The following is a 144,179-nucleotide window of genomic DNA, read 5'->3' as shown; positions in this document are numbered from 1 at the left end:
AAAGCGGGTATATTTGTGCCACAAACTCGGTCCACACCAGGAGCCTTATTATGTATCAGGCATCGCAAATACTGCGGAGCGTAATGCAACGCAAAACATACAAAAACTGAATAACTATGCAGACCAAACTGCAGATTTTGCGTTGGGTTGACCCAAACCATTACGGAATAAGGCTCCAGTACGGTACACATATAAATACTATCATGACAAACATTGTGTCAGAAAGTGATGGTAAATAAGGGTTTGACAGCTAGAAACGTTCGAGTACAGATATCTGGGGGCCACGTTTCTCTTCCTTGATATCAATTTAGGATATTAGAAGTAAACGTCATGAATATTAATTGTATTAATTATTGAGATTATACTAAAAGAAAAAATGTTACCTTTTAGGCGAAAATTCAGAAATGGTTGAAGATATTCTTCGAACGTAGAATCATTTTTTTTATTTAGACCAATTAATAGCTTCTTCTATTATTAAAGAAGTAGGAAAATCCACTCTTTTTAGACGTAGAAGATAATTGAGAGAATCTGTTCAAAGTCCTAGATGAGTGTAACTAGTTTTACGTACATGTTAAATAAGCGTTTTGATGGCATGCTGACGGAAGAAAAGGTTTGTCTCGATAGTTTCTGCCGTACGATCTTATTACGATTGGAGGGATGAAACCTAAGTGTTAAACGCAGTAAACGAATTACAATCTGCTTCAGTAAAAATTGAAAAACTAAAGCCAGCGTAAAAAGACGAGAGTAACAAGAAACAAATCCTTCACAATCTTGGAAATTAGTAATTCCAATGGTGAGAGAAACAAAATGCTTATTTTGATTACGATTCAATCGAATACAGATAGAAAAAGAGCACTTCGATAAGAAAAGATAGTGTCATTGAAAGTAAAGCAGGACCCCCCCCCCAAAAAAAAATAAAGGTATTGCAAGCACAACTGACACAAATATGATTGATCAATTTAAAAAAATAATTCAACTTAAACAAATTCGAAAAACAATTTCACCCTCAAGAATTTTTTTTTTCAGTCCTGGAACATACGTTTCTGAAAATGACCAGGTGCTATTTATTTCATCATATCGATCTCAGGATATACCATATCCTATGTATTTTTTCCATGGTCACTTCTTCCATTCCGAGAACACTTGTTTATTAAACATACATTTATACAAAAAAGGGGGTACATTCACAGACACTAACTACTGTTCCTTTCTGAACATTCTTAAACTCTCAAACTGATCAAGAATGTTTTAGTGCATTATATCAACAGGGTCGGAGTGGTTGCTAATTGGCCCTGGCGGCTGACATATTGTGATGGACCCGAATTCTCAATTCCCCCAACCAACACTCAAAGAGCTTGATGTATGCAGATTGCCGACGTAACTGCTCACAAGAATATTAGTCGTCGCACACGTTTTCCCCATTTTTCATCTTCCTTCTGGCCTCCTCTCTGTAATAAAATTTTGATTTGGCCCCTGTGAGGGCGATGATCGCCGCCTAGCCACCTGGGCCAATCCGGTCCTTTATATCAGTTCCAAGTATTAACATAAAATCTTTTTATTCTCATTAGAAAGAAACCTTAGGTAGAAGTTAAGGTAATAAATACTACAACTGGTAACTAATATTTATTTGAACCAAATAGATAATTAGAAAAGAAACCTGGAAGTTTGATTCCTAGAACAAATGTTTCAAAGGATCAACTTTTCATTCCTCTTACCCATTTCTATAAACCATTACGTTATACGGAAATTAAATTGTAGGCTTTGTAGATCTCATATATGAAAACGAGATGAGTTGTTTTCATTCCACATCGGAGTATACTTAGTTGAAAATATTGTATAAAGAATTATTTAAATAATAGTAAAAATTGATGTATAAAAACTGCAATATCGGAAATTTAAAAATATCTAGATTTGTGATATTGCTATGGTGGTATTTTTTCCCCGTCTGGACTGAGAATCGTTGGAAAAAGTTAAAAACTATGTACATTGTACAAGATCACCTACACACACATATATCTTTCAATGAAGCACAATACCCTCTTACGGCTGCCTTACGACCTAAACTAAGGGAACTATGTACTTTACAGTGTGTCCTTATCTCAATTATCATGTTTTAAGTATAATTGGAGGGAGATTATCTCAATTATGATGTTTTGTGTATAATTGGAGGAAGTTATTTTACTCCAGTTTAGATACTGTATATGAAAAATGCGTTCCACACCATTCCAATAGCAAAGGTATCTAGGAACATCACTGCATTCTACAAACAGTGAGCTACCGCTATTTTTATCTATCACAGGGATATCTTAGTAGTCCTGCCGTGTATAGTTCTACATATTTATTAAGAAAAGCTTATGTCTTAAATGGGTATTCTGTGTAGATCGAACTACGAGTAAGAAATATTAGAAATCCTGATAAGGATATCTTATAGATTACAAACTACTAAAAAGTTCGAGTTATTAAGTTGAAGATTTAATAAATTGTATCAAGAAATAAAGAATTATTCAGAAATAGTTGCGCATATAAAACAACTAAAGCGTAGAACTGAATTCGAGTGCACAAAGGAACACGAGAGCAGTTTTCAAACACACAAAGATCTTATGAAAGCGCCAATACTCAAGACTTACAACCCGAATGTATATTTACGATTGTAGATTCTTCTCGAAAGTCAGTGTGTTCAATTTTGGGTCAGTAGAAATTTAAGAGACGCAGAAAAAATTGAACATTTATCTATTTGAACTTTTCACTATTCTCAGTGCTTTCAAGCTGTTCAAACTATTGCGATAAACTGAGAGCTTTCTCTTCACACACAACAAAGCGATTTCATATTTGCCAATTTACATTAAAATTAGCACTTCGGTAAACAGGAATGAAGGGATTTTCTTATATTCCAACCCATGTAAAGAGCGAAAGGATTGTTATAATCCAGAGAAACTAAGAATCCGTAAGCTTCAGAGGATTTAAAAATTGATGATCATGGTACATTCATTACATTCCAAACGAAATAAGACGTACTAAAATTGCCGGAAAACAAAATATCCGAGAAAATATAGATATCTTTTGTACATACCATTGTAACGAAACTACAAACTATTGAAAAATGTTTGTAAATGCAATTGTAAGTGGGAGGCTATGCTTATAATTTCCTTTCGAAATAGTTATAGGAGAATCCGTAAATGGCAGCAGCTCTGCGTTTTGGCTATAGTTTGAGAGAGTATGCTGATAGACTTTAGCTGTTACATCACCTGAGTTTCGTACCTTACGTAAAATTTGCAGTTGGATGTGTTAGTAGGACGTTGAAGGACCTCTCCAAGAAAGGATTACAAATTGTTTCCAAATCGCTCGTCGGTCTCAATGATGAGATGTGCATTAGGCGCCGAGAGGTTCAGATGTCTCGACTCGAAAACCTCATGGACGATCAGGTGGTCATCCAGACCATAACGCACACAAATATCATTCATACACACAACGAAAACACACTGGATTAAATAACACTATACTTATTTATTAGAATACTATTTAAACAAATAACGAAGAGAAATAATCACAACACTTAACACAGAATATATATAATAATTTCCACTATCAAAATCGCACTTTACATTTCACTATATTGTAGCCCTTTTTATCACTGTGATTTATATATAGGAGATTATGACAGATTTCACTATAAATGCTTTTCTCACACCATCGGCGCACTTGGGAGATTAGCACTGGGGAAAGGGTTGCCGGGGTAATCTCACGTAGTAACCTGGTTGCTACTCCAAACAGTCCTGAAGAGCCGACTTGAGTCTTCAGCGAAATAATTTCCGAAGTGGAATGCTGATGTTGGAGAGCGCGTTTAAAACTTTTTCGGCGCACAAGGTTTATGAAGCTGGGACTTATTGATTGGGGCTAGCCGTAAAAAAACGTCCTTCACCGGCTAATGGCTTGTGCCCCTTAACACAAAGTTATACTTAATTTCCGACCAACGTGCGTGGTGGCTGCACACAATTCCGGAGTCAAACTCCTCGAGCAACCACTCAGTTAAATCACCTGCATGCACATGCAAACAGAATACGAAAAAGCATTTATGTTAATTTTAGTCCACTGGCCACGATGCACGAGACATTGCGATAACTCGAGTGTGTGAAAGTACAGCTAAGGAACTGGAAAAGCAATGTAGTGGGTGCCACTCTGGTGCTCGAACAACTGGTCAGCTAGTATTTCCATAAAAGATTAAAGAAAGCACTTAATTCAGTTCCAAATAACTGCAGAATATATACTGTGCATATTAATAAGTCAGGGAGAAACACTGAAAAGGTTCGTCGCTCACTGAAATGTTCTCACCAAAAAGCAATGTTTTAAATATATATATGAAAAAACAATGAGATATCTTTGTCCATTTGCGTGAGAAGGAAGCAATTCCCACCGAAGAAAGAACTTATTTGCGTCGCAGAATAAAGTATAAATCGAAAAAATAATCACTGTCTTTACGAAATATACAGAGCGTCCACAAAAAATACTTCTATAACCTGGTGGCGGTTTTAAGTGTTCAGAGTGCTCGAAAATTGGCATACCGCATCCTACAGAAGAGTTTCTAAACAAAAAGAGACAATTTTAAACGAAAATTCTCGACTACTCAACATGAAGTTAGACAAAATATTCCAAATCAATAACTGAATCCGAAATGAGAAGTTCCCGCTTGATTCGAAAAAAAATTCAATATCGAATCAGAAAGTTCAGGTACTGATCCTCATTCGAACACATTCATTACATAGGCAATATTGGAACTGTTTAGTTCTTTTTAGTAGCAACGTGCAACATTGGTTTTAATGTCTTCTTGTGTTGTTTATCTTCTATTTTATTGGTACAATGGGAACAATTTTTGCAAAATTAGGCAAATTCCATACCTGGATTACACTCAAAACGATTTTTATTTTCCGGTTTATATTAAATAAAAAAATATTATTGTAATACAGTACGAGGGCTATCCAGAAAGTAGATTACGTTTTCGTCTGTGTCCGCTAGGGGCGGGGCTAGCGCGGCCATCTTGGGGTCAGAGCGTTGCGCAGCTCAGTCGGCATCTAGCCGTGCTAGTGAGAGGTTCGTGCTGTGCTCCGTTAAGATACTGTGACGGTTTGAAATGTCTGCGTTAATTGAAAATCCCGCGAGCTGCGAGGTGCGTGCAGTAATAAGGTTTCTGACAGCAAAAAACTGTAAACCGATAGAAATCTATCGGCAGCTGTGTGAAGTGTATGGGGACAACATTATCACTGAAGGTGGAGTGCGACAGTGGGTCATAAGATTTAAAAATGGCCGAACCAATGTTCACGACGAAGATCGAAGTGGGAGACCCAGCAAAGTGACTGCCGAACTTGTCGAAAAAGTCGATGTTAAAGTCCGTGAAAATCGAAAGTTCACAATAACGGAACTTTCTTTGAGTTTTCCACAAATTTCGCGAAGTTTGTTGCACGAAATCATCAGCGAAAAGCTTGGTTACCACAAGTTTTGTGCAAGATGGATTCCAAAAATCTTGACAGAGGACCACAAAAATCAACGAATGGCTGCAGCGTTGCACTTTTTGGACGCCTACAATAAGGATGGTGACTCTTTACTCGATCGCATCGTTACTGGTGACGAAACATGGGTGAAACACGTGAACTGTGAAACGAAATTGCAATCAATGCAGTGGGGGCACACAGGTTCTCCCCAAAAACCCAAGAAATGCATGCAAACAATGTCGGCAAGGAAGATGATGGCGACTGTTTTTTGGGACAGAAAAGGTGTGATTTTGGTGGACTTCCTGGAAAGAGGCACTACAATAAACGCTCAAAGGTATTGCCAAACTCTGCAAAACCTCAGAAGAGCAATTCAAAACAAGCGCAGAGGAATGTTGAGCTCTAAGATCTTGTTGATTCACGACAACGCCCGGCCCCACACGGCAAATGTCACGCGTGAAGTTCTTGAATCTTTTCAGTGGGAGTTGTTTCCTCATCCGCCGTACAGTCCCGACCTGGCACCGAGCGACTTCCACCTATTCCCAGCAATGAAGAAGTGGCTGGCTATGCAGCGTTTTGATGACGACGAACAGCTGCAAGAAGAGGTAACGAAGTGGTTGAAGTCGCAGGCGGCCGAATTTTTCGACGAAGGAATTTCCAAGCTCGTACATCGCTACGATAAATGCCTTAATTTGAATGGTGACTATGTCGAAAAGTAGTATTTGTGTGTGACTTTCATCTGTATATAATAAAATTTGTTTCCTATACTTTGTTGATTTTTTATTCCAAAACGTAATCTACTTTCTGGATAGCCCTCGTATATACTGAAATATTCTGGATTTTGGCATCCTTTTATTTTTAATCCTTCACATCTTTTCAAACTGAATTCTTGTAATCTACATTAGCAAAATTGGGGGTTGCTGTTCCGCAATCAGAATATGCATTTCACAATATTAGTACAGTAGCAGATACCATAAGATTAATCGTGATGCTCATCGCCGAATTTGTGTGATAACAGGTATACTAACGAAACAAAATTTATATGTAAGTTAGCTTCAAAAGAACGTCACGCAGTATTACAATCATGCCTCGTGTTTTTAAATATTCTAACAATTTTCCCCATTGCTTGTATCAACACTGTTCTACGCGATCAGCTGTTGTTTGGTTTTTTGAAATTTCTTTTTTGATTTTCCGACGTACATTTTTTTGAAATGCAGAAGATAATTATTGATGAACACGACAAGGGATCAATTCAAAAATGAATAATATTAAGAAAGCGTTCAATGACCAAGTGAAAATTGTTCGTGGAATAGCTATAAACATGCTTTGCTACTAGTACAAACTCAAACTTTTCAACTTCTTGGAATTATAGATGAAAAGCAATTTTTGACTCATGTATCATAAATTACGAAAAAATGGTAGAAATATGCAAAAACAGGTAATTTATAGAGTCCTAATGCCATACATGTACTCTATAGTTCAAAATGACCCAATCTTTTTTAAAAATGCTTTTCTTGCATGAGTTCGATTGTTTTATGCAATGTCTTTCTTTTTCTAATGAATTATAATTTCGATTTTAAAAGATAGATTCAAGTTTAAAGACACAAGTACACAAGTAGGAGTTCCAGATAAAACTTCCAAACGATTTCAAATTAGCAATAATCTAAGAATTTAGTGATTAATGTATTTGTTGAATATTTAACTGACACTCATTTTTGGAGACTCTTATCCAGGTCCGTGGCACGGAAAGGTTAGAGTAAGTAGTATCCAGATGATGTTTTGCCCTTTCTAAAACAGAAAATTAGGGCATTTTTGAACTGAAACAAAACTGGATGTGAAACTGTTGCAAATGTATTTACCAAATTCAATTTAGATATTTTACTCATTTCTGAGAAAAATGATACGCTTTTTTCTGGATGCACCAAACATCTCTCATAGACCTTTTTCTCATTCTAAGAATTTTAAACTGAAGTACCTTAGTATTGCACCATGATAAGTATTAGAAGACGCGGAATTAGATACACTTAAAAAGAATAGTTGCATCGAGATATACAACTTTAACGGCGTACATAAATAAGCTAGATCAGGCCTATAACTAGGAATAGTCAGGGGGCTCAGCACTCCCGGCGACTTCTCGAATTTTCAGTGTGGGTTTAGATAAGTATATAAAAAAGAAAGATTCAAGAAAGTAAAGTAAAAATAATTTAACAGGTGCTGATATCGAAATCATCTACAGTAGTTTAAACTTCGCTCAGCAACGTGTACCTGCTGTGCTGCTTACTTTTTTCGCAATTAGTTCGTGGACTTATTATTTACCAAGCATCACGTGAGATTTTACACACTATGCCTGTAAAGTTTGGAATGAACCTAACCCAATTTTTAGCAAATGACGACTTTCAAATTTATAGAAGAAAAGTAACTTAAAACAGTTTTATCTACACATATAACGCATAATATTGAAACTGAAAATGTAGAAATAATGTTTTCTGTTGCCTCAAGCTCATTTTAATTTATCAACCACGCTTAAAACTTTTCACCAATTTAAATACATAATTCACTCAAATTATTTATATCTTTAATAATATTTCAATATTTTACACACGAAACATCTACACGGGTAATTATAATTTCAATTATATTGGTAACTTTTCATTACTATGATAATTCTTACTGATTCGTAACTTAAGACGATATGTACATTTAACATAGCCCAAAGAACCTTAAATTCTGTTAATAAAACAATTTGGTGTAGGTTTAACATTACACTCTTAATTGGTACGCAGTTACTAATGTTCTTTATTATAACAACAATGCTTTCATATTGCATTTTAAACTATATTAATATTATATTTTAAAGTGTGTATATTGCATATAGCATTTATATACTTGATATTATTGTAATACGAGTCAGTATGTTCATTTGCAATGTTAAGTTTCGGTCGTTGTTTTTAGTGTGCTAAATACGTAGAATGTACATAAAAGGAGCACTTCAAGTATTCACCTGATATTCATACTTATTTTCTAACCTAAAACAACTACATCTGGATTTAGAAATACAAATAACGCATTTGGGTAATTACGTGTTAACATTTTGTTCTAGATTTCTAACGCTAAAATTATTATTATTATTAATATTAAATTTCAGACTACAAAAAGGCATGGACAAATTTTTACCTCTAATTAGTTCTTTTTCAATTTGCCGTATTACTTTTTCCCATTACTTCCGTTAGTGTTTATGGAAGGCATTAAATAAGTTATTTACAGTAAATTTCGATCAATTTAAAAATAATATACAAAATTAGAACAACATTATAAGCTACGAATTAGAAAAAATCATCTTATGTAACGGTTTTCTACAGTTACCACAAGCCTATAAAATGTAGTGATTTTTGTGTGTTACAAGAGTACGAATATGTATATAAACAGTGAAAATAATTATGTATTACATTTTTAAAAATATATTTCAATTTATGACTACTGAATCATTGTGTTTTCTGCTGATTATTTTAGATGAAAAACAATTTAACATCATTTTATTTTAACAGAAATAAGGGGGCATGTAGTATAAAACCAGTTAAGAATGCTCCAAAACAATTACCAGAACGAACGTAAAAAGAATTTAATTTTTCTTATTAACTTCTACATTCTTTATACCAATTGTTCTATGTACTTTATTATTATACTCATTAAACAACTTGTAATATATTTATCTGTTTATAATTTCCATTTCGTTGAGTACTAACTTTTTTCACATGTTTTGTTTAACAGTTCTGTTGAAACGTTCTATTGTATGTTGTTTCACGAAGACACATGCTCAAAATGAAGGGCTCAAAATTGAAAAATTCGCAAATTATTATCTCTCCATGACGTACGGTTTCCGAATTACGGCTCTTTAAATCTCTTGAATCCGAACTTCTTTGGCCAATATTTTGGGAAATAGTAAGAGTGACGCGAAAAATTACATAATTTCTTTGAGAGTTTTTGATGCTCTATCGAATGGAGGGCTCAAAATTGAAAACTGCAAATAACATACACGGACATAGAGAATTCAGAAGCGAACTTTTTAAGTTCGTTGAAAATGATAAACCTGAAGTTATTGTAATACAGAGTGCGGCCAATCTAATTATACATAGCCTGTTCTGGTAAAAGTGTGAAGATCTTAGTTCGCGTCAAATGTTTACTGTAAATTGTACCAATCTCAGCGCCCTATTAATCTGTATTACTCTCATGCCTTCGTTCTCACAAGCTCTTGCATTCCATGACAGCGGAGTCATTTCAGATTTTGCTTTAGTTTTTTTCCATCACCCACATAAGAGTTTAACATTTTTAAAAATCAGTATATTAGTATCAACTGATTAAGATATATGTATTTTTAGAACTAGGGGACACGGTGACTAAATGGTAGAGCGCTTACCCCTGATGCATGGGTCTCGTTCGATCCCAAGGAAAGTAAGTTTGTGGTGGACAACATCGTGTCCGTGTGTTTTCTCTGGGTATTCCCATTTTCTCCCACTTTATCATAACACCAATTCTTCCATCATAGCTCCTTCGTGCCTAAGCGGTTAGCGTACGCGCCTTTCGCGTGGAAGACGGGTTCGATTCCCGGCGGGAGCTCATGTTCGGATTTCACGTTAATAGGTCCGTGTCTCATATAGCCTCGCTGAAAGGGAAGCTAAACTCATCTCAAGTCTTCCATCATCATTCATTTGCCTTAATCATCTTCCTTAGTGTAAAAGGCATAATTGCAGGCCGTTAAACGGAAATATCCCATTCATATTTTTAAACTCATAGGGAGCAATTTGCCTTTGACCTTCGCAAATGACGTCCCTGCTTCAGGTAGTCACCAAAGAAGTCCCACGTATAAGCAGACTAGTAAAAGTGAACCAGATATGTTTTTAGCAATTTAAGTCATATTTTGCCTAGGATCCACAATCATATTATTACATCCTCTTAAATTATACATAGTCCGAGGAAGACAATGTCTGCTTATAAAATACGATTTATAAAGGAACGGTACTAAAGAGTCGAGGTCGAGTTTGTCCTAAAGGCACGGAATAGGAATGTACCTAGGTATAATGATCTATTTGCACAATTATTGTTAAATTGTACTCGGAACACCAACTTGTAATGCTTCGCAAAGCGACGTTGACATTACAGTCTGTATTTATTGGTTTTCGATGTTCCAGCTAGATGGAACAAGTTTATCTACACTCTTTATCTGGTAAAATTCCATATTAACAGAAAAGTGTTAGTTGGCGAAGAATACTTTAAAATTGGACTCTAAAGATGTACGACGAACAGTCAAAAAGTAAACGGAATGTTATAGTTTTATCATCTGTGCTGTGATTACAATAAATCTTGTACACTATATTGTACACTTCTTAGGTTGTATAATTATGAATTTGACAGTGTGAACAGGGACTTTAAAAAACTGTCTAACCGTACTAGTAGTCAGTTACTATGCAACCCGAGGATCGAGTGTAGCAGACGCACTCCGGAGACTTACGCTACTTCACGGACCGACAAGATTTTTATTTTTTAAAGGACAGATTTTTGTACCTATTTTTTGACTAGTTATAACGAATGCTTTGCATTCTTTAGCTAGTGCTGTATCCTGAGCATTCGGGTTCAATCTCTGGACAGCATCAGTACCCTGTGTACTGAATACAACTCTATCAAATATTTGGTTGTCCATCTCGTTTATCTTATCAGGGTTGCCAGTCCACTCTAAATTAGGCAGGCAGCAATACTTCGGTTTTAGCGCGCTAGCCTGTCAGTTACTAACTTAGTCTATTATTGTGCTGGTTACGTGAACGATCTATCGACCTTCCGTGGACCACTACTATGCCGGGGCCTCCTACCCCCACGGACAATACATCTGGGCGCCATACTCTTCCAGCTACTGTTATGGGACCACCTCAAGATCGTCACACGCGGACACGAGAACGTACACTGGAGCTTCTTCTGTATCTAACACTTCTCCTGTTCGGGGCAGAGATCGTTCCCGCTCTCCAACTACCATAAAGAAGCTTAAATACACTGACGCTCTTCTAAGTCCAACCAAACGTAGATCTGAACAACCTCCATTACCACCTGCCTCTACCTCCTCCACTGAAGGCCTATAGCCATATACCCACCATCTGATACTATCTTCACTATCCCATTCAGTGATCTCAAACCAGAATATTTCAACATCAAACAATTCTACCTACAACTCATGCGCTACTGTAATCGACTTGATCTCCAGCAGCTTGTGAAAACCCAGAATGGCATTATTCTCAAAACAACAGATTCACAACTGTATGAACATCTAATTTACGAAGTAGGGCCAGCTATGTTCGGAACTAACGCGAAGATCCAACTACTCAAAATACCTTCTCAGAAAACACCTCCACCACCACGCCGCACCCCCTTATTGTCAGTGCTAATTCGTGGTGTAGATCCAAACTTGACAGTGAAAGAGATCTTAGAGGAACTGAAAGAAAACGGATACCACCCAGCCAGAACACTTCGAATTAAAAACGCTACTGGTCCAACTTATATTGTGCACCTACTCACAGTCGACCAAAACCTCATAGACGAACTTCTCCAAAATGGCGTCTACATCTACCGCTGCCACCATCGGATGGAAGCGTCACGCATTCCATCGCCTCTTTCTTTATGATGCGAAAATTGTCTAGCATATAATGCACATCCAACAAACAAATGCACGTTACAATCAGTGTGCTCACATTGTAAAGGTGCCCATAAGCTCAAGAATTGTCCTAACCATGAACAACCTGCTAACTGCAACACATGTGGTGGACAGCACCCCACTTACTCCTATCAATGCCCACAGAAACCAAAGCCATTACCAGACAAACCAGAAACAGTAGTGCCTCTTCGTATTCATCCAGTAACACATGTATCAATCAATACCCAAATTTCACTTCTACCACCACCCACAGTTGAAAACGTGCTTCAATTTATCTCTAGTTCTCTTGAATACATTCTCATATCAACGGGAAGTTATTCTTACTCACGCCACGAAAGCAGCATATGATATATTCCACCTCCATATGACTCTACATGGAAGTTTTTCTACTCTGGTCTTTCTACATATTTCCACTTCCATTCCGATACTCCAACATGAATACTCGCACTCAGGGGGAACGGCCAATCAAATTTCTATTCTCAAATATCCGCTCATTACCTACAAATCGAGTACTATTGGAAACCATGGCTGCTGCAAATAACGTCGATTGCATCCTACTCAATGAAACCTTCCTGAAGTTACAATTTTCCGCACTACCACCTCACCCGAGCAGACCTATCTCAGCATTCAGCTCGCGGGGGAGCAGCTATAGCAGTTAAACACTATACCACGGCGTCATATTATACCCCTTAACCCCAGTCTTGGGAAGTAACGTAACGCAAGTAACGTTTCCTAGTAACGCGTTACAAATTCTCAAGTAACATACCTAGTTTGCGTTACATTGCAAATAAGTAATTACTATATATATATATATATATAATATTTGGAGACAAATGTTTCTTGTAAGTGAATTTCTCAGAATGGTGAAATGGAGCATGAACTATGTCAGTGACCGACAGTCAGTCACCGACATACAAAGAAACATATACATGTAAGATCTTAGTGCCACTTGTTGTTTTTGGAAGATGAGTACAACTCAGGAAGATCACATGTACTGATTGCAAGCACCTGTAAGATCTTGACAGCCCCAAATGACCCCTTCCTTTCATAATATATGTATCAAATGTGTTATGAAACACAGTGACACTGTTCACAATCACTTCACACACTTTCAGCACAAACAATTAGTCAACAAATTATTTTTCCTATTTCAATTATGCATTTTCAAATGTTTGTGACAGCAATCCTGAAACAAAGGGATGAAAATAACTTGTATAAATGTACCAATATAAATTTAGAAACATCCAGACTGACTAACAAGAATAACCTGTATTAAGTACTGTCCGGAAACGTAATACCTTTCTAAATAACTCAAAAGGTGGATAATGGTGTAAATTCAAATGAACACATCAAGAAACAAATGAAATTGAATATAAATTCCTTTGATGCTGCAGGTAAATAGCTACAGGAAAATGGTATCGATCTGAACCCAGATATTCACATGGTCAGTATCGTGCAATGTTTGGTTTATATTGAATTTTGAATCGGATCCCATTGAGTGCCCAAAATATAATATTGTGGTGTTTTAGTACATATACGAGACTGCAATTTTGAACAAATTCGCAGGGACATTTGCATTTTTGAAGTGTTATTTTTTATTTTACAGGTATTTTCAATATAGTACAACTTGTAGAGCAGTCTTTAAGCTTTCCAGTGGTGTTTGTTTCATGTCTCTAGTGCACATATTAACCATTTTATGGCAATTTTTTAATAATCACTGTAACTGAAAAAATGCCTTTTTTCACATTTTTGAACACCTTGTATGGGGACACTTTCAGGAGGAGAGAGGTAATATTTGCATTTTTTTTATATCCCACTGTAATAAAGCTGTGCATCAATTTTTACAAAAATCTGAAATGGTCAAGTCTGACGACTTGGTGATTTGACATGGAATGTCCCTTTTTCGTCATTGCTTCTCTGCAGTATCAAACATTATTTCAGAAACAATTTTTTACTGCTCCTTTAACTTATTTGGAACAGACAGTAGTTGACGGAATAATAAAAACAAAAGAGTTGTGGAAAAAAGATCTGTTAACATTTGATTCAACAGAAAAAAGGACGTATATATTGTAAAATATTTTACAAGACATTGAATATGTACTTTTTATAATAGTAGATATGTACTTTTTGTAATAGTTGAGGTCATAATGAAAGAAAAAAAAAAACATATTTGAATGGACAGAGGAAGGAACATAGATGATGTAAATCTTTTTAAATACTTTTTTAAAAATATTCTTTTTTAAATATTTTAAATATTAGATCTCTTCATAGTTAGTTATTAAATACTTACTAACATAGCTTCATTTTATTGTCCTAACAAACCAATAAAATAGTTTATTTCATTCAAATTTCGCCTTTTCCTTTAAAGGACTTACATTTCTTTTCCTTACTGCGGACCTGTATTTAATTTTAAACGATAGGTTACTTATTTTTCTAAAATGTGGCGCCACCAAATTTCATACCTCCCCGCGCACTTCCTTCTTGATAATTTATTTATTATCTTACCTTTCAGTTATTTCTACCCGCTACTCACTCTCACTCAATATTTTCATTCCTCATACCTGGAAGTGTCATCATACAAGTATTAAAGGAAGGAAAATAAACTTCGCTAAAATTTATCGACAAAAAATGTGTGTTTATTCAAGTGTTGTGCACACCTTCACCCCGAAACAAAATCCTAAATATGTCACTCAATGTTTTAGTACTATTTTTAGTATAGGCCTACATATCTATTGAATTTAATATCTGGAATTTCGGTATTTTGCTTGTGACCATTGTTGGAAGATGCTTATTGTTGCCCAAAGCGAACGATATATCTCAGTCAGAATTATACCATAAAAGGTTGCAATATTTTCAGAACAAAAATTCAAGCCCTCCTAAAGCCTTTCTTCTCAATATAGAACTCGTAACAATTATCGAAAAATCATTGTTGTCAACGAATAAGGAAACACACGACGTATACAAATTATACGACAAAACACAAGATACAAATTTTAAACGAGACACGGTATATCGCTTATGTTCTCGTAGACAGCTTTAAGGAAGAATCTCCATATGCTTTTCTTGTGAACATTGGTTAAAGCTGCTCATTATTGTCCAATGAAGGCGATTTCTTATTTAGTTTAAAATAAAAATAATAAAAATACCTTTCTATAGTTTCAGAACAAATAATTTACTACTTTACAAAGTATTTCTATTCACTGTATATATATATATATATATAGCAACCAGGGCCTAGAGTTGAACGGCATTCACCAGGTTATGGCATATGCTGATGATGTAAATTTAATAGGGGATGATAGGAGAACAGTAGAAATAAATGCAGAGATATTATTAAACGCTTGCAGGGACATGGGTTTAGAAGTAAATACAGAGAAAACTAAATACATGGAAGTGCGTCGGGACCGTAATACGGCAAATTGTGGAGGCGTTAAAATATTAAATAATACTTTTGATAAAGTGGATACTTTCAAATATTTAGGATCAATATTAACAGACAAAAATCATATTCACGAAGAAATTAAATGTCGACTAAAAGCAGGGAATTCGTGTTACTATTCGGTTCAAAATCTCTTGTCGTCGCGAATTCTGTCGAGGAATTTGAAGCTTAAAATATATAAAACGATAATCATGCCTGTTGTTCTGTATGGTTGCGAAACATGGTCGCTTACTCTGAGGGAAGAACAGAGACTGAAAGTATTTGAGAACAGGATCCTGAGAAGAATATTCGGACCCAAGAGGAACGAGAATGGGGAATGGCGGAAGCTTCATAACGAGGAACTACATAGTTTATACGGTTTACCCAACATTGTTAGGGTCGTCAAGTCTAGGAGGCTTAGGTGGGCAGGTCATGTAGCTAGAATGGAAGAAAGTAGAAACGCTTTCAAAGTCTTGACTGGTAGACCCATAGGAAAACGACCATTAGGAAGACCTAGGCGCAGATGGGAGGATAATATTAAGATGGATCTCGCAGAGATAGGAATACAAAGTAGAAACTGGATCCAATTAGCTAAGAATAGAAGTCAGTGGAGAGCTTTTGTGAACGCGGCACTGAACCTCCGGGTTCCATAGGCCATAGAGTTAGTTAGTTAGTGTATATATATACATATATATATACATATATATATATATCTAGTGAATTGAATATATGGATTGTCGATATTTTCCTTGTGACAATTGTTGGAAGCTGTTCCTTGTTGCTAAACGGAGTCGAATTATTTCAGTATGTTTACAATAACTAAGTAAATCTAAGTAGTAAATCCAATATTTTTCAGAGCTACTAATTCAAGTTTCCAAAGTCTTGTTCTAATCATTATAATCACTTCGTACCTATTATTAAAACACATTGTTGCTAAATAATTATAAAACACAAGTACAAAACAGAAAATTAAACTTTCCTATAAATTCTGTCTCTCGTTTGTTTGCAGAAACTGCTCGCCTTTCTCGTATTTACTTCTAGGGAAGAACATCGTAGAAGGCAACCACCACACTACCGAGGTTCAATAGTAAGATCTGGCCCAAGTGCTAGAATTAGTAGTTGTCAAAATGCTGCTGTGCACTGAGGGATATGGCTCTCATCACTGAGTCAGACCCAGAAGCAGAAGTTTATTGTTAAGAAGTTTATCCATCAGAACCAACTTTGGACTTAGTGCAAGGTAATTATAAAGTTTCTCTAGAAATCTTACAGGTGAATCCAATTTACAAGTGCATATCAATAAGTTATTAACGATTACAATGATGTGATAACAGATAATATTGACCGAGTCAAAAATTTTGAGTATTGTATAGTTATTGTGACCAAAAGGCTTTCTGAAGACGATGATGATACCGATGGCTAGGTAATCGAACCCAAAGAGATGTGAGGATTATAGAACTATTAGTCTCATATCTAATGCAGCAAAAATTTTGCTTCGAATTCTGAACAGGTTACATGGAAGAACAAATGCAAAAGTTGAGGAGGAACAGTTCGGGTTCAGGAAAGGTATGGGCACAAGAGATGCAATTGAATTATTAAGGGTGATCGGTGAACGGTTTATAGAAAATGGAAAGAGGTGTATGTGGTATTAATTGATCTAGAAAAGGCTTTTGACCGCGTGAATTGGGAATTGATATTGAAAGTTCTAAAGAAAGTTGGGTTGGAATGGGAAGATCGAAGACTCAAGAAACTTATATATGAATCAACAAGTAAGTGTTAGAATAGGGGAGGAAATGACAGAGGAGAGTGCAATTGGAAGGGGAGTTCGACAGGAATGCTGTCTCTCGCAAACATTATTTAATATCTATCTAGAAGAGATAGTGAAAAATAGCCTACAAAATTAAGACGGCATTTCAGTAGGAGGTAAAATGATTAGGCGTATACAGTTAGCAGATGATATTATGCTTGTTGCAGAATCTAAAGAGAAAATCAATAAGATGTTAGAAAACTTGTTATGCATATATTAATAAGTCACAGAGAACTTGGTCCCAATTGTAATTTAAGGCCGCGCATCCATTGCTTCCGAATGCGAATGCGAATTCATGTGTCTCTACTAAATCCGAAGTTTTGCCAATGCGAGTGAAGTTCCAATGTATCTTTCAAAGCTTCAATGTGAAATATTTTTGCTTGAAAATTCGTATTTTAATGTCGACAAGCACGAAGAAGACTAATGTGGATAAATGACATATTTTCATTAAGAGTGAGAAGGGAGAATTTAGCTTATTGCCTCAGCTAGAGCAACAAGAAGAAAAGTTATTGGGGTTTAAATAATAATAATATCTGTTAATTTCCTTTGCGTGCAAAATAGAATGAATGCCACTCCCGTTATTATTATGCTTCTGTGGTAACCGCTAATATTTTCACTTTAAAATAAATTAACCAAATAAAATTAGAGATTACAGAATCAACCTACTTTCTAAGGAAATTTTCTCCATGAGTAAAGAAACCCGTTTTTTGCTATTTCAAACATATTTGTCAATAATTACATGCATTCGTAAAATCATTATTTGGGGAACAAAAAGGAAATTAAATTGAATAAAAATTTGCGGTTCGTGTATTAATTAAATTTTCATATTTTAAAGACAAAACAAAGAAAATATACATATCTTCCACTCCAAGTTTTTTGCTTACATCTGCCCATAAGTTGTTTACGACGTGTCGTTTGTGGCAATCTGGATAAGCTTGGTTCCACAATGGGACTTTATCAAAAACACAATTTACTAAAGCATCAACATCTATTTCCATCTTTATTTTTATTTTTTATCTCCGTACCTCGCAGCGTTGTCAGCTTTCACGCAAAACAAACTTTCTTCTCTCACGTAGCGCTCAATTCCTCTACAGACGACTCTCCATTCTCACGAATTCGGACGAACAATTCCAGGAGGTTGCGATCGTTCGCATTCGCATCTTTTCGTCGGTTTTCGCAATCCGAAGGTCGGAACTAGTCGAGGCACTCCAATTTATTTACACCTGCTGGGAAATTCGCATTCGGAAGCAATGGAGGCGCGGCCTAAGATCACATTTACTATCAACATTGGTATGAATGAAGCCACAGGTGTCACACACTGTGAAACAGAAAAGTTTCCCACTATTAGTAATAACAGGAAACATATTGAAAAGATTTATTTACAGAAAAATAAAATAGGAAACCTGGTACTTATTAAAAGAATGATGAAGTTGTCTGTAGAAAAATATTTTAATCCAAAAATTTCACCACCTTCGGATTGACAATATCGTGTATTGAGTAGGCTTACTCAAAATATTATCCCGTTTGAAAATGTTTAAAATTCAAATGTAGAATGAAACAGCATGTTATGTTTCGTAAACAATATAATTCACCTACTCAAAATAGTAATATTAATAGCCATTAAAGTCAAATAGTTTTCTTGGTTTAACGATCATGAAGAAAATTGTGTAATAATATATATTTGTTACAAAGTTGTTTGAATATATTTTGTTTGTGTATATTAATCTCATTTTTCCTGCATGAAAATCATTTGTAAATGTCGGAGATAAAATTGATACTCATCGTAATTTGTATGCCTTATTGTTGTATTGTGTTTTTAATAGAGGAAAGAAAACGTTACTCATGTAAGAGAATTTATGATGATAATGAAGATTTTATGATAAAGTAAAATTTGTATTATTTTTCTTATATTCTGTTTTGGATAAGAGAAGGAAAATTTTGAAGCCCTCAGGAAATTATATATTACATAATTTCGTCGAATAATATATCATAAAACAAAGATGTATATGAAATATCTTTTTTTAATTCATACAATAATCGCTAGATGGCAATAGTTATCAATAGCTCCTCTTCGTAAGAGATAGTAATTCCTAAATTCTCCGCCTCTAGCGGTACTAGTACAATGACGCTGTGGTCACTTGCCTGCGAGTCAGCTGTTCAGCTATGCACTGAATTTCAGGTAATGTAACTAGTAAGAATGTAGTTGAAAAATATAAAATTGAAAATGTTAAAATTGTTTCCCCTATGATGTAAATTATGAAATCTAACCATTAGTTCTAAAGATCAAAATTAAGTTTAGAAAGGAGGAAAACTGAAGAATAAAAAATAAGTGAATAATTTACGGAATTGTATGAAACTTGTACATTTTTAGCGAGTTATAATATTTTACGGAAAATTGTGAACATTTTCGTTACTATTGGTGTCTGCCATGAAAACATGGACAGTCATTAATACAATATTAATCCAAGAGCATTGCCATCCAAGAGATTTCGAACGAGATGTTGCCTCTCACGAATCTTACTGAAAATATACATTTAGAAAAGATAGTGTCTGTTTAACACATTTGGTCCCCTCATACATATATGTTCACATTTCTCCTTTATTGGGTTTGATTATTTTAATGCTTATCTAATTTTAACTTAAATTAACCTATGAAAATATATGTTCTTTTGTGTACACTGGTTCTAGGTAGTGCAATTTCAAATGTATATTTTTCGCTATGACGTTAGTTCCAAAGAATTTATATTTTAAAATACTGTTTTGAATTTCTAAAACTTTTATTCAGTTTGATGGAGGAAAGTTACGTGTGAAAAGAAATAACACAGAACCGCAGGAATGCATAACAATATCATGTTATTGCTTATAGATTTTATTTATATTTCTAGTTGTGTACAAGGAAAACGTAGTGAAGTTGCCTCACAACTCATGGAAAGACTGCAGCATTCTTTAATACGGATGAGCATTTTCATGTAACATGAGGACATTGTGTCTGTTGAACATTGCAAAGAGCTAGTGGGTAACATTGCGAGATACTTCATGGAGCTTAACAATGTATTGATGAGGAACGATTCTTTTACCAAGACTGAGAAAAACAGTGGATCACCTTTACTATCGACGACCATAGCAGCAATAACAGCTGTGGATTTTGAAAACCGTTCTGCATACAATCTAACGACACATCCCGATCCAAGAGGTCACAGTGATTACATGAATAAACTTTCGATCAATTATTTCTCCTTAACTGCAATTTAATCTGATATGTTTGACCATTTTGACAATAGGAGTAATAGCGAAATGTATGTAGAAGTAAACAGTGTCTTCCGTACAGGGTGCAAATTACCAGGACGATGAAGGAACCATATTTTGGTTTCCCCAAAGAAACTAAGAGAAACATTCTACTGAGAATGTTTTGTTTCCCCACCAAACCATGTTCCATTACAATAAGTTTGATAAGGTTACCTTCCCTTGCTATAAAACGAAACACCAAGGTACTGGATCCCACGGTAGGACCACAGCTAAGCAGAGTCCATCGCAATTAGGAATCCAAGTAGTCTTCGGGAGCTCGCTACTTCTCGCCTCTGCCTACCTCATGTCGCTTACGCTCGTGTTGAGGTATCACGTATACGTTGACATACTAGGCCTAGACATGTAGGTCGCCATATGAGAGAAGGATTGTAACCAATGATCTCTCCGGTGCTGTCAATAGGGCTTTATATTCTGTACACCTAAAATTTCAGTTGAGGTTCTTCGTGCGTTAGCGATACCTATGCTTACGCAGTCAGTGTCTTTTAAGAGATAAGATCCCTCCTCCGGAAGGTTGAGAGATAAGCTCCTAGATCAGCCAGGTAGAAGTATATTATCAAATTCCATTACTTTTTGTCCTTTCATGTAATTTTAATCTAGCAACTATATTACTGCTAGGAACATAAAAATAATGACTACATAAGCCTATATATGTTGTGTTTTATGCACAATCTACTACTAGTAACTCAAAAACTACTAACTTATTGACGACTTTTCATTTTAACTAGGTATGAAATGCGAAGGCATGTTTCACAACCCGACGGGGGAATAAACGCTGTGTTATATAAATGAAGGTGAATTTGCGAAGCCTTTAGTAAAAGTATAGGAAAAACACTTTCACCTACCGTTTTTCATTTTCTTCAGGTGATAAAACTGCAAAATGCACGGTAATATATGTGTATATACTTGAATACTGTATGTGTATATTACCGTCCCTGACATAATGGAAGGAAAAATAGTACCCTTCAAAGGATATGTTTGATTAAAATCAATTTACTAAGTTACCCATTATTATGTAGCTACAAATTAAGATTTGCCGCTGAAGGCTTAAATTTTTATGCCATTGGCAACGGGAATTCACGTGCAAATAACTGCAATATTCTACTTACTACTGTCAAACTATATAAACTACATGGCATATTTAAATAAAACACACATGTAATATAAATATGAAAGAGATTATTTGGACATTTATCCTACACTATTATAAATTTTATTATGTATTCACAATATGCTACATGTGTAACTTTCAGATTTGTAACATTTAGATATACAAATGATAGAATTATTAATTTGCATATTAAGAAAATTCTATATTATCCCACAAAAATAAATATTCAATTCAACACATAGTATGAACAACGTGCGTTTTAAAGCTTTATTTTAAACTCATATTGACGATATCGTTGTTCTTGCTACGCCAGCGGCCATATTTAGTACAAAAATACACTAACCTAGTCTACATCTTCGTACACTACGCACTATGTACTTAAGCACTCGTAGTCTTGTGAATTTGGACTTTTCGGCGCACATTATATGATGTTAGTTCTGGAAATGAACATGCTTCGAGTGTGCATTTGTATCGTTTGGGCACAAGCTCTGTCCTTTATAACACATATAGAAACCTTTTGGTAATAATATTATTTCTCAATGACTTGTTCCCATGAAATTAACTACTTGTAATTAAACAGAACTATCGTAAGTGTTGGGGTGCGCATGGGAAGAATAAGTTTATAGACGAAATTTGAAAATAAAGAACTCGACAAGCATTGCCTTCGACGTTGCCCTTATCAATTTTCAGGCCAGCTGACACGCAATTATTGGCTAATCTTGGGATCAAATTTCATCACGACTGCCATCAATCACCTTAACGACCCCAAAATCTACGATTTGACATTAATCTCTGTAACTTTATTTTTCACCCTTGCCCACTCCTTATGCCGATCGGGATTTAACTTGGACTTAGATGGCATTGTAACTGTCACTATTCATTCCACCGACTCAGAAAACTATGGATTCAACACCAACTAAGTAATATAAGTCGTTTTCGATCATTTATATATATTCGCCTCTTATCACCAGGAGTGTTTTACCCCAACAGTATCTTTTTAGATTTGTCGTCTTCGTATGTCAACTTGTTTTTTGAATACTCATGAGATACTGTATATTTTGCATAAATTTTAAACTATATTCTCCCCTTTTCATCCTTTTGAACTCCCTGTTTCCCCCTTAGGATACCTATCAAAAAATATAAATAGCATAGGTATCTTTTAGACTTCGGTTGCTTCGATACAATTACTCAAAAATATGCCAAGCCAATAGTGTGGATTTGTATACCGGACAGACACACAAACATTCATTTTTATACATAACATGAAAACGATCTTGATCCTGCATTTATTATTGGGATTGACGTAAGAGCTTAGATGGATATCATAATTAAAAAAAAAAAGATTGGAAATGGAGAGAAGTGATTGTTTTGATATTTTATAAAATTCATCCCATTATAAGGATAGTAAAGAGCAGAATGTGAATAATCATTATTTATAACTTTTAAAGTAAGTGGGTTCTTTCAAATCTGTGGAAATATAACACAGCGAATGTTGCTGATCAAATTCATGAGGGAAAAAGAACAAGGGTTGAGAGAATAAAGGTTAGGCGTAGAGAATCCTAAAAGTGCACAAAAACCACGGCTCGATGACAAAAAGGGGGCAGTATTGGTCTTACTATAAGGTTTCACCGGAATATTGCCAAAGTTAAGGCGTAAGGAGGGTGCAGGCGTTGCACTTATAGCGAGGTGATGGATTCCGATTCCATGGAACTCCGATGACCAGGTGACCACGGCTACACTCAAAGCATCCAATTGGAATCTGTTTTAAGATGCACGTGTTTCAGAAAGGGAGGAAGTCAATTTAAAAGAGGACAGCTATTGAAAATTATTTCCACAGCCAGTGGTTCCAGAAGAGGTCTCAGTGGTCGAATCGAATTCCGAATTCACTCAGGGCTAGATGTTCCACAACGGTTCCCGTTGCTGTTAGGTCTACTATTAACGATCCGCTCCCAGGACTGAATGTTCCAGGGAGCGTCATTCATACTTTCAGTTCTTCTATCTACATTCCTCCCAGGAACCCTTTTATGAAAAGTCACCCCCAGTACGAGGTTTTCTAATTCAGTCCTTTCCAGGGCTAGAAGCCTCAACAAGATCATGTGTACAGTCGTCTTCCATCTAAGATCAGTTTCCAAGATCAAAGTTTTTGTGATCCGCCGCTACTGCCAGGTGTCTCCAGATCGTAGGTTTCCTCTTAAGAGAAATGTTACACAGAGGGTGACAGTAGCAATTAGCTCTTCTATCTCACCTCCATTTCCAGTACCAGATGTTCCAGAAAGGACCACACGTGCTTCAATATCTTCGATCCGAGATCAGACCCAAGGGCCCGACTTTCCAGAGAGTACCACCGTTTCTCCCATGCTCTTCTGTCTGAATCTGGTTCCAGCACAGTTTTAGAATCATTGCTACTGCGAGGGCCGAGATCATCATCCAGGTTTGCTTACCCTGTACTCGGAAGTATACTATAGAAGACATTTAGAAAACATAAATACAGTTAAAGAAATACAGATACTTACCAATTTAATGGAAACATCTCAAAAATATGGAACTTACCATATGGCATTGGATGATCTTTCGCCCTCAAAACAGCTTTGATGAGACGTGGAATGTAGTATTAGAGGTCGTGAGTCATAGGAAGTGGAATATTATATAATTCCGTGGGCATTGCATCCCTTAGTTCCCTGAGAGACAATGGAGGCTAAATCTCCACCAAATTTACGTAGAATACATAACGGGTCATAGATGTTGAATTATGTTCAGTTCCGGAGATTTGCGTGCCAGGGCTGGTGTTTAACTTCATCCCAATGTTTCTTAGACTACACCGCAACAGTTTCAGCTGTGTGAACGGGCACATTATCATCTTGGAATATGGCCTCATTACTGGGAACAATATTTGGACCCCTGCACATGGTTCCCTAAAATGGCAACATAACAAAGGACAATGAAAGCACAGGATCCAATACAAACCAGGACATTGTGCCCACAGCATCACAGAGCCTCCGCCATGTTTCACGGTTGGGTAGAGACATGCGAATCATATGCTTCTTTAGGCGTCTGCCACACGTAAACATGGCTCGTAATAAATTGAACAATGACCCATCCAAGAACCGACCATTTAGACGTTTCCAGTCAGTAGCAGTCCATGTTGTATGTTCGTGGAACAATTGTCGACGTGCCAAAGTTTGATTTTCCCTTATCAGAGATTTCGCCCGTGCAACCCAATACCGTATGCTAATGTCGTTTAACTTGTGGCAGACTATGATTGTCGACAGATACTGTGGAAGGTGCTACTTAAGTTCCTCCTTCAATTGCACCGCAGTCACACGACGGTTCTTAGGGACCATCCATTTTAATGCTCGGCAGGACCTGTCACTGAAAGTTTTTGTCGACCACTGTTCCTCTTTGCTGGTGTGGTATCGTCGTGAGTTTTTGTAGGTCGTCATCGTGTAGAACATTGTTGCTAGCGACACAGTCTAAGACTTGAAACTTTCGTCCAGCTAACATCATATAATCGAGCGCTAACAAATTGGACTATTTGGAAATCGAAGAAATAGCCGAGTTTACACTATCACTGTCTGCTCAGTTCACTGCAGTTCTATTGCTCCTCACGTAGTACGAAATTTACCCTAACACACTACCACCAACATCCTGGGGCTGAGGTCGCCGCCTGACCACTGTAAGCCAGATATTTGGTGTGTTACAACTCCAGGCGTTTTCATTAAATTGATAAGTATCTGTAGAAGCAATTGAAAAATCAGTGAATATATTTGGCCTGAATATATAGAAGCACAATTTGCAACATACAAATGATCTTGTTCCTGAAGTTATCCTCATAAAGATATTGCAAAGAAAAATATTATATAAAGTAAATTTAGTAAGAAAAATCTAATAATGATGTAATTATTGGTGATAAATTTAATGAAGTGTTTACGAAAGCTTTTAACTCGTTAAAATCAGGTGGGAAGAATTGTAATAAATATATACAGAAAATTATAAATAAATTTTGTTATATTGTAAATGCAATATTTGCAAATTTTGTAAACTTTAATAGAGGTTACAAACAAATGTTATAAAATTTTGTGGCACGTAAATAATATTCAAAAAAAAAAAAAAAAAAAGAAAAGAAAAATCAAAATCTAGAAAAGAAAAAAATATAATTATGAAAAGAATACGGATTAATCAGATTGGTTGAATGATCCTTAAAGGTTTTCTTACTTAGTTAAATTGTAAGCATATTATCTCTTGGATCCGTGGAGAAATAAGAAAATTGAAAGGTTCTTATATGATATTCCATTTTATTGCATATTCCTGGGTGTATTTAACGCAAACGACTAGTCCGCCACTATGTTTGAGAAACAATAACATTGCGCATCTTATTGTGAAAAGGTTTTAGAACTTTACCATCTCTTCGGGAGATTCGAACAGGCAATGATCGAGTCCTACATTAATAACGATTGGAAGTGGGTAATCTGAAGGCGAAGGTGGCAAGCAAAGTAAATTAAACAAAAATTGCAGTCAATAAATATGGAAGAAATTATATAAAAGCTAGTGAACATTGTCAATGACAAATATTATATTCGGAGTGAAGGGTAATACATTGTATTAATACATCGAGATATTGCAAACAATAACAATCTTTAACCCATTTTGAAAATTGAGAAGTAATAGATAAATTCTGTATCACTCTATTAAAAATAATCGTTTTTTTTAAAAAAAAAGTTAATTGGAGAATAAGAGCTTGAAAAAATTCATAGACACGTTTAGCGAAATATTTTCTGAACATATTCAATTAGTCGAGAAAAAACAAGAGGTAAAGGACAGAAAAAAAGGGGGTTGATAGACCCTTCATCATAGACAGAGGATTTTGCATGTCATGGAAATAGAAATAAACAAAATTACGAGTAAGTTGAGAAAATACATGCATTTTTGTTCACTCTCGAACCTACTTTGGTTAGAAAATTGGAATAAAATGTAGTAAAGGAAATTGTAATGTACCTGAGTACTTTCGGAAATGAGAGAAATCTAAAAATGCTGCTTGTTAAAAGGCGATAAGAAAAGAATAAGACAATCAGTTCTGATTTAAGTTAGACTTTTCTGTAAAGTTGTTCACTTTATATATATTTTATGGTGTCAATTTACATATGAAAAGATTCTTAACTAATAAGCTGTGATGTTTACAAGTAAGAAAATTTTTATGTGTGTGCGTGTTTGATAGTTACATGTTATGATGCTTGTTTGTGTGTATGTTAACATTAAAATTTGACAGTTGCAAAGTGTACCTGCTTCATGTAAATGTGTTAATAAAAGAATAAAGTAGCAAATTTGTTTGTGAACGTATAAAATTTCCAATTTTTACTTAAATAAACATATTAGAATACTCATAACTTTCATTAATAATGTCCAAATCAAATAAATACTAAAATTAACTCTGGTAAAAACAGTAAAGATGATCATGTGAAACTTAAATTTATGAATGAACTCATGCTGCTAGTTGAAGCAGTCAGTATTATATGTAGTGGCGTATTTACGATTTTGTTTCGGGGGCGGCTTTGCTAACTTTATTCCTGGAATTCTGCAAGATATTTCAATTACCGTATTTCTTCGAATATAATGCGCCATCGAATCTAAGGCGCACCTGAAATTTCACCTCATTTAAACTCATTTAAAAAAGCTTCGAATCTCAGGCGCAGAAATAATGTACAAATATATCCCTATTTTAACCACCATTCCTATTTTATTACATACTACCGGTATGTGATACATTTATTTACCTACAGTATATGTGGTACTATGCCGTGCAACATTGGTAAGTTCTGTACATTTTTCAATCTGACCCTTCACTTTCATTGTTCGTGAGCGATTTACCATCTTCGTGCAGTCTGTCATTGTTGTAAAACAACCAATTTTAAGCAAATTAGTTGTAACTACCAGTATTAAAGACTGCAGTAGATTTTGTAACCTACGTGCAATGAATAAATATGTACAGTGTTCGAAGTGGAAAAAAAAAGCAAAGCCAGTATGTTTTATTACGATTTCAACTCGAAATACCGGCTATCTAAATGTTGAAATACAGTGAGGGTATGTTGCCCAAAAGATAGCATTTCTATTTACATAATGACTGAAAACCACTGGAGAGCTTTTGATTAGTTACGGGGGGTGGGCAATGGAGAGACTTTGATCCCTCGCCAACAACTTTCTATTCCATTATGTTCTATTATAGAGAATTATACATAAAAATGCTCAAAAATCGAGTTTTTGTATTAACAGTTTCCTGCGGGGAAGGTCCCGGACCCCTCTCTCCACTGAGGGGTATTCCAAACCCCCAGAAGAATCGCTCCCACAGCAGACAACCTCTAAATCCGCTTATGTTCAAAACACGATATTTATATGAAAAGATAAAAAGACACACACATAACAATTCAATGTGGCACATCGAAATATAAACGAGATGAACTACTTTCAAGACATCTCATTTTAAAAACAAAAGGTAGGAAAAAGATGTCAGTGTTGTCAGCTTAGAAATTATTTCTACATAAGAAAAAAACTTTTTTTATGTGCAAAGCTATTCGTCAATTACTGTGTATAAAAATGGAGTTATTAAAAGGTATTTAGCATCTACTCTCCTGTGGCGGTGTCTTGATCACTGAAAAACCAGAGGCGGTATGCCTTAATCACTGAAAACCAGAGACGGTATGGCATACCACCGCATACCGTCTCACTTCGACCACTGTGTATATTGCAGTATATATATCGAATCTAAGGCGCATCTGAATTTTCGATGTCTAAAAGCTGACAAAAATGTGCGCCTTATATTCGAAGAAATACGGTACTTTAAAATAGGAAATAAAGTTTCGGGGCTTAAGCCCGGAAGCCCTCATTAAATACGCCACTGATTATATTCAAGGCCGGCCCTAAGCAATTTGCCGCCCCCTTCCTTTTCTCCAGAAATAAGACATCTTAAAAGCAACAATTTTAAGTATGCTCCTCTATCATGAAAAACGAAGGGGAGAGGAAAGAGCATTCATACTCGGAAGGCTGAAGCACTACAAATAGAATATAGTTGTGACTGTTTATTGTTCTTTAAATAATAATGTATTATGTTAGTGAAAGATAAAACAAACACACGTGCAGAGGAAAGACGGTAATCCTTTTTATAGAATTCAATATCGAGCTTCAATCTCAATATATCAGTTTGCAATTCCAGTGCAACTACCTCTTTTATCTTTATTTCTTGATTTTCCTTCTACATCTGTTAAAAACTTTAAAAAATGTTTTTCACCTTCAATGAAAAGGAACTGGTTTGTGACAAAGACAATACTAGTTTTCATATTAAAACTGTGAAAAACCAACTAAATGGAAGAGGAGTTCGAGAATTGAGTTCTTGTATTTGACAACAATCAAGTAATTTATGCAGGGCAGGATTTAGCATTTTGGCACCCCTATGCCCAATAATTTTTCCGCCCCCTAGTCTGGTTAAAGTTACTTTCCTAAAAACCTTTATTAAAAATTATATAAGGCCAAATGTTAAGTTATGGCTATTTATTTTTATTTCTAGATATTTTTTAATTTTTTCTCTCGGCGTTGCGCCCCCTGGGAGCTTGCGCCCATAGGCCCGGGCCTATTGGGAAATCCGGCCCTGAATTTATGCTTTAATTTATTTGATCATTTGCTTTAGCACTGTCCATGTGACCTTAAACTAATGCGACTTAACCATGATTTATGAAGGTAGTATTCAAATAGAAGGTCAGCTCAGTAAATTTAACTACCATAATCAAGAAGTATGTTTCCAACAAGATATATTTATTTTACATGATATAGTTATGACAGATATTTCCGCCCGGTGCAAACGCACGTATTGCACATATGGTAGAGCCAGCCCTGATTATATGCCCTCTCATACCCCAAGTATGTGAGGTTTCAAGCTCACCAGTATTTTTTGACTGAATCAGAAACCTTATATTTGAGGTTAAACTGATGTCAAAAAAACAGCAACACGCTAAGCTTTATACAATCTAATATATCTCAAGTATGTGAGTTATAAAGGTAACCAAGAAAATTTTGTCGCTTTTTCACCCTCCATTTCTGAATATCGAGATGTCACCTAAGACGTACCTGGAAGATCAAAATAGTCCCAATCGAGCATCGATGATCTGCCAACGTTCTGAAAGGCCATGGATTCCATGGCGGTAGAACTTGATGGGTCGTGAAGGGAAGAAGGTATCAAGTGCATTTTGCACCTCTACTAGAGATTTGAACTGGCACCCTCTAAGGTGATTGTCCAAGAAATGGAACAGGTGATAATCGGACGATGGAATGTACGGGGAGTATGGCGGATGCAATAGTGTTTCCCATCCAAGGCGTAGATTGGTATCCCGGACCATCCTACCCACGTAGGGCTTAACGTTGTCCTGTAACAGGAGGTTCCCTTTGCGATTCAGAAATGCTGACACCAGAGTTTTAAGTTTCTCTTGAACACGTCTCAACTGCTGACAGTATACAGTTGCATTGATGCTCTGACCAACTGGTAGCAGTTCCCAATGCACGATACCGCGAGCAGTCCACGAAAAACACAGGAGAACCTTCTTTCGGTGTAGTGCTGGTTTGGGCTGTTTTGGAATTAGTTCGTGGGATGCTAACCAATGATGATGGTGCCGTGGAGCTTTGTACAGGACCCACTTATCATCACATGTCGAAACCCTGTCCAGAAATGGCTCCTTCCTCAGACGAGATAACAAAGAAACACAGGTGTCTGCTCGCGTTGCCTTCTGGCCCGGAGTCAAATCATGTGAGATCCATTGACCCAACTTGTAGTGCTTTCCAAGTTGATGGAGGTGCTGCCGAATGGTTTCTCCACTCACACTGAATTGTAGTCCTAGTTCCTCATATGTCGGGCCATCGTTCTTTTCAATTGCTGTCTGAAGATTTTCATTATGTACCGTACATGTGTTGGTTTTTCGGCACGTAGTGCGTCTTCGAGTGTTTCGTTACCGTCCTTAAACTTGTTAAACCACCGCTGCACTTCCGCGTAGTCACGACACCCTCACCAAAGGCCTGGCATATCTTCTGCCCCGCTGCAGGTGTTTGACCCCAGTTTGAACTACTACAATATACAATCTTATGACGATCTCTGGAGGTCCCATGTTCACCTTGTCCTTACGCAAGTTCAGGATGTAACTTAACTGCTACAACCAGGTATTATGTTGGATATACCCACACGAACAACTGACCTTCGGCTTATCGCCATTCGCGTTAAGCTCGCGGTTTGAGTGAGGTCCAATGGAACACAGACCTCTACAAAAAGCGACAGATCTTTCTTGGTTACCTTTATATGTACCCTCTCGTAGTTCAAGTAGTGAGGTTTTAACATCACCAATATTTTTTAAGGTTTACTCTAAAAATCTTTTAACTTCTGGGAAGTAGCTACACCTACGTGTCATTAGTGCAAACAACTCACCTGAGCACATACTTCCATGTATGGGGATGTGGATAGCCATCGTTACTCGCGAAGATGTTAACAAATTTACACCATTAACGAACTCGGACAAGATAATTACCGTACTCTAGCTGTCTATTGCAGAAAGCAATATTTAAAATTTTTCTTTCGTTCAAGTTATCGTATGGAGTAACGTAGTACATACTAACATCACAATCTTAAGGCTCTGAGTGATCCTAATTAATGTAGGTAGGATTATTGTTGTAAAATTACAAGAAATCAGAGTGTGAGAAATGATAAAGAAGTTTCCCCAAGTGTAACAGATGCGTAAAAGAAAAATCGGTTTGTTACATATTTCCTTAGATGATTCAATTACCGGATAGTATTAACCAGTTTAATGTAATTTGGTTCAATCCACATGTCATGAAGTATTTGCAAGCTTTACTGAGGCGTATACACAATATCTACGAAACAACATTGATTTAAATTGAAGTATAAAATGTACGTTGCACTGAAGGTACAGAGAACCCAGTATCACCGAGAGTGAGATGGAATGGAAAGATTAAACTGGACCTCATTCTCTATTAGTTTGCGTCGACGCAACACAAAGTTTACGCTTTAGTTTGCTATATTTCATATCACGTACTGAATTTGAGATACGATATCAAACAGAAAATATACAGGGTCAAATTAACCAATATTCGGTTGCTAGTAACCAAATTGTTTTGCCAATATATAGCACACTGATCTCTACTCCATTCGAACTTTACCCCTTTTCTGAGTAATGGTCACAGACGAATTGCCAAGTCAGCGTAACTAAAAATGAATTTTCTCAGAAAATTCGATAGCCCAAAAGAGATAGGAAATTAATTAGTTGTTTTCAGACTAGGGCGAGGTTTTATTGATAAAATATTATCTGAGCCACTATAATCAAATCTCGAAACTTCGTGTCCCAAAATAAGAATAGTTTGTTCAAAAAAATTACATTTATCCATGTCAAGTCCGAGGCTGGCGAGAAAGACAGGCTACGGCGCTACGTAACAACACGAGTGTGACGTCATCAACTTAGTCCGACTCACTTTTCTAGCTGAATAGTGGAATTTTAACTGTCGTTCCATGGTTCTTCCACAGGTTAATTTAAGAATTTCTTAATGTAAAAGGGGTAATAGCCTATTTATGAGAATTCTATTTAGAATTAAAATAATTCCAAGCTATAATCGAACACATACATAACCACCTCCTTTTATTATATATATGTTACACGAGCGAAGCGATTTAACACAGGCAATATTTGGGTCAAATTATAGATCTTATATCATTTCCAGTCTGTAGGTAGAATCCAACTTAAGGTAACAAACCTTACAGAATAATTAATATATCAGCTGTGAGTGCCTGCATAGAATTTCAGTGCCTGTATTACTTCGGGGTGGCGAAAAAAATGTATTACAGGAAAGATAGAATATATTTATAACAGAAAGTTAGTGAAATATGAAACGAAATAGCTAATTTAACATCCTATGTTTATCACCGAGGCTAAGGGAGACAGTGATGATAAGAAATGAACGAATTGGTTAATGAAGAAAGTGGGAGGAAACGGTAGAACCCCGAGTCTCTAGAAAATTTTCTTGGGACGAGCTGGAATAGAGACAGAGATCCCACGCACTAGAGAGTAAAAATTTAAGCACCAAATAGTTTACCATCGCTCCTTACCTGCTCGCTACGAACGCACGTGCGCGTGTGCCCATAAATTTAACTCTGCCCTGGCGCGGAATACATGCAATTCTTTGTTTTACTGGTCACCAAGCATAGGTTGGTGCGTGTTTTCTGGATGGAAAATATTTTTACGGCAAATTAATTTTCACACACATAATGAATCTCTGAGCAATTATTTGGGCATGCGCCATAGGCAAGTAAGTTTGCAGAATCCCTTAGGGAGCGTTTCAGGCAAGAAAAATTAAGTACAATTTCTTGTTTTAATTTGGTGAATTATTGTAAATCTGGACGTTTGACTATGAGAAAATATTCTTGCAATAACTGGAATTTCTACCAGCCATTGTGTATCAAAGTCCGCTGTCCCTGTGAATTAAAAAGTAATTTGATACAGGAAGTCACTGGCGTCTCGAGCATGTAAAATTTGGGGGGGACATCAAAGAAATTGATTTAAATGGTACTTCCTAGTCCAACCTGTTTATTATCTTCGATTGCATTGTTACCCTTTTGCTTACCTTCAAGGATCCCCTGAGGTACTACCATGAGCAAAATAAATGACGCGTCTCTTTATTTTGAAGTTTTTTGAAAATATCTCCGTTTTCTTTATATGTTCGAAATTTCGGAAGGTTTCCCCAGCAGGACAGGTTAATAACAAACCCGTTTTTAATATTTGTGTTAGATATTAGCTTAAAATAAAGAAATTAGAAGCAAAAAACATTAAATCGACAGAAATCTCGAGAATTACCAACTCTGCTAAAGTGGGAAATTTTCAAGAACACGAGGGAATTCTGCATTTCAACACGAAGCAGCGACATCTATGTCATTGAGAGAAATGTGGATTCAATCTACAAACTAAACTTTTAACGAATATTTCTAGTATGTCTTATTATATGCATTATCTGCAAACTCCAAATATATGAATATATGCTAAGTATTAACATAAAGATAGAGCAAATAGTGGAAATTATCTATGGAAAAGGACGAATTGGTAGGACGATCGTAATGAAATATCGTCTTTACCGGAACAGGCTCAGTTCACGTAAAAAAACAAATAGCTCAGTTAGTTAAAGCAATGAGTCTGTATGCTGAAGGTAGCGGGATGGAAGTGCCTTTGTCATTTTTATCTCTACACTACGGTTATTTTATTTATTTTTTTATGTGGGAAAGAATTAAATTGTAACGTATGTGTAAAACTCATGACGATACCAAAAAAAGAAAAAATGCCGTTGTCGCACTAGCATTAGCGTCTCTAATTTTGTTTGCAAACAGTTTCGTAATTATTTCCCCTGTGCTCACTGTTCACCATATGCTCGCTGGCGCATAAAGAATGTTTCCCAGTAAATGTTAATTCTAATTTGGAGAATTTTATAAAGTTTTACAATATTTCTCACTAGATACTCTTCTATCTACGTGTTTGGATATTTTGATAACAGATGTCCCTATTAAATGTTTAATTTTCCCTAGATGTTTAATTACGGAAAAGTTTTACAATGTATTTGTATTAAATTGAAATTGTTTTGAATTTACTACATAAGGTAAGTAGACCGAAGGAGGAGAACTCAAGTAATTGATATTCTACGTAAAAGCAACCTATTGTAGAATGATGATGCTTCTTACCTTCAGCACATAATCTTTACGTTAGAGAGTCAGACAGAGAAAAATCCTGGTTTTTCCTCCTCTATGACCACCCATCTTAAACCTCTACATATCATTGTTCGTCTCACAAAATTTCGGTGCTCCAAAAACATTCAAATAATAATAATAATAATAATAATAATAATAATAATAATAATAATAATAATAATAATAATAATAATAATAATAATAATAATAATAATAATCCTGAATATGCCATCCTTACATAATGTAAGGATATCTTAGTTTCCTAGTTTAAATCTTAAATATATTAGTTTAAAATGCTTTCTTTAGTACTTATTTAAGCAACCATGTAGGAGGGGGTACGACTTTTTATTTTGCCCCTCTCATTTCAGTACCCTTCCAACAGAAAGTAATTTTTAATAAGCAGGACAGACAAAATGAATAAGAAATATATTTACAGCATCCTCTCCCCTTTCATGATTGGAATATCACGTAATATTTTTTATTCTACGAAAGATGGCCCTGTGCGGTTAGGGGTAGGTAACTAAAAAAATACCTAATATATAGCGCCCCTTGATTGTAATATTACCGCTTCTTTATTTGTACGAGGGAGCCCCTACACAATCAAGGGTGACAAAAAGAATAGGAAGAGTGTCTATTGATTCCAGTGGTGGATCCAGCACGAACTCCTGGGGGAGGGGAGGGGAAGTGAAACATTCTTTTGATGATGTGAAGCTGTCACAAATTACCACTTAACTAAACTAAACAATAGTGGGGGGAACCGGAACCCAGTCAGTTTAAATTGATGTAAAAGTTTAATTTTTGGCTTCATATTAAAAGTTGTGGTTTCAAATGAGAATTTCAGTCCAAGTGGTCAATCACCAAATCTCGTGGGGCTCTTCAGTGTAGGCTAATACGGCCCCCTTATGAGAAAAGGCAAAATTATTAACATGTTTATAACTTTCGAATTTTTCGTCTATTTTAAAGAAATATTTTGCTTCGTATTAAAGTGTTGGTTCCAAATGACAAATTCAGTCCGAGTGGACAATGATCAAATCTCCGGGGGGGGGGGGGGCTCTTCAGTATAGGGGGCTACGGCTCCCTTATAAGAAAAGACAAAAATATGAAAATGCTTATAACTTCCGAATTTTCCGTCTATTTTAAAGAAATTATTGGCTTCATATTAAAGCCTTGGCTTCAAATGACAATTTCAGTCCGTGTGGACAATGATCAAATCTCGGAGGGCTCTTCGGTGTAGGGGTTTCGGCTTCTTTATGGGACAAGATTCACGTAGTTGATATTGCAAAATTGTTTTGTATATATAAGTGGAAACTTGCACCATTTGGTTAATTTTACCTCTTATGTTTTGCAGATTCATATTCCAAGCAATAGTTACTTCGCAGAGCTAAAAGAAGGCACTTACTAGTTTCATTAAAATGAAATGTCTTTTATGAGAAGTTCTCATGGAGCCGACGAACGAATAGGCATCCAAACGTTGGTTAAGTCGAACGGTTGAAACCCGTTGAGCTCGCTACAATTATTATTATTATTATTATTATTATTATTATTATTATTATTATTATTAATAATAATAATAATAATAATAATAATAATAATAATAATAGAGCATTCACCTTTGGTGCATGGGGTCCGTGGCTCGATTCCACTTCGCGCCAAGTGAAATTTGAGGTGGACAAATACCGTGTGCATGGGTATGTGTTTTCTTGAGATTTTCCATTTTCCTCCCACTTTCTTCATTTCACCATTTCATTCATCATCATTCTCCCTTAGCGTAGGTGCACAATCGACCAACGTTAAACTAGATATTGCAATTTCAATAATAATAATAATAAAAATTAATTCAACTGAAAGGACTGTAATTTATGTGGACAGCAATTATCATAAATATGCAACCATTATAAAAATAATGCTTTGAGTAGAAAGATAATCCTTTCCAAGTGTTAACGAATGCGCACGAGATAAGACATGTCTCGAGAAAGAGACAAGACGCGCTTTGTGACATCCAAGATAATACGAGGCAAATGTTTTGGACACGAGATAGCTTGTAAAATGTCTCGTCTTGTCTGGAATGTCTCGAAAACAAAAGTCTAAGTTTTAATATTATCTTTCAAGATCTATTCTCTCAGAAGTAGTTCTCTGCCTTAAAATTAATAACGACATTTGTGATTTAAAAAAAGATAAACAATGCCTAAAGTTAATAGTTAACTTTTCGAAAAGAAGCTTCATTAAGGGTGAACCTGAAAGATGTCCACAAACTTCGGGAGGTGATTCGTGACATCAAAAGGAGACAAATGGTCCTCTTGCAGTTTTCGAATTCAGCTTCGTTGTCGAGATACAGGGTTGCCAACTGGTCGTGTTTGAGAAACTCACTGAGAATAAATTCAAGTCCAAGAATAAACTACTACTCATATATTTTTCAGGTCAATTGACTTATACCATGTTGTAAGGTCAAATATTTATTTATGAAGTGTGTACAAAATTCGCCAGGGTCTTTTCTGAGAAAATCGTCGAGAAAAAGTCACCTCCAAGAATAAACTACCCCTTGTAAATTTTTCTAAGACAAATATCTGATACTGCAATATAGGGTTGTTAATTAAATATTGATTAATGAAAAATAAACAAAATTGTTAAAACCATTTTTGAGAAAATAGCGTTTTTCAATTTTCGGCTGTTTGTAAACCACACTTATTTTAGGTGGTAGGAAAAAATGGAAAAGCTCCTGTAAGAATACTAAGTAAACCCTAAGTTTAAAATTTGGTGTAGATAAGTTGAACGGTATGGCCTCTAGGCGAGTGCATATAAAAGTGTGCCGAACGGACGGACCGGAAGGACGGGTGTCGAAAAGTCACATTTTCGGTATGTAGACGCCATGAAACATGTAAATCCGTTGAAATCTGAATTTGATATTATTTTCACAATCACTATATTTTCTTCTCTCTGTCGCTCGAAAAAGAAAAGCCTAAGTTTACCACAAAAAGCTAGGGAGTTTCTCAAAAAATATTCAATTACAGGGCCACTGCACTAAACTTTTTCAATTCAATTTCTTAACTGTGTTAGGCCGCAGTTGTTACTGAAGTGTGTATTTGGATAATACGAATAAAGTTATCGTATTATTCAAATACATCGAATGTCAGATTATCGAATAAAAAACTTCGATTGAAGAAAATCCACACTACAAAACTAACTCACACTTTGAGCACAATTTCATTAGACATATAATAGACCAATTAATGCAATCATTGTTTATGAAATATGAAAAAAATCCAATGAGTCACTTTGGGAAAGTCGTTCAAAAAGAACACGTCAAGAGTAACCTACCTCTTGTGAATTGTTTCGAACAATGAGTTAAGATATACTTTTGGTTATTAATGAAATATTTATTTGCGAAATTTGAACAAACTCGCCTGTCGTTCGAGAAAATTGTCGGGGAAATAACCTTGACCCCAAAAATAAACTATCCGTTGTAATTGTTTTTCATAGAAATGACTTATACTAAAATATAGGGTTATTAATGAAATACTTATTTATGAATTATAAATAAAATTGTCCGAGTAATTTTTGAGAAAATCGTGAGGGAAAAATAAATCCCCGAATAAACTATCTCTTGAGGATTCTTTCAGGGTAAGCGAGTTATTCCATATTACTAGGTTTTTAATGAAATATTTATTTCTGAGTACGAACAAAATTGCTTGACTCATTTTTGAGAAAACCGTGGAGGAAAAACACCCTCAAGAGTAAACTACCCCTCGCATATTTTTTCAGGACAAATGAGTTTTGCCATATTGTTCGGTTATTAACGAAATATTTATTTTTGAAATATGAATAAACTCTTTTGAGTCGTTTTTGAGAAAATCGCCCAGACAACACTCCACCAAGAATAAACTACCCCTCGCATTTTTTAGGACAAACGAGTTATGCCATATTGATAAGTTATTAATGAAATCTTTATTTATGAAATATGAACGAAAACATTTGAGTCCATTTTGAGAAAATCACTGAGAAAAAACTCACCCCCTTAGTATAAACTACCCCTTGCAGATGTTTCTCAGATAAATGCCTTATACCACAAAATAGGGTTGCTAATTAAATATTGATTTATAAAAAAAGAAAGAAAACAAGATCGTTAGAGCCAGTTATGAGAAAATATCTTTTTTCTATTTTCATCGTACAGGAAACTACCCTTGTTTTGGGAGTAGGAGGGAAATAAAAAAAACTATAGGAAATACTATGAAAATCTTAAACTAAAATTTGGTGCAGATAAGTTGAACGGTATGGCCTCTAGGCGAGTGCACAGAAAAGTGTAGCGAACGGACGGACGAACAGATAGACATGTATCGAAAAATAACTTTTTTGGTGTTAGGGGCTATAATACGTGTAAATTCGTTAAAATCTCAAATTTGATTTTTTTTTTCGAACACCATACTTTCTTCTCTCATTTGTCACTTCAAAGTAAAAGGAACTCAGAACTACAGATAAAAGACACCTACTTTTACACATAGACATTATTTATTGATTTAAAACTGTTTTAGTTTGTGTCATTTCACTTCCAATTGAAAGGTTTTACAATGATTAACGGCATACCAATGACGAGACGGAAGTTTTCAGGAAGTAAATGCATTCAGAAGTCTAGATTGCATTACAGCTATCAGTCTGTTTTTATTTCTGCAATTGTTAACAGCTGTAATTTCGTCGAAACGCTACATGAAATAATTTTTGGTTGACGTCATTGTGTTACTATTTTAGTATTGTTCTCTTCAGACTTGGTTGAAGTTTTGACTTAACGGTTATACATTTTTTTCTTATTTCATCGTTACACATAAGAATAAAATGTTGTGGTGACTGGATAGATTCGAACCTACGAACATTGAGTTTTTATTCTTCAAACAATTTACCAATGGACCAAGCTTTGTCCTCACGTTAACGCACGGTTACAGGGTTTATTACGATTTAAATAAAATGGCTGGCTGTTAGAGTTTCCTGCCCAAATATTTCGATAAAAAATTTTCATTGCTTCGTACATTGTTTAGATACACATTTTAGGAGAGTGAATTTTGGTGTATATAATAATTTCATGCCAGATAAAAGCTGGATAAGTTTTAATAACATGTTTCATATGTAGTTCTCAATAATAGACTTGTTCGGGATGACGTTCCAAGGTTTAGCATTGACTAGCAGTTTTTGCTATTAATATCCCTTCTAGCAATATTGGCAGTAGACAAAAGTTAGCCTGTGTTAAAGCTTTTTGCTCCTAATTTAGTTATTTTACTTTATTATTTAACGAATATATTGAAAATTGTCAGAGACACGTATGCAGTAATTTATTTCGGGAGGGGTCCGACTTCAATATTAGGATAAATTATAATAAAATTTTAAAAGATAATCCCCAAAATTAGGCTAAATTTACAGAAAAGTTGGGGTTTCAGAGGGGGTCCGGACCACCTAGACCTACCCCTAAATGCGTTCTTGTTTGTCAGTAACATTTCCTCATTTTGAAACCCTCAAAAACTTCGGATAGACTATATAAAGGAAAACGAGTTATTTTCGATGAAATATCACTTCAAGGAGACGCGTCAGTTTTATTGCACAGTGTGGTATCCCACGTTCACAATGGCAAGAGTTTCTTTCCTCTGATTCTCTGTCATTGTGCTCTATCGAAAGGTTAGGTTTGTAACATATTACTCCTACGAACAAGCATGACTGGCAGATAGGAATACTGAACACAACTCCAGAGAAATGCATGCTGGAACTTACGTTTATAGCTACGCTTTGGTGATTTGCCCTCAAGGTCAATCGAGTGGTAATTCAGTTCCGTCTCTGTTCTTAAGCCATGTTCGTATTACTTCGAACAGTTTTGATAATGAAAAGCATGCCTCTTAATATAACAGACTTCTTTCGCGTAAGAAATCGCAACTCAGTTGGTCAGAGCAACTAGTCTGTAAGAATTAGGTTGTTAGTTAGTTAGGAGCCCAGTACGAGTAAGGGTTTTTATTACTATTGTTTTTATCTTTTTTATGTGAGGAAAAATCAAATTGTGACATCGCGATATCAAATGTATTTGATTAGGTAGCTTTGTCTTACCTAAACTTTAAACATCAGTAACCGTCGAAATTATTTCACTAACCGATCACTTACTGAACATTTCAAACACGTCAAACCAGTGGCATAACATGAAGGTTAACCTCTCCTCCGCAGTCCGTACTTTCAAGGGCGGACTAAGGGCCGGGCGACTGCCCGGGGTGCCAGAGAAAGAGGGGCACCAAAACGAGCCTCAAAAAGTAAATTTTACAATGTGCTTTCTACTGACGTTTTTGGTTTATATTCTTGTAAAGTAGTGGCAATTATATGATCTTTTTACATTTCACTATGGAAGAAGAGAGTTTCATAGTACTAAGGGGGCTGTATCGAAAAATTGAGAGATGGCATGTAGAATAAAGAGTGCCGGGAATTAAGTATTGTTTGTTTGTTTGCTTGAGTTTAGCGTTCCACGGTTATGCCTTAATGGGCAAGGGAGATGTGGATACTAATTATAGTGGAATCCGAACCACTTTTATCGTTCAACAGTAATCCACCGGGAATTGGACCCGGTACCACAGAGGGCAGGCGTGCTAGCCACTAGACCAGAGGGGGTGGAGTTGGTATTGTTTATAGCGGGCCATATTCTTTGTGAAGTTTTCCTAGGTAATGGATTTCTTTTTGAAAATGGGTTTAAAACAGGGGCGTCATTTAGGGAGGGCAGGGAGGGGCATTTGCCCCCCCTGAGTTTGAGATGTATATAGATTTTATCATTAGAATAGTAGTAAATCAGTGAAAAACGCGAAATTTTACTTATATCAAGAGGTCTTGCCCCCCCCCAAAGCAAAATCTGAAATGACGCTCCTGGTTTAAACTATTAAAAACACTATGATAAAATGTAAAATATAGGCTACTACTAGGGGAAGGGCGCCAAAAAGTCACTTGGCCCGTGTGAAAATTTGGCCTGCTCCGCCCCGGCGTACTTTCTGTATATTTTTTGGCCTTGCAGCTTGTGCGGTCCCCACGCCACATTGTTGCGGGGGCGCTATTTACGCCTAGCTTTCGAACGTAATTCAATAACTGTTTAAGAAATTCTACCATCAGCGTGGAAACGGGAATATATTTTTCTAATAGTCCCATAGAACTTTCACTCAGAACGCCAGATGCAATTTTTTAGAGTGGGCTCTGGCTCATATTCAGGAATAATAATAATAATAATAATAATAATAATAATAATAATAATAATAATAATAATAATAATAATAATAATAATAATAATAATAATAATAATAGTAATAATATTAAATATGAATGTCTTTGGAGAGCCGAAATTATGTGACACGAATCATTATAGATAGAGCTTTAAGATGAGTGGTCATAGGGGAGGAAAAACAGGATTTTTCTCTCTCTGACTCTCTAACGTTAAGATTATGTGCTGAAGGTAAGAAGCATCATCATTCTACAATAGGTTGCTTTTACGTAGAATATCTATTACTTGAGCTCTCCTCCTTCGGGCAACTTTGCTTATGTAGTAAATTCAAAACAATTTCAATTTAAGACAAATATTTATAGAGAAAATTAAACATTTAATAGGGAAATCTGTTATCAAAATATCCAAACTTTTTTTTTTTTTTTTTTTGGTATCGTCATGAGTTTTACACATATGTTACATTTTGATTCTTTCCCAAATAAAAAATAAATAAAATAACCTTAGTGATAAAAATGACAACAGTACTTCCACGGGATTCGAACCGTCTACCTTCGGTATACAAACTCGTTGCTTTATCTAACTGAGCTATTTGCTTTCTTACGTAAGCTGAACCTGTTCTACAGTAAAGACGATTTTTCATTACGATTGGGCTAACAATTCGTCTTTTTCCATAGGTAATTTCCACAATTTGCACTATCTATACGTTAATACTTAGCATAGATTCATATATTTGGAGTTCGCTGATAATGCATATAATAAGACATACTAGAAATATTTCGTTAAAATTTTCGTTTGTAGATCTAATCCACGCTTCTCTCAATGACATAGATGTCGCTGCTTCGTGTTGAACTGCAGAATTCCCTCGCGTTCTTGAAAATTTCCCACTTTAGCAGAGTTGGTAATTCTCGAGATTTCTGTCGATTTAATGTTTTTTGCTTCTAATTTCTTTATTTTAAGCTATTATCTAACACAAATATTAAAAACGGGTTTGTTATTAACCTGTCCTGCTGGGGAAACCTTCCGAAATTTCGAACATATAAAGAAAACGGAGATATTTTCAAAAAACTTCAAAATAAAGAGACGCGTCATTTATTTTGCTCATAGTAGTACATCACGAACTGTTATAATCGTTTCACATCCTGAATATTATATTTCAAATAAAAAAAAAATATGATTATTTATGTTATTCTATCGTTAGTAAAAAATTAAATTAGAATAAAATATGGAATATTTTGTACTTCAAAATATTGGGGGGACGTGTCCCACTCGCCCCCCCCGCTAGAGACGCCCGTGCAGAAAGATTATCTTTGCACTCACTTATGTGCCACTATATTTTAGACGAGAAGAAAAAACGCAATTACTCTTATTCATAATTATCTGGAATTTTACTTATCTCCCTCGTACGAAGTAACACATACATATTTTAAAAACTGGTGAAATGATAATGTGGATGAAGACGAGAGACTCTGAGAACACCCACGGACATGATCTTGCCCACCACAAACCGAGGCCTCCGAGCTGGGATAGAGCTAGGGACCCCACGCTCCAGAGAGCAGAAATTTAAGTTTTAAAAAAACAGTTCAAATAAAAGACCACGTTAATTCAACTACTGACACACACTAAATAAGTGATGGATGCACAATATGCAAGCAATCGTATAGATTGAGAGTGAGGATGAACTTACCATGGCAAAAATTGAGTTATAAACCAATATGGTATTCTGCTCCACTCATTTTTCTACAGGTTAAGGAATCTTACAGAAGTTATAAAAGACGATTTATTTTCACAAAAGGAGGCCGAGTATAAGGAACTAATTTACGTTTGCGTCAACCCACCTCCTGTGAATAACTATCGAGTAATACTAATAAATTTGGTGGATAAAAGTAATCAAAAAGCACCTTTTTATTGCATTTTTTGTTAAATATGCTGTAAAAGATTCTGTATCTGAATGCTTAACGCAGGGTTTGAAAAAACCTGGGCTTTTTTGAAAAAGCCCAACCCACCTGGGTTCAGATGGGTTTTTTCGGGCTTAATCGTTTTTTTTTCGAAATATTTCAATGTCTTTGGGGTAAAAGTGTTAAAATGAGATTTATATTTCAAGATTGTCATTGTCACAACTTGCAACATTTTTCTACTTACTGTTGTTTTGAAAAAAATTGCCGCCATTTTGAAATTTTACATTCGATCGCCAAGAAAATCTATACAGCAAATTCAGCATATCTCGTGCTTCCACCGTCAAAAATTCAACTTAAAAGACTGAAAATTGCGCTTCGTAGCGTGGATATTCGCTGTTTTGAAAAAATGGCCGCCAATTTGATATTTTAAGTTGGTATGCCGCTAAAATCTATACAGAAAATTAAGAGTGTCTCGTGCTTGTACCCTGATAAATTCAACTTAAAGGGCCGAAAGTTGTACCCTGTAGTGTGTGTGGTAGAGGCAGACAAACGAGTTAAGTTGATTTTGTGTTTAACGCCCCTTTCAGCAGCGAGGCTATATGAGACGGGACCTACTGATTAACATGGATTCCGAACCACATGAGCTTCCTCCGGGAAGGAAACCCGGGTCCCACGCCGAAGACGCGTACACTAAGCGCATAGCCATGAAGGAGCTCGGCAGACGAACGAACAAATGTAGATCAACTCATCCAGAAGCCTGACTGACGTTCGCCAAGTATGAATACCAAAAGGGGTCTATTAATTTAAAACAAAGATACAATTCATGTTGTATGAAATAAATAAATGTTTTAAAATGTCGTATATGAAATTAACATCTTCCAGCGTAAATAAACCTGCCATATTTTCTCCATGAGAATACTTGACACCTCATACCCCCCCTCCTCAACTTTCCAACACAATACAATGAACAAAAGTATTGTGAACTGGTCTGGTTATGAACAAAAGTATAATAGGCCGCGGTGGTTCAGTGGTAGAGCGTTCACCTCTAGTGCACGGGGTTCCTAGTTCGATCCCAGCTCGCGCCAAGTAAGTTTCGTGGTGGACAAACACCTTGTGCGTGCGTTTTCTCGGTATTCTCATGTTTCCTCTCACTTTCTTCATTCCACCATTTCATTCATTTCTCATCATCACTGTCACCTTGAGCATAGCAGGCATAACCGCGAGACTAAAAGATTTCATTTTATATTATTTTTTCAAGAATATAATAGGCGAAAGTTCACTAAGCAGCAGCTGCTTTTCTCTGTTCGTACCCTGCAATTAATTGTACAGACTGAAGATGCCTAAAAACTTAAGATGTGCTATAAAAATGCTTTACAGGAAAACAATATGCAATTTAAAACAGTGGTACAATCTATCTTCAATATTAGTAGAAGAAACAAACGAGAAAAAATGGCCTAACCCGGAAATAATTGCAACACAAATGGTTTCTTTGTTTATCACTTCCAAATAGCGTTGCTAATAATATATTCAAAATCCGCTTTCGTAATGCTTGGGGAAAGTCCGCCATCTTGGATTCAATATGGCGGCCACACCGAGACATCGACTCACACTTAAATGACAATATCTACTCACAGATTTAAGCTGAAAACTTCGTTCCTGCGCCATTTTCAAGATAATAGCATACCTTAAGGGATGCAAGTTTGCATGCCTCTATGTACCACCGCCATATTGAAAAATGGCGGCGATTATTAAAAATATAGTTTCTTTTTCAATTGGCAATAATGTTTTATTGGAAGATAACTCAGAAACTAACAGAGATATGCAGAAATTTCCTGAAATAAACGTAAAAGCTCATGATCTTAGCTTTCCAACGAGGGTACTTATGTTCGTTTATCTTACAAAGTAACGGAGCTAGTCGAATTTATGTGGCACTGGGTGTGCGATTTTCGATAATATGACTTTTTTCTCAGGTTCCTGCTAGGAGCTAAGTAGACGCAGTATACGGATTGACCAGTAAATAATTGCAACACAAATAATTTTTGAACCAGGATGTGTAACAAGGTGTATTTAGCTACATATTAAAAATCTTCTACTCACCTCCTTGGGGAAAGTCCTCCGAAATTTCGAAAAATATGACTTCTGAGATTTCGTTCAGATGTCGCTACAGATCGCGATAATCCATCATTGAAATGAAAGAAGATGTGAAAAGTTGCTCAAAATTACGATATTTCTTCAGTCCTTGTTATGGTTAACGCTACATGTCTATTTGAAAGGCAAGAATTAAAACAGTGTAGCAACCTCTTCACTGAAAAAATGTCCTCGTCTTTACAAAGTTTACACCGTTTTCCACATTATCATAAGTTTCTTCCAGGCATTTGTCACTAATTTATATTAGTAATAGATCATGTTTCTGGCATGAATACTTCATGTCTCTATTGTTTTCATGTATGTGTATATATATAATGGATAACAATTAAAACAGTGTAGCTATCTAATCATTAAAATGAATGATCATCTTCATAAAATTCTAGAATTTCTTTACACATTGCACAAGTTTCTCTCACATAATGCCCACATTCAATGTACAAACTATATCTACTTTGCACCGCATACGTGTATGTTCATACCTTATACGCATATTCAATACATCAAAAACTTCAGTTTTGTCTCACATTATCAAAATATTTAACCAGAAACTGGTCACAAATTGATGTACAAAACTGTCCATACTCCTTGCATCAACACACCATACTGACATAGTTTTCTGCGGATATGTATATTTAGTAAATGGCAAATAAGCAGCACACCAACCTAATTACTAAAACAAGTCGTCTTCATTGTCAGAATGTTCTGATTCCCTTTCTACATTATCACAAGTTTGTCCCACACACTGTCCACAAAATCATGTACAAAACAGACCATACTTCTTGCAAGAACATTTCATGCTTATACAATTTCCATGATAATTACAATGAATGATTTCCAATATATTATCAGGAGCAGGTTTCCTGTCCATCATCACTGTAAAATACATTCCCTTATGTAGTCGCCATCCCCAATCTTCTGGTCGCATTTGAGAGGATACTCTTCCATTTCATGATTTGGTAGTAAACACGCAGATAATGATATTTAAACACGCAGATAATGAAGGTTTTCTGGTCGCACAAAATCTGTTGCTGTACTGATTTTGCTAGAAAACATTCTTATTCTTAAAGCAACAAGAGATTCATCTTCCTTGCATTTATACAACTTGCTGTTGCCTGTTCTCCAGCACGAATAATTTCTTCTTTAAAGGCATTTTTAGAATTAAAAATAGAGATGGATTTCTGAAAGGCCTCATCGGAATTAGCTAGTTGTAATGCCACTTGTTTTCCTTTTCCAAAAAATCGTGATGTTGTATCACAACCAAGAAATACATGGATACATAGAAGACTGTTACAGAGTTCGCCAAGGTCTGTTTTCGTAGATTTAATGTCCCAAAGCCTAGTTTCTGTTTTATAAAACAAAGCATTCGTGTTTGACGGTGATAGACTTAGGAGAAGAATGAGCAGATCAGTGTCATTTCCAACAACACAAGTGTCTTGGTTTCGTGACTCTTGAATAGCTGTGTTGACTATCAGTGTGTCAGCATCCCTGTCTGAATACAAAACTTGAAATCCAACAGCAGAAAGCTCCAAACCCAATTTTCGAATTAGTCTCTCCCTTTTCATAGAAAGTTTCATTTCTGGAGAAAGGAGCACTTCAGGAGCGCTCAAACCTCTAGTTCTCCTTAGGTGTGTCGATGGACCACTAACCTTTTATCGATGGACCACTAATGTAACCATCGAAAATAACTGAAGCGTCACTGAAGTGTGTCTTCATGTAAGAAACGTAGGACTCAAATACTTTTTTGAATGTATGATTCACTGGCCAATTGACCTGGTGGAGCAACCACCCACCGTCAATCACATATTTACAAGACGTTGGTGTATTTGAAGGTGAACTTGTCATTTTCCATAAAGCATTAGCCAGTGCTGATTTATTTGCTGATCGTAGATTCTCATAATCTTCAAAAAAAGTTCTTGGAACAGAACAAAGCTCATAGGAGAAAACGTCTTCTAGATTCATGTTTCCTATCATAGCAACAATTGCTAATCTTTGGAAAAGCTTGTTATGTTCCATACTGATTGATCCGGTAATCGTATGTATGGATTTCTTGTCTGCCATTGTAATGGCTTTATCCTTCTTCGAAAATATGAATGAGTCTGACGAATTATCCTTCATTTTCGGTAAAATATTTTGTCCAACACATTTTGCTTTATCAACATTGACACGATCTTGGGCAGTTAAACCGTTCGTAATATTAATAAGTTCCTCTTCAGTTCGGAACGGCTGACATAATGTTAAGAAATCAAGTTTTTTTTTTTTTTTTTTTTTTTTTTTTAAGTATCAGCTGCATCCCTACTCATCCTCTTCAATGAAATATCTCTATGCTGGTTGGTGTGCTGCTTATTTGCCATTTACTAAATATACATATCCGCAGAAAACTATGTCAGTATGGTGTGTTGATGCAAGGAGTATGGACAGTTTTGTACATCAATTTGTGACCAGTTTCTGGTTAAATATTTTGATAATGTGAGACAAAACTGAAGTTTTTGAAAATGAAAATTATTAGTTTTAGTTATTAATGTAGTTTTTATGTATTGAATATGCATATAAGGTATGAACATACACGTATGCGGTGCAAAGTAGATATAGTTTGTACATTGAATGTGGGCATTATGTGAGAGAAACTTGTGCAATGTGTAAAGAAATTCTAGAATTTTATGAAGATGATCATTCATTTTAATGATTAGATAGCTACACTGTTTTAATTGTTATCCATTATGTACACTGTTTTAGTTGTTATCCATTATGTATACACATACATGAAAACAATAGAGACATGAAGTATTCATGCCAGAAACATGATCTATTACTAATATAAATTAGTGATAATTGCCTGGAAGAAACTTGTGATAATGTGGAAAACGGTGTAAACTTTGTAAAGACGAGGACATTTTTTTTCAGTGAAGAGGTTGCTACACTGTTTTAATTCTTGCCTTTCAAATAGACATGTAGCGTTAACCATAAAAAGGGCTGAAGAAATATCGAAATTTTGAGCAATTTTTCACATCTTCTTTCATTTCAATGATGGATTATCGCGATCTGTAGCGACATCTGAACGAAATCTCAGAAGTCATATTTTTCGAAATTTCGGAGGACTTTCCCCAAGGAGGTGAGTAGAAGATTTTTAATATGTAGCTAAATACACCTTGTTACACATCCTGGTTCAAAAATTATTTGTGTTGCAATTATTTACTGGTCAATCCGTATACTGCGTCTACTTAGCTCCTAGCAGGAACCTGAGAAAAAAGTCATATTATCGAAAATCGCACACCCAGTGCCACATAAATTCGACTAGCTCCGTTACTTTGTAAGGTAAACGAACATAAGTACCCTCGTTGGAAAGCTAAGATCATGAGCTTTTACGTTTATTTCAGGAAATTTCTGCATATCTCTGTTAGTTTCTGAGTTATCTTCCAATAAAACATTATTGCCAATTGAAAAAGAAACTATATTTTTAATAATCGCCGCCATTTTTCAATATGGCGGTGGTACATAGAGGCATGCAAACTTGCATCCCTTAAGGTATGCTATTATCTTGAAAATGGCGCAGGAACGAAGTTTTCAGCTTAAATCTGTGAGTAGATATTGTCATTTAAGTGTGAGTCGATGTCTCGGTGTGGCCGCCATATTGAATCCAAGATGGCGGACTTTCCCCAAGCATTACGAAAGCGGATTTTGAATATATTATTAGCAACGCTATTTGGAAGTGATAGACGAAAAAACCATTTGTGTTGCAATTATTTCCGGGTCAAACCGTATATTGCCTCTACTATATTCTTCGCGCGTTTATTCAATTTACGGGAACTGTTAGTAGATAAAAGAAAGAATTATGTAACATTTTTATTGGTGTGGAAAACAAAGTGCAATTATAAGGCAGAAATACAAAGTATTGTCATAGCCTACAGGAACACGTAACACCACATCATAGTAAGTGCAAGAAAGGCATGTTCGTTGGGTTATTGTTAGTTTTATACAAAATTCCCACCATCTCTTAGCGCCCACTCCGCTGTTCACGCACTGCCATGCTCAGTGCTTGCTTGGATGCAATACGAAATCTGGTTTTCAAATTAGTATCTCGCAAAGTTGGCCCAGTGGATGTAGCATTTGGTTTCATGATCAATAATTAGTAGAAAATAATTAGGACTGTGTACGAGATAAGAGTTGAGAATATCTCGTCTGGAAAATATGTAGAGAAAGTAATGTCTCACCTAGGAAAGTACATGAGTTCCTATTTGAAGAGCTGTCTCGTTCCGTCTACAGCGCAATCATAAAATTAATCATTCTTAGTAATAAGGAATTGCGGTGATACAATTTCGCAACTTTTTTTTTTTTTTTTAAAAAAAAAAAAAAGAAAGACAAGTTTGTGTCGCTGAATTTTCTCTGTTTTAGTTTATAGGAAATACTTATAACAAACAATAGATTCTACATTATTTGCAGTTTATGGGTAGCAAGTACCTTAAACTAATAAACCTAACCGAATAATTAATATACCAGCTAAAAGTGCCATGACTTTTATACAATTACAGTGGTTTTGCTAGTTCGGACTGGCGCGTAGGAAAAAAAGAGGGGAGATACAATACATATGTTCCAGCAATTTATGGAAAAAGTACATACTATTTCAGGTAGCAAGAAACTCAAAATTCAGGATTATTCATAAATGTATTAACCAATATTAAATTACAATAAAAATTACAAGATCCAGAACAAATAGTTATGCAACAGCTGAACGATTTTGTACTATTATCTGATACTACAAATACTACGTAAGCTTATAACCGAACAGACAATTATCAGTTAAGAAATATACAAATCAGCTCAAAAAATGTATCAAATTCTGCTGTAATTCATATACATTTATATTGAAGTGCACCACACACAATTTACAACACTATTTACTCAATTTTCTTATTTTCTTATCGGAAACATGTGAGTTCCTTTGAAAGTCATTTTTTGTCTTTATCAAATTTCCAAGCATTATTTTACTGGTACGTAAACATATACAGTAAAACCTGTCTTCAACGGACCCTTCATTAAACGGAAAACTGTCTTAAACGGAAATATTTCACGGTCCCATGAATTTTGGAGAACAAAACGTGTAAAACTCCCTTCATTAAGCGGAAACTGTGTTACGCGGACAACGGAAAATTCTGAGTTCCGGACTGCAGCGTTTAGAAGATGTTTAGACAGTCTGTGAGACATAAACATTACACTGTCTGCGATAAAATGTTCGTTCTTTTGTTGAATATTTCTGGACAGTGTTGACCTTCCCCAACCACTACTCATATTCACCCCCACAAATTGTCCTTAATCCCCGCAACTTGATCAAGAATCATACGGAATATCGGAGAGAAGAAAACGAGATAGAGGAAGAAGAGGAATACGATACCGAGTTCCAAGAAGAGTGTAGAATAAATACATATCAAGATTCTCTCAGAAGTTTAAAGGAACTGCAAAAATTTGCCTTACGAAAAAATGATTCTGATTCGCTTTGTATAATTTCTCAGGCTAAAGTGTATGCGGAAAGTCAAGCAGCCAAGCAGCAATGTACACAGAAAACCCTGCTTGGCTATTAGAAAAAAAGAAAACGTCTGCATAGCATATTTTGTATTCATTTTAACTTTTTTGTGTACTTATTCGTAGAAGAAAGAAATACTGTAATCGAACAATGTACGTACAGCAATATATTTTCTCAGTATGCCCCTTTATAAGCATGTATTTAAAAAAAAGAAAGGAAAGATCTACCTCCACTAAACGGAAACCTGACTTTAACGGAAATTTTTGCAAGTCCCGCTCGATTCCGCTAAAGACAGGTTTCACTGTATTTGATAACACATCTCGCAAAGTTTGTTTGCATTGGCATACATCCTCTAGTTTGAAAGATATGACATAGCTGTTTTGTAATAGTTTGATGACACTTAATTGATGTAACACAGACAATTGATTCCGTGTAGACAGAAATAAAACCTCGTGATACTCAAGGAGCTTTTGTAGAACATGCCATGCAATAGCAGTTGCAGAAAGCGCACATTCTGTTGGGACTATTAGTTTTCCGCGATCCATTTCTTTAATAAGATCAATGGGAACTTCGACATCAACTTCTTTTCCAGATTCTACTCATAATTTACACTCTACATAATTCTTACGTTCCAATTCCTTTTTAACTACATAACCAGATATGTAAGTTAGAATGGGGATCACATCTCTTGGTATTTGTTCTAATACAAAATCATGCTCAAGAGCACCAACGAACGCACTAATATCAACTTCAACATCTTCAAAATTCTCAACTGGAAGAAGAGATTTCAATGGAATGGAAACATTACTGGAACTTAACATAAGTAGACTTTTAAAACGAAGCTTCCTTTCACTCTCTAGAATTTGGACATAACTTATACAATAATTAGCACCACTCATTTGCCGGTAGTTCCCGAAACGTCCTTCAAGGTCGTCTGTTTGGAATTTTCCCAACAACAGGTAGTCTGTTCTGTAGTTATAAAATACATAGGGTATCATTTGCAAAAATGCGTCCGTCGTTGTAATTAAAGATTGAAAAGTTTGTGTTGTTAGTGCATCAGCTATAGGAACAATCTGTCGCCAGGTTTTTAACCACATGGATAGAGTACGAAGAAAATCAACAGATGAGGAGGTTCCCTGTCTGGGTCATTGAATCGTTTTCCCTCAAAAACGCTTTGAACATTCACTATTTTCCACCATTTACAGAAAATAAGCAGAAAAGTACACGTTTCCTCATACCCAGGAAATAACTGAGGATGATGTACAGCAATAGCTCTTAAAGCTGCTACATTCTTTTCATTTATTATATCTAAAGCTAGTTTTACGTTTTGTTTCTGTATGTTAGATGGATACAAACACTTGCAAAACAAAATATTACCATATTTTACAACAAACTTCTTTTCCACACTATATAACACTTCTAAATGCTTATATTGTGCTTTCAAAAGAACATTCTCATTATTCATATCAGGATACACTACACTGCGTCCATCATTTCTTTTGGCAAGCCAGTTATTTCGAATACATTTCAGGATGTGAACGGTATCGAAAATAAAAAATAAGAGTCTAGAGTTATCTACTGGATGAGAAATACTCGGTTCAAGAATTTTGTTCGGGCTTAATAACTCAAAAGCTTTGCGATTTACAGAATTAATATCTGAGATTACACTTAACACCTGAAAACTATTTTTCTCAAGAGCAAAAATAACTTCTAAAATCAAGTTTTTCAATTGTTCACTTGTAAGGCCATGAACAGGTACAATACTGACCACATCTTTAAATTTAGAAAACACAGAAGAAATCATAAAAACTTGAGCTGTTTTTGCAACCTTGTTAGGATTTAACTGACTAAATCCATATATTGATCCACCCTTAAAACTGTAATTCTGTTACATGTATATTTCGTCAATCAGTAGGTTAATTACATGCTCATGCTCTAGCAAAAAAGGCAATTTGGCTTGCAGGTACCGCATACTACCTTCTAAAGAGCTACCTTCGAGTGAATATTTACAAATTAATTTTTCTAGATTTCTTGGGTGAGGCAGACAAAGTAATTTACATTTATAAAGAACAATATAGGCTGATCGTGAATGTATATATAATGAAACTGCTAACAACATAGTATTGTCTCTATAACATCTCTTAGGTTTTGGCACCTGGTTATGTTTAAGCTGTTCACAAATAAAATGTATTTGAGGTGAATCACAAGACTGAAGAACAGAAATAGCAGCATCAATACAGTCAACTTCATCTATTGTGTTTAATACTACTTTTTTCTCAAGAAATTTCATTAAATCTTCTAAAATATTTACAGAACTTAGTTTTTGTAACCCTTTTGGAAGTAGAGTTTTTCGCACTTCTGTTTGATGTACATATATATTAAACTCTAATGTATCGAATACTACAAGAGATCCTAAAATACAAGGTACTTTTTTTTGTAAGATCAATATAACAAAATGATGTTTTTTGTGCACTAGTCACACACGCCCAATTTTCTGCAATACTCTCTTTATTATCAAGCAAGTAACACACTACATCTTTCCTTGAATTTATCGCCGTTTTAGCCACATATTCTTTATGTTCTACAATACTTTGTCTGATAGCTTCTTCGAAGCGATCCCGCTCTTTCTCTTCCAACCTTTTTGATGTACCGGGAGTAGAGGAAAGATATTGTGGCAAGTTGGGAAAAATACTTGGCACTGCTCCTTCCTTCAACTTTGGTATTTTTCTAGGAAACACTTTCACTTCACCACCCACAACAAATGTATCGTGGCGAATTATGTTAGATTCATGAAAATGTTTTATACATATCACTGGATTTTTTATCCTGGTAAAATCGGTAGGTATTTTCCTATTTCATTGACTTCTTAATGGCTCTGATTTTGGGAGCAAAATAGTGGTAACAGTGGAATCACTTTGCTCACTTTTATAATTAGACTTGCATCCACTCACGCTACAGTGACGAGGCATGGTGATGGCAAGCAGATAGCCAACATAAATTCCTCGTTCAATCTATAAATAAAATTAAACAAGCGTTAGTGAAACATCTAAATACGATTTACAAACACGTGTATTTAGTACATTTTAAAAAGGAATATTATTAATATTACACGAACATACATATTTACTAAGCAAATCAGTCTTTTGAAGAAGAAAAAAGGCTGTTGTGTTATAAATGGCAGTAAAAATAATTAGAAATAGATTACATGACCGGTAACCACACAACTTTCTCGATGCCAGATCAATTGTCAATGATATACATATGTAGGGTCTCCCAAACAACATGCTACACAGCTTGTGGGTAGATTCTTTGGACCAAACTGGTTTAATTTTCTTAATACCATTTTCTAGACCACGACTTCGTTTGTAAGATACAGGGTTGCCAATTGCGAGGCACCATTGGCTATCAAAAATAGTAATTGCAATTGAAAACTGGGCAACAATGGTGATAATATATTGCAGCAAGGTGCTGTGTATACAATTAGTGCAATGAATACAGGAAACATCAGTGACACGGTATTAAGAAAATCAATTTGTTCCAAAGAATCTACCCACAAGCTGTGTAACATGTTATCTGGGACACCCTATATATATATATATATATATATATATATATATATATATATATATATATATATAAATCATACATTGAAATATAACACCAAGAACTGAGCCATGAGTTATTTTAAACATACTCAGTTGCGCTCTTCTGATACATATGCTGATATAAGGGTTGAAAAAAAACGTGTTTTTTATTTGAAAAACAAAAAACCCGTTTTTTTGTTTAAACCAGGCTTTTTGGTTTAAATAATTTGTTCTATGTATTTACATCCCACATGGACAAAAATTGGTTTGCTTCGCCTTGGTGTTATGCAACAACCGGGTTATACTGGAAGGGGTCACGTAAGCTTAAGGCGGAATCCAAACCGCTACTCGGCTTACATCCGAGACAAATTGTCCTCTATTTGAACTTGAAACCGCGACTAACTGGCCACAAATGCGATATGTCTGCCGACTCACTTGCGAAGGACTCGTGATTCAAAAAATATGTTGTACTGTTCTTTACATACTTGTTAATATAACTGTCAAGAGTCATTTCAGAAACTCAGAACACAACTTAAACCAATACAGAATTGCATATGGCCAATTTCAAAGTACTGAAGAGTACAGAAAAACAAATTTAGTCCACGTTAGTTCACTACGACTTTTATTAGTCGAAGTTAAGGAAATACAATGACATAATTTGCATATCAGTAAGAAAAGTGAATCAAGATACGCATTATTTGAGCCTACTTTGGCTCTGACTCATTTATAAATAAATAGATACCAAATATACTTCTGATTTCAATAAATGCATCTCGAGGGTTTGTAAGACCCCCCCCCCAAAAAAGTACAGCAATTCGATGTATTTTATCAATAGTAAACATTATTAGAACGAAGCAATATTTAGATTTTTTCTTTGATCGCAATTGCATAACAATAATAACAAACTATAAAAAAATACAAAAGAAACATTCATAACACAAAAGTTGCTTTTGTAGTATAATCTATTTGAGTAATGAAAGGGTCTGAATATAATAGGAGTAATATACGGGAGTGAAACGTGATAACCCACAAATGTGTGTTCATCAAGATTTTACGAACACTTACACTTGTACGAATTTTTCGTTTTTTGGGTTAAACCAGTTTTTTTTTTTTCAGCTGGTTCAAACCAAGGTTTAAACCAGCCAACTCTGGCTGATGTTCCTACAACATAACGTAGTATGAAATTTAAGAACGATTTGTTACATTCAGAAATAGACCTTGTAAATATAAGGAATTAATTTACGTTTGCATCAATTTGTGACGTGAAATTAATTAATTAATAATTATATGATTGGAACTGATTTTTAGTTTTTAAAAACTGAATATATATAATGGCACACCTACAAAGTATCCAGGTAGTACTCAATTTACGGAAACTGTTAGTGGGTAAAGAAGGAATAACATATTTATTAGTGTGGAAAACTTGTGTGCAATAATACGAAGTATTGTCATAGCTTACAGGAAGAGGTAATTTAAATCCTATGTGCACGAAAGGCGTGTCTGTTTCAAGGCAAGACTTTAACAAGTAATTTGTATCGGTGGATTTTAGTTTCATGCGCATTCCCACAATCTCTTCGCGCCTCCTGAGTTGCGATAAGTACCATCGTGTTCAGTTTTTACACGGATTCGAATCAAAACAAGTTTTCAAATTTGCATGGTAGATGTAGATGTCGCTCAAGTGAGTTCAAAAGAAACATAGTTTAGTACTAAAAAGTGGTTTTACAACAAACATAATTTATTGATACAGGGTATCGTGTTGCCCTCATAATCCGCGACACAATTTGTCACCAACAACAATGTCATGAAAGCCAGTGAATATTCCAGAGATGATTATCCACGTAATTGCTTTCGTTCAACTTACTGATATGAATGAATAATCAAACTAGAATTTAAAATTAATGAATGGACAGTAGCCTACGGAATTCTACCAATATTCGTTGTATTACTAACTCTGGTTTGATGTTTTTAAGCACCCTTAGCACTAATTACTTGTATCGAAAAAAAAAAAAAACATATTGGTAAGGTGGACTAGCAAAACAGGACTATGCCACAGAGGAACGAAAAAAATATCTACACCAAAATTTTCATTTCTGTGTCATTTTGTAGCTATTGAAATGTTAAAAGGACAACGTTATCTTAGTATACAACAGTGGCGGCTAATGTAAGTGTTGCAGCGTTGCGCAACGACCAAAGTATTTGAAGAAAAAAATATTATCATCAATAGTAGTAAAGAACAGAAAAAAATACTTTTTAATACTTGCATATATACACTTTAAATAACATATTTTTTACTTCTGTAACTCCCCGTTCCGTTAATCCATTTTAAAAAGCGAAAAATAATCCGTCACAGAGTCTCTAATTTACATTGTGTTGCAGCGAGCATGCAACGACCAGATTCCTTCAGCGCGGGGTTTGGAGCAAATGTTAAGTCTCTTTTCCCCTATCTCAGAAGTTAAAGGGACTGGTCGTTGCAGTGCTTCTGCAACACAGCACAATTTCCAGTGAACGAGAAGGTTTTTCACGCTAAATAAGATTTCTGAATTTTCTTTCACTAGCAATTAACAAATGGAATTTGTTTTTATGAATTCATATTTTTAAATTACGGGACCATACTGAAGTAAATCAATATAATGGCAATTAAAAAAAAAGTGATTGCAAAATTACAAAATAAGAAAGAAAATATCAAGTAGAGGAGAAAACAAATGAAAGTAGACCCACATTTACAAGTTAATTCTTAGCTTATATTGATAATGAAGGCTTCTTCTACAGTAATTTGTGAATCAAATATTAATAAGTCAGTATGTAGAATCGCCCCCCCCCCCTCTGTGGATAGTACTTTAGTATAAACATATTTCTTTTATAAAATAAGTATATTTTATACTCTTGGTAATTTCCACATAAAACTGTATGATGGGGAATGCCACATTGAATTTGGGACTAATTAGCAATGCTCAGGGGCGTAGCCACGAGGGGGGTCCACCGGGTCCGGACCTCCCAAAAATTTCGAAACTTGACTAACATTTGTAGACTTTCTTAATAAACTATACTTTCCTAACACAGAAACGATTGATGTAGGCTAAATATTTTATTTTACGCCTCATCATGTACTCTTCTATTCTTATAAAAATAATCGTTCTATCATTTTTTTCTAAAAATATAGGTGATAGTAAGTGAGAATTACTTATCGTCTTTTCGGGTGCAGTGTAATTCAGGTTCCATATTATGTAGACGTATTGGACCTCCCTCAAATACTTTGGACCCCTCCCAGTTAATATTTCTGGGTGTAGAACTGGCAGTACTGTTTGTTTTGATGTTCTTTGATTTTTTTGGCTTCTGTTACAAGCTGATCCTTCATCTGGCGGGTTTCGAGGTTTCCTTTCCAGAACATATCACATTGGTAGGCATTGTTTCGACTCATGTGGAAGTATATTGTGTTCATCGTGCATTGCGTAACAAGCAAGACGGATGATTTGGAATGTAGTTTTTTTTTCTTTTACGCACATGTGTGTGTGTGTGTATCTTGATGTATGAATATGTGACATTCGGAATTCATATACCAGTACCTATTTTGTATCAGCTGTTTTGGTTTTTAATTATTAGGTTTAATTTTATTGTGTGTGCTTTAATTCAGTAAATAACCTACAAATTCTGAATGAATTGTATACCATGACTTCTGTAAATAACTTACAAAAAACATTGACCAGCTTTCAACTGAGGAAAAATTTGCAATTAAATCTTACACAAAACAAGAAAAGGGCAATTCAGGAGAGTGTTCGAAAAAAAAAAATCCAGTTTAAATTTACAGGATATCTTATGCAGTAGTGTTGTTTGCACCAGATACATTTCCTCAATTTATTTTAAATTTTCCTGGATAAACTGTGAATAAAGTGTGTTCAATGTACATTTTTTTATAACACTAATCTTTGCTACGAACTCTCTTCAGTCAACGCTGAAGAGGAATTCGGATCACTGTCAAGGACTGAGTTTGCTAGAATGAATCGTTCGCAATAATCTAGAAAAAATATTTAGTAAATCTACAAAGCTTTGAAATTAATATTAACAGTACCTATGGCGTCAGCAAAAGACGAAAAGTTTTTTTCCACATGAGAAAGAATTGACACTTTCAAGGAATTGAATGTCGCAAGAAAGGTTATCACCATTAGTTATGCTTTCCATCGAAAAAGACCCTACAATAAGAATACCAGAGTTCAACCAGCATGTATTAGACAGATTTGCTCCAATCAAAGAGAGGAAAATGAACTTACTAATTAATTAAGGTGATTAATCGGATAAAATGTTCTGCATTTTTTATTTTTTAAAAACAGAATTTTATTTAATTTAACATGTCACATAGCATTTGCATCTAAAGTTATGCTGATTAGTCAATGAGTCAACTTTATATCTTCTGTCTCTTATCGCTCGCACTGCAACACCCGAAACTACAATCCACCGGCCGCCACTGGTATACAAATGCAGTTAATTTGCAAAGACGGTAGTATGAATTAAGAATTTTTTTCTGTTTGATAGTGGAGGGAAGTAACTAAAGTTAAGCCGTTTAAAATCAATAAATCGTATCTGGGAGTGAATACATATGGGAAAGTAAGTACGTTATGGTGGAACTATTTGACAAGGCGAAAGGCGGCTGAATACAAGCAAGGAACGAAATACAAGTAAGTGTATGTTAAGTTTTGGAAAACAGCCGTCTGCAATGGTCGCAACGCCAATTGTGTGTAACTTAAAGGTAGGAAAAAACTAACCCTGCGGGACTTCTAACCCCTTTCGCTCGCTCAGCTACGTTTCGTAGCAGTTATGGCCAAAATCTAGTGAAAAAAAATATTTAAAAAATCCGTCCATAAATATAAATTTGGTAGAGCCGTGTGCTAAAGTAATACCCTCTAATCTAATCCACCATGACCTAACTTTATCTAACCTAATAATAACAAAAAATAGCGAAGTTATAAAACTATAACATAACCTCAATTAACCTAGCCTACCGTAATCTACTAACTGAACCTAAACTAACCCAGACCTTAACATAACTTAACGCAGTATCGTAAACTCCATTCAACTTTAAGATATAAAGAGAAATTACCAAAATTGTAACAGTTTCTTAGAAAAAAGCCTGACCACCTAAAACTACTTGAAGGCCAAATTTTCCAGGCACCACATATGTTTTGATCATTTGAATATACTCTAGACTTCGAAACTATTTCTGTAGATTTTTCCATACCACTGTCATTACTTTTATGGCCTTTTTCTCGTTGAGTGGGTCCAATTTTTAAAGGCCTCCAAACTTGTGACTTTGCTCCCTTGTACTCGTACAACAAATAATGCCACTTGTACTATAGTGACTACTTCCCGCGTGATTAGGCGAACACTTCAATAGTATCAACAATTCTAATCATTTTTAACTTCCAAACAATATATTTTAAAACTAATTCTAACCAATAATTACCATTAAAATTCATATATTCACTGCCGCACCCCTTTCCTGTAATGTTGTCGGTTTTTGCTATATTCTGGATCGACTCAACGAGACATAACCCCCTTTTATTTTCATCTCATTGACCAAAATTTCATTTTCTTTACGGTTTCACTTGCACAATAAAGCAACGTTTTGAATATGAATTAGCGAGAACGAAAACTAATATTGAGTTTAAAAAATATACATTTACAGGGTTTGTATGATAAGTAATGAGACCAGGTCTGGAAACATTGTTTTATTGATCTGATCTGTACAGGGACTTAAAAGCTTTCGAAGTACTCTCCTCTTGCGTCGATGCACTTCTGCAATCGATGTTTCCACGCTGCAAACGCCCCCTGGAAGTCAGCAGCCGGCATGTCCTTTAGAAATGTGGTCACGGCTGCTTGGATGGCTGTGACGTCTGCAAAACGGGTTCCTTTCAAGCGTGGCTTCAGCTTCGGGAAGAGGAAGAAGTCGGCCGGGCTCACATCTGGGCTGTAGGGTGGTTGTGGAAGGACTTCCACCCCAATCCGGGTCAAAAAGGAGGTCACTAAGAAGGCGGTGTGGGCAGGGGCATTGTCGTGATGCAACTTCCACCGGCTAGCGATCGCCGGTCTTTTCCGCTTGACGCTCCTGTGCAGTCTCTCAAGGACTTGTTTGTAGAAGGCGGCGTTGACGGCTTGTCCTTGGGGTACAAACTCCTTGTGGACCACCCCCACATTGTCAAAAAAAAAACAATCAACATTGTTTTCACCTTTGACTTCGACATTCTGGCCTTCTTGGGGCGCGGGGACGCAGGAGTGTGCCACTCCGCGCTTTGACGTTTCGTTTCAGGGTCGTACTGGAACACCCACGACTCGTCACCTGTTATGACGTCATCTTCAAAGTTAGGGTCACTGTTCATGAGGTTCAACAGTTCCTGACAACAATCAACACGTCGTTGCTTTTGTTCGTCAGTCAACACTCGCGGCACCAGTTTCGCACAGATTTTTCTCATTCCCAATTGTTCCGTCACAATCTTGTGCACTGTTGTGTGGTTCATATCGAGTTCATCAGCAATCAATCTCAACGATAATCGACGGTCTGAGTTCAGGAGATCCCTCACTTTTGCCACAGTTTCGTCCGTAGTCACTGTTGTCGGGCGTCCAGCCCTCTCCAGATCCTCAACGCTTTCCCGGCCGTTCCGGAACGCACTGTGCCAACGAAACACCTGGGCTTTGGATAGGGCTTCCTCTTTGTAGGCCTCCGTGATGAGAGAAAGCGTCTGAGTAGCCGTTTTCCCCAGGCGAACGCAAAATTTGATCGCATAACGCTGTTCGATGGAACCCTCCATGTTTGTTGATTTTCCGCCGTGACAAGAATGTTCACAAGGGCTTTGTCCAAGGCTTGTCCGCGCTCCACTAAGGCTCGGAGCCAACTGACGCGCGGTGCGTTGCTTTGCTCGGACCCCCCCCCTACATCCTCCATCACCGACAAACCCGCTCCAGCGACACGCGCGCCGCGGCGCGGCGAGTCTCATTACTTATCATACAGACCTTGTATATTGAAGTGGTTTTCTGTAAGGACTGCTTAATGAAAACGAGTTTCAAATCTTCACCAAAACAAGATTATAAAATAATAATCAAGTCATAAGAATGATTTTTGATAGAAGTTTTCGTAAGATTCATCCAGGAATTCGAGTTTAAGAAGAACAGTAGTAATCTGCTTAAATACCAGGCCTTCCAATATACTATCAAAAGTACAAGAAGTAACTAATTACTAAGTACAATTTTCGTATTACACTATATTATCTAAACCCCAAATAACACTATGTAAAACTCACGATTTGGAAGAAATTTAAGATTACTTAAGTATTAAATACAGTACCAAATAGTTGTCTATAAAATCTTATTAATATCAAATAAGTACACATGTGAACACAACCGAAACCTCAATCGTCGTCAGGTATCAACTTAACGGCCTACAAAAAACTATTATTAAATTACAAATTGAAACTTACCTTATCTTCAAGTTCTTCAAGAGTGTTTCCTATTCTTGTAGTCAAAAATTGAAAATGTTTTTATTACAATTAACTTAAACACAATTCAAATCAAGCGCACTTCCATTAGCTCATAATGCACTATCAGCCATGATCGGACTAAGATTCTGACGTCATCTTCCAGCGCCGTAGCCTGTTTTTCTCGCCAGCCTCGGTCAAGTCTAAACCCTGCTTTTCTTATTGTTAGATTCATTAAGAAATTATACTAATACACACGGGACAGAGATTATGGCCCTCTGTCGAGAAAAATTGGTAACCAGATCATGACGTGTGGAGTTTTTCGCATCAGTGCCACATGAAAAACACGCTAGAATTAAACTGCACATTCAACAAAAATTTGGCAGCTATTACAAATTTATTGTGATAAAAATGTGGGAGCTACACATAAAGGTACCACTGTAAATCGTCTCTTATGAGCTCCTATATAATGCTTTAACAAATAGTAATATCCTACTTGAAAATGTAATAGGCTTCGCATCCGATGGGTGCAACGTAATGATGGGAAAAGATAACTGTTGCAAGTAGGCTACGTAAATACTTTCCTGGCATTTTTGTACCGATTTGGAGTTCGAAACTGAAGATTATCAGGTAAGTTTATTATATTTTATTGCTATTATTATTAGTATTATACTTGTTTCTACAATTATCACGTTCATAACGAATATGCAATAATTTCTTGTAATATACCGTACGATAATTTTAGAGACTAAAATCGATAATTTTGTTCTCCGAGGTTGGCAACAGTGCCACGTTGGCAGTGTTACTATATGCAGAAAGAAGGTTCCAGGTCAGGCAGTGATGCAAAATAAGACAATAATTTGCTAATTTTTATTTAATAAGAAAGGAAGAAAAAGACGACGCCTCAAAACTTTTTGCTACACTTTATGTGGTTCCAGCAATTTAAATATGATGTTATTTTATTCATTTTAATCTGCATTAGCACTTCTTTAGTTTATGCACAAGGGATGTTGTTATGATGAACCAAGACTTTTTGAGTCTCCCTGTGCTCCAGTAATGTTTTTTCGGGTTTGGTCTTCTATTTAATATACAAGGCTACATTGTTCATGCACATGACAATTTCTGTAGCCAACGTAAAAATATAATAATAGCATAAAGAAAGTAAAAAGAATACACCAAGAACTTTGTGATTTACTACCCAATAGATGAAAAAAAGCCCTAGGTGAATAAACGTGGATTATAATCGAAATAGGGGAAAGTCTGACAAAACCGGGACCCAAAATGTTATTGCTTGTTCCTCAGCATCTATGTGGATAGTATAGCTTGGATTAGTTTTCAAATGTTAAATAGATTTGTTATTGACACAAAAATGTTTATTTCAGTGGAAAAAGCTGGTAAATTTCGAGAGCAGCAACAATTTTTAAAGGGTATGCAAAAACCCGGTTTTGTCCGACCAGGTCGGACAAAACCGGGTACATATAGGATAATTATAAAAAGCTTTTCTTTTACAAGGAAAACGTAATTACGCCAAGAACCAGTACAGTAAGAATCAATACAACTGAAAAAATATGTGAGCTTAAAAAGTACGGAAAATATATACGGCTAGACTATATTAGACCAATAACATAGAAAAAATAACTTTAAGTCACGATTTTGTTAAATCTAAGAAGAAAAATCACAAATAAAAGTTTCACCATATTCGTCCACATTGCTACAAGCTTTGTGTGCCCATCCTTTACAGTTAAGACACTGTAGCTAACCTTCTCAGATTTACACTGTCCTACCCGGTTCTGTCCGACTTTTCCTGTCCCGGTTTTATCCTACTACGCCATTATTCAGAACTACAGGCCTAGCACCTCTCAAAGAGCACAAAAATCCTGATTCAAGACACGAAATAACAGCAGGAAGACTTATTATTATATGTTGTATACTTACATAAGTCAATCTTCCAGTGGCTAGGAACAGCAGCATATTATCGATGGGAGACAAATCAAAACTTTTCTACACAAATTCTTCAACACATCGCCAACAACAAAGGAGAAACTTACTCAGCATTCTCTTAAACTAGGAATGACATGGCGGCTGTTTGTAACTAATTCCATGCGTTGGCCGACAGATAGTGGCACTAATATAGCCAGAAGACCCATTTTACGGTTTTATCCACCTACCTTATCTGCACTTATTCATAAATCTCCAGCCAACTCCATAAATCTCCAGATCATTACTCAAATCAGTGAAAGACGATCTTCACTTGCACACTCTTGATGTATATCGTATACCATATGAATGTGGCATATCATACTTAGGACAAAACTGGACGTACAATAGAACAACGATGCAAAGAACACAACAGCTATATAAGACTTCGGCAACTCAAAAAGCCAGAACTGTGTCAGCTTGAACATAGAATTCATTTTACAAATACCACCATAGTGCAGCAATTTTTGGGACAGAATAAAGAAAGCTATGGCTATCTCACGTGGAAGGAACAGTCTCAATAGAGACAATGGGTTTCATCTCTACCCTATCTGGTCAGCCCTTTTCAGAAACAAAAAAGAACATTCAACTAAGCAATTTATCGTAGCCACAACAATAGCCAATCATGAGCCAGCATCACTCAGCTACCTAAAATCTACAACGAGATACTTTGTATCGATTGATAATTACCTGTATTTTTGGGCAGAAAGTGCTTCTACATAAGCACTATACCTGATATAATGTTAATTTAAAAATAACAAAAGAAGAATGTTTTTAATATATGTAAGAAATATACATTATTGTATAATTGGTTGCTAGGTAGTTGTTTATAGATACATAATTAACATGTTTGATTGCAAAACAGTTTGTGTGAATATACGTTAAAAGAGAATCAACGAATAAATTATTTACTACTCATCATCGACTTGTAATTTCAGTATAAAAGGTGAGAATACTAGTGGATATAATTACGGAAGATATTTTAAGGTGTGAACAATTACGGCCACTAAAGATTTACTTATGTTATTAGCCGAAGCCAGGGTTGGCGACCACCTTTGGTGAGTCGTTGTAAAATTTTGGTTTATCTCACCCGGGAGCTTTGTAAATTCATATCCTGAAGTACAAAGTAAGGGGTGAATTTACTTCAGTAATAAGGTTCATGTCTACGAACTTAACTATACTTAGAAGTGGTAAAATAATCACAAGAAAAATTATGCTCGGTGAGGCAATGGAGAAAGAAACTGGTGACAGTGGTAACGACGAACAAAATACAGCTCCTGTTGTACCTGAAGTGTTGACATTTGAAGACAAAATCTTAATGGCTTTACAGCGACAAGAACAAAAGTTAGCCCAGATGTCGGAAGAATTAAAGCATACGGTTCAGCAGAAATCCGAGGAATCCAGTAAACAGTACGAAGAATTAAGTAGACAATTGGAGCAGAAATCCGAGGAATCCAGTAAACAGTACGAGGAATTAAGTAGACGGTTGGAGCAAATAGACCAAAATTCAGAAGATACGAAACAATCTGTGATCCAGGCGGTGAAAGACCTTACATTACAATTTGATGAAAAGTTAAAAAGAGTATCAGAAGATTACCAGGATAATTACAACCATGTAATCCAAGAAGTCAATTGTGTAAAAAAGGATTTGGAAGTAATAGAATCTTCTGTACGGCAACAAAAGATTCAGGTTACGGATAATTCTAACCAAATACGTGCAAATACTCAGTTGATATCTACATTACAAGAGGATATTAGGATGTTACAAATTAAGGACAACGCATACCACAACAACATGGTTAATGATCATTTGGAGTTCCCTTGTTCACAAGAGATGACCTCGCATTCACCCGTAACAGATCAACGTGGACCTCATATTATCTCATCTTCAAGTAATCCATCCGATGAGGACATTATTTTGGAAGGAATTCATTCAAGGAATAAAGATGGGCGGAAAAGAGATGGTGGAACCACAGATAATGCAGTAGGTAAAAATTGTCACTCAACACGAACACGAAATGGTGAAAGGAAGGTAAAGTTAAGTGTAAAGATGAGTGAAATACGTGCTATGAGTAAGTTTAGTGGTAAATGTAATGAAAATGCTACCTCTTTCTTAGAAAAATTTCAAGATGAGTGCAATATAATGTGTATAGATAAATCGCAATATATGAAACTAATCCCTCATTTATTACTCCCACCATGTTCTTTATGGTTTAAAGCAGTACGAGATCACATCAATACATATGAGGAATTCAAAGCAGCGCTGATTGCAAATTACGAAAACGACTTTTTGCTTGCAAACAGAGATGCCACGATTAGAAACCAACCTTTTAATCCTCGTTTGCACAAATCTGTTGTCGATTTTGTCGTAAATACATATAACGAATTAAAAGTCGTAAATCCGTTGCAATCGGAATCCAGAGTAATTGCATCAATTCGAAATTTGCTACCGTTTAAACTACAACAGATCCTGTTTTCTACCCAGTGTATGAGTCTTAATCACCTATTAACACTTGTCCAATGTTATGAAACTCAATACCACGCTCAGAATCATCAAGCAGGATTAGGCAAAATTAAAAACAATTCAGATCACCTTGTACCTGTTCGGAATCTAAATATCCGTAATGCAGACAATACGGAATATAACCTAAGTCGAGCAAATTTCAACAATCAGAACGGACAAAGTAGGCGAAGATATGTTGGGAATACACCTAACCTAATTAATCGTGACAATAATTATGTTAGATCACTTAATCGAAGTAGACTCAAAAACAGTCGAAATACATGGCGAAATTCTAGAAATACCGTAAATCCTATGGATAGACGTAACCATAGTTCAAGAGATGGTACTTCATATCAAAATCAAGATAATGACGCAATCCATGTACAAAATAACAACGCGGAACATAATCACGATTGTGCAGTACAATGTACTTTATTAGAATCATATGCAGGTACGAATTTAAATTGACTGCAATTGATGAAGTAAGGGTTGAGCCCATATCAGCTATAGATTCTTATCAACATTTATCTTCAAATTTATGTGTTAATGTTAATAATGAAAACAACCCTTATGACTTTTAGATACTTTATCATGTCTGTTTCAACAAATGATAATTTTCAAATGATTTTAATTCTTTCTTGTTAATGTGAAGAATTATAATTCGATTCGTAATTGATTAAAAGCAAAGGTTATTTATATTATATTGATTTGTGTTGAAACTTTGTTGTCAAAGATTATGTTAAATATAAGATTCATTCTATTAAGCTAATTATTCGACGGCTGTCTTTATGAGCTACCTTATATGTTATTCGAATAAGATCCTTTTGTATCATGACGCCTTATTGATATAATGTATATTTTAAAATATCATCTAACATAATTACTATATAATGCGCCCTGGAAAGATCAAACATCTTTTTCTTAATATGATCGTTTTTAATAATGATTGAAACTATTGATCATTGTGATTTATGTTATAAAATGTAATTGACTTTTACAATTTTTGACTTCGCACCCTTCAGTGATTAGATTAATAAGCGACGACGTTTCTATAATAAAAGATAAATATTAATGAAATAAAAGATTTATTATAAATGTATTTCTATAAAGGAAGCTTAATAAAGTTATATACGAGGGTCGATCAAAATGTAAAAGGACGTAATTAATAGAATATCATTATTATAAACGGACCAGTGGTTCTTAAATATAAAAGCCAAGCTCGCTTGTAACTTTTATATTCAGTCCCGTCGTCGGGCGACATTTTATACAACGAGATACTTTGTATCGATTGATAATTACCTGTATTTTTGGGCAGAAAGTGCTTCTACATAAGCACTATACCTGATATAATGTTAATTTAAAAATAACAAAAGAAGAATGTTTTTAATATATGTAAGAAATATACATTATTGTATAATTGGTTGCTAGGTACTTGTTTATAGATACATAATTAACATGTTTGATTGCAAAACAGTTTGTGTGAATATACGTTAAAAGAGAATCAACGAATAAATTATTTACTACTCATCATCGACTTGTAATTTCAGTATAAAAGGTGAGAATACTAGTGGATATAATTACGGAAGATATTTTAAGGTGTGAACAATTACGGCCACTAAAGATTTACTTATGTTATTAGCCGAACCAGGGTTGGCGACCACCTTTGGTGAGTCGTTGTAAATCCAGTCCTTCAACCAATCACAAGTCCCCCCCACACACAGCTCCGACACTAAATAGCCACCATATTTACATATCCATATCTCCGGTCTCATCATAATGCAAGTACTCCACGGCCAGAGAGAGAGAGAAGCTGAACTCCAGGCAACCGCAGAAGAATTATCGCCTTCAGCATACAGTAGCAGTACAAGTCTATGCAGGCAAGCAATAGCAGGACAAGTGACCGCACTGTCCGCGTAAGACTCTTAAATCGCAGAGAAAATTGACTGTTATGATTGACTAAGACAAGGCAAAAGGATTGTGCCGGTCTTATAAGAGTAGTACCATCCGGCTCTTATTAGAGGCACCTTACAAGAGACATTTCCCTCCCCGACAGTATTGCCACTAAACGAACCGAACGGAGAGCTTTAACTATTTGCACCCCTGTTCCTATTGAGTAACCGAGCTTAGAGTAGGCACTCTTGCATGTGCAGGCCTTGCCAACAGTGAGATAGCAAGTAGGTTAAGCTATATCTCAACGGAACACCACTCTAGTTACACCCACAAGCAACTACACGTAAAACACCTACAACATCGTAGCCCTGAATTCCTTACTGTGTTATACCAAGGGGCTGCTTACACTAAGGAAACAAACACCTATACACAGAACCAGAACTAGCCAATGCCAGACCATTCAAGAACGCTGACAATCAGTTTAAAAAGGCAATCGCAACAGAAGAAAACTTACCGAAAAATCAAACACATAACACACCACCACCTCAACCCGATCGAAGCTGATAAAGCAGATATAGACCCCTTCATTGCAGGAATCATGATATACTGCTCAATGAGATAACCCACAGAAAACTAACTGAGGTACTCAAAAGGAAAAGATGCACTGCCCCAGGTCCAGACAAGATCACTGTCATACACAAACAAAACATCTGAAAATTTTACCCACAAACTCAGAGAACTCTACAATGCAAGCCTGAGAATAGGATACATACTTCTATCCTGGAAACAGGCATACATCATTTTTATTCTTAAACCTGGAAAACTTTCCAACCAATCGAAAAGTTTTAGACTCATCACTTTAACAGACACATTCTACAGCTAATGAAAAAAATATGATAAATAGGATACATGAGTGAATGAAGGGTAGTGGACAACTGAACAAAAATCAGGCAGGGTTCATTTTTAGGCCCACGCAATAATTAAAAAGGGGAAATATGAAAACGCCACGGAGCGCAACGAGTAGAAGCCTTCTAAGCAAAATCAGGCAAGAGATGTTATACGTAGAAGAGCACCAACAAATAGAGGAAAAGAAGAGGCTTTTCCAGGTATCACTAGAGAAGCCAACGCAAAACACTCCTGAAAGCGAGCCACCTTCTGAAGAAGGCTTACCTCCAGAAGTTACCTTCTCTCCAGCTACGGGATCACCACACTTCGTCTATAGCTATTCTGATGCCGCGAAATCACCTACAGTACGGGATCGAAACAACTGCTCACTTACTAGTAGACAAAGAAGTACTAAACATGTCTGAGAATAACTGCTGCTACACGGATATGCCCGTACAGCCACACTCACGAAGATCGCATATCTAAGACAAGATCCAAGAAAAAGGATAAGATGTAAAGATGAACAGGAAGAAAACCATGCTATAGAGAAAACCGGAGTGCTATTCAGGGAAACAACTACACACCATAATCAGAAGAAAACTTAACCATCAATCACAAAGGACCTCACTGAGCACCTGCAAAGCTAAAATCACAGAACCGGAAGTAGCCTATGTCTAGACTGACCATTCCAAAACGATGACAATCAGATCAAAAAGGTCATCACAAAAGAAGAAAATTTTTCAATCAATCAAAAGGGACCTCACTGAGCACCTGCAAAACTAATGATCAGAACCGGAAGTAGCCGATTCCCAGATTTACCATTACAGAACGCTGACAATCAGATCAAAAAAGACATCACACCAGAAGAAAACTTACCGAGAAAATCAAACACATAACACACCTCCACCTCAACCTGATAGAAACTGATAAAGCAGATATATACCCAGGGAATCATGACATACTGCTCAATGAGATAACCCACATAGGACTACAACAATATCCAACCAGGAGCCAGCATCCCTCAGCCAACCAGAATAAAAAGTTCTTCAATTGAATTCCGTTGTGGGCTTTGCCTGTTCTCCGCGTGCATGGGCGTTCAATCTGTGTGATCTTAAGGAATATGATTCATAACTACCCAAGATGATTAAGTATGCCTCCAGTATAAAATTCTATCTACACAAAATACCTGTATAATATACCTTAACTCCCAGAACATTCTGTCCGCAATAGAAACATTAACAGAAAATATACACATTGGATAAAATAGCCGTTTAAAAACTAGACGTCACTCCTCCTTTGGGGGCAAAACAGACTTCACTTCACTTCACTTAACTCCTGTCTCTTCATCACAATCCTTGAAGATGAATGCAATGACTGCATTCGAAACGTTGGATGTCAATACTTTCACCTGGCTGGAAACCCGAGAAGACTTACTAAAATTATAAAGATTGTTATGGTATCTCCGGCGAGATGACGAAGATGTCAAAGGAGTAACGTCCTTCGTTAAAGGCATTGGAAACAAGACTACTTGGGGCCTACAAGTTACGTACCATTCCGACATTTGCCTGGTGCGAATGAAGAAAAATCTCTTTTAGGACAGCTGGTCTGCAAAGACTTTTCACACCTTCTTGACTGATTTATTATTATTATTTTTTTATTTTTATTATTATTATTATTATTATTATTATTATTATTATTATTATTATTATTATTATTATTATTATTATTATTATTATTATTGGAATTTACATCTGTGTGAACGACCCCAGTAGATACAGAATTTCACAGATTAAGTCAAGGTGTCATAATATAATTGTGGATTGAATGGGCTAAGGTTGAATGAAATTTTGCATAATTTCCCGAACATTTTTATCGAAAATACAAGTAAGGTTTCCTATGAAATTCACCATACTACTTCTGATACTATTATTCTGTGCGCTATTAATGCTCAAAGTTCAATTTTCAGTACTTTCCCGTGCTAATAGCTCGGAAAGGACGCCCCTTTCGACTTCGGTGTAATAAACTTTTTGTGTTTTGCATATTTTAGTGTCTACTTTCAATCCCCAAGCGCTGTAATAGTAATTATGAAACTTATATATATATTCAGTGGTGCCCACCCCTTTATCCATGACGCACCCCCAATTGTCTATCCATAGGTGTTCTTCCATGAAAAAAAAATCTTTTTCATTAATATTTACACCCCCTCAAACATATTTATATAGATTTTTAACCCCCGAAATATTTCAATGACGCAGTTAGCTTCATAGCCCCCCTTTGTGGGCACCCCTATATATATATATATATATATATATATATATATATATATATATATATATATATATATATATATATATATATATATATATATATATATATATATATATATATGTGTGTGTGTGTGTGTGTGTGTGTGTGTATAACAAGGAATGCAGCGTATACCCATCTAGGAAATCAGTATTACACCACTGCACACACACACACACCTAACACACTTTAAAAAATGGGGTCTAAGCTTTTCTGTTCCCTCTCTCCAATCTAAAAGCAGAAGGGTTTTGCTCTTATAATTTGAATGTAGAGTCCATTTCCTTTATCTCCTCTTCTTCAGTGTACACAGAGATTGTTTCCAAAATGCGTAAAAGGAATGCTCTAGGCTTTATCTATCTACAAGACTGGAAATTCCGCTATTTGAGAACTTGACATGCAAAATGTGCCATTATAGCCAGCTTCCGACTGACAGCTTTCAATGGAACGGACTATGACAACTATTTTTATGCTTCTCAATACAAAAGACTGATGCTCCCTGTTGAGAAGAATACTATAGATCGTAGAGTGATTATTATTTTATTAAATAGCAAAATTATTTTAGGTTCACTCGAGCAGACGGTTCTACCAACTAGAATATTTATAGGTAAAATACGATGTGAAACATTTTTCGTGAAGGAATCAGAGTATGAATATAAGTAATTACTGCCAGTGCACATCATATTGAAATTAATTTTGAGTGATAGTGAAAGTATTGTGTGTGAAAGTGTACTTTTCCACTTTTCTCGTTTATGAGTGTGCTCCCTACGGACGCAGCCCTTCAGGTCTTCCCGCTGCGCTCCTGCTCTGATTCGGTTAGATAGCATTCGTGCTTTTTAGTGGCCACCTAGCATAAGTTGATTCGTGTTTCATGCAATGCATGTAGTTTTTATGCCATACGTCAACACTTTGTACTGAGCCGTCAAACTGCAAGTAGTAATGGAGCACCTCATTTAGTGCATGGTCTGCTAAAATAAATACAAAGCCCTAACCTAACCTGAAAATGTAAATGTGCCAAAATTTAGCAGAACCGTCTGCTAGAGTAATGCTATAATTTTCGTGTGTGTAGTAACTTTCTTGTGTTTATAAATATCCTTTTGTGTATGTGTGTGTGTGGGGGGGGGTACCACCGTGACTTCATCTTAGAGGTATGCATGGACCGGAATTCTTAGTGAATTTATAATGTGAGACCCAACCCGAGTCAGAAATATGTTTTAGCATTTAGGCCTGAGCTCGTGTGATAAAAAAATAAGCCCGAATTACAGAAACTTAATAATTAAAGTAAAATTGTATTTTTATTTACAGCAGTTAGGGGTTTAATTATGCAGTTGTGCTTTAAAGTTCTCCAGAAAGAACGATCCAATAAATATCGTTGTAGAGCATATTTACAAAGTTAAGCCCGAGAAATATGGTTGTATATTTAAAAATTTACTACCCAGGCTCGAAGTGATTTATGCTTTGTTAGCCCAAATTATTAATCCGACCCGCGGGCTCAGTCTGAGCTCGTGCAGACCTCTACTTCGTCTATCATGTTCTATATTAAGAAGAGGTTCTGGTTCTTATTACTTTTACTTTAATGTTACTTAATTATGCACCGAGGCAGACGGTGATGACAGCAATGAATTAACGGTGTTATGGAAAAAAAGTGGGAGGAAACGGCAAAATACCGCGAAAACCCACGTACATTTTTGTTCGTCAACCACAAAACCCGTTTGACGCAAGCTAAACGAACTAGCAGAGATTTACCACTCAGCTACCGTGTCTCCTTATAAAATTAGATACCGTAGTACCACTTTAGAGCTTTCCTAAAATAAATATGCTATACTGATATTAATTTATTTTACCATTCCGAATTTAAGTACAATATGATATAATTAAGAACATGCTACTCGAAACTACTGGTATAATAAATTTTGTACTTTTTTTTCCTCTAATATAACTTCTGCGCTTGAGGCTAAAGATGACAGATGATTAATGAAAGTAAATGATTGTGAAATTAATTTTTTGCAGTTTTACGTCGGGAATCGAACTCGGGACCACGTGCACCAATGGCACGCGCTAGCCATTAGAACAACGAGAAAGGCTTTATCCACATGCACAAACTGTCCTATGAACGAAAACATGACAAGACGATGTTCTCGCTGCTGGTAGCAGACAACTCTAGAAGCAGACGATGCAAGCGACTTACGACTCCTACCACTAGAGTCACTAGAGTCAGTTTTGTGACGACCCGCTCGGGAGAGTAATACTCCCGGAAGTACGTTTTTCCGCGCGCTACTCTAGCCAGCTGTTTTACGCGCTATCCTAGCCGGTTGTTTTAAGTTGATCACAAAATTTATATCATGAAGTACAAGGGGAACAAAACGAGCCCTATATCGTGGAGTACAAGGGCATAAGTACTACAACTACTTATCTGCACAAAAGTAAATAAATCACTTTTTTAAGTATTATTTTCATATTATTTTAATTTAATAAGTGTTATAAAAATGTATAAAAAATGTAAAAAAAAACTTTCCTCGGGCCGGGTTTGAACTCGCGCCAAAAGATACTTTTAGTACTAGCGTATAGTGCTAGCCCACTGGACCACGAAGGCCAACAGCATTTCATTTCTGCTATTTTAATGCAACGTGGCAAGAAGTGGATAACGTCAACCAATCAGAACTATGTTTCTCGTTTCTACTTCCGGGAGCATTACTCTCCCGAGCTAGTCCTGTTTTGTGGCATTCTGAGAGAAATTTAATTTCCATTCGTTGTATAGGAAGTGGTGCCTCTTATAATAATCACTCTACGTTCCTTGCGCTTCCAAGCCTTCTGTAATCATGGGGGTTTGCGTCTGCTTTCTGTAGAGTGCGCATGCGCAACTACTTCCTTTCTTACTCTTTTCATCCTTTGCAACTCTACATTTTGCTTTAGATATACGCTGGCATATTCAAGTATTTCCAACGCTATCTATTTTGAACTAAGCTATAGTTTCTGTACATAACGTACGAGCACTATCAAGGAGATAGAACGAAACAGAAATGGTTAGTTAATTGTCTTTTTGAAGCATGTCGGTTATGTAAATAGTAGTATAAGAATAGTTATGCTTTAATCGCAATTAAATGCATCGTAATTAAAGGCAAATTATTAATCTTCTTCATAAATACACAGTATGCCCAGTGGCGTTGCCAGAAACTCTTTGAGGGAGTTCACACACACAAGCATAAACATAAAGCATTCTGTAGAATCACGGTCACCGATCTGGTAAGTCAAGAGAACCAGCACTGCTCGCCCCTCGCAAAGATTGCTTGGGTCCTTTAGTCACTGGCACATATCCCGGAGAGATGAGGGGAATATGTCCCCTCCAATCTTGGAACAAGGGCACTGTGTTCCCTAATAATTCGATTTGAAATTGTGAAGATTTGTATCCGACTGCCACAAAGAGAAGTGAGATGAAATTGATGTACCTTGACTTGTTTCATTTTTAAAAAAATCGTATTCTTTAATATTTCATTGTCATTAATTATGTTAGTCTATTTTCAACTATTTGTTTAAGTCTTGTATTGTGATCATCATAATTTTGCTCAAAAAAGAGTTTGTTGCGCCATACATAGATGATTTTCTTCCTTACTTTTGGGGAAGTCATTATTTATATTATTACAAAACAAGTGTCCTAAAATTTTAATTTGGATCATTGTGGATGCATAAGTAGAAACATATCAATTATAAATATGCATGTATTCAGATTACAGAATGTGTTCACGGCACTGATTTGTGATACTGATATGTACTACAATTTCATCGACATCGCCTGTTATATATTAATATACAACAGGTTCACCTCAGAAATCAGATTCATCTACCGTAATTTGAGTCTCATCTCTCCTCCCCCAGAATAAGCTTTAGATATGCCTTCCTCCCTCAAATCTACCCTCCTCCCAATGTTGAAGACAACTCTACTCCCCTGATCCTCCTCAGCATTGTTTTTCAACTTCATAAATATTTGAACATCACTTTTTTAAAAAATATATTGGAACGGTCTTCCCCGTCCCCCGAATGTTGAAGACAGATTTACTCAACTGCCTTCAGTATCTGGATATCTGACAACGAAATACATAAGCAGAAACAGGCCCCCAGAGTTGGTTTAAGTACTGCATCTACAAATGATAAACATATACATCTAGGCCCATATTCACGAATGCGGGCCTGAGTTCCAGACCCAAGATGACAAATTTGTAGGGGCGACTTTTTCAAGAACGAGATTGAAGTATGCGCGGTGGCTCAGTGGTAGAGCGTTCACCTCTGATGCTAGGGGTCCCGGGTTCGATCCCACCTCCCGCCAAGTGAACTTTGTGGTGGACAAACACCGTGTGCGTGGGTTTTCTAGGGGTTCTCCCGTTTCCTCCTTCTTTCTTCATTCCACCATTTCATTCATTTCTCATCTTCACCGTCTCCTTTAGCCTAACCGGCATAATCGTGGGACGTAAAACTCAAAGATTTCATTTCATTTTTTTGAAGTATGGTATGGGGAGAAAGAAGCTGCCAAAGAGAACTATACTGGAAACCATGTTTATACAACAGTGGGGTCGAGTTTTCTCGTCACAACGGTAGTGGCAAGAAGAAGCTGAGACAATTGCTTATTGGCTTCTAACGTAATCCACGCATTTGCTTTTGTATGTTCCAGTAGACCACCAATTAGGGGGGCCTCATTTCTAAATTTTTTATAACCCTATATTTCCCCTCGGAATAGCTATGTATTGCTGATTGCAATAGTATTGTATCCCGCAAGTGACTAACTTTGGCATCCCCACTTCGGAATACCACATTCCTTGGACTACGCTACTGATGAAAGTAAATATTAAATTATAAATAAAGTAATGATTACAAGGTGGTTGCATATCTTCAGGAGTACCGCTATTAATTTCGCTTCGCTATTTCTCCATCGTTCATTTTAATTGTGGCTCCACAGCCACACATTGCTTTTGTGTAACATTTATTGTATCTGTCAACTAGTTGAAACAACATACTTAATCATGGGCTATAATTCGTTTCTTTAATAATTCATTGAAATCTTGTAGTAGTGCTAATGTCCTTTCGGGTGTCGGTATTACCCCAAATGACCATACATATTTTCATCAGCGTTTTCAATTATCTCTATCAGTTAATGAAAATACTTGTTCATAAACTGTTTGATAAACATAGACAATCGAATTTTTGAATAACTTACTCATATATTGAAGAAAATGACTGCGCACACAAATTTCACTGTTCATTTTTTCTAAGTTTAGAAAAATTTGTTACTAGTATAGCATGGGAAATTAAAATGCAAAATGAGAAGTTCTGCCTCTTGAGATGGGATTTTATAACGTTTCAGGTTGGCATACTGCTGTGTTTGTTGAGACTCTTTGGGCCCTATGCAGAGTTGCTCTGACGAGTGATTAGAGACATACTATAGAGTTTGACTAATAAGTTTCCTGTAGTAGCCAGGCCTTTAGTATGACGCTAATCATACTTTGCATAAGGCCTATTAAGCCTAATTTGAAATAGTTTTGTAATGTTTTAAGTATTCGTAATCTCATTTGATTGTCAAAAGCAGCATCGCCACTTTTTCGCTTATTGTTTATTCCTATTAATAGCACAAATAATTTTTAGAACGGCAGAATCTAGCACAAATGATTAACAATCGTTAAAACCTAATTTGAAATTAGTTTGGAAATATGATCTGTGGCGATTTTCACTTGCATCTCAAGCGAACATCGCCCTTTATTTTGTTTATTATATATTCCTGTTTATAACACAAATTAAAATGTGAACGACAGAATTCAGCACAATTGTAGCACAATAATTTGGAAACAGTTTTGAAACTTTTGAAATATATTTTACATAATGGCGATTTTTACTGACGTCAAGCCAGCAGCGCCACCTGTTTCGATTAGCATTCTGATTATTGGTAAAAAAAAAAAAAAGTTTTACTATACGGACCCATAGATTGCAAAATGTATTAATACACAAAAATTTGGACAAGTCTTTAATTTGCCCAGTTCATGTCGAGAACAGAGAACCCAACAAACACCTGCGAGGCTTCTGACCCATTCTATCTACAACAACTACTACTTATACTATGGATCCGTATAATAAAACTGCACAAAATAGTTTGAAAATGTTTTTATTGGTGGCGAATTTCACTTGACTATCAAGTCATTCCCATCTCCACCCTTTTTTCTCTTTATTTATTATAGTTGATAGCAGAAACGAAAATTTAAACGCACAACCCAGCACAAATGATTGGGACTATTTTCGATAATAATTGTTAGGCCGCGCCTCCATTGCATCCGAATGCTACTGCGAACGCGAATTTCCCAGCACGTGTAAATAAATAGGAGTGCCTCGACTAGTGTTGACTTACATACATTATAAGTGCTATTCATATTCCTTCGCTATGTTGGGACTGAAGGTTACAGAATAGGGCGCGTGATTTTGTTAGACGGTGAAAAGAAGGGTGCGGTTTGGAACGAATGAATTGGAAAATTACTTGCTTCATGACCTTCGTACCGTACGTAGTGGCTTTGATTGAAGAATTTTCACATTCAATAAATGCTTAAAGCAGTGAATTTGACATAAAAAATTAAGAATTGTGGATACAGCCTTGTCTCCTTTTAAATGACATTGTCTTAGCAGTGTATATAAACAAATAATGGTGTAACTCAAACAAAACTAAGCTATGGAGCTGTTAAGTCTTATAAATGCAATAACAGTGACTAAATTGTGATTTAAGAACGAATCATCCGGAACTTCTTTGCTGTTTCTTTGTAATATTATTCTGTAATGCCCTCATATTTTTTCTGACTTATTAATACTAATAAATAACATTATTAATAGTTATTTTGAAACATAAAAGCGTATTTTAACAAGAAAATATATTTGGTTATTTGTCAGAAGGACCCATGGTTTCGAGTATTGTAGTTTAATACCTTTTGTTCCTTTCAGTATTTACGTTTATCAATCGCCGTACCATAACTGTCTATTTATTTCGTTGATTTCTTGAAAGTCCGTATCAAATACTAATATGAGTTTAAATTCAATGAATTCATGTATACATACGCAGTATTTACGCTCAATAAGTGACTTGCATCGAATCGATTCTTCAGTCACTGGACGCTCATTTTTTGTGACTTGATGGGTGCGATGAGATGAACCCGAGTTTGTGTGTACTACAGGTGTAATACACGAAGTGATGCACATTGATATATTGAAAGTGAAATTGATAAATTTAAGTGAAATTTAGGTAATTATTTAGTGTATTTAAATAGTATAATCTTTGGATTTCGAATACTCTTTAAACACTTCTAATTAATAGTGCAAAAGGAATCAAATTGTATAATTAGTCACGTTTGTATTACCTTGTACGTTAGTTTGATATTATTATACAGTGATGAAGTAACGATACCTGGCCTTCACATGTTAGTATACAGTTTATATAGAGAGAGGTTTACTCTTTAAACTTACAAAGAAAAATGTGTTTTAAATCTTGATATATCAGTTTATTTTGAGCAAGATTCCAAGCTAGGATTATTACAATTTATACTATTGATAAGTAAGTAAGGAGATTGCCAATGTAGTTGCTGGTTTATATATACCTGCAGCCTAAATCGAAACAGTCGAGATAAGGAATATGGAGGCCACTTTATAAAATGATTTTAGAGCTTAAGTTTAGAGTTGCCCCTCCAGTTTCAAACCCACAAAAAAGCAGTAAAAACGTAAAAACGTTCAGTTTTATTATACAGATCAATAGTATAAGAAGTAGTAGCAGTAGAAGTTGGAGTAGGGGTAGTAGTAGTAGTGAGAACGGCTTAGAAGCCCCGCAGGGGTTCGTTGGGTTCTGTTCACGACATAAAATGGGCATGCTGCTGAATCATGAAATCTTCCGCGTCTTGCAAATAGTACCAACTTCCACACATCTTTCCTCGTATTAAACATACCTTTACTACCAAACTTACACATCTAAACGTCACATAAGAACTCCAAATCATAATTTCTCACCTCATTTATCCTGTAAATTTTCCTAATTTTTTTTTTTTTTTTACATAAAACGGAGAGGCAACTCTAAACTTAGCCCGTAATTTCTGTTCACATTCGGTTAGTTTAGGGTAGGTTAGGTTAGGTTAGGTTAGTTTAGTTTAGGTTAGTTTAGTTTAGTTTTTGTTATATTAGTGTAGCGGTCCCGCTTAATTTTCCAAAAAATGATAGAATTTCGCTTATTTCTACTAATAGGTTAGTTTAAGTTACTTCAGGTTAGCTTAGGTTAGTGTATCAGGGTTTGCCCAAGTGGGCCCAGCCCGAAAAAACCCACCGGGTTTTTTCGGGTTGGACCCACCTGAAAAACCCACCTTAAAACCCACCTGGGTTTTTGAGCTTTTTGTTAATATATTATTGATGCAACCAAGGTGATCACATTGAAAGTGATTTTTATCAGATTTTGGACTTTCCTTGGTCGAATTGAATGCTTTCCGTTAAGGCATACAACATTCAACATAAGACCTTTATAAAGTTCTGAATGCACTGAATGAATAAAAAAAAAAAAAAAAAAAAAAAAAAAAAAAAAAAAAAAAACTTACCTTAGCTTGAGATAATTAAGTAACAAATTAATTTATGGATTACGCTTATAGCCTATTTGAAGGAAGAAAAAATGCAATTTTATATTTTAGAAAAAACTTTCCGTGAATCGTGTGCTCGCCAATTCGGCGACGCCAAGGGACGTTGTCCCTCATACGTTTAACGCGTTTAAAGCCATAGATGCCGGTACTACCAGTAAACATGTAGTGCATTAGTAACACTATTAGTATTATTTGTTACCTTTGATGGTAACACAAGTATTCTTCAGTAAAATTTAGTTTTCCAACAACAACAGTTTAGTGCAGTTATTTGTATGTACTCTTCAAATAAGCATTCTGTAGAATCAACACCAACAAAAGCGTAAAAATTCATCAAATTTAAGAAACTCGATGCTCAGAGTTCCGAAAACTACGTACCCCTTTCCTATGTATAGGGGGAAAAGAAGGCCCGAAAGAAGTTCTCGGAAATTCCCCCAATTGAACGCACAAAGCACCGGAACTAAATACCTCAACAATAAAACTATTTTATGCTGGAAGATATTTAATTTAATTTAAGACATTCTGAAACATCCTAACTATATATAAAACTACATGAGCTCACATAAATTATTGAGCACTTCCTGTAGGGCTACAATGATTAAATTTGGCATGATGGTAACTTTCCGGGACTAACCGACAAAAAAATTGCCAAAAGTGAACATTTTTAATTTTTAGGGGGTCTAAAGAGGGGATGAAAAATTTTCCCATGTTATTTAAATGGGCCTTTTTTTGGACCTATAATCTCATATTTTAGGTACTTGGAATTGGAATAAAAACATGAAATTCGGTATGCTTGTACGTTTTTGTAATCGTTACCTAAGTGAAACATCAGATATAAAAATTTCCAACCGTAGAGTGGTTTTATGAGGAACTGAAAAGTCTTTCCCATGTTATTTATATGGGACGTCTTCTACACCCCAAAATGTTTAGGCCCTTCCGGCATGATTAGAATGATGAAATTTGGCATGATTATAGCATTCCAGGACTAACCGATAGGAAAATAGCCAAAAGTGAATATTTTAAATATTTTTAGGGGTCTAAAGGGTGATAAAGAAATTCCCTTGTTATTTAAATGGAAGTTTTCTTGAGATATGAAATCTTATCTTTTAAATAGTTGAAATAGGAAAAGAAATGATAGAATTGTGGGTTCGTGATAGGAAAATGTGATAGGCCGACCAAAGACAATGCGTGGGGGGCGAAGCCCCCAGATGGGCAGATTCAGGAAATATGAAGAGCAAGTTCTCGAAATTCACTGTTGATGCAAAGGGCGATAGATAAAAAATGCGAGGCCGTAGAGCGAGCAAACTCGGGGGCCTGGTGGCAGAGCCCCCAGCTAGCCAAAAGCTAGTTTATTTTATAAAATATGAATTATACCTTTCTTGATGGTCTTAAATTAATTTTCTGGAAAGATCCCTCTTGTAACAAGTGCTCAGGACATTCCTGTAATTGAACGCACAAGGTATCGAAGTAAACTTCAACAATAAAAAAATATTTATTTTACGCTGTTAAATAAATATATTTGGTGTTCATATTTGGCAAACGTCGATGAGACTTCTGAGATGATTCAATCTGCATTTGTTCGTTCGTCTGCTTGTACCACACATAGTACAAGGAATCGCTTCCGGTCTTTTACGTGTAAATTTTTAGAGTACAAGCACGAGACACACTGAATTTCCTGTGTAGATTTTGGCGGTATACCAACGTAAAATTTCAAAATGGTGACAATTTATTTTTTTCAAAATAGCGGGTACGCACGCTACAAAGTGCAATTTTCGGTCTTTTAAGTCGAAATTTTTAGAGTAGAAGCACGAGATACTCTAAATTAACTGTATATATTTTGGCGATAATCCGACGTAAAATTTCAAAATGGCGGCCATTTTTTCAAAACAGCAGTGAATAGAAAATTGTTGCAAGTTGTGACAATGATAATCTTGAAATATAAATCACATTTTAACACTTTTACCCCAAAGACGTTAAAATATTTTGATAAAACCCAATTATACCCGAAAAAACCCATATGGGCCCGAGTGGGTTGGGCTTTTTCAGAAAAACCCGGGTTGTTTCAAACCCTGTAGTGTATGATAGGTTAGGTTAGATCGGTTACGTTATGTTACGTCTATTTACATGCATCATTCATTTCTCCTGTAAATTTTGTGCTTTTTACGTGCTCCTGGACCCCCTGTACTAAACATACTCCGAAATTACCAATATTGTAACATTTTTTAGAGAAAAGAACTGGACCCCTTCTGCTAAACATAGGCCTCATTTTACTTTAAAAATGTCCTAATATGATCTAGAGTGTTATTTCCTTGTCGCATGTCCAAAAAAACTGCACTGGTGCAGAATAGTACGTCATAGAAACGGTAATTTTACGGTGAAAATGAGTGAGTGCATATGAAAGAGGATTCTTTAGGATAATAATTTCCACTCTTGGGACATTTCTGCACAATGGAGGAAAACAGTATTTTATATTTACAGATGTGTCAATCATTACAAGGGTTAAAATGAAAGAGTGAATATCATAGATGACTGTGTGAAATACTAGTTTCCATCGGCAAAGTATTTCTGCACGAGGGTTAACTCCTGTATCGGCGGACCAATTTTAGGAAATTTACCGGATGAGTTGCACTTTGTAACGAAAGGAACCCTAAAGTCACTTAAGAACGTAGGAATTGAAAAATTTTGAATTTTAATAGCTTTTATGAAAATGATGAGTGAAAGCTAGGTGAAATGAAATCTTAAGTTTTACGTCCCACGATTATGCCGGTTAGGCTAAAGGAGACGGTGATGATGAGAGATGAGTGAAATGGTGGAATGAAGAAAGTGGAAGGAAACGGGAGAACCCCGAGAAAACCCACGAGCACGGTGTTTGTCCACCACAAAGTTCACTTGCCGCGGGCTGGGATCGAACCCGGGACCCCAAGCACCAGAGGTGAACGCTCTACCACTGAGCCACTGCGCCCCCCTGAAAGCTAGGTGAGGTGATTGGTGGGTTAAGAAGGTGGTGGTTGTTGTTTGTTTTTGATGTAAGCGGCACTGGATGTGGATGTAGAAGGGACTCTTTGACGAAGAGGTACCTTATAATGTAGTGGCGGGCCCCATAGCAGAGCATGCCGCGATCTGCGATGTGATCGCAGATAATTTGCCTCGCCTATGCAGAAAAATTGCCAGAACATTAAAAAAAAAAAAATATATAGCGGACAGAAAAGTATAGAAACATGCCTCCTATGTGTAGATGTCTTAAATAGACGGACTACTCGCATAAATATACTTTGAACTGTTTTTTACGTCGCGTAAAGCGTATTTTTGAGAATCACAAGTGTTTCTCCTGCGGAAAATTGTGGCAGAATTCCTGCAGAAAACTTTTCACTTACAAAAGCTCATCGCAGAAACACAAAGAAAGTTCGGCCATCTGGGTGGCGGGAAAGGCAGTCAAGGTTGTGACATACCGTGTTTAGAGTGACTTCCACTCAGCCTAACCTAACCTGTCGTAATTTAATACATTTTCGTACTTTTTTTCGATATTTATGTGGTCCCGTGTTACAGCAGAAATGTCCTGCACGATGTAGTTTCCTGTATTTTATGCGTAGGCCTACATGCATTTAATTTCTTGATGTAAAACCATTACAAGTATTCTAACCTGTGTGATTTTCTGCTTTCCACTATTTTCGTTTATGCAAATACCTTTCGTCGCTGACACGCCCCACGTGCCCCTCTGTTGCGCTCCTACCTAGACTCTCAGATAATATTCTAGGGCAAGATTAGAAAACAGATCCCCCGTCACATTTAGCTGTAATAAAGACAGAAAACAACATGCCCTGCTAAGCTTTAACCCGCCTTCACTCGCTAACGTTCTCTCGGTAATACTGTGTGAATTATAAGTTAAACTTTGATACAGAAAGAAACCAACCTAGTTACTAGGAACCTTCCCGCGTTCTGGCTTTTAGTGGCACCTAGCAAAGGTTAACTTATTCTTTTACACATTCGTTTTTATGGCGTACGTCAGGACACATATTTATACTCGATAGGCGAAGCGCATCAGTTTGCTCCTTTATTACTATTCTGTACGCAGTTATTTGGGCATGTGTCAGGGTAATAGCACTAAACATTTTAGGGAATGATTAGAAGCAAGAGAAGTGAAAGACAAATGTCCTTCTAATTTGACGGACTATTCAGAACCTGTACCCAAATTACTACGATAAAGTGCCGGTAGGGCCGCAGTGGCTCAGTGGTAGAGCGTTCACCTCTGGTGCATGGGGTCCCGGGTTCAAACCCTGCTCCCACCAAGTGAACTTTGTGGTGGACAAACACCGTGTGCGTGGGTTTCCTCGGGGTTATCCCGTTTCCTCCCACTTTCTTCATTCCACCATTTCTCATCTTCACCGTCTCCTTTAGCCCAGCCGGCATAATCGTGGGACGTAAAGCCCAAAAATTTCAATTTCATTTCAAAGTGCCGGTAAACTGATAAGCTGACCCGCGCCAGCTTTTCAGCTGACAAAGTAAAAGTGTGCAGAAAATACAAGTCAACTTGTGCTAGGTTGCCACTAAAAAGCAGGAACGCTACGAGTTGAGCGCAGTACAACCCGGAAAGGGCGATACGTTATTATACGATGTTCGGTAATCACTATCAGTTCACAGATATTGCCATTTCTTTAGGTTAAGATAAGTACTTTAACAAGGTAAATATCTTATAAAGATATTTTTGTTATAATGAAAAACGTGTAAATGTATATTTCTGTTGGTATTACTGCTGTATCGCCGGACCAATTTGAAAATTGAAAAAAGTACCAAAATGTACTTCATTCGCTTATATTTGGTTGGATTACATTACGTTAGATTACGTTATAGGTGTATAGTTTTACTGTAGTACAGTAGTAGTAATAGTAGGAGGAGGAGGAGGAACGGGTTAGAAGCCCGCGGGGGTTAGTTGGATTATGTTCTCGACATGAAATGGGCAAAATAAAGACTTGCCCAAATGTTTCTTGCCCCATTTTACAATCTATGGATCCGTATAGTAAAACAAGTGTACCTCTCCGCGAAATATCCCATCTGCCTCCACATGTAGTGCCGCTTATAACATCAAAAGCAACCAAAAAATACAACAATTTTCTTAACTTTTACTACTGTATTCCCCTTACCTGACTCTCAGTCATTCTTCTTCACAAACCTAAATAAATTCTCCAATTGACCCGACAGATTTCCTAAAATTGATCCGGCGATACAGCAGTTAACCCTTTCTATGGGTTAAGTGCCGGAGAGTAGGTCCAGGAATACGAAAAATACGTAAAATTTTCATGAAAGAAATGCGGAATCGGTTATTTTAACACTGTTAAAAGCTACGTCTTCCATTTTTTGTTTTATAGCGACGTATGTTGGCGAGGAACACAAGTTATTCCTTTTTGTGAAGAGACACACCTTACTGAAATTAAGCACGAAGTGTGGTAAATGTAGGAAGGCATTGAAAATAAGGAAGTGGACAAGAGTTAAATATTCAAATGTGATCATCGTAATATTGGTGTGAGAAAAAGAGAAAACATGGAAGATTATGCGGTGGTAATAGACTTAACAAGAAACTTGCCATTTTCCAAATTAAGAGCGCGAATCTTTTTAAGAAAGAATAATGCAATAATTTACATTGGAAAAAAAAAAAAATAGAATTCGTCTACTACCAGAGGTTATATGAGGCTGAAAACTGTACGTCTGGGAAGAAGATTCCACTGTCATTAATTCAGGTGCACATAGAACCCAAGATATATATATATATATATATATATATATATATATATATATATATATATATATATATATATATATATATATATATATATATTAAGTTAGTGTTAAGCTAGCAGTTCAGTTGCCATTGTTACATTGTTAGGGTTCCCAAAGCCCTTACAGGATTTTCATTATCTTTTTGTAAAAAAAAAAGTAAATAAATAAAAAAAAAAAATTAAAGTATTTGGTTTGTCGTTCTACAAGTATCCCCTTTACTTTAAAGGAGGCAGATGACTAACGAAATTGAATGATTATGAAATTATTTATTTTTATTTTATTTATTTATTTATTTATTTTGCTGTCCCATCTGGAATCAAACCCGAGACCACGTGCTGGCCATTAGACCCCTTCCCCACAAAAAAAGAATGTTCAAAACTCCTAACTCGGTTTTTTCTCCAGAACGTAAGTTTCTTTCGGGAAGGTTCTAGAACACAGGTCCCCCCCATATAGGTTAGTAGCTAGATTGTTTCTTTTCTGTACCCAAGTTTAATATGTAATTCACATAGTATTGCCAAGCGAGCATTAGCGAGTGAAGTCGGGTTAGAGCCGCACAGGGCATGTTGTTTTGCCTTCATTACAGCTAAATAGAAAGGGGGACCTGTGTTCTAGAACCTTGCCATTTCTTTACTTTATTAATCATCGATATGCAGCTAATAGTATTATACTTCCTGTTTGTGACTTTTAAGGACTTTTGACGTAGTATTTATGGATAATTAATTCTGATAATCCAGCAAAAAGCAGTGCATAACTACCACTATACTTTCGCCGTTGCAGTTGAAATTATCAGGTATCCACCACAACATGGTTATATAATCGTACAAGTCAGGTTCTGACCAGTCGAAATAATTGTTAAAACATTTTAATTTTTTCACTAATTAAGGAGTTCGGTTTATCGAAACTCCTTTATATATCCGGGAGACAAAAAGTCTCGAGAACTAGTTGACCAATCATTATCAAATTTGGTCAGAACGTAGAGAGCCAAAGTTGGTAATCGAGTTCGTTTTTGGAGCCGATACTCAAACCAGAAGTAGTAGACGACGTAGAGCATAAACGGTAATAGATAGATAGAGAGATATATACACCCTCCATTCCAAAAGAAACCGAACGTTTTAAAAAAACATGTACATTTTGGAACAAATCATTTTTATTAATCAATGTATTCCCCTTCTGCATCGATACACATATTTGCACGCTCCAACAAGTTGTCAAACGACTTCTCCATGTCCTTTATTGGAATGGTCTTTAGGACGGCGGTCGTCGCCTTCTCAATGGCATCAATCGATGCGTGCCACTTTCCTTTCATCGCCAAATGCAGTTTCGGGAACATATAGAAATCGCACGGAGCGAGATCTGGTGAATAGGGCGGATGATGCAACCGAATAATGTGATTTTTGACCAAAAATTCAGTTACAAGTCGCGAACGATGCGATGGTGCATTATCGTCCAAAAGAGTCCAACTGCCGATTTCGCGATACTCGAGCCGAATACGACGAATTCTTGCCAGCAAACGCTTCATGACGCCCAAGTAAAACTCTCCAGTGACTGTCTGGCCGGGCTGAACAAATTCTTTGTGGATAATTCCTTTTGAATCGTAAAAACAAATCAGCATCACCTTAACTTTTGACTTCACCAAGCGACTTTTTTTGGGTGTCCCTTCATCCGGCGCTCTCCATTCAGCACTTTGCCGCTTTGTTTCGGGCTCATATTCAAAACACCACGTCTCGTCACCAGTTACAATCGATTTCAAGAAGTTTCGATCCTGCCGAGCACTTTTAACGATGTCTTTGCAATGCGCAATTCGATCAACTTTTTGGTCTTCGGTGAGTTTGTGTGGTACAAACCGCGAATTAACCTTCTTAAGGCCCAAAACTTCGGTCAAAATGCGGTATGCGGTTGTTTGAGGAATGCCTAATTCCATTTAAATAACTTTCACCGACGATGTTTTGTTATGTTTGATGAATTCACGCACTTTTTCGATGTTTTCTTCCGATAATCCGGTTCTGGGACGGCCTGATCTTTCGTCATCATCCAGCGTCTCTCTACCCGATTTGAATCGCCTGAACCACTCGTAAACTTGCGTACGGGATAGACACTCATCACCATATGCATTTTGTAGCATTTGGTGCGTTTCACTAAAAGTTTTACCCAGTTTAACACAAAACTCAATTGCAGCTCGTTGTTTGAAACTCATTTTCCGACCGATGTACACAACACACTGACAGTTGAAACGCAATAACTTTGCTGCCGTGCATCCAAATGTCATGACATTTATACCAGTTGTCAATGAGGGACTACGCCATCTACCGGTAAAATATTACAACAGATGGCACTAGTGGTACTATTTGTTTTCAAAAGTTCGGTTTCTTTTGGAATGGAGGGTGTATACTGTTCCCTGGAATTTTAATCTACCCCATTCTGGTAGTCCCATTGCTTTTCCACACAATTCCACTTCGAAAAAATAAAAGCGCAATGTTATTGTGTTTCGAAACTTAACCAATTTCCAATAATCAAGTACAGCATATATTAAGTATTTCTAATTGTTTTTAAATAGTATTAATACTACTGAGTAGTTCGAATACCAGATGTTGTACAAAATTACTAATTTTTCTTATCTTCAGAACTCTTCTGAACTGAAAAGCAGTGTATGTACTGTATTTGCGCATTATCTTCTGTTTTATCACCTCTTATAAATACCTCCAATATCTGTATAGTAATTTATTAAGCTACAATCAAGCAGGCTCTGTTATTCTTTACTTGTTCCTAGAATGTGCGATATTATTTTCAAATGACCTAAATTAAAATATTTTCTAGGTTCTTTAGTTTGTGTATTAATGTTAAGTTATTACTAAAGACAGGCAAAGTATGGAGACAAAATATGAAAATCAAAAGTCCAAATTATGAAAAATATGACATGCTAATGATTAACTTGATAAAAGATAAATTTTCTATGTATAACGTCACATTACATTTAAATAGGGTGACCAGATTTTTTTAAATCCAAAAAAGTATATCGAAAAAAAATTGACAGTAAGTATGAAGATAAGATGAATTACAGTATTTTATCCAATGCGCATGAAAATGAGTTAAATACTTAAAACAGTTTCACTCACCATCATTCATACTTCTGCGACGATCTTGCTTTCTTGAGTAAGTTAATGTCATCCTTTATTGCTAATCTGAACTCTTCACAGGTCATGCTTACGTTGAACTACACTTTCATCACTTGTTCCAGTGTCGACACTGTGAGTTGACTTTTTTCCTCGCTCCAGTAAGTGTTAGTAGCACTGAAGAGCCTCTCACAATCAACATTAGTGCCCGGTAAAGTAAACAAGAGTTCCACGAGTGGCACAATCACTTTTAAATTTGACCCAGCCCGCACTAAATCTTTGTACATTATTTTCCATTTGCCCATCATTGTCTCTCTTTTCTCTCCCCATTGTTCAAGGTGTTCTTTAACACATCTGGATATTGCACAGTAAGTGTCAAAAATATCATCATCACTGAATTCCAACGAACTGTCTACATGTTTTACCTGTTCATAGAAATATGCAAACGACTCCTGAAATTCTTCATAGGTAAACTGATGTGTCAAGTAGTAAATGTTTCATCTTGTTTACTTCTCCGAAAAAACGTTGTGACCACATCTCTAAGTATGTTATCACTTCAAAGTAAAACCTTCTTGACACTGAGTAGGCATATTCCTCTTTTATATTCCCTTCTTTTACAAGTTTCGTAAGTAAATTTCTAGTAGAAAACGGAAAAAATTCAATTTTCTTCAATTCTGTCTTTGTATTTCCTCGAAGTTCAAATTATTCAACAGAAACTTCAGTCGCTGTTATATCCTCTCTCTCAATTTTTGTAATTGTTTCAGTGAACGAGATTAGCCGAGCATACAGGAAATACAGTCACAACTCACTTGTTTCGTCTCGAAAAAAATTGACTATAGCTATTGGAGCATTTTTAGCACTCAAAAAGTATCCCTTAAGTGGTTCATACTGACGTATATTTTTTTTCTACACACGGAAGTAGAGACAAGAATATCGTCTTTGAATGATACAAAAGACCCTCATAATGACAGCCAATAAACTCACAAAAGTTTTTCAAACTTTCTGTTCTTACAGTAAAAATACTGAAATGGTTGTATATTTTAAAAAACAAATTCTCAACATCGATCGGTATTACTCTCGAACACGCCACAGAAATTCTATTGTGAAGGATATGAGCCCCACATCCGATAGGCAAAACATTTTTCTTCAACCTGCACTCTAATTCGCTATGCACTTTTCCTGTTGTTTTATTTTTTATGCTTCCAAAATTTACTGGTGCATTATCAGCTACAAAACCGATGACCTTATTTTCCAAACAACCTGACGTAATGTACCCATTAATACGTTCGACACAGTTTCCGAGGTTTCATTTGATATGCTATGAATGTTTAGAAGATATGTTTTTACATTAATATCAGTATCTACTTCACAGTACCGCACTAAAACAGGCATGAGTTTGGTTGCTTTACGATTGGAAGCATCACAAGCAACAACAACGAAAGGAGCCTTTTTAACACTATTACTTAAAATATTTTCTGACCACACTCCCACCACATTTGTTAACAAAGCCTGCGTTTTCGTTCTCGCACATGCCAATTTTTATTCACTTTTGATTTCAAAAGTTTGCTAGTGCAGTCCATGCTTCTAAAAGAGTGGTTATATTTAATATTATAGTATGACCACACAAGTTCTAGTCGAATTAAATCTAGCTCTTCTGAAGATTGTGTGGTGAAAAAACTATCCAACTTACCTGCTTCGGAAGTAATGAGCATTCAGTGTGCGACTTAGATTTTATATGTTGTTCTGTATCATATTTCCCTTTATTATTATTATTATTATTATTATTATTATTATTATTTTATAGAGAACTCCTTCTTGCATACCGTGCACCATGCTTTGTAAACATAGTTACTGCGGGCCCTTTTAATGCAAGGATAGCTTATTTCAAACGCTTAATTATACTGACATTTTCCTCGCGACTTGTTAATAAAATAAATCCATCCAATCCTCGAATAATTGATTGAGTGTACGTACGCAGAATAATAATCACTGCGCGATTCCCACTACCAGGGAAAACAAAACCCCGTGCCATGAACTGTAGGAATAACAGATATAAATTCCGAAAATATAAATGATTCGAGGTACTCAATCAATTTAATTAACAATTTAATAATTAAAACGTTGAAAGTTTGGGTAAATCTATCACTTTAATTCTCACGTCTTTACTATAGTTTTAGTACTAACTAATAAAAACAGTTTAGTTATATTATTATTTTTTTCTTTTGCAAAAAGAAAATCTGGTAACTCTACAATGCAACGAGGACGAGAAACGCAGCACAGTGTTGTCTACGTCCAAGTTTTTACATGGGAAAAAATGCAATTTTCAATGGGAAAATGCAATAAACGTTAAATGAAATTGAAAATACCACAAAAGAGTATAATTCGATATTTTTGGGAAGAAAAAAGAGTATAGAGTATATGAACCTGGAAAAGAGTATAATACTCTTAAAAAGAGTATGTCTGGTCACCCTACATTTAAATCACATTCATTATCCTCTTTAAACCAAGGCATATGTTTGCTATTATCGATTACTTTGTCTATATTATTATATAAAAGAGTAGAAGTGACTTACTCATCATCGCTCAAGTTGTTCCCCAGTCAAGTAAGTTTGTGATGGACAGCATCGTTTCTTGGGTTTTTTCGAGGTACTTTCGTTTCCTCCCGGGGCCGCGGTGGCTCAGTGGTAGAGCGTTCACCTCTGGTGCTTGGGGTCCCGTGTTCGATCCCAGCCCCCGCCAAGTGAACTTTGTGGTGGACAAACACCATGTGCGTGGGTTTTCTCGGGGTTCTCCCGTTTCCTCCTACTTTCTTCATTCCACCATTTCATTCATTACTCATCATCACCGTCTCCTTTAGCCTAACCGGCATAACCGTGGGACGTAAAACTCAAAGATTTCGTTTCCTCCCACATTGTATTACACCAAATATTCCATCACCATCTAAACACTGGAGTGATTATGGTGCACTGAGTGCAAAGTACGTTCAAAGATTTTTTCATCAAGACAAGTGAAGAAGTACATTATATTGATCAGGGTTGGCTGGTTTAAACCAGCTGTTTTTTTTCTTCAAAAAAACCAACTGGTTTAAACAAAAAAAAAAAAAAAAAAAAAAAACGAAAAATGCTTTAAATCATATGAACTTCATGGTGACGTCTCCACATATCACACCATCTGCATTCCGTTTATCTACTTCTCACCTACTAATCAAGGGGTCCCGTGTTCAATTCTGGGTCAAACTACAACCCATCTTTCAAGTGTAAAGTAAGTAGCGATTCGAGGTGTCCCTTTAAGCGAAAGTCTTCTCCGTGATAACCTTGGTATTTCATAAGGATGTTAAGCCTAAACATACGAAACGAAACCAAATTATATATTTCTACTTGCCTGAATGCCTGTTATTTTATAAAGAAGCCAAGGTTGCTTAAATATATTGATAGAAATTGGTAAAAATGTATCAACTGCCTACGTAGCTTCCAACATCAGCTTGGATTCGACTTTGTTTTCATTTTATTGAATGATATCTACATACCAAATTTGTAATTTAATACCTCAGTTGCAGCGTAGTGATTATGATATGTTGACTTTAAAATTTACATACAAATACATTTAAAGTAATAACAGGAGTTTCCCAATGGCTAAGGCGGGAGTTTCCCGATTTATATATAATTTAGTATAATGTTTTTACTTGTGTAACTGTTTATCATTTTGTCCTTCTGAAATGACTCTTGACAATTATATTAACAACTAGACCTATGTAAAGATCAGTACAACGTATTTTTATCAGGAGTCCTTCGTGAGTGAGTCGGCAATCGCATTTGTGACCAATTATTCCCGGTCTCGTGTCGAAATGGACAATTTCTCTTGGATATAAGCCGAGAAGCGGTTTGGATTCTGCTTTAAGCTTATGTGACCCCTTCCAGCATAACATTCTTGTTGCATAATAACACCAAGGCGAAACAATCTAATTTCTGTCCATATCTAATATAAATACATAGAGTAAATTATTTTTAAAAAAATCGGATTTAAACCCAAAAAATCTGGTTTTTTGGTTTTTTAATAAAAACCATGGTTTTTGCCAACCCTGATATTGATAGTTCAAAGTTTTATCAAAATAGTTCATGAATACTATTAATATTTAATTTTATTAATATAGTTATTGATAATATTAATACTACTACTATTTGATAATATTGAAACAAAGTTGAAGCATAATCCTCCTGAAAATAACATCAGTTTATCCTCCCATTTAAGCTCCCTGCCATTCGAGGGGGCCACTTAAAGCTTTCTTACTCTATATGATACGATACGAACATGAATGTATAAATGAAACGTGGAATAGTTTGAATCGAAAGAACAAAAAAGAAACGATGTATATCGACTCATTTCAAGGGGAGCATGGTGGCTCAGTGGTAGAGCGTTCATATCTGGTGCTTAGGGTTCCTTATTCTATCCCAGCTCGCGGTGGCTCAGTGATAGAGCGTTCACCTCAGGTGCTTGGGATCCCTGGTTCGATCCGAGCTCGCGCCATGTGGACTTTGTGGTGGACAAACACCGTGCTCGTGGGTTTTCTCGCTGTTCTCTCGTTTCCTCCCATCCACCATTTCATTCATTTCTCATCATCACCGTCTCCTTTAGCCTAATCGGCATAACCGTGGGACATAAAACTCAAAGATTTCATTTCGTTTCATTTATATCCCAGCTCTCGTCAAGTGAACTTTGTGGTGGACAAACACCATGTGCGTGGGTTTCCTCAGGGCTCTCCCGTTTCCTCCCACTGTCTCCTTAACCTGGGCCGGCATAATCGTGGCAAAGATTTCATTTATTATTTTTTTTTCAAAATAAAGACTGTTTACTGAAGAGTACAAATAAAACATGCGATTTTTTAAAGAGGCTGCAACGATTTCATTGGTAACCTTGTACTGTAATATAAGTAATTTCTTTTGAATAGTTTATATATAGGGGTGGATACTTTCTGAATGATTTTTTCAAACACGAGTCAATCGATTTTGTTCATACCAAATCAGTAATAGCGTGAGGATATAGCGCAACTCATTTGTTCCTGAAAAATACCCAAGTATACTCCTTGAGTAAGTTTTTTGATAGTTCTTTAAAAAGAGCTCACGCGATTTTGCTTACATTTCATAAATGTTTCATTAATGACCCTTCAATACGGGAGAAGTCGTTTCTCATGAAATATTCCACATTTTAAAATTTTTTAAATTTTATTTATTTATTTTTTTTACGATATTCTCTAGTACGACTTATGTCATATGTTATAACTTATCTGTTCATTCATACTTTTTATACTCAAAGAGAACATAAACAGTGATGTTAGAAACAGCCGCGGTTATTTTTTTCCCGCAGTATACTATAAGTTTACAACATAATAATCATAACAGCACACAAACCTAGAGATACAAACAACCTAATAGGGAGGGAGCAGAGGGTAAAAAGAAAAGTATGAAATAAAATTTCTAAAAGCATCACCTGCATAACGTTACACAAAATATGATGAACACGTAAAACAATATGGTTTTGTGAATAATTAATAGACATTCTTTCTGACTCCTTATGCAGTAATGCTCTTACATATTAAAAGTTATTGCCAATCTACCAACATCTTGGCTGTTATTTTAAAATCAGTTCTAACTCATGCTCTTACCATTAAAGAATGTTACCAAGTAATAACGCTTTTCTAGATTCAGCAAGTAAAAGTATGATTATTTCGTCAGTTACCGTAATTCTTCACGTCAGAAGTTCTCTGTAATCTATTGATCGGCGTCTTCCCAAGAAATGTGATCCCACGCGGCTTTCTTACCACCTACTGTTTCATCGAAATGTTGATCTCTGAATCTGTGGGCCTATCCAGATAGCCTCCTTAGCTTTGACATCACTTGATCGAGGGAATTTTCCTTTTAAGTATTTATTATGTATAAGTTCATACTCGTAACAAAACATTTTTGTAAGACTTAATTTAATCTATAGCAGGGGAAGCAAAATTCATTTAGGATGTAGAAGTGGTTCATGTTGCACGTTTTTGATGCCTAAATGAAGAGTTTCTCTAGTACGCCAGTCACTTTTGTAGTAGTGAGAGAGACGGTCTCTACTGTCCCATTCACAAATAACATAATTTTGTATAACCTAATTGCATACCTAGCAACGACCCTATTACTCGGTCACCACAGTTGAGCAACTGAAAGTCATAATATCCAATGTCTCACAGTAAACGATTCAAGTTTTCATAATAGTCCTTCATATGAGCTGTATAACCAACTGGAATGGAAGGAAGCTCTTTTCCAATAAGTAAAAGCACGGCTATTTATAAATTTCTAGTTTTTATGGTATTAAAAGGTAACAGTTTCAACAGTGTAAAGAAAACAGTTTACAAACCGTAGTAGGTGTTTACAAAGGACCCACCGCGTGCTGAAATATTGCATACGGATTAACAATAATTCGACACAAAATGCAGAGATATTGATTTCATTTGTAAGTATCCTATAGTATTCATTAGGAAAAATAAGATGTACATAATCAAGAGGTTATATTTGAATTGCGTGGAAAGATTGGAGACTGGATTAAGAAAAAATCAACTTAAATCATAACTCAATAGAAGTCGTACTAAAGTCTAAGTGGATCTCCTTTTCGTATTGCCCAAAGAACTCCCTCATGGTTATATGGTTAGCTTACGCGCCTTTGGTGCGGGAGACTCAACTTTAATTCCCGGCGAGAGCCTTGTAGTTCGGATCCCATGTTAAACTATAGGTCCACGTGTTGTATAGCCTCGGTACTGAACGGAACGCTAAACTGCAAATCAACCAAAAGCATTGGCCTAAGTTGTCATTCAGTGTGAACTAAGTTACGAAGAAATTTTTGGATTTCAGGTTGGCTGCGAGTCAGCAATAAATATTGGAAATCGTTTTTGGAACTTCAAAAATTATTTTGCAACAACATTGTACAGTCCACAGCAAAAAACCTGCAACATGAGCATGTAAGTTTATTGTGAAACTACGCCTAACAGCGTAGGGAATCAACATAACGTCTAAGTGGCGCGAATCACACCAGGAGAAACCTCGGCGTCCTCCCCTGCACGTTTATTTTGGAACAAAAGACTTCGTCGTTTCACAATAAACTTACATGCTCATGTTGCAGGTTTTTTTGCAGCGGACTGTACATGTAGGCAATATCAGAATACAATTTTAAAAAGATCAAAGTTTTTAGGAAAATGTCATCACAAGTAGAAAGAAATGTGTTTGAGTCGTATTACATTAAGACCAAACATTCTACAATAAATGTGGACTAAGGCAACCTTGAGAAGAATCGGGATGAAGTATAAACAGCTTTTGCTAATGGACACTGTACTATACATATTAATAATTAAAAGGTACTAATTTTGTATCTTTCAGGACACAAGCTTAGTGTTTATTTTAATTATAAACAGCTTTATTAAAAACTGCCAATCTCAGTAATTTTAAATTGAACAGGTAAGTCAACTTTCCTGTTATGCCCGGGTGCTATAAGCTGAAGTTTGTATATGAAATTTTAAGCTAAGTAATGTGAAGTATTTCAAACTTTAAATGGTTACGGTTAATCTTATTTTAGTTATGTATAACTCATCTTCAGTTTAAAAAAATTGCTTATTGCGTCATCCTACTTATTCGTGCTTATTTTCTGCCTAGACAATTTCGGTGGATACTACCATCTTTGTGCTAATATTATTCGTATTAAGATTCGTCGATTGAAGAAGGTGGTGGAATGCACCGAAACTGTCTCGGTAGAAAATAAGAATAATGACGCAATAGGTGAAAAATCCTTTCCTTAATTGAACACGTGCATTAGTTTTGTACTTTGACCCTAAATTTCAAGTTTTGAGCGCGTGTGTGTAAGTGATCACCAATAGTTACGTCAGTGACTTTGGTTGCCCTTGAAACAGCGGGCTGAGTTCCTGTCAGCAAAACTTGAAAGATTAGTTTTTAGACTTTCACTCTAGCGCTTGAGTACCAGAGTGATGTTAGAAAAACACAAATGAGAGTTGAGAATTTCTTCCGTATGGACAGCCAAAATTTGGTTGATACTTGAATGGAAGCAAGTATTGGAGTTAGTGACGTCCTAAGTGATGGATACAAGTAAATTATGTCTTAGATTCTTTATAAATATTGCATCTGTCTATGAACTTGTTTACTGCGGTGTTGTAACATTATACTTGTTGTAATCTAAGATTGCTTACTTTTGATAGTCTTTAGCATTTTCTTTCTTTGGACACTAGTCCGGTAGATAGCATTCTTTGTAATAAACGTTTATTGATCGTACTATTAAAGTCACGCGAGGCTGCGGTGGCTCAGTGTAGAGCGTTCACCTCTGGTGCTTGGGGTCCCGGGTTCGATCCCAGTCCCCGCCAAGTGAACTTTGTGGTGGACAAATACCGTGTGCGTGGGTTTCCTCGGGGTTCTCCCGTTTCCTCCCACTTTTTTCATTCCACCGTTCATTCACGGGACAGGACGTTTGGGCGCCGCCATTTGGGCGCGGACGTTTTGGCGCTGCCGTTTGGGCGCCGGACGTTTGGGCGCAAAGCCGTTTAGGCGCCAGACGTTTGGGCGCGAGGTACATAGTAAAAATCACAATTTACGACATATAAAGTAAGCTAGGCACTGAAAACTAAGCGCCAATCAAGATATATACATTTCCTACACTTCTATCTTTATCTCACCTCATTTATCTGTATATTTTCTATCTCTATCTTATTTATTCATCTAAATTAAATAGTTTAATGCGTTTGTGGCATTTGTTGCCTAACCTCGTCATGGATTGATTTTTCGCTTGTTCACGATTCTTGTACTTCTGATCTAATTTTTGTATTATATAAGAAAGCTAGGAAATAAAGGAATCAGACGAACTGTTAATTTTCTTAATGTTAATTAAAACATATTGATTTAATTTTTGTATTTTTTTTAAAGAAAGTTAATAATTACATATTTATGAATATTAAAATTTGTTTTCTTTCGTATTACGTTTGCCAAACTCTTCTCTTCCTTAAGTCCAATAAAGAACTACCAATAAAAGATTGCAGCGTAGTCGCTAACACTCTCGCCTTCGGTGCGATCGGTCCCGGGTTCGATTCCCGGTGGGGGCACTCGGTCGAAAAAGTGTAACACGCTCTTTCAGGCCAGCCACCCTGAATGAGGTTTTCCTGGGTTTTCTTCATTCACACCAGGCAAATGCCGGGGTGGTACCTAATTTATAGGTCCAGGCCACTTCCTTCCTTCCCCAATCCTTTCTTCCTTCCCTTTCCCCGGATAGTGTGCTCCCTCAAACGTGACGGGCTAAATGGCCTTAGATGCCGAGAGCCCAGAAATCTAAAAATCCTATATCCTAATCGAGTTTTGGGAAAGATATTTTGCATACATGGTGTCTAAGACATATTTTGCATACAGGATGTCTAACACATTGAGTTTAGGAACTGTGGTATGCTGTATTTCTGGTATCACTTTTTTTTATTAACATTCCAATATAAAAATCAAAACTTAACACACATTTTTTTTTCGTCCCATTGTAAGCATTTAATCTGCATTAAAGAAAGTGGGGAAAGAAAAAAAAACAACGATTTCAAAGTGAAAAATAATAGTTAAGTGTACATGTATTGGTCATTTAGCCACTAGAAATGTGTTTGACATTCACACTTATTGCGTAACTACAGCAGAAGGCCTGCTTTAAGTTTTTTAATGGAATAGGCTCACTATGTATGTAATGCAGTCAATCATATGTAGTCTGGTCGACTTACATTTGGCTTGAAATGTTATCAAATAAAAAGCACACTTAACTTTCGTTGAAACTTAAATTTACAAAATTTAATTGTTAATTCAGTTTTTATAATTTTGAAATTCCAGTATTTCTAGTATGTAAAACAAAATCCAGTATAATTCAAGGACTTCCACTACAGTAGACACCTTGTGATATCTTGATTCGAACTTAGTACTCAGCGCCTAACATAACGACTTTTTAACTCGCGCCCAAACGTCTGGCGCCCAAATGGCTTCGCGCCCAAACGTCCAGTGCCCAAACGGCGGGGCCCAAACGTCCGCGCCCAAACGGCGGCGCCCAAACGTCACGTACCGTTTCATTCAATACTCATCACCGTCTCCTTTAGCCTAACCGGCTTAACCGTGGAACGTAAAACTCAAAGATTTCATTTCATTTTTTAAAGTCTCGCGTTTTGTTCATATCCACTGTATATGCCAGTATTAATAAATATATAATATGGATAATTTCGACGCCAGATATAATTTACCCTAGACAACAGCCAGTAAAGTAATCTTCGTAGAGATATAGCGATTACCCCGACAAATAGTGAAAATACAGTATTTATTTCGTGCTACCATATTGTGCACACTTTTGATTGGAGAAATCTATACTTTCTTCTGAACACCCTGAGACACAAAGGAGATAGTCGCCAACTACTGGACATAAGTTTAACACAAATTCGGGCACACCACTTCGTGACAAGAAAATCTTGAAGATTAAATGTAATGTTTGTTTGGCGGATGCACAAAACTTACTTAATGGAGTAACACCTATTTGTTACTTTTAAACCGCTATTCTGCCAACCGATCGCGTGCATGTATGAAAAGTGGCTACCATATCATCTGACTAATGAAATAACATAATAAGATAAATATTTATGATGCAAACCTGGATGTTATATACTGAAAAATTAAGGTTAAATGTAGGCAAAAATACGAAGTGTTCATTCGCTATACTGAAATTTCGAAAATCGTTAAACTATTTAATTAAATAGGGAAAAAGAAAGGGGTCTGAAAGCAATTTCACAATTTGATATTTCATTATACTAGCGTTCGTTACGGTGGCATTTTACTTTATTCCTTTTCAGCACCACGTGAACCTATAGTTCAGCATGAGATCTGAAGCGCTTGAGCTCCTATCGGATATTTAACTCATGCTTTCTGCAACAAAAGCGAGAATGCCAACCGCTTAGTCATGAACATGTCTTTCCTATGGTCCTTTATTTTACTCTTAGATATATATATATTTATATATTTGCAGTGCTGCAACGAGCCAGTGTTACAATGCCGGAAGATAAATGTTTAAAAGAGAAACCAGTGAATCATAAAGAGGAAGTTGAGGGGTTAGATGAGGATTTCACTGATGATCCAGAACTACCAGTGTTTGAAGATATCATTAAAGAGGAAATTACTGTTTCTTCTGAGGACGAAGTGTTATCATCAGATGGTCCGTCTACGCCAACTCCCAGTTACAATACTGAAAATGACCAGTCGAATGGAAGAAGGTATTTTTTCTAATAGTAACTTAACAAGTGATTTAAATTGCGAGAAGTGTTAAGTAGTAATCGCTTTTACGTATTAATGACAGTGTTCTCACTAGAAAGCTTGCATATATTTTAAAAGTGACTTCTAGTGACGTATAGTAGTAATAGTGTATTTTATGTAGTAAATGTAACTGACAAATTCTAATTTGAAATTATTCGTGCTTCACGTAGAGCTTTTAGTCAAAGTGTCTTTTATAGTAAATTTTCTTTCACAAAGGAAATATGCCTTACTTTTCCGGAGTTCAGGTATACGAGTAGCCGTCGAAAGTACATATCTGCTTGTACACAATATTTTGATCATAAAATTTGGATAAAGAATGCCCAATACTGCCCAAACTTTGCTAAATTATTTAAAAAAAACGTACTGTGTTGTCATATTTTGTGCTAAATATAGTTAAAATTAATAGATTTATCTGCAAAGTATAAAAATTTTGAAACGAAATATTTGAATTTAACAAATCGGGTTCTATACCCGTTGCCGCACTGATGTGTTTTCTTTAGTTTTCGTTAGTCACATTAAACGAATACAAGCAGTAAATTGAGTTTCTTTACCCCTTTACCTCTTTTGTTCTTATCTTTCTGCATAATAGAGAAGGTACGCGCAATGATTGTAACTTCGCAGTTTACGAATGACAAAATTCCAACTAAGTAAGCAAAACAAAATCAGCTTACTTTTATTAATTGCACTTTATTAACATTGAAAGTATCAAGACAACCTGTACAAAAATGACAGGTTAATATGTGCGAATAGTGACAAGTTTCTTCCTATTGCTATGTTTTTGTGTTCGTTTCGCAGGGAGCTTTCCTTGTCACTTGTCTAATTATATTTGTCAATAAGAAAAATTACAGAATTCCAGAGTAAAACATAAAACGCAAATTAACTATGTATGTTTTTATACAAAATTATACATGCCAAAGTTGAGAGAAACGTGCCAAAAATTTATTGTCAAAATGGTAACAACAGACGTCTCGCGTGGAATAAAGGAAACTTAAAAAATTAAAATAACAAGGAAAGGAAGTATCATATGAAAGATAAGCAAACAGAGAAGCTAAAATTGTATTGGAAGCTCTTAGAAGTTACACAAATGGTCGAGAGAATGTGAATTTTAACATATTAAAAAATAAATAAATAAATAAAACAAGAGAAATAATTCATTTGAGCAGTAAGAAATGTTTGATAATTCTCTTTCAATTCGGAATAATTGGTGTTCTCTCTTTTATTATTTATTTATTCGATAGATTCATGTTCAATTTGTAGGAGTTGGATCCTCAGTAAAGCTTAGGTTCGGGTACTGATAAAAGAGAATGTTAATTTCCAACAAAAATAAGTAAATTAAATGAAAAATAAAATCGGGAAGTTTATATATAGATAGAAGGTGGTTTCTCATTAGATTAATTGTTGTTAGTGAATATTAATACTAATATAATTACTAGAGATCGGATATTAAGACAATGCCTGTTTCGTAATGTTAAACATATGATAAAATGAACGCGCTGAAGTTCGTTTGGAGAGTTTTCGCTTCAATTAAAAAAAAAAAAGTTCTATCTATTTCTCTCTGTTGCCTATATTATTCCTTAAATTTTCTTCAAAATTAGGACTTCATTGTAATAACCCAATACATTTGTGTTTCAAGATTAGTATAGATTTTAAAAAAAAGTAACACAATCAAAAACGTACTTTATCAAGTGACAACTTTAAAAAAGATACCATGTTATCGTGTGTAATTGTAGTTAATGACTCTTTGTGACAAATTGCCAAACTATATTAAATTAATGTATATTTAGCAATTTATTTAGTCATTATGAAGCGACCAACAATGTGTTAATTTGGAATGTTGTGTATAAATTGCTGTAAAACGTTGGATTATTGTGTGTAGTGATACTATACTAAAAAATTTAAATGATCCATTCAGTGAATAGTGCTGTGAACAATTAGATGCACATGCAGGGAATTTCATATTTGTTTCTTCAAAAGAGAATTTTCTCTGCAAACTGCAATTAGATAGATGGTAGATTATTTGAACACTATTTCTGACTTAATTTCAGTTTTTACGTCATTGAATGTTTACCTGCATTATTTCGAGTTACATTTTGGTGCCTATTTTACTATCTAAACATCCGGTCTCTAATAATTACTAATACTAATTGCAGTAATGATTAAGATTAATGTCAAGCAAGTAAGAGATAAGTTAACATTTTTATATGGGTTTGTTTGTGATTGTTTACAACCTTTGAATCACTCATGTTAAGGACCTTCTATAGGCATTCACGCATCTGGAAAAATTTGTTGTTAGACGAATGCGCCACGTAGTGTCACTTCGTACAACTCACACAAATACAGCAAACACAGTAGGGGTGCAGGTCAAAACTTATCCGGCCTTACCCCCTGGAGTCACATATCTTGTCCCTGTGCAGAGAATGGTGGTAAATTTTTGTCCATTATAAACCCTCTGTTCGATGTGTAGCCTTTCTGTCTGGTCAACATCGTTCTCTTGCGATGATTTACACTACAAATTAGATGTTCTTGGCTCTATATGTAACACGGGTCATAAGAAAACTCTCAATGCACATAGAATTATTCAATATAAAAACTAATAGCAAAACGCTCATCTTTCAACGTAAATCACATTACACGTATATGTGCAATTCTTATGTGGAAATGACTAGAGTAGCAAAGGACCGAGCACATGAAAGGCTCCAAGTGGCGTAGCCAGAAAATTCGTAAAGGGGGATCCACAAAGTATTACATTATGCTGGGACGCAATTCTTGTATTCATATGAAATAACCAATAGTTTTTACTTTTACTACAGATAAGCTTTCCATTTTATTCTCGTATGAGTCTTTCTTCCCACTATGTCAACTACACAAGATACATTACCCAAAGTTTATATTATTATTATACAAGAAAGCGCGTTGTACGAAATGTCAACCTCCAAATTGTCCTTACATACCTTATTCAAAATAGTAGTACCAACTCGCAAACTTACCACTGGCATATTTAGGGGGCTATCGGGCTCCAGTCCCCTCCTCGGCCCGAAAGTCGTTAAAATCTGCTGGCACCCATAAGGAAGTGTGTTTACGAATTGTGCGTAGCCATACGGCTCCTAAACAAAATCCTAAATATGCCACTGAAACTCACTCAATATTTCTGATAAAATATGCTGTTGTATATATTACATTCTTTCACTTTATGAGTTTAATATTTCGACATTTTTCGTTACGTCCCTCTTCTAAAATTCACAGCGACGCAATTTGAGTCATAATTTCAACCTGTATGTACAAAATTTAACAAAAGTAACAAATTAACTTATACGTAATGAAAATAAAATACAATGAAACACTGTTCATTTGACTATAAAACCCTATGTGTTAGTAAAATCACTGTGGCAATAACAATTTCGTACTACTTTCAGTGTTCTAGAACTAAGCAGATCATGTCTTACCGATATCAAGAAAATTAATATGAGATCCATGTATACCTAAAGTTGTTCTTTTCTCCGAGATTATGAACCTTAGATTACTCTTTTTCTTTCTTTCCTTTTGTTTTCAAAACGTGGCATTTCTAGTATAGCCAGAAGGAAAAGTGCAGTCCCAACGTTAGATTTTGTTGTACAAAAATCTTTGGAATAAATCGATCAATTTGAATGCTAGTTTCATCTCGATTTCTCTAAGCAAGGAAAATTACCCAAATTGGTCTAGAATAAAATCTTGCGGTAACGATGAAGTTCTACTTATTGCTCAGTGACGTGCCGTGGAAAATCAGCACCCGGGGCGAGAGTATACGACGGCGCCCCCGTACATATGAGTAAGGTCGACAGACCAGCCGTGAAGCGCCACCATGTTTGGCGGGAAGCGTAAGAAAATTTTCAGAAATAAACCCTGCTTTTCATTAATTTTAAGTACTTTTTATTTTTTCTTCCATTTTATATATGTGCACGCGATGTGAACTGGTAGTTCACAGTCTCTATCCTTTGTTAACTGCCAGTCCTGATGGGCTTATAAACTACGATGGATTGTTGCAGGTGAAGTGTCCAAGTTCAGCTCGTGATTATACTCCAACAGAAGCGGCTACAAAATTAAAGAATTTTTTCTTACACATAGACTCTCTCACCAAGGAGCTGAAACTGAAAACTAACCATAATTATTACTTTCAAATTCAAGGACAGTTACAAGTGACATGTAGACAGTGGTGTTACTTTTCCGTTTGGACACCAAAAATCGCTATCCATTGAATGTATTCGGAGAGGAGATATTTTTTTTTTTTTAATAAAGTGTTTCCAAAATTACAAACATTTTATGTGTGTTGTATTTTACCAGCGTTAGTGGATCCTCGAGTAAGAATAAGTCAGAAGATACAATTTCGTGATTGGAGGAATAATCTCAACCCTTAGAAGGAAACGTTGTATGACTCCAAAATACACCCATGTAACTATGGGAAACGCATGCATTCCGCTGTCTTTTATATATATATATGTATACACAAATTACAGTATACCCGTCTGCCTCAAATAAGATTTTAAAAGATGAAAAATGAACAACATAAAACTTTACAATTTTTAAAAAGTTATATCTAAAATTTCCGCCACGAAACAGTTTACCTTTAAAAAAAAAATATATATATTTCATTGGATATCATGTGGAAACGTAAGAAGTACTATAAAATGGTAAGACTCTTAACAATATTTTCATTTGAGAAACAACTGAGTTCCCTTTCAAAGTGAAAAACTACAATAAGTAGCTTCCAAACTATGGATATTCAATAATAAAACTGAAAGTAGTACATCTATAACTTTTGTTTTGAATAGAATGATTCTGTGTTCCCGTTTGGCAGAATCTTGTTTCGCAAATACGGATTCTAACTGGTTTTCCGTGTTCAGTGTTGCCATGTTTCGAAGAATAGAAAATACGCAATGAGTGTACATTCCCGTTTCGCAGAATGAGAGAGGTAGTTTTTTTTGGAAAATCTGTACTGCACCTGATGCACTCCGATATCTTTATTATACGCTGAGAAACGCCGATACTTGTTATACATGTTGAGAAATTGATTCCATGGAAGCAAACATCATGAGGGAAAGATTTTTTGCTTATTGATGACAGACAAGGACAAATTCTATTCCGAGTCGCGCCTCTTTCTTAGATTTACACTCGATTTGTTTTCCTTTTACGCGAAAGAGGAGGAAATTGAGGTGAATTACTCGTCAAGATTTAGCTGCTAGGACACTTCTTCAGAACGGAAATGGGTAAACTTGTCAACGCTGTACACTGATTCTGCAAAACACCAAGTAACCAGAGTGATAAGATAAAAGATAGGACCTGTTCCTCCGACTCTGTATCCATATCAAATTGCAATTACCCGCTATCGTGCACTTCCGGTTTCAGTAGAAGAATATGCGAGAAAAGAATAAACTATTGGGATGTGGAATCGTTTTCCAAACATTGCTTTTGGCTATTTTACCGTTTCTGTTCTATGGCGATAAAATGTGGAACCGTAAATGGCAATTTCTAAAACTTCTGATTGAATAGAGTTTAACTTAGGAGAACCTATTCTTGCGACAATGAGTACATTACAAAACCCTGCTTCTCGTAGTCTCTTTCCGCTTTTGCACTATGACGACCTATATTGAAGCCGGAAAAGATTATTGTTTCTACCATTTCCAGTTTGAACAGAGGGTTAATGGATAAGTTGATACCTACTGCTGGGTTACTGAATCAAAGACAAAAATAAACTGCTTGCCGTTGTCTCATAACAAGTTTTGCTTTTTGGTCAATAGAAAACGGAAGAAATTGGTAATATTTTACTATTTCCGGTTGTCGTAGGGAGATGTGAGTGAAATTTTATCTTTTCTTGAGACGAAGAATCAGTTCCACAAAACCGCTTCTTGCTATATGGTCACCTTTTCTGTTCTATGGCGATCAAATTTGAAATCGGAAATTTTTAATTTTTACCACTTCCGGTTTGAATAGAGAATGGAGAAAGAAGTTGAAATTTATTGCTGAGACACTGACTCAATTCCAAGAAACCGTTTATCGATATTTCTTACGGTTCTTGCTCTGATATCTGTTGACAGATGGTCATTCTATAACACGTCCCATATTTATGCATAGCATAATTCAGAAGTCGAAACAGTATTTTCGGTTGGGAGTGGCTTCGAAGACATTTGAGCGAGGGGACATGAATAATTCAAACAAGGCCTCCGTGACGCTATTATTTCACAGATGAGCAGATTTTTAGAATAATAATAACAAACTTCTGTATGTTCTCTACTCTTCACTATTTACCTGTTGAATGAAGAAATGATAACAGAAAAAAGGGATTTTCAGATTGTCATAGATGTGAAAAATGAGTAAATGTACTAAACTTCCTTGGAACAAACACATGGCAAACCGTGTCTTAACCTGCTTCTAAAAACAGCCCTCCGCTGTGAAATCCCTTGACAAAGAAGGACGTTTCATTCACATAGCTGATGCGACTTCTGTGAACTTCTTCCACTGTTTGTAAGCTATGAACAGAACATGTCGATAACATTAAAAGACAATTTGTTGAAAACATGTCAAACAACTGTTTGCACACACTAGCGTCGTATCATATTTTACTTGATGGTAGGAGCGAGGAACTGCTCCTATATAACCTGTGTAGATAATCATACTGTTTTTATTATTGGATGTGTCGATGTCCCATAATGAGGTAATCAAAATTCCATGTGGTTCATGCACTCAGCAGCGTATCCAAGATGTTTGTGTGTATGTGTGTGGGTCCTTAGTACCGGATATACACAAAAATAACCAACATAAAAATATATAACAATTACAATCATCAAAGTACATTATCAGAACCGTTTGAGGGAGCGGCACCGCTGGGCCCGCTTTCCCTATGCCACTGCATGCACCAGATAGTGTAGTAAGCGCGTATGGTTTTCGTTTTCAACAATGAATTGTCTACAAAAATGAACTTCACAATTTCGTATCAATAATGCAATAGATATTGTAGTAGGATAAGCACGTAAATACAATAATTGGAGCTTTTGATAAATTGTCAGCAAAAATATTATATAGTTCGTTTTTCGACGATAGAGGCTTCTAACAATGGTAATAATTAAGTAATCGCAATTTCGCATGAACCATACACTAGATATTATAGCAATCTATGAACGTGTGTAGTATGCCACCATTTGATATCGTAGCCCGCCTTTTGAATAATGGAATCCTCAGAACAATGGAAAAAATTACGAAATGACAATTTTTTCGTATATCATGCAATAAATATTGTACTAGTACACGAGTCTGCATGAGTTGACACTGATGAATTTACAACAGACATATCGTGGATCTTATCATAAACAATGAAATGGAAACAATACGGAAATGAAAATTTCATATGGGTAATGCACTAGATATTGTACTAGTACATACATCTGCTTGATCTGACATCCATTGGTGAATAACTGACTGAGATATCGTGGCCAGCGTTTTCAACAATAGAATATTCACAACAATGGAAATAATGAGGAAATCAAAATTTTACACGGATAATCACTAGATATTGTACTAGTGCATACTTCTGCGTGATTTGGGATCCGTTGGTGAATTACTGACTTAGATATCGTGGCTAGCGTTTCCAAAAACGGAGTGCTCACAACAATGGAAATAATGAGGAAATCAAAATTTTGCACGGATAATGCACTAGATGTTGTATTAGTATATACGTCTTCGTGATTTGGCATCCATTGGTGAGTTACCGACTGAGATATCGTGACCAGCGTTTTCAACAATAGAGTACTCACAACAATGGAAATAATAAGGAAATCAAAATTTTAAACGGATAATGCACTAGATATTGTACTAGTACATACTTCTGCGTGATTTGAGATCCATTGGTAAGTTACCGACTGAGATATCGTGACCAGCGTTTTCAACAATAGAGTACTCACAACAATGGAAATAATGGGGAAATAAAAATTTTAAATGGATAATGCACTAGATGTTGTACTAGCACATACGTCTGCGTGACTTCACATCCATTGGTGAGTTACTGACTGAGATATCGTGACCGGCGTTTCCAACAATGGAATACTCACAACATGGAATTAATGACGAAATCAAAATTTTGCACGGATAATGCACTAGATGATACGTCTGCGTGATTTGACGTCCATTCGTGAATTACTGACTGAGATATCGTGGCCATCGTTTTCAACAATGGAGTGGTCACAACAATGGAAATAATCAGAAAATCAAACTTTTACACGGATAATGCACTAGATGTTGTGTTAGTACATACGTTTGCGTGATTTGTCATCCATTGCTGAGTTACTGACTGAGATGTCATGACCATCATTTTCAACAATGGAGTGGTCACAACAATGGAAATAATGAGGAAATCACAATTTTAAACGGATAATGCACTAGATATTGTACTAGTACATACTTCTGCGTGATTTGAGATCCGTTGGTGAGTTACCGACTGAGATATCGTGACCAGCGTTTTCAACAATAGAGTACTCACAACAATGGAAATAATGAGGAAATCAAAATTTTAAACAGATAATGCACTAGATGTTGTACTAGCACATACGTCTGCGTGATTTCACATCCATTGGTGAGTTACTGACTGAGATACCGTGACCAGCGTTTTCAACAATGGAATACTCACAATATGGAATTAATGACAAAATCAAAATTTTGCACGGATAATGCACTAGATGATACGTCTGCGTGATTTGACGTCCATTCGTGAATTACTGACTGAGATATCGTGGCCATCGTTTTCAACAATGGAGTGGTCACAACAATGGAAATAATTAGAAAATCAAAATTTTACACGGATAGTGCACTTGATGTTGTGTTAGTACATATGTTAGCGTGATTTGACATTCATTGGTGAATTATTGACTGGGTTATCGTGTTCCGCGTTTTCAACAATGAATGGTTGTAACAATGGAAATAATGACTAAATCAAAATTTTGCAAGGATAATGCACTAAATAATGTTTAGGTACGGTAATGTTCTAAGTTTGATTTTATTGCTTTAAATAAAGTAGTTATTGTGACCCAATCTTTTTTTTTTTCTAATATTTCTATTGGGCGAGGGTTGCGCCATCTAATGGCTCAGCTTCAAAATACTTAGAGGTAGGGAAGAACCTTAAGTGCATTGCTATCATTGGAAGGTTATTTGGCGACCTGGAGACTTTCCATGCACTACGCCAATCCTTAAATATCTTCTTCTTAATAATTATAGAAGAATTGTTTTCTTCAGTGCCATGTTCAGTTGCAATTTTGTTCATTTTCTTTTGATCATACCTCTTTGCCTCATTTCCCAAAATGTTTTCTCTCCACCAGTTCTTGACTTATATAATAATAATAATAATAAAATGTTGTTTAATATTGGTCGTCTGAAGTATTTTGCCTTTTGAATTTTAGTCTTTTGCATTTTCTGTTGTTACAGGAAGAGCAGTCGAAAGCGAACTCTACCAAAATGGATTGATAAAGAGTCATTTTATTTTGATGATTTGCCTAAAAAGTTGAAAGTTGAGGATGAAAGTGATGATTCAGTAAACAGTGATATTAATGATCCTGATTATGAGGAGGAAAGTTGTGGTTCTGGTATTGAAAAGGATCATATTGATAATCTTAGAAAGAAAAGTAAACCATCGACAGGATATTACTGTACCGACAGCAGTGATAATAATGTTAATAATGGCTATTGGCGGGTAGTTGAAACTCTTAGTGTGAAATATGTGGCAATGATGGAAGAACGAGTTCGAAAGCAGAACAATGGGCCTTTGCCCACACCGATCCGAAGAACAGGCCCGAACAAATCTAACAAATGTAGTGCATGTGGACTATGTTTCTCATCGTTTACGTCGCTGAGAAGACATACAAAGATTCATGGAGAAGGTCCATTTACGTGTGATATTTGTGGTGAAAAGGTAATGCACTTTACACGTCTGGTGATTCATCAGAGAAAACACCGGCGTGAAAGCCCTTTTAAATGTGATATGTGTACAAAATCATTCACAAGTGCTGATTCGTTACTGGAGCATCGAATATCTCACACGGGAGAGAAACCTTTTGAATGTTTGTTGTGTAACAAAAAGTTTTCGAATGTGAAATCACATGTACACCAGATTCACACTGTAACAGATAGTGAACCTTTGGAGGAAACTATTGTTTCTACGCGACGAAACGTGGAGGAAAAGAAGAAAGGAGACCTACATAGGAAAGCAAAGAGAGACACCGAGACAGAGTATTCAACAGAAACAAATCATTCGCAGGCACTGGTTGAACTAAAAAGCATGGTACGGAATCAGTCACGAACTACTGGCACTTTAAAGATGCCAGTGAATCGGAAGATTGATAAATATGCCCTGTATGGTGATGCTGAAAATATAGAGACTAATAATGAGACCAATTCTTCACTTGCTTTATTAGAAAATGACGGAAATGATAGAGAAAGGATGGAAGTAGAAGGAAGCGAGAGACTTGTTAAATGTGAACCTTCAGTACCTGAAAACAATTTACGTAAAATCTGTGGTACAGAAGTGGACAACATTTCAAAGGATTGTCTCGTTCGTTGCACGTGTACGAGTAGTGGAGGATTTCGAATTGAGTGTATTGGTTCGTCTGTTTCAGGAAGTGCTAACCATGTCCATAAACGTTTCAACGGTAAGGTTCCTCATAGTAAGAAAATTCCACCTGACAGAAACGATTTGAATGTGAAAAGTAGTGGTGTTGGACAACAATCATCAAGCGTCCGTGACAAAAATGGTGGTGTTTTTGACAGCCAGTTGAGCAAATTCAATGTCTCAAAAATTAAAAGAAAAAGTTTTCAATGTGATGTTTGCAGTGTAGAATTTAGTTCAGATCAAGAACTGGTTACTCATTCGTCGTTTCATTTATTCGGTATTCAGGTTCCTAGCCTGAAGAAAACAATAAAGAAAGAAAGAGAACTAACGCGTCCAGATCCAGGTATCTCGACACAGGTTGCTACTAAGACCAAACACCAGTGTAATGTATGTAACGCAAGTTTTGACTCAAACAAAGAATTGGTTAATCACACAACATCTCATTTATTTGGAACTGACAATACGTCTAAACAGAATAATGCAACCAAGGCCAATAAAGTGCATTCTGATAAGAAAAGACTTATTTGTCAAGTATGTAAAACCAGTTTTAATTCGGACAAAGAGTTGATTGAGCATTCTGGGTCTCATTTGTTTTAGACTATGAAGAAAAAAAACTATAAAATATAATTTTGTTGATACGATCAATCATCATTAGGTTGAAATTCATTGTTTCTGGTTTCCTGTGTATTGTTTCTTCCTGTTTCCATCAATAACTCTCTCTACTTTCTTTACGATTGTATAAATAGGAGTTGGCAGTTTTATTTTTCTGGAATACGTAATAAGTCACAGATTTTCTCATTCGCTGAATTCAGAAAGTAAATATGATAATGACAGAGAAAGAAAATGTGGAATTTCTTTGCTGCTTGCAGATTATCCTTTCTGCACCTTAGTTATTAGTTAATCTGGAACATAACTTCAGATGTGAACAAACTGAATAATAATAACTTTTCTTTGAACAAAACTTTATGTGGAACTGGATATTTTTGATAAATTCCTGTTTCGGTAGCTAGATAACAGCATTTTACGTATGTGTTGAAAGATCGATTTTCTAGCTAATGTTAATATTCATTGCCTTAGTTCTGATTACATTTGAGTATTAAATTACATCATTCCGAAATGAAAACCTATAACCGTGTTGTAAATTTAAATTATAAATGGATCAAATAATGTATAATATGGAAGTATTGTAATAATATTTAAGTTTATATATGGCAAGAAATTCTAGTTAAATCAATTGGTTGAATCGTAGTCTGTGTGCAACTGACTTTAAAATATATATCTTGACTGTATTTGTCGATTACAGAACGAAGGCGGTATAAGATCTAAAATTTACGTATTCTGCCCACAGCCACGATAGTAGTAGATGCATAACCTGATGCAGTGGGACATCTATCTCTTCAAAGGTTTCATGAAGATTGAAAGTCATTGGTTTATATGTGATCAAATATCTTTAACCTTCTAAGAAAAGCTTATTTGGTGTTTATGCTTTGTAATCTTATGACAAATTATTTTGTTAATAATTTATTAATACATTGGCCCATGACGAGTATAATGTCTCGTGCCATTTAAATAAACAGCATTCCAGAAAGAAAGGAAACTTATACTTCGAAATTGTTGATTCGGAATTGCATCGAGAAAGTTGTAACCGAGCATGAAAGTGATACATTAAAATTTAGAAAGGAGAAATTGTCTGATTTCTGGCATTATCGGAAAGGAAAAGAAGAATTCCTTCCTGTGTGTGTATTGAATATATTGTAGAATGAGTCGACAAAAACCAAAATATTCACATAATTACTAACAGTCGCTGTAGGATACATTTTAATATAGAACAGTGGACTTACCTTTGTGCTTCGTTACTTTCTTCTATTTAAGTATTCTAAATATTTCAATCCTTTCGAGTGCCATGATCAGTTTCCAGCAAGCATAAGTTAAATTGCTCTTGATAATGAACCCCTAAGAGCGTCGAAATATTGAGAATACTTAACAGGTACCTTGGCACAAAGGTAAATCCATTGTTCTAAAACATTCACAAGTTGATCAGGCATGTTTGTAAACTGTTCGTAAAGACTAGGTTCCATGTTTATAAGTGTTTTGAAAGCCTAGAAATAATTCTTTTAAAAAGCTTATGCCGCAGTGGTAGCATCAGTCAACCTTACAACTGTACACAAAAGATGTACGTCTTAATGATTAAGAATAAAGTCTAATAATTTAATTCGCTGAAATGAATACTGTTATCTAATAATACCTGTAAAAGTGGCAAGACATTTCGCAAAAGATCAATTACAAACATTCTGGTTGAGAAATAAAAAGTTACTGAATTCTGAATGATAATGATATGTATTGTTTAAGAAAATACATATTGCCGTCTTAAGCGTTGGGAATTTTGTTTCCGAAACACGGTAAACTTTTCTTTATCAGGAAAGTAGTAGTGCATAAGTAATTCGTTGTACATTCAATTTTTTCTTAGTTTTATTGATATTTTGTTACCTCAATAGTTCGTTTGACTCAGCAGTTTAAGTAGTAATGTATGCTAGACGTGCCATGCTAGAATTTATGTAAGAAGTTGTGTTTTATACTTCTTTATTGTAAATTTGATAACATGTTGTAAATATTGTTTATATTATTTCCACAATTGAAGTAATCAAGATATAAATGCAATTTTTTAAACATATCTTGTTCGTGTGTTTGAATTTATACCTACAACCATGAAAAGAGTTGCGAGTGTGTGCTTTCTGAAGTGGTATTAATAAGAACCAGTTTGATTTACATGATAATAGTAATGTTTAAAAGTGTGTAAACACCCTAATAAGTGGTAAACGCTGCAAAATATAACCAAAGTAACGATATAGGTGGGGAATAGAGATAGAGGAAAATGTTTGAGGACACATCACAATGACGTCCACTATCTTGAATTTTACTCAGGTGTCATGAAACTATAGCATATATGGCTTTTTTAAAGCAAATTTTTGTAGAAATTGAATGGCACTGTTATTTTTGCTCTAGCGCTAACCATTACGAAGTTACGACTTTTGTGTGTGTGTGTTCCCGACAAAAGAGATTAGTCATATGGCAAGGACCACGCATTGTTACAGGACGTGTTCAAGGGAATAACCCATTTTCCGATAGCAGTGGTGGCAAAACGTCGTCTTCTAACATGCACCGATAATTCGTTACCATTAGGGTCTTGCCGATGAAGAATGAATCCACAGAGTGAGTTCCACATACGCCACATCACAGCTTTAATCTTCCGGTAACACTTGGAGATGAATCAAACCATGCGAATTACTATCTGCCCAGTACCGTACGTTCTGTTTTTTGACCTCGCTCGACACAAAAGTTTACCTCATCAGTCAGAGGCGAATGTGGGATTTTGTCGTAGCTGCTGTTTAGCCCATTGAGCAAATTCTAGACGACGACCAGAATCGTCATCTGTAAGGTGTTTGTGAAACTGCAGCTTATAGGGGTGCCATTTATTTAATGACATAATATGCCTGATTGATGTTCGGCTAACACTACTTTCAGGGCCTCCTGCATGCGTGGTTTCCTACTCTTGGCTCGATCTGCCACAGATGTGGTGACTATTTCTCAAAGCAACAAATCTTGTGATATGTTTTTTACAAGTCGTAAAATATCATGAAGTAGAAATTCTAGAATAGTAGTAAAAGTCATTTCTAATTACTAATGCTGACACCTGTAATTTGTCATTTCATGATATTTACAATTGTACAAGATTTGATTTTGAAAAATTGTACCCTGGTATTACAAGAAATAGGCCCCCGGTTTCTTGAATTTCTTCAGCACTTTGAATACAGTACCATTGCTGATGGAAGTCATTTCCGGCTGATGATTGTTAAAATCATCTGCAGTCACCCTGAAGCTTCGTTCTCGAGAGATCAGTTCGATCTCAATATGCTTTACATGCGTGAGGGCCGCCATCTACAAAGAAGTAACCTCCAATGATACAAACTGAAAGACAGCCATGATTCTGTAATGGTTAGCGCTAGAATAAAAATAACAGTGCCATTCAAATTTTAGAAAAATTTGCTATTATAATGACACATCATACGCTGTGGTTTCTGTTTAAGACAGCTGCGTAAGATTCAGGATGCGGATGTCATCGTGATGTATTCTCAAACACTTTCCCCCATCCCTATTCCCCATCTGCATGGTTAGTTTGATTATATTTTGTAGTGTTTATTACTTATGGTGTTCCCACACTTTTGGATCACCCTGTATTCTGTTATTAATTTCAAATTAAAACGACGTCTGTATTAATCAAAAACCTCTGCGTTCCTATGCTTCGAAGTAAAACATGTTATTTAATGTGAAAGGTAGCAAAGAACAAAATAATGAGGTACCGTATTTGCTGACTATAAGACATTCTGTTTTTGCTGAGTGCCGTTCATTCTAGCTTTGGAACCGCGTTGCCTTAATTAAAAATTGAATCTGACAAAATTAAATCACTTTTAATAAATAACAGTGTTACAGTTTCGGTAGTGTATCATAATGTGTCTGATGAGGGCCGAAACTGTAACATATTCATTGAAAGTTATTTGCTTTGCTCAAATTTTCTTTTCTTCCCTTTGAGAATAATGAAATGTGACTTATATGCCGATACAGAGCCTCTTATTATTCCGGTTTCAAGAAATATTCCCAATTATGTGTTGTTTGATGTGCTCCCTGTTTTCCTACGGTCTGCAACAACATTCCAACTACATACAGTTCAGTGAGTTAGTAAATGTAGTTAGGATAGTCGCACTTTTATATATATATACTCACGTAAGTTATAGACATTTCCAGACCCGTGTGCAATTTTACAGGGTGAGTCATAATTCTCCATACAAATGGTGAAAACGGTTACTAATGTTTATTGTTCCTTTTGAGACAGGTGAGCCAATAAGAAACAAATGCCACACAAGTCTCCATACAAATGGTAAAAACGGTATCCAATGTTTATTTTCCTTTTCAGGCAGGTGAACCAATGAAAAAAAGATGCCAACTAACGAAGGAAGAACGAATTGACATGATTCTATTGATTGGGGGAGAGACCACCCGTCATGTAGCACGTGCATTCAATGAAATCCATAGAATACAGATAACACGTGACTCTGTTACCAGACTTATTAAGAAATTCAGAAGGACAGGTTCCGTCACCGATGAACGCAGACCTGGAAAACCAAAGATAGCAACCAAAGACAAAAGTACGTCAACAATGGTGCGGGCAGCGATTACCAGGATTGACAAACAGGACCCAACGCCTCTCTACCAAAATTGGAATCAGCTAAAACAGTGTCACGCGCATTTTGCAGGCTAACAAGTGGCACCCATACAAGCTGCAGTTATTGCAACATCTTACAGAGAACGATCCTGACTGTAGAGCAGAGTTCTGCGAGTGGGCACTGAACATGAAGGAGAATGTTCCTGGATTTGTTTCGCAAATTTTTGTCATTGGTGAACTGGCAAATTGTTAAGTACTGGACGGATAGCAATCCACATTGGATGTCGGACTGCAAAATGCAGGGAGCGGAGGAACTCATGCTGTGGTACGAATTTAGGGTTGGTCCTTTATTCATTTAGGGAAACTTCAGCGCGACGGATTATCTCGACATGTTAAAAAATGCCATCTTTATATCAATCCTGGATATAAGTAGGGACTTCCCTGCATTCTTCCAGCAAGACGGTGCACTAGCGCATTACGGCATTGAAGTGTGCCAATGGTTGGACTAGTAGGTTCATGGTCATTGAATCAGTCGACGTAGTCGGTAGAGTTTCCACCCAAGTCATCAGATCTCACTACTATGGATTTTTACTTTTGGGGACACCTTAGATCGATTGTGTCCCAGAAGAAAATTCGTAATGTTGACAATCTTAAAACAAGAATTATACAAGCTTGAAATTAAGTAACAAGAGAAACATTGTCAAGTGTTTGCCAAAATTGGTTAGAGCGCCTACCATTGTGCTTGGCCATGGAAAGGAATCATGTAGAACATACTTGAATTAGAGCATAATATAACTCTGCATTTGTAAAAACAAACTAAGCATTAGTCACCGTTTTCATATTTCTGTGGAAATTTGTGACTTACCCAGTAGATTTAGTTAAGCGTTTTTAACTCTGCATGTGTCGCTTGCTAAAATGTTACTAATCATTTAAAAATAAATAAATAATAATAAAACTATAATATGCAATGAAAATATTTTTTCGTCAAAAGTGAATACAAAAGTTTGGACGCGTGCAGTTTGACATTTGTTCTTTTAGCAAAAAGACCCTAAAGTTGTTTTTTCCATACACTATTCCATAGTTTACAGTGTGTAATTTAATTAATGTAACAAACATCGGGAGGTGATTCCTGACACCGAGAATTAAAAAAAAAAAACAAAAAAAAAAAACTATGAACATATTGCATATTGGCAGAGTTAGTGAGGGTCGAAAGCGTAGTGACAATAAGATCGAAACAGTAGATAGCGAAAACCAATAAGCTTAGAGAACCAATAGCGAAAACCAATGGCGGTCTAAAAAGTCTAGAGGTGGCGCTGGTGTTCAATATGTAGCTGCTCGGTTCACACACACAAGCTGCGCTTGTGTTCAAGACGCTACAATAGGGACATGCGGTCATTATGCTGCGAGTGTTGAATAAGACAAGTGGCAGTGCTCGACTAAAGCATAAAGCGTTATTCAAACCGCGGATAGGTAGATATGATATGTATGTACGGTCGTGCATATAGCAATGAGAGTAAAGTAGGGTGACTCTTACCAGGAGCGTTTTCCCAATAGACACCATCCATCATACATGATGTTTGCAGCAATTTGTCGGCGCATGTGTAAAACAGGAACCTACCTGCCTATGTTGATGCCTATGTCGACCCCGTCATGTACAAACACTGTTATGGACGAACGTGTGCTGGAAGCTGTGAACAATGAGCCAGGTACCACGTAGTACGAGGAAACTTAAACGTGAAATTCACGTCAGTCACATGAATGTGTGGCGTGCATTACATGAAAATGCCTTGTACCCATACCACCTGTACAAGGTACAAGGATTGACAGAAGCGGATTTCCAACCACATGATGCATTCTTCCAGTGGTCCATTCAATAGATCACTGCCATCATGCTGTTTCAGGCAGCAGTACTGTTCATTGACGAGGCCACGTTTGGAAGGGATGAAACTGTCAACACGCGTAACACACACGTGGACAGATGCACATCCCCAAGTACTGTTGTCACTCATGATCAACTGGTCGGTTCATACATGCTACTCCAAAGATTGAATGGAGCACGGTATTTGACCTTCCTGCAGGATACACTGCCCGAATTACTGGAAAATGTTCCTCTAGTGATTCGCCAACATCTGGTACATGCATGATAGGCTCACGTGCACTTCAGTGCGAATGCCCACCGATGATTGCACAACTTCCCAAGACGGATTGGACGTGGCGGTCCATGCATTGTCCTTCCAGGTCTCCGGACCTGAATCCATTGTAGTTTTATCTTTGTGAAGACATTAAAATTGTGGTGTATGCTACTTCTGTCAATGATTTGGAACAGCGTGTCCGTAACACCTTTGCAACTGTTCACCATGACCCAAGTATATTGGGACGGGTTCGCCAATCCATGATCCGACATTGTCATGCATGCATCTTTATCAATGGTGGACACTTTGAACATGTCTTGTGATGTGCCTGACGAACGTACGTTTGTCTCTGCACGTTTATATCTACTGTTTCCTCGCTTTCAGCAACGCTAGCAAATATGCCCAATACGCAATACGATATATTCATAGGACTTTTTTGTTTTTGTTGTTGTTGTTGTTGTTGTTGTTGTTGTTGTTGTTGTTGCTTATCTCGGTGTCTGGAATCACCTCACAACGTTTGTTACATTAATTTACATCCTGTATAAGCTATTTTGATGTACAGTAAGGAGTATAAGAGCATGATTACATTTAGAAACTTCCTCGAAAACCCTCGGAGCTCTTGATATGATATGCAGAGTGAAAAAATGCTTGACCCTTGTCTTTCGTCTACGGTATTCTATTAGACATTTTCGCAGTATGGTGACCTATCGGATTGTATCTTCACAACAGGTGACCATCTACTCTATGTTTGCTGCTGTTATAAGTATGAATCACCTGATCATGTGTTGATGTAATTTGCGATTGTATAATTTAATCTAAGCAGACCACAAAGAGGCCATTTTAATAAAATCGTGTAAATAGAAAAACACAAGGGGAGAAACTACAAACGAACATTACACTGAAATTATTACTCGTGCCAGTTCCTTCGATATGGGTAGACCAGTCGATTCCAATTTTCAGTTACTTGAATAAATAACTATGTACTTTATTACCACATACTGTATATTATTCCCATTAACTGGTGGTTACGCAAAGTTAGGATATTCTAAAAGAAAAAGGGCATGATATAACAGGTAACTCTGGATGATAACGAAATGCATTATATAGTTAGGTTTTAGTTGTTAGAACCTGCACATTATTACGTACCTATTTCAGTTATGTTCTTATACAGGGCGGACCATTTATCTTCAAACGCTCTTGTAATTTTTCAACTATTAGATGAAAAAAGCTTAAATTTTGTACGATGTAAATATAGGTAGGGTGACACTGTTTTACATACTACCAGGCTAACAGTGTTGCCAACTCAATATAAAGTTGTATTACTTGAAATGACATTACGTCAAGTCATTAGCCTACATATTTCAAATCTCCGTGTTAAATGAAAACTTACAGTAGCACACTTGTTATGCAGTATTGCAAACTAAGGACGCTACAGTATCATAAACATCAAGAAAAACCGAATTTTGGAGGCTTTTACAACAGTTATAACGTACGTGAGAGACGAGTCAAGACATATCTCAAGTACCTTAGTATTGAATACTACGGACGTCATAGGAGTATTTCGAACAAGTAGTAACAAAGTTACAAGAAATTGACAATTTCTTCAAAGGAATTTAAAAATACTTAGATAAGTATCACATCAAATTACATAGATGGTTTTGAATAAACAAAGATCATAATGCCGTTTACCGTTCCTGAAATACGTTGAAGATTGTAAAATTCGAAATACTAATTAAAATTTTGTAATTGCGAGAATTAGTTGTAATTACTTCGGGATGGTTTGAGATATCAAATTGTAAACAGAGTTATGAACTTTACACCATTTGTGTGATTAGATGTGATACTTATCTAAGTATGTTTTTCAAAATAAAACCCTCTGAAAAAATTCAGATTGCCAATCTCCCCTTGCTTACTTCCTATTTATTATATTATGACAATAATGTCGATACTAAGGTACTTCGGATGTGCATTGCGTCGTCTGTTTCAGTTGTGCTATTACTGTATAATAAATGTAGCATTATAGTAGCATTATAAGTTTTCGTTTAATATGTAGGATTGAAATATGTAACAACCTGACATTAGTGCCATTAAAAAAATAAAAAAATACAACTTTATGGTGGGTTGACAACATCGTTAATCTGATGATATCGAGAGGTATGTCATAGAATGTTCCCTTGCTAAAATTTCAGGTTTTTTTTAATCTATTATTTAAAGTTACCAGGGCATTAGAAGATAATATGGTCCACTCTGTATATACTGTATGATTAGTTAGTCATAAAAACATCATATTTTAAGTAATAGAATCCTTGGGACCACGAAAAAGACAAAAATATATATCTAAGATATCTGACAAGTAAACCTTACGTTTGGGTGAATCGAGTTGCTGACTGAGACACATATGAGAAAGTAGTACTAAATGTGGTCAGTATTTCAGTCAAGTTATAGCTGCGAAGCTCCAGGGGTTTAGGAGATACATCTACCAGAACATCACATGGAAGTATAGAATAGTCTTCATACAGCTGGAGGTAAAAGCTCTGTAAGACCTCTTGTAATGACAAAAGGTGAATAACAAATATATGGGTACATATTAGGACTAGGGAGAAGTCATATAGTAAGGGTATACCTGACGGCGGCCATCTTGAAATCCGCCATTTTGAATTAAGGTTAAGTTTTTAAAATAGGAATAGGGTCATGTGATACATGATTTAAGTTGCAAATTTAATCAGAAGAACAATGGTGACGTTAATTTTGATTTACGCCCAATTGGTAAAAAGTTACAGGGAAATTAAATATTGTTGCAGCATATGTATTAGTTCTTTACCTCATCTTGTAAATTTTGTATTAATGATAATAATTAAATAAAAAGCAGGTGGGTAAATATTAGGTCTATGGTGAAGTTGCCTTGATGGCGGCCATGTTCAAATTTGGCATTTTGAATCAGCAAAAGCTTTAAACAAAACGCAATGACACCTTATAATTAGCAAATTTTACCATAAATCCAGCGGTATAACCATTTTTGCTTTATCATTAACCAGCATTTGTTATCGCATTAACAAGTTGCTAATTTAAGGAAAAATGATCAAAGTGGAATTGTCATAATTGAACTTGGGTCTTTCTTTCAGAACAGTCCTCAATTAGTACAATCAATATGTAGTTCAGAAAAGAGTGCATGACTTGCACAAATGCTCTGCTCACAGTGAGCACACCTGACAAAGGCAATCGAGTTACACTTGACACATTTCTCGTTAACAATTCCGTCAAAGCAGTAGTCGTAAGGAGCGATCCATTTAATTTTGTGCTGGTTAATGATAAAGCAAAAATGGTTATACCGTTGGAGTTATGGTAAAATTTGCTATTAATAAGGTGTCAATGTTATGCGTTTTGTTTAAAACTTTTGTCTGATTCAAAATGGCGGATTTGAACATGGCCGCCATCAAGGCAACTCTTACCATAGACCTAATATTTATCCACCTGCTTTTTATTTAATTATTATCATTAATACAAAATTTACAAGATGAGGTAAAGAACTAATACATATGCTGCAACAATATTTAATTTCCCTGTAACTTTTTACCAATTGGGCGTAAATCAAAATTAACGTCACAATAGTTCTTCTGATTAAATTTGCGCCTTAAATCATGTATCACATGACCCTATTCCTATTTTAAAAACTTAACCTTAATTCAAAATGGCGGATTTCAAGATGGCCGCCGTCAGGTATACCCTTACTATATGACTTCTCCCTAGTCCTAATATGTACCCATATATTTGTTATTCACCTTTTGTCATTACAAGAGGTCTTACAGAGCTTTTACCTCTAACTGTATGAAGACTATTCTGTACTTCCATGTGATGTTCTGGTAGCTGTATCTCCTAAACCCCTGGAGCTTCGCAGCTATAACTTGACTGAAATACTGACCACATTTAGTACTACCTTCTCATATGTGTCTCAGCCAGCAACTCGATTCACCCAAACGTAAGGTTTACTTGTGAGTAGATTTACTTCTTTAAAATATCTGAAATGAGAAAAATGAGGCATCAACGCTTCGCTTATCGCTAGGATGGATAAGTGTTGTGTTATACGTGATTATAATAGTATAAAAACTACATCATTCCAATTGAATGTGACATTTGATCTCGAAATTCGTGTACGGTAAAGCACTAATCGGCGGATAATCTTCCTGTGCTGGAAAAAGTTAAGCAGAGTAGCTATTGATGGAGGCCTATGGTTAATGAGTGGTAAGTCACCTGTTGCGAGAATGTCATGTGCTGTTCCTTCATATCCCTTGGTGTTTAAATTTTAAACAGTAAATAACCAGTCACTATCGAACTTTACTATATTAATGTGGCATCAGCAAAAGTTTTTCTTTTCAGTAACTAACCCATTTAATATTTTATATGATAATGTATTATCTAAAAGAAACACGCTCTGACGTAGATTAAAGGAACAAAAGTATACGTAAATCATTTGTCACAGTTAAAACTGTTCAAATATGTAGCAACTTCGCCAGGCCATATGGTTCGGCATACTTCTCATGTTCAGAGTGTAACTGAATGAGGTAACAAATACACGTTATAAAATTGCGACCAATAAGATAAAGGAACGGCAGAGCAGTTATATTCGTCACGTTATTTTATTGCCAGGTTGAGAGTGGAAGGAGTCTAGGAGAAAGATAAAACTTTCGGAGCATGATAATATGTTATAGACAGTGGTGAGTCTTGAGGAAATGCAACTAGGTAATTAAAAAAAAAAAATTCTTTCACTGTAAACAAAGGTAAGAAATCTTACCTAATGCACTAATTTTTGTATACAACAATTAGTGTATTAGATACGAGGGTTGCACTGAAAGTTTCGGGAAACTCAGAAAAACGATAGAATGGAGATACTTTATTGCTTTTCAAAATATTCACCCATAATGGTAACACATTTGTCTATTCGAATAAACCAATTGTTAAGCAGTTATGCCACTCAATAGTAGGTACCTCTGAAACATGTGTTTTGTATGTTTGTACTGCTAATGCCTAAATATGTCTGAATTTCACGATGTCACTTGACAAAGGCGTCCACAGAAAATTTTACAAAGGGGCTAACAGTACAGTACAACAGGGGCTATGCAGTACAAATATACAAAATACATGTTTCTGAGGTACCTACTATTGAGTGACATAACTGCGTAAACAATTGATTCATTCGAATAGACAAATGTGTTGCCATTAAAGGTGGATATTTTGAAAAGTAGTAAAGTATCTCCATTCTGACTATCGTTTTTCTGTCAGTTTCCCGAAATTTTCAGTGCAGCCCTCGTATCTAATGCACTAATTGTTATATACAAAAATTAGTGCATTAGGTAAGATTCCTTACCTTTGTTTACAATGAAAGAAGTTAATTTTTTACCTAGTTGCATTCCCTCAAGACTCACCACTGTCTATAACTTATATTATCATGAAGATGAACCTGCTTTTACATAATTTTTGACTTGTTGGAATTCAGATTAAACAAACTCCAAGCCTGTAAAGATTAATATTCTAGTTGCATACATTATAGGATATGTTTATTATTATTATTATTATTATTATTATTATTATTATTATTATTATTATTATTATTATTAGAAAGATAAAAACTGAAGTATTTGTGCTTTGGAGTATTGAAAAAGGTAAATTAACCATTTAAAGTGCTCCCCTAATTTTCGAGAAAGAAATCAGGCCTTCCTTTTTAGTAGTGTTTCTTCTCTCTTATTTCAATAAAACATGAAAATATTATTTTGATAGTACTATTATTATTGTAAAACTACGTAAGCTAACAAATACGAAATGTGATTCGATGACAAAATGGATTAAATAAAATGAATCTAGTTACATTGTACACCAAGATTGTAGAGAATACTCCAAAATTTTTGTAGCACAAGCGTTCCCAGAGTCCTCTTTAAAATACAATTATTCTTTCCATCTCTTACTATTTGACAAGTCAATATGACATATGAACTTCGAGACAAATGAAAATATATTTTATTCATATAAGAGCATATGAACTTTTATCAACACTGAACGGAAAATTTGAAAGAAAAATGGTACATTATTAGTTTCTGTAATAGTGAATATGTGAAGAATGTGGAAGAGTGTAATAGTCAATAATCCGTGAAGAATGTGGAAGAGTGTAATAGTGAATAATCTGTGGAGAATTTGGTATAGCAATAGTCTGTGAAGAGTGTGAGAGGACTATCAATAGTCTGTAATGGGGCATGAGGATGGCCGGCTTTAGCATGAGTCAAGAGTTCGTGTGAGCAAGAATGAAGTTGGAGTATGCAAGCGGGCTTGTCAGGAGTACTGTGAAGAACTATTATTTACCGTAGCACTGGAGAAAGAAGTCCTCTGCGTCGCCTGCTGCTGATACCCGCTGTAAGACTTTTACTAATAAAAATTACTACTTCCAAGTAGTTATTTTTAATAGTAAAAGTTACAGCGGTATAGCAGTGGCGACGAGGGACTTTCTCGTGACGGTAAATAAAGTTCTGGAAAAGGTATCGTACCCACTACCACGCATTGAAGACTTAATGAACAAGTTGAAGGGTGCCCATTGTTTCGTATTGTGTGATTTAAAGCAGGCGTACCAACAATTGTTGATCCATGAAGATCCATTAAAATACATAACGCTGAACACACCTTGGGGCTTGTACCAATACAAAAGACTAGCATTTGGGTTGAGCAGTGCAGCACAATTTTTTCAAAAGTTTATGGAGTCAGTGTTACAAAATTTACCGTGGGCTGCATGTTTCTCGGATGATGTGATAATATGGGGAAAAGATACGTATGATTGTTACAAAAAGACACGGATACTCCTACAAAAGTTCAAGGATCTGAACATCAGAATGCGGGCAGACAAGTGTATTTTCTTCAAACAGGAAATAGAGTATTTGGTACATCATATTAGTCCAGAAGGAATTAAACCAATCATGAAATGTGAAAGCGATCATGAAATGTCCCGTACCGACGAATGTAACGCAACTGAAGGCCTTTCTAGGCATGCTTTCATTTTACCATAGGCAACTACCTGGCTTAGCGTCAAAAATTCCGTTTTTGTATACATTACTAAGAAAAGGAGCCACATGGTGTTGGGATGAACGAGATGCACAAGAATTTGCACAAGCGAAAGAATTGCTGAAGAAGGCGGAAATACTTCAGCAGTTCTTTCGATGAGAAGGAAGAGGTGGTACAATGGTGGTGGAGAGCAAGTGGAAGTAGCAGATTTCCTTTCCAGACTACCGATTAATGAGTCACCAGTGGATGTAAAAATAGACGAAAAAGAGTTCATAAGTCAAATAATGTTGGCACCATTAACGGTCCAAGAAGTCATGGAGGCATCGAAAGCAGACCAACTATTATGTCAGGTGAGAGAATGGATAGTAAAAGGCTGGCCCAGGAAGTTGAAGGAAGAACATAATACTACAGAGTTAAGAACATTCTTTAACAAGAGGCAAAGACTTTAGTTGTGAACAAATGTGTGCTTATGGAAGGCAAAACTGTACTCCCACATAAGTTAAGGAAGAAATATCTGGAACAGCTACACAGGAAGCACCTAGGTGCTTGGAGAATGCTGGCTGTAGCTAAGGAAGCAGTTTGGTGGCCAGGTTTAGACCGTGATATCAAAAAAATGATCGAATTTTGTGAAACGTGTAATAGCATGCATAGGAATAACTCGAAGAATCAATATAGTAGTTGGAAAGCAGAAGCACAACCGATGGGAAGAGTGCATGTAGATCACTTTGATTGTGTGGGGTCCAAATTTTTGTTGTTAATGGACAGTTATTCAAATGGATATAAGTGTGTAATGTAAATTCAACGACAGCATCTGAAACTAAACAAAAGTTAGACGAGTTCTTTTCAAATTTTCGGATATCCAAAGACTTTAGTATCTGATAACGGACCCCCTTTCACGTCATTTGAGTTCACAACATATCTAAAGGAAAGAGATATCAAGGCAGTGCTAACTCCACCATACAACCCAGAAAACAATGGTATCGCGGAGAAAGCTGTGCAGACAGTAAAGCAGCTTTTAAGAAAACAGTTCTTGGACAATAAATATGCATGGAACCGTAGATTAGGAGAGCATAAGCTGAAAGAAATATTATACATGCTTCGATTCACACCGAGTAAGGCAACAGGGAAACCACCAGCGGAATTGATGTTAAATTTCCAAGCACGCACAATGTTTAATGTTGTACGGAAGGGAGTGCTTGAACACGGCAAGGAAGACAGGAGCAACAATAGAAGAATGAAGTGGTCTGGGTGAAGAACTATCGTGATCGTTTTCCTAAGTTTATCAAAGGCGAACTGGTCAGGCAGATGAGCCCAGTCGTGTTTTTGGTAAGAATACAAGGAAAAATACGGAAGTGCCATCGACATCAAATAATTTTTCCGCAAGCAAAGGGAGACCAAGAAGATAACATGCCAAGAAAATGTCAGGAGGATATACGGTTTCTTTGCCGAAAGAACCCGCTCACAGACGCAGCAGTGGAAGATATACAAAACGTACAACTGCCCAGAAGTCCAAACATAAATTCAGATGGTGACAGAACATCAATCAGAGAGTAAGATCGACTGCTATCAAGACGATACCCACAAGATGGCAGAACACCAGTAGGAGATCCAGATAAGCAGCTACCAATAAGATATCCAGGAGATGGCAGAACATCAGTAGGGCAGCAAGATTGGCAGCCACCAAGAAGATTCGGAAGGATCAGGAGACCACCTAATAGATTGTCATTGTAAAAAATAAATAAATAAATAAAGGGGGGAAGAATGTAATAGTGAATCTGTGAAGAATGTAGAAGAGTATAATAGTCAATAATCTGTGGAGAATGTGGTATAGCAATAGTCTGTGAAGAGTGTGAGAGGACTATCAATAGTCTGTGATGGGGCATGAGGATGGCCAGCTTTAGCATGAGTCAAGAGTTCGTGTGAGCAAGAATGAAGTTGGAGTATGCAAGTGGGCTTGTCATAAGTGCTGTGAAGAATATTATTTAGTAGCACGGGGATAAAAAATAGTAAAGTACATTTGAAGTTTGTGTGCATGTACTCGTATCCGAAAATAAAGAGTAGCTTAGTTTGGAAGTAGTTATTTTTAATAGTAAAAGTAATAACTGTATAGCAGTTACCAATAGCAGAAGTAGTAGTATTCAGGATTATCACAATAAAAGGTTACTATCAGTCTGGCAACGTTCTCATGTTTCTAGTAACTAATATCACACATTTCAGTATTTCACTACTCTCACAAGTAGATTCATTCAACTAGGGCGTATCCCAACCTTTTTCAACTTGCGGCACACTACGGGTGTTACTTGGATTCTCGCGGCACACTTATAGTATTGTTATTTAAAAATATAAAACACAGCGGTATTTTTTTCTGTGATTATTGACCTTCTCACAAAGAAAAAAGCTCTGTCACTGTTTTTTCCCCGTGGTAAATCATTATGCTTATTTTTCATTCTAATTTAAAAATAGAAAACAATTGGAATGAAATATTGGACTCAGGTTTTTAAAAATACGTTTTCTTTTTAAAAATTGTATCCAATCTTTTACTAAGAAGGAAGATTAACGAACGAACAAACAAATCTCATTTACTTTCAGAACCCAAATGTAGGTAATTTGTCGAAAGGATTGAATGATATTTTAAATTTTCAAGTTACGAAATAGTCTGCAACAATAAAGAAGCAATAATGGTCATAACAATGATAGCAAATATTTTTTTCAACATTAGAAATGTACAGAACAGTAAGGCGGTATGAAACTTAAAATTGTAGATCCATAGTAGAGGTTCATAGTAATGTGAAATACAAATATACATTTTCCCCTACGTTTTGCAATTTGATTGCTATAAAATTAATTTTGTTTCGATTACTCGCGGCACACCAGCGGTCTATTCACGGCACACCGGTTGGGAAATGGTGAACTAGATTGTTTATTAAATTTGTTTTGAAGTACAAATTTTTATCCTTTATCATTCATTATACGAATCACAGTTAATGAAGTACTAATGCAGAAATTTTGCGTATCTTGCAAGTTTGTTTGGTATTGGCTGTTTTCAAGCTCAGTTAGTTAATTAAGAAAACACTAAATCTGCTTCATATAAATTACTCCCACCTAATATTACCCCCACCTAAAGAAAACAAGATGCACATAGCACACAAATAACCAATCATTATCATTTTTGTTCTATGAAAATATGTATTAAAACCGAAAATACTAATAAATGTCAACCACTTCCAGTTTTCGTAGAATATTGCGGGTGGTAATGATATGTTCTCTTGAGACGCTGAATCGATTAAAAAAAAAATCCTCGGTATCCGTTACCGTTTTCGTCTATGGCGAGAAATATTGAAACTGGAAATGGTTTATAAACCACTTCCAATTTGAATAGAGGATTGATGAAGGTGATGGCACCTATCCTTGGGACGCTGAATCGAGTGCAAAAAACCGTTTCTTGATACCATTTAGCGGTTTTGCACTGTGGAAATCAGTATTGAAACCGAATGTAATAGTAAATTTGAACCACTTCTGGTTTTGGTACAGTGTTGCAAATAGTCAAATATCGTCTTGAGACGTTGAATCGTTTGCGAGAAACGGCTTCTAGCTGTATATTACTGATTTCATTCTATGGCGATAAGCGTTGAAACCGGAAATGGTTAATTTGAACTGCTATTGATTTGAATAAAGGGTTAACGGAGAGGATGAAACCCATGATGGACACTGATATGATTCCAAGAAAACAGCTTTTATTATCTCTTACTGATTTTGCTCTGCTACCTGTCAACAGATGGATGGACGGACATAGAAGTTCTATAAGATGTCTGACACTTATGCATAGCATAGTTTGGAAGTCGACTAATAGTAAGAGTAAAAGAGTAAATGTATGAAAAGCATGAGAACGGGTGGCGATTAAAGTAGTTAGGCCAGAGGCTAAGTTTACGGATAGTATTGTAATGTGTTTTCTCATTTACTTCTTAAAAAGTAAAAGAGTCTAGAAGAAGGATTTTGACAATGCGTATTCAGAAGTGTAGTCAAATTTACTACTTGGGGAATCAGAATTGCAAGAGTATTGCTGATTGTTGGTGTGGGTCAGAAGAGGAGTTAAGATTCCCCAACATACAAGACTAGGTAGTAGGTATATTTAAAGCTGTAAATGAGATGGGAAGAATCAAAAGATCCCAACTACCAGTATAATGTAATGTATACGGTATGTTATCCTTGAAATGAGATATTGAAAATTCAGACTGGCATCAAATGTAGGGTAGCAAAATTTTACGTCTAAGTTTTTGGTACTTCTTTGGTGGAATTGTAGGATATTTCAAGAGGCAAGTTCTCATTAAATGAAATTTTTGGTTTTACGTTACACACTTTATGCACTTTAAGGCTAAAGGAGATGGATGAATAATTAAAGTTAATTATTATGAAATAATTAGTGGAATGAGAGTTCGAGAGTTAAAGGGGAAACTCACGGATATTATGATATCCACCACGAACTTGCGTGACCGGAAATCGAACCAGGAATCCTTCGCACTATACCACTAAGCGACCGTGCCTCCAGAGGCCAGTCCTCGTAAAGAAAATGTGGACATTGAGGGTTTTCTGTAATACCGTAAGGGGTTACTTTGCACAAGATTTAATGAATTTTTAAGAAGAACGCATGTAACTTATAAACGTAATGATTTAGAACATTGTATTTTAAACATATAATAACTAGATATATAAGAAAAACAGTGTAAGTTCATTAGTAAATATACAGTATGAGCATAGTTATTGAAATATAAACTTTATAAGTGGGGTTACTTTGCACCACATACAAAAAAGTATGTTCAACATATGAACATAACGTTTTTGTTCAATGTTTTCCCTTCAGTATTTATACATTTTACTTTCTACACAAAACTGCATGCAGTCTACAAATATTGATATTAGAATGTGGGTGCTCGTATCGATACTTAGTATGAATTACCAATATTTGTAAATAAAATTATGTACCGGCACAGGAACCACATTCTAATAGTTTAGCATATGTCCTACAAAAATGCCAACTCAGGAACAAAAAAAGTCCCCGTGAACTGATTTGCCTTGATTATTCCTTATGTCCAAGAATATCATCCCAACCGTAACCAGTGGAAGATTTACGGGGTTTGGGATTTTCAGGCTGAAGCCCACCCAAATTGCATGATTTCTTTTTTTAAAAAGATCTAATGTTAGTCATTCCTATGTGTATAAGCTTCAAGCCCCAAAAAGTCTAATGATTTCTAAAAAAAAAGAAAACGAAGCCTTTGTGAGTAAAGCCCCTTTCAAACTATTTTTCTGGATCCGTCACTGTTCATAATTTATTTTCCAACAAGAAATTCATTCTAGCATCTACCTAAATAGAAATTTTATCTAAATTTAGAATGCAGGAGGTCCCAGTAGTAATTTCCTAAGTGGTATTTTGGACCGATGCAAAGTAACCCCGATTAGAGGCTGAAACCGCCTTCTTCCAGTTTTACTTTTTTATGACTTAAAAACGTTTCACATTTCAATTTCAACTATTGCATCAAAGTCCCATTATACACAGTAGTATTCTATGAAACTGACTTAACATTGACGGCAATTCTTGTATACGTGATATCTTTCAAATTTTGTCGGCCTTTACAGTGACTGCGTTCCATACCTCTACAACAACAAACTCTCTGGGTAATTAGAACTGATATTAACTGCCGACATTATAGCCAAAATACAGTTAAATGTTTTATCTTACGGTGGCAGTTGAAATTTCCTCTTTACAGTTCATGGTTTTACCGACAGAGGACTGTGAAACTCTTTTTATATTTCGTGCAAAGTAACTGATGTTTAAAGTAACCTCGTCTTACGGTAACTTCGAAACAAGTCTGCGAAACCTAGTCAGTGTCGAGTACGATGAAGGTTATGGAATATGTAAATCTTATGATAAGGACAAAAGTGGATAAACGAATGTTTTAGGGATTTTAGAATCTTTGTAGTAAAGATAGGAAATGCCGCACATGTTTTCGAAACTAGCGGAATTGGATAATTACACTTGAGGTAAGGTACTACAGTATTTTGTCCTACATATTCGATATAATGAATAACTTCTCGAATTTTATTTCTTCTATCTATCATGTTTTGGTTCATTAACTGATCACTTTGACATGTGAAGTCATTAGTATTCCAGAATGATTTGATGTGATAACCTTCTATCATAAGTCATACATACCAGTAAATGAAAGTACGACAATAAGGATCAGACAAAATTTCTAAAATTTGAGAAAACCTATAAGCAAAAACAAAGAAATAGTATTCAACTTACAACCTAGAAGACGAAGAGGCAGAAAAATGGAATAAGAATATAAGAAAGTAGTAAAGAATGGTAAACTTTTATATCAATTCCAACCAATCCATTATTTGACCCTGGTAAAGTTTTTCTTTCGATCTGGTTAACCATATCTGTTTCTTTGCAAATCTTCCAATTTATCTCTTGACTATTCATTTATTATAATCGAACCCGGGTCCACATGCCCCAAAGGCACACGAACTAGCCATAAGACAAATTCAATAACTGGTAATTTTGCGCCTATGATTCTATCATTTATTTTTAGAAAATTTCAGCAGCTTAATGCATAATTTCAGGTTCTTAAAAAAGCAAATAAAAAAATAAGAAATAACTCCATTTTAAGTTTACACGTGTAATTTGAGTCAGATTGACCTGAAATCTCAAAGTAACATTATTTACTGATTATATTTGGATTTTCACATCTTTTATTAAGAGTATTAGTTCCTACATTTTTGTTATTTTTGTAATAATTATGAATAGATTAACGCATAAAGGTCCTAAAGCGATTTAAAAAAGGAAAAACAGAACTGCTTTGATTTTCTAATTTTTAATTTTGACTAACACATTTTTCCCTTTAGACGCAGTTGCCGAAGACGAAGTCTGCCAAAATGGATTGCTCAAAATGTGTTTTACTTTAATGACGTATCTATTGAGAGCTGGATGAGTGATACCAACATAGAAACTTCAGGAAAAGTAAAAGAAGAATGTTTGGAACGTAAATGCATGAACAAAAATACGTCTATGGGTCGTAGAATGGAATATCAAATGGCTAGTACTTCAAATGAGAATAAAATGATACAAGTAAAAAAAGAAACATTTGCCAATAAAAGAAACAGTACAACTAAAAATGAACCAGGCAAAAAAGCAGCATGTAATAGCATCATAAAGTTCTATTGGCGCAAAATTGAAACTTCACAAGACCAAAAGGACAGTTACATTGAAACATTGAAAAAACAAGTACGACAGCAGTCCGTCAAATTGTTCAAATGGGGCCGAGAGCGACCAGAGAGATGTGGAATTTGTGGGCAAATTTTTCGGTCTGTTAAATTGCTTTTACTTCACGCCGAAGCTCATGGAGAAGGCCCATATGTTTGTGAATATTGTGGTGTAAAGAAACGGCGCTTTGAACAACTGAAAGTCCACACAAGAATACATACAAAGGAACGTCCTTTTAAATGCGACTTCTGCTCCAAATCATTTTCCTATTTAGTTGTGTTAAGGAACCATCGAATGATTCACACAGGCGAAAAACCATATGAATGTTTGGTTTGCAAGAATAGATATTCTCGCTTGTTTTATGTACAATCACACGTGCGTCGTATGCACATTCAAAGAATAAATTCACTTTATTTTACGATTAATAAAAACAATAAAACATTACGGGATTCTACACATGTTTCTTCTACGAACGAGAAAAATAATAGTAAACACTTGTTAAGAAGTTCTATGAATAATTCTTGTATTGATGGTTGTAATTTAAAGGATGTTAAGAAATCACAAAATTCGTCAGATCAGAAGAGTTACGATAAACAGGACCCTGTAAACCAGCTTTTGTCTAAAAAGAAAAATCTTAAGCATTTAGCTCAAAGTAATATAAACCATTCGTCTGTGAACGAAAAGAGTAATGGTTCGTCACAGTATGCTATAAGCCACTGTTATTCTAAACAAAAGAAGAACGACAGATCGTCACATGGTGTTGTTCTGACCAATATTTTGAAGAAGAGGAATAATAATGCTAGTTCATCAAAAGCTTATAAAAATACTTGTTCTCGAAAAGAAATAAATGAAGAGCAGCATCTCATGACACCATCATCGGAGAACAAATGCATGGTTTCTGTTAGAGATTATTCGTGTAATGTGAAGAGCAATAACGTTAAAGTTTCCTTCCAAGACCCCAAATGCAATACGACAATGGAGTGTAATATTAATAAATCTTCACTTGATCAATGTAAAGATTTTGTACAATTAAAAACTCAATTAGTCAAAAACGAAAGTCCAGAAAATGTATTTGTTGCAACCAACGTGAAAAAAATCCAAAAAATAAAAAAACCACAAATATCTTGTAACAGCAAGAAGTCATTAAGGTCTCGACGGTTTCTTCAACGGAAACATGAACGTGAGCTAGAAAATTACGAACTAAATACCAATGAAGGTTGTATTGATTCCTCCCACAAAGCAGATATTGGAAACGACCAAGTCTACAGAGAATCACTTAGGTATACATATGAATGCCAGACGGAAAATGTTGTTACTCGTAATACACGCAAGCGTAACACAAAAAATGTGCCTCACGAAAAGCTAACAATAACTAATTGCTCTGTAGGAAAAACAGGAGTTTTTGCACTAAAATCTGTTTCACAGTCACAGAACGTTACTGTAAGCAAGCAAAAATCACATAAGAAGTTAAATTATGGTTCGACAACAGAAATGCCAAGCAAAAGAAGGAAAGCAACTTCTTCAGTTACTTCGAACAAAGATGCACGTATAAGAAAAGCTTCCTCTAAACATTATTCCAGGATGGTAACTAGAAAACTAACAAAAGTCACAGTACCTGACAAAGAAAAATTTTATTGTAATATATGTAATATTAATTTTGTTTCAGAAAAAGAGCTAATTAATCACAAAACATCTCATATACGTACTATTAAAGAGACTGACTATAATTATGAAAGACACAGACACCCGATGTTTAGGAAAACGGCTGTCGAAAAAGAACATAATATCTGTACGATTGTACCTCAAAAACGAAAAGATGATATATTTAACACACAAACCACAAACTTAAATTCTACAAAAAAATATTATTGTCATATATGTGGTGTGTATTACAATTCGCACAAAGAATTATGCAAACATTACATAGTACATTTACTGTAGAAGAAAATATCTTTGTATCAGAGCACTGTGTACACAAAAAGGAAAACATACTAACAAATTTCATGCTTTTATTCTATTATAATAGGAAAAGAAGCATAATGAAAAATATTTTCATTGGAAGTATGGTTAAAAGTAATTGAAAGCCTTGATGGATGAAGGAATTATGTTACGCCAAAATAGAAACTGTGTTTAAAGTTAACTGAATTCCAATATTTTGTTGTATTATTTGTGCGTATTGTTCAGTGCAAATTTTCCTATTTTGCTGTAATATGAAGTGAACTAAAGTATCACATGATATAGGTTCATACAATACCTGCAGTTACTATGAAAAGAGACTTTCAGATAAATGTTACATAATCCTTTGATCACGAAACCTTTTTGAAATGGTTTTGTATCAATACAATTGTATATTTCTATGATCAGGTATTCATTTCCCTGTAGAATCGGAGATACAACGATGTGAATCTGATCCTCAAAGGAATTATGAAAGGCTTTATTTGTGATTGTTGGCAGTAGAATATTTAAGTGACCCAGTGTTTAGGAAAAATTAAATTTAGATATCGCATCATCTGATACGTCTTATTAAATACTGGTCCGAAAAAAGATGGTATTCCTTCTCAATAACAATGAAGTTTATTTCGCATGTATTTTAAATGAACGGTTTGTATAAGACAACGTGCTGAATCATCTCGCATACTGCAGCATCATACTGCACTACACTTTTACAGAAAAAGAATCTCACTACCATTTTGAATTGATTTTCAGATATCATCGGTGTTCTGGCAGAAGTAACTAACTAACTAACTAACTGACTTAAAAAAAAAAAAAAAAAAAAAAAAAAAAAAGCTGGAGCTAGACATTTCTTCTAGTACGAGGACGAGATACAAAGTGAAATACATGATTGTCAGGCTGGATGTAGCACGTGAAATTGTGATGCTAAGCTTGGCTATTCTTAGCATCACAATGTTACCTCCTATATATATCCTGACAACATTAGAACTCAAGTATGATATTTCACTTTGTATATCGTCTTCGTGCTGGAAGAAGTCCTTCCTTTATCCGTACTTTTTTAGTTTGTGACATTCCAGAACGACTACGATATGCTCTTTATAATTTTAATGGGTAGGAGTTTCAACTATTTCTACTCTTAAGGTATCGTAAAGTCATTTACTATACAGGGTGTTTCAAAACACCACCAACAACGTTTGGGAGGTGATTCCTGACACCAAAATAAGACAAAAAGTATAGACCATTCTGGGTGCACAAATGCTTCCTTTCGGAGTTATAGGCTGCCGAAAACATGAAAAAATAAACTTTAAAGGTCTGTAGCTCCAAAACTATGGGACCTACCATAGTCGGGTCAAGAATTCACTTAGGAACTAGTATGTGCTCTATCCAAATATCAAAGTTTTAGAATCCTGTAGTACTTCTGCAACAATGTTTATAGAGGTAGTTGGAGAGTACTTCAAATTATATGCCCGTAGCTAAACTTCCTCTATAAAAATTGCTTCGTGAGTACCTTAGGATTCTGAATCGTATTTTTGGATAGTGCACATATTAGTTCCTAAGTGAAGTCTGGACCCGAATACGGTAGGTCCCATAGTTTTGGAGCTACAGACCATTAAATTTCATTTTTCCATGTTTTCGGGACCCTATAACTCCGAAAGGAAACGTTTGTGCAACCAGAATGGTCTATACTTTTTGTCTTATCTTGGTGTCAGAAATCACCTTCCAAATGTTGTTGGTGGTGTTGTGAAACACCCTGTATATGCTGCGTGGGTGTAAGGGCTTTCATAGGAAAACCAGTGAATTTTTCTTTTGTATTTTTCAACAAACGGACAACAAATTCAGCCTTTCGTAAGATTCTCCTTTCTGTCTTTGAATCTATTGAAACTCTTATACATTCTTTTAGTTATATTGATAACATAGTATCTTATTTATGAAATGCAGTCATTTATATCTATATCCAAATAATCTGATCATTCACTATTCCTTTACAAAAGTTTCTACTTGCAGCTATAGGTAGAATATGTTAATGCCTAGGTTTCAAAGAAGTGTACAATATGCTTTCATTTGAAGCACTTGTTTCTGTGAGAGAAAATATTGTATTTTCAAAAGAAGATGAGTGGCCAGATTTACTTTCAATACAACAGTACATGTATTAGGAAATTTTCATACGAAATATTAAAATCTATAATATATTGAACGTGCATTGTATTTCATTGTTTGAACAAATAAAAACCAGAATATCACATGCACATACCTATTAATAAAATGTTCCACTTAATTTTCTTTTCCATTTTTTTCAGTATTATACTTTGTTGGTACATATTAAAGCTAGCTGTTAGCATTTGTCTGTTTTACTTGGAAAACTTTATGTTGTGTAACTCTTCGTTCTAAGTATAATATTTCATTAATAAATGTGTCGTTTATAACCAATTGAGTATTTCATTGTTAACCAGTAATATATATATATATATATATATATATATATATATATATATATATATATATATATATATATATATATATATATATATATATATATATATATATATATATATATATTGACTTTCTATAGCTGATGGCAGGATCGTGAACCAAAGTTCAAACTCCTTTATTACTGTATTACTTGAAGTGAAGTATAAAACATGTGATGCGCAAAATCAGCACGAAGTATGTTATAATCTTGTTATAATCTTTAAGAAATATCTAAAGGAGATTTTTAAACAATACAATTTGTAATGTTTTTATATTTGGCTTGTGCAAACAACTCTACATTAACCTCTGTTGGTAGCTATAATAATAATAATAATAATAATAATAATAATAATAATAATAATAATAATAATAATAATAATAATAATAATAATAATAATAATAATAATAATTTGGAAATATGTTTATTGGAAGCAAACAGCATTACAGTCACAGGTGCCCCTAAGAAAGAAAGAAAAAGTTTTACAAGCATAGGTCGCATGCAAATAGAATTAACAGCATACAACTGATTATACAAAAATAGATGAAATGGATAAAATATTAGTTCAGAAAAATAACATAAAAACATGCAGCATCTGTTACAAACTGGAAAATACAAAATTAACAATAGTAAAAAAAAGTTTTAAAAAAGCATAATTAACATGCATATAGAAAAGGTATACCATATAGGATAAGTATATAGTGTAAAATTCAAAAATAGATTATTATTAACCGTGTAGTTCTAACAGTTTACAAAATATTGAAAAAGAAAAAAAAAGTTCAAAATTATACTATGTAGCTCCTAATACAACATGAAAATAAATATTTCTACGTTAAACACTTCAGGTAAAATACACTGATTCATAAGGCTAGTAATAATGACGAAAATAAAATAAGCATACAAAAATTCATGGCCAAGTTTAAAAAAAAAAAGTGCAGTAAACGTAGTAAAGAAGGAATTAAGCATAGAAGAAAAGAAAAGATGATAGAAAAAAAAGACTAAAGAATAATAAAAAATCTAACAAAACATAAAAGGATCTTTCAAATGGCACCTTACAAACTTTACAAAATGACCTCCAGAAATACAATAAAAATAAGAAACAAACATGTGTATCTGTTCAGAATTTAAAAGTTCTTACAATTTGATTTTAAAAAAATACAAAATATATATATAAAACAAATCCATACAGTATTTAGAAAAATATAAAACAAAGTTAAGAGAATCAGTTGCAAGCCTAAAAATACTAAGACATTTCATAGTTTATTTTTAAAAAAATAAAAAAAATAATTCACGCACCTTCTACAAATTCTTATGAAACAAATCAAGAACCGGATAAAAGTTATTAGCTGTTTCTATACTTTTATATATAGAAGACCTGATTAGATATTTACTAATGAACGCAACAAATTTCCTAATGTTTCTGTGAGGAGTTTTTAAAGAGAAAAAGTTCTCCAGAACAAAATCTCCATGCAGAATTACACGAAAAAATTTCAAGTCTAAGAGCCGACGCCTGTCAGACAGAAGGGTAAGATTAAGATCCATCCTTATATCTGACAAGCTCGCTTCTCCTATTTCTTTAAACTTCCATTTTAACCAGGCTAGGAATGAATTTTGAACTGATTCAATCGAAGAACTAAAATATTTTGCTTCACTATTCCAAATTACCATACAATATTCAAGATGAGACCTAACATTGCACATATAGAGAATTTTGCAGGTGTTAATATCAGTAAAATTTCGACATAACCATTTGATCATTGTTAAATTCCTCCTTGCTTTGGAGATAACAACCTGAAGATTCTTCTGAAAAAGCAATTTTTCATCTAATATTAATCCTAAATCTCTAACAATGCTTAACGAATTGGATATGTTGATTTCCTATCCTGTATTTGTAGATGGAAGTGTTAACTTTCCTCGAAAATGTTATTCCTTGCGTTTTGTTGAAGTTCAGGGGTAGGGAATTCTTTTCGGACCATTTAACTATGATATCTATATTCTTTTGCAAAGTATCTTGATTTTGTTTGGACTTAATTTGACTGAAAATTTTAATATCATCAGCATATAACAGATATTTACAAGTTAAATTAACACAAATGTCATTAATATACAGCAAAAACAATAGAGGACCAAGGTTGGATCCCTGAGGTACCCCGGAGGTATTACTATGAATAGCAGACAGTTTCCCTGTATATTTTACCACAAATTTCCTTCCATTTAAATATGAAGACAACCAATCAATAACACAGTTAGGCAAGTTACATCTTTTTAATTTGTTTATCAATAAGTGGTGTGGTAATTTATCAAGTGCCTTAGCAAAGTCCAAGTAAATAGCGTCAACTTGACCACCAGCCCAAATAACTGGAAGCGTATAATGCATAATACTAGCTAATTAGTCATTACAGATTTACCAGTCATAAATCCATGTTGGTTTACATTAATCTCATTCTTTACTTTATTATAAACATATTTATAGATTTTCTCATAGATTTTCGGAATTACCTTCATTACAGAGATTAGTCGAAAATCATTAATAGACTTTCCATTAGTTTTAGGTATGGGTGTTCTAGAAACCAATTTCCATACATCAGGATAATTACAAGTGGATAAACTCCAGTTAAACAAAGAAGACAATATTGGTGCGATTGTTTCACCTATTCCTTTAACAATGAACGCTGGAATTCCGTCTATTCCACTTGGCGATTTAATCTTTAAAGTTCTGATAGCTTTCAATACATGTTGAGTAGTAATTTCTGGGGGTTAACTTGACCAAATTCTTCAAATAAACATTGATTTTTAGTAACACTAATCGAGAAAATTTGAAAGACCGATGAAAAATAGTTGGCAAACTTTTCAGCCAACATACTATCATCAGTCAACAAAACATCATTGTCAACAATACCAGATATTACCTTATTTTTTGAACCATTTACATATTTTTAAAATTTTTCAGGGGCAATTGTAAGATAATTTTGAATTTGCCTGACAACATTTAATTGAGTTTTGAAAGCTCTTCTACCATTAGAAAAGACTACATAATCATTTTCACATTGAGAAATTTTGTATTTTTTTATTAGCCTGATTTTTTACTTTCCATAAAGAAATCAATTTTTTTGAATACCATAAGAGAAATTTAGATTTTTTAGGCCTAGATTTAGGAATATTACACTCCATCCTAGATTTAATAACTTCCTCTAGTTTGCAAGCTGCTAAATTGAGATCATTACTTAACAATATATTACACCAATCAGCATTAGCAATTTAAAGATACAAGGATAAATAGTCACCTTTAGCATATAAAAATCTTTCGGTGGACTCATATACTTTACAAACACTGGATAAAAATACTTTAGTTGCAATTGAATAATGGTGTACATCAGGAACCACCATATACTCATCGTGTCTTTCCGACACTATAGATGCGTTAGTTAAAACTAAGTTAAAGCTAAAACTAAAACTAATAATAATAATAATATAGTTTAACGTCCCACAGTTTTGCTCCGAGAAAGGGTATTTTCCTGTTTGACCTACTACCGATTTACATTATTATATCATCTTAGAGGTAGGCGAAATGGGTATTCTTGTTTCATCTAGGCTCAATCGACGAGGGATATTTACTGTCTGAGGGAATTTTGTTACAGAGATTTATTATGAAGATTCATTTCTCAGCGTAAACAGCAGCAGCAACAGTTATTTGTAACAACAAATGTGGCTGTAATTCTAGCAGCTCTTTGACCCTCTCTGGAGCTTAAAAGGATTGGCGCTCTGATTTAATTATTTTTTTTATTTTTTATTTTATTTATTTTTTTATTTTATTTATTTATTTATTTTTTTTAAATGAGTTTATCTTTTGTGCTTCCTTAGCAAAGAGCAACGTACGATGATGGTACTAAACGTACGTCCAAATCATCTTCCCAAACTTGGAAACTGTACACGCGTTTGCAGGACTTTTGAGAAATATGCTTATACAGATGTATAATAAGCTGAAAGATCTTTATTTTTAACTTTTACTTTACACTGAAATGTGTTCACTCTTTTAAATGATATTAATTATGTATTATATTACTTCTTTTATTTTTTAAATCAGTACTTGAAATTTCCTATCTCCATAACTGCGGAGATAACTATGCTTCAACAGAAGGTTCTGTGGTTCAGGTTCAGGACTCTTATTAATTTCTGCGAGGACAGCTATAACTATGTTATATTAGAATATATCTAACTTTCTCCCTATATATTCGATATTGAGTTTTTTTGCTGATGTTTCAAGCATAATATGATTTTCGTATATCTTTAGATCAAATCAAAATAATCTTGCTTTTTAACGCCGAAAATTCTGTTCTATTGTGAAACGAACCTAATACCAATTGTATGCACTAAAGATACGTGTGCTAATCATTCCACTACCCAACAGTATATATCATATTTTGTTCCTCAATACTACTTCATTACTATTCCTCTTTAGAACTCATAAAATTATTGAACAAGCATGAGTGAGCTTCTACTAGCCAATTGAATATGTAGCTGTTACCCTGTTCTACAGTAGACATACCCCGATTTTAATGAACTTAACTTAAACTTCTTGTTTGAGGTTTAGGAAGTAAGCCTATTGGTTCGGGGGTGGATCCAACCCCAACTTGTATATTTTCATGTATACTTGATGTGAAACGAAAAGAAATGGAATGACTGTAGTAAAAAAAAAAAAAAAAAAAAAAAAAAAAGGATTTTGTTCCATTGTTTAGCCTCTCGTATTGGAGAGAATATTCTTGTAGTGAAAGACAATACCAGGATTGATACAAAAATATTGAACTCAATTACCCTGAATTTTCCATGTCTAGTGGGAGAAACTTGCAGTAAGAGAACACACAAATTTTAAGAGTAATCCCCAATGAACGATTGCAATTAAATATTAAGTCACAAGTAAATAAATAATTAAAATAAGTAAAATTTAAAATATCCAAAACTTTAGAACATCATCACGGTATACATTTGCAATCGTTCATGCCATTCCCCCATCCAGGCAGATTTATTTTAACACAATTCACAGTTCTACTGTTTTAATGTCATTAACATTTTTTAGTTTTAGAATAAACGTAATATATAATGTTCTTATACTAAAGTAGTTTTATTCTACAAATCCTGCATAACCTTACTGATTTCTTTATCTATTTCTTCAGCTTCCAGACTATGAGCTTTCTCTAAGAGTTTCTTTTTTCCTCCCTCAAGTCATTTCTTTTAGTTTCCGCTTTTTCATTTGAATTTTCTGATCGTGGATTTACCAGAATTTGTCCAGATCATCTTTAGTTTCACAAAAGTTTTCAAGACTCCCCGGTATTCCTCTTTTGTCAACCTACACAAAGTCATATACTGAGCAACTGCTCTCTCTGCGACATTTTCTGACAACCGATTGCTGGAATGAAGGACCAGAATATAGGTTTTCATTCGCTCCTGAGCCAAAGATGACGTCTTCAAAATAACTTCTGTATCAAGAGATGACAGGCACGAACAATGGGATACTTTAACCCTTAACAGTTCACTACCTTTGAAAATTATCAAAAAATTATGATATTTGCCGTATGTCGTCTATTTGGTTTGTATATCATTTGAAAGTACTTTTCTAAATTTTCCCGCCAATAGTTTTCGAGAGCTGAGTTGTGTCCAAATGGTTACTTTGCACAGTTTTCCGTAAAGTGATTTTTGAGTACTTGTAGCCATATAGTAATAAAGAAAAGTAATCTCATAAGAAAGGAGAAAAAAATGAAACATTTTAAGAGTTGTTTACTTTATAGGATTTAATATCTAAATCTGGAATATTAATTTATAAGTAAATGTAAGGTACTATCTATGAGTCCACATAGAAAAAATAATAATATTTATATTTCGCATAAAATACAGATTGAATAAATATGACATTCAAATATATGCGTAGTTTTATAGAATATTCTTCTTTTTTATTTCATTTTTTATATTTTTAAATTTGAATATATCAACGTAGTGTAACAGTGACTTAGGGGTCTATAAAAGATATCAATTACCAAGTGACAAAATCATTCCTTATCGTGATACATATACTTACAGATGGAACTGCATAAAGGAATTCTTTAGTGAGCTTGTTACTCCCGACTTACTAAAACGACATCTTCCCTTAGATGTGTGGGCTGGCCAGTGAGCAACAAACTCTTTCCTTGTATTATGACATGGTCACGTAGCAACAGGTCGACATATTTTCACTTGAGGTTCGCCCAAGCTTTCTAAAGATGGTCTCTCTTGTTTAGGCTTTCTGATTGATACTAGTGAAGATGCAGTATCAGCCCGAAACATTTTAAGATGTATCGATGATTTCCCAAGTACGTTACACTCTCTTTTGTAAGGTAACCAGCTGTTTACAACAACTAAATCTAGCATGTACCCAAAAATTCTAAGACACCATCGTATTGGTGTACGGCAGAGTTCTATGAACATGTTTGACTTGTCTACACTTCTCATGTGTTTGCCTCAGAAGATAAGAAAAAATCTTATCTTCTGCCTCCTAAACGATTTTGTCTCATTGTTGGAAAAGTTGAGATTTTCATTACATCCTTCAAATATTGCATTAATTTCACACTTGTAAAAAGCTATCAATGTACACGACTAAAAACTCAGACTCCTCTATCTTGAATGAGAACGGTGATTTCCCATAATTTTTCAGCAAGACGGA

General features: G+C 35.5%; 1 protein-coding gene across 7 annotated transcripts; it reads left to right on the top strand.

The window, feature by feature from the left end:
- Nucleotides 1-78,256: 78,256 nt before the first annotated feature.
- LOC145664372 (uncharacterized) lies at nt 78,257-135,805 on the top strand. Of its 7 annotated transcripts, XM_081731020.1 has the most exons (4): nt 78,758-79,214; nt 85,944-86,312; nt 100,515-100,758; nt 132,711-135,805. In XM_081731020.1, the coding sequence occupies exons 3-4, from the start codon at nt 100,538-100,540 to the stop codon at nt 135,007-135,009; spliced, it is 2,520 nt and encodes an 839-aa protein (XP_081587146.1). In that variant the 5' UTR covers nt 78,758-79,214; nt 85,944-86,312; nt 100,515-100,537; the 3' UTR covers nt 135,010-135,805. The 7 variants fall into 7 exon arrangements, with proteins under 7 accessions (XP_081587149.1, XP_081587148.1, XP_081587146.1 ...); XM_081731023.1 differs by lacking the exons at nt 78,758-79,214; nt 85,944-86,312 and adding an exon at nt 78,257-78,482; XM_081731022.1 differs by lacking the exons at nt 78,758-79,214; nt 85,944-86,312 and adding an exon at nt 78,489-78,751.
- The last annotated feature ends 8,374 nt before the right edge of the window (nt 135,806-144,179 follow it).

This window comes from Thermobia domestica, chromosome 11 (genome assembly GCF_964235325.1).
Source record: "Thermobia domestica chromosome 11, izTheDome1.hap1.1, whole genome shotgun sequence".
Taxonomy (NCBI): domain Eukaryota; kingdom Metazoa; phylum Arthropoda; class Insecta; order Zygentoma; family Lepismatidae; genus Thermobia; species Thermobia domestica.
The sequence above is the reverse complement of the archived record's forward strand: the minus strand, read 5'-3'. Positions and strand labels throughout refer to the sequence as shown.

What these genes read in the sequence shown, in the direction of transcription:
- LOC145664372 (XM_081731017.1), top strand. An exon ending in GACCAGTCGAATGGAAGAAG is followed by an intron (nt 100,759 to 132,710) that starts GTATTTTTTCTA and finishes TTTTCCCTTTAG; the next exon opens with ACGCAGTTGCCGAAGACGAA.